General features: G+C 38.4%; 2 protein-coding genes across 2 annotated transcripts in view; one reads left to right on the top strand and one right to left on the bottom strand.

Moving 5' to 3' along the window:
- The first annotated feature begins 1,508 nt into the window (after positions 1-1,508).
- DROSHA (drosha, ribonuclease type III) lies at positions 1,509-72,628 on the top strand. Its single transcript, XM_009696580.1, has 32 exons — positions 1,509-1,658; positions 2,423-3,280; positions 6,548-6,640; positions 7,583-7,814; positions 8,684-8,825; positions 11,880-12,034; positions 14,528-14,608; positions 16,687-16,773; positions 16,881-16,967; positions 20,089-20,160; positions 21,981-22,062; positions 23,361-23,435; positions 26,712-26,881; positions 31,519-31,643; positions 34,830-34,929; positions 37,938-38,045; positions 43,047-43,154; positions 45,596-45,734; positions 46,403-46,463; positions 48,402-48,461; positions 50,427-50,526; positions 53,254-53,356; positions 55,811-55,881; positions 56,985-57,029; positions 60,071-60,228; positions 61,090-61,195; positions 64,869-65,010; positions 65,983-66,065; positions 66,179-66,282; positions 68,351-68,443; positions 69,208-69,254; positions 72,174-72,628. Exons 2-32 carry the CDS (start codon positions 2,430-2,432, stop codon positions 72,302-72,304), a joined length of 4,011 nt encoding a protein of 1,336 aa, XP_009694882.1. The 5' UTR covers positions 1,509-1,658; positions 2,423-2,429; the 3' UTR covers positions 72,305-72,628.
- A 27,863-nt stretch (positions 72,629-100,491) lies between these two features.
- Positions 100,492-111,864, bottom strand: part of CDH6 (cadherin 6, type 2, K-cadherin (fetal kidney)) — a 48,774-nt gene continuing 37,401 nt past the window's right edge. The window contains exons 7-11 of the mRNA XM_009696592.1: positions 111,058-111,194; positions 106,372-106,493; positions 105,443-105,560; positions 105,104-105,355; positions 100,492-101,528 (exon numbers count right to left, since the gene is read on the bottom strand). Coding sequence (XP_009694894.1) covers positions 101,038-101,528; positions 105,104-105,355; positions 105,443-105,560; positions 106,372-106,493; positions 111,058-111,194 — 1,120 coding nt within the window. The 3' untranslated portion in view covers positions 100,492-101,037. The remainder of the gene's footprint in view (positions 101,529-105,103; positions 105,356-105,442; positions 105,561-106,371; positions 106,494-111,057; positions 111,195-111,864) is intronic.

Genomic DNA, 111,864 nt, shown 5'->3' on the forward strand with positions numbered 1-111,864 from the left:
GCGCGGCGGAGCCTGCCTGGCCGGGTGTCGGTCGCATCGCCGGGTTTGTCTTCGTTCGGTTTTCTGCCGACCCCCCGGTGGCCGTTGGAGGCCGTTACAGACCGTCGGGAGGCGGTGGTTGGATGAGGCCGGGTCTTGGTGGCCTGTTGCTCTCAGCTGTGTGTCTGTAGGGAGAGAACCGTTTTTTCGGTGTTTTTTAAGGAACTTACGTTACTTTTGTGTGTGACGGCTTCCACCAGGACAATAAATTTCCTCGTCTAGGTGATAGGAGAAGGAGAGTTTGTCCTTTCCGGTGTCTTTGAACTTAGTTAAACTTAAATGAAAATTGAATGTGACCAGAGTTTGCAGCAGAGGGAGCTTTAAAATAATTTGGACACTTAAAATAATTTCATGTTTGTTTGGGTTTTTTTGTATTTTTTTTGCAGCTGTGATTCAGAATGCACTGCATTCTGAAGCAGTGAAATTAAGGTGGTGGAACCAGAGCAGTTCTCTGGTGTTGGGGAAGGTTTAGAGCTCTGGTTGAGAGAGCTGATAAACAAGACCTTTTATTTGAATACTGTGTCATGTTAAAAAGAAATGTACTCTGAGGCAAGGGACTGTGGTACAGTGGCCCTTGCTTTGATTTGTTTAAGATCATAAGAGTTTAGCTCAGCCTGTTTAAATAAATGCGTATGTAAATGTCAGCAGAGTATAAAACAGTTTTCTGCTACTAGCCTGAGCTGTGTAGGATCATGACTGGAGAACTAAAGCAAAATCGATTCAACATCTAATGGATTAGAACTAATAATGACAAAAGGTTGTACTATTGCCAGACAAAATAATGGAAATGGCCTTTTCCTCCCCCCCGTTTCTTTTTTTTTGAGAGCCTTTACAAGCTTGGAGTGCACTTACTGAACAGGCACAGGCTGACTGGAAGGAATGAGCGGCTTTACCATCATGGCCGCTACCTCCTAGAAATGCAGGATTCTCACTTGCTTTGACCTTTGGTTGTTCTGGAGAGGGAATGAATATCGCCGCTGCCAATTCTGGTGACTTCCATGAAGTTCTGCGTGTGTAAGGAGAGTCTTAGGGTCCTCTTGGTTCCTACTCCTTGATGTCAGTCCTTTCCCCCTTTTGTTTCTTTTCCTTTCTCCCTCCAGCTCACCAGAAGTTGTCTGCTGTCTCTCAGCAAGTTACATCTTTTGCAGCACTGGCACCAGGATGCAACTGAAAACAGTGCTCTTGAGCAGTCCAGGTTGGCCATGTTGTATGGTAGCAGGTGGGAGGATATTCTGTGCGTGTACTTCAGCATCAACAGATCCTCAGTAAAAGGGAGGCTTTGTTTTGTTTATCTGGTGATCTTTCTAATTATTTGTGTCTCTTCTTTCTTTCCCTCCCCCTTATGGAGAACAGGATTTGACTTCTGCAGCTGCTTAATTTTTTTTCCTTTTCTTCCATTCCAGCCAAGAAACCATTAATGATTTTTTTTAAATTTTTATTTTAAATGTTTTTTTCCTTTCTTCCAGTTCTTAAAACTTAACATTGTAATTAAAGAATGAATTTTAACTTTAACGAAGCATGGTGGTTTTCATTTACAAACATTAATACAATGCATTAAATGCATGCATAGTTTTGAGCAAGACTTGAGCCTACTTGAAGCAGTGACAATTGCTGGAAAGGCAATAGGGTGAAGCAGGCACCTGAGGGATTTCTTTTTTTAGGAAACTTTCTTTTTAATAAGATTGGAGTAACAACACAGTCAATATAAAATTTTTTCTGTAACCTGTAGGATTCTTATTTGACAAAATATACCTACCTAACTTAAAATACTTTGAAGTACCTGTTGAATTCAGTCCTTTACTAAATTGGAGTCTCAATTGTGAATGTGAATTGCTACTATCTCATTTAAAATTTACATCATTTTTTTGACCAGGTAACTTGAAATGAGATGTTAGTGAAGTTACTTTACCTGAAACTTACAATCATGTTCTAGAAAGGACTCCTCATTATTGGACTTTGGATGACAATTAGAGTTGTTAAAATGAGTGGTTTCTTTGGTGTGGGGTATCTGAAGGCTTCATATCAAAGTGTCTAGCGCGTACTAGTAAAAGCACTTGTATCCTTGGCCAGTTGTCGTATCAGTCATTGGTTGAAATTAACATTGCCCTAAGTCAGAGAGCATGGTCCGGTTTGGGTTCTGGATTAAAGACAGTAGAGTGCTTTCGTGGATTAGAGGCTTAAAGGAATCAAAGGGGCATTAATGACCTGTACTAGAAGTCCAAGGAGCACAAAGCTCCCAGTGAAAGTCAGTGAACATTGTTCACTGCTTCTGTTAAAGGAAACTGCAGAAACTAGTTTCAGCACTTTGGGAGTAGTTCCTGCAAATGGATTAAGGACATTCTACAAGAATTGTGTGACACAACTCTTGTTTTCCTTGTTAAAGGTGAGCCATGTCTTTCCACTCTGGGCGAGGATGTCCCCGTGGGCAGGGGGGACCAGGAGCAAGAACTTCAACGCAGACCTACCGCCCTCAGAACCTACGGCAGCTTCACCCACAACAGCCCTCCATACAATACCAGTATGACCAGCAAACTGCCCCTCCAACGACCTATTCAAGCCCTCCAGCCACTGGTTACATGCCTCCCAGGCCAGACTTTGTGCCCTATCCTCCTCCAGTGCCCCCTTCCACACAGAATCCCATCAGCCAGTGTCCCATGAGGCCACCTTTTCCAAACCACCAGATGAGGCAGAGCTTCCCAGTGCCTCCATGCTTCCCTCCCGCTCCTCCGCCTGTGCCAAATCCTAGCAACACTCCTGTGTCAGGAACTCCAGCTGGGCAAAGCGCTTTTCCTTACATGATGCCTCCTCCCACAGTACCGCATCCTCCTCCTCCACCAGTTATACCACAGCAAGTCAACTACCAGCCTGTGTACTCTACAGGGTATTCACAGCAATCGTTCCCACCACCTAACTTCAATAGCTATCAGCACAATTCTGGCTCCTTTCAGAGCAGCACTACCAACAGCAGTGGTGGCAGCAGTCATTTTCGGCACACGGGTCAGTACCAGGGAGAGAAGTCGCAAAGTGATCGACGGTCTCCTGACAGGAGCAAGCACTATGATGAGCACCGACATCGTGAACATGGTCACATCCATGGTGACAGGCATCGGTCCGCTACCCATGGGGATCGTCGGGATCGAGGTCGGAGTCCAGATAGGAGGAGGCAAGAAAGCAGTCGGCACCGGACAGATTATGACAGAGGAAGGATATCGCCTCATCACAGAAGTTATGAACGTAACAGGTAACTTGAGATATTTTCTGCCTGCAGAAGGAGAGCTATCATCATTGTCCCATAGTATTTGTTTGCATCAATATTCTTCCATCACCGTTGTTTTTTCACTCTAGCTCAGGAGATAGCCAGTACTTGGGTCTGATGGAAAGAACTACCGTTTTGACACCTTTCAGGTATACTGCTTCTGCCTCACCTTTGTGAGCTGGCAGACTTGTTGCCCTTGACTATGGAGATAGCTGGAAGCAAAGAAGCACTCATCTGAAAGCTGAGTGGATTGCTGAGTAGTGCTCTTATTCTGTTGAGTATTTACCATAGAAACTTATGCACATGTGACATGAAAGTAGAGTTGGCACAACTTTGTGCAAAAAACTGTAAGTTGAACCTTACAAATGATTAGTCCCAGCACTTCAAATTTCAAGATTAGGTACCTAAGTTAGCATTCCAGGTGTTACTTGAATTTGGTCTTTCTTTGAGTAAGCCCTGCAGTTGTAGAGAACCAGCACTAGGGAGGTTTATAAACTGATAGGTGCACATATCTAATCCCTGCAGTGAGGTGTTCTAGTGAAAAGCATGTTGCACAGTGTTCTTCATCCTGCTCTGTCCTCATCCTCGTGGGAGACCAGTGCAGATGTGTGCAGGTTTCATGGGACATCCCAGTGGGTGCTTAGACCTGCCTGTGTGATTCTCTTCAGGATGAAGACCTCAACAAGCTAGTGTGTGATCTCAAGAGAGGACTGAGGTGAAAGTTAGCATACACCAGTTAAAAGAAATGGCCAAGCTGTGGGCTACATTGATGTGATTCAGATGGATGAGTGTGGACTGCTTTTTTTGGAATGTATCATGCAGTTTCTGTCCCTCTGCTTCACAGACACAAACAGCTTGCAAATTATGGGCTGACCTGGTGTGTTTTGCTGTGTCGTGTTCTAAAGCAAACCATCATCAGTTAAATCTTTCAGATGTCTTAGATTTGCTCCCTTGGTGACTTTTTTTTTTGGTAGCTAATGATCTAGGTCAGAATATTCAAAGAGAGATACTGGGAAGGTGAGTATCTAAATACTTACCAGGGCTGGATCACATGCTCTAATTTTAGAAGCTCTGAGCTTTCTCATGTCACGTATGAAACATGAATTTACATGTAGCACCTGTTGAAATGAAACCACTTTGATTTAGATATGCAGAGGTTTAATCACAGAACCTTAGACAGCTGTATTCAAAAAAAAAAAAAAACAAAAAACAACCCAACCAAAAAAAACAGCCTGAATCATCACATTCAGTAAGTTTACTTTGATTTCCAAAGAAGGATTTTTGTAAAACTGAATGCAGCTATCGTTAAGGCACTGGGCTTTTCTGTATGGTGAACTTGTGGAATTTTCTGCCCTTCATAGGTGACTCAAGTATTTGCCACATAATTTCAGAATTTATTGTTTAGATTTTAAAGTTCAGTTTTAAGTTTTGAAAGTGCATGTTTTCAGCAACTGCTTTCTCAAAACATTTGTGAGTTAATGCTTAAGGCCAACACCTTCCAGGACTACTTGACAATGTATCTGCTTATTTTAATGAGAACTGTTTGCTCGCCTTGGTGTGTTTTTTTGCATAGCAGCCATCTCTCAAGCAAATCAGATAGCATAGAGTATGCTCTCTCTGAAGACTGAAATCTATGCTTGAACAAGGCGCAGGCAGAGAAGGATGAATGAGTGTGGGGAAGAACAATGGATAATTTATATGAACTTTGTGCTTCGTAAATTTGCATTCTGTTTCATGTTATGCATATGGAAATGTACATACAATGTTCATAAATAATCTTGACTCCGTCTGATAGCCTACCAAACCAACTGAGACACCTATTTATAATTCCTTGTGTATCAGAAGACTGCTTTACTAGGAGATGTGACAAAGAGACAAATGATTGTGGACTAACAACTTATCAGCTGTTAGTGGAGTATGAAAACTGCCTTCGTGATCTCTGCTGTCTTATGTACATGGTAATTTCATAGAATCATTTAGGTTGGAAAGGACCTTTAAGATCGTTAAGTCTAACCATTAATCTAACACTGCCAAATCCACCACAAAACCATGTCCCTAAGCACCACATCTACACATCTTTTAAATACCTCCAGGAATGGTGACTCCACCACTTCCCTGGGCAGCTGGTTCCAGTGCTCAATAACCCTTTGGGTGAAGAAATTTTTCCTAATATCCAATCTAAGCCTCCCCAAGAACAACTTGAGGCCATTTCCTCATGTCCTGTCACTTCTTACTTGGGAGAAGAGGCCGACCGTCACCTGGCTACAACCTCCTTTCAGGTGGTTGTAGAGAGTGATAAGGTCTCCCCTCAGCCTCCTTTCCTCCAGACTAAACAACCCCAGCTTCCTCAGCTGCTCCTCATCAGACTTGTGCTCCAGACCCTTCACCGGCTTTATTGCCCTTCTCCGGACACACTCCAGCACCTCAGTGTCTTTCTAGTAGTGAGGGGCCCAAAACTGGACACAGTATTTGAGGTGTGGCCTCACCAGTCCCGTGTACAGGAGGACAATCACTTCACTGGTCCTGCTGGCCATGCTGTTTCTGATACAAGCCAGGATGCCATTGGCCTTGTTCGCCACCTGGACACACTGCTGGCTCATCATGTTCAGCTGGTTGTTGACCAACACCCCCAGGTCCTTTTCCACTGGGCAGCTTTCTAGCCACTCTTCCCCAAGCCTTCAGTTAATTTGAAGCTGTTTTTCCCCAGAAGTATGTTTGGGTGGTCAAAATCTTTATATGTAAGTTGAGTCTTGTAGATGAGATTCATAGTTTCAGCATGATACAGGTATTCTGTGTGTGCTTGAGGTGGCTGTTGGGAAGAGAGGGCTTGCCTGGCACACTTGAATGACTGCTGTGCTTACAAAGCTATTGCTCACGGGATAGGTTTTCTTTCCCTTCCTTTAAATGGTAAGAATGGTTAAAGATACGATAATCTTGCCCTTTGCCATTCATAATGGGAGGAGAGGAAAAATGGCAACGAATCCTGTGGTGAATTTATAGAATTTACCTCTGTATGGTATGAATTAACCCTCGTATTGAGATAGATAGCTTTATGACAAAGGCAGAGGAGATAGGTGACTGTCTTCTACAAATTTCTTGAAGATCAACATTAAGAATGTCTGGGTTTTTAGCAGTCAGCACACATGTGTCATTTTCCATGGTTTCATCTCGGCCTGCTTCTGTGCTCCTTTCAGGTGTGAAATATATGAAATGCCAGATTTCTCATTTAACTTATGTTTTAAACTCTCCAAGGGAGCGGGAGAGGGAGAGGCATAGGCACCGTGACAGTAGAAGATCACCATCACCAGACAGATCCTACAAAAAAGATTACAAGAGAGCAGGAAGGTAAGGAGGGTTACATTTGGTCTCTTGTGTGTTTGAGGCTCTGTGCATCCACTCATGTGAGTTTTCATGTATACATGCCTGGTTTGAAACTCAGAAAAGATGAGTGTCTTAAATTTATAATCATCTGCTTATACATGCAGATGTCAGTTATCTCAAGACTTTGTAGAGTTAGAAACAGGATTAATCTCTGGAGGGCGAGCTTCAGTGCTGTGTCCTAAAGGCTTCCTCTTACATCTCCTTCCAGTTTGTAAAGCACCAGTATTATTTGAAGTCATTCTATGTTTAAATCACCTTTTAGGAACTTTTTTTTATATTGATGCTCCTTTCTGAGTCCTGGATAGTTGAAATCAGTGCAGCATCATTGGCTTTGTGGGCAGAGGAGATAAGCAGAATGTAGGAAAACTTTTTTTTTTAAAGCATTACTCTTACAATACATGAGGAGTATCTCAGGTTGTGATGTTGGAAGGAGTGCCAGAGTTAACAAGCAGTCTGGCTTCTATATAATCCTTCTAATTCTTTTCTAATGCAAATAGTTTGTGGGCTATGTATTAAAACTTCTTTATATTGTAACTTTTAGTTGTGAGTGTTGTGACTTTTAGTTTTCAGTGACCAGTGTTCCAGCTTTGGAACAAAATTCAAAGAAAGTCACCTAGAATGCAAGTAAGAATTTTAATCTAAAATACCATGTATTTTTGCATTCTAATTCTTGAATAAGATTTAAAATACAAAAGCACTTTTAATTTTAAGTAATTTTTTATGGTGGGTGATAAGTACAAAGTCCTCTATGGTGCAAGTTAAAAGCAGGAAAAGGTAATTGGATTTTTCTGTATTTTATGTGATAGAATGATGTACTGATCTGAAGCAAACTATTTTTTTTCATTGTAAAACTGTCACTGTTAAAATAATAAAGATAATGACTTTTGTTTGCTTTCTCCTTCTAAGCCGGTCTCCAAGCAGAGAGCGAAAGAGACCTCGATGGGAGGAGGAGAGAGACAGGTGGTCTGAGAACCAGAGCTCCAGCAAAGAGAAAAATTATACCACTATCAAAGACAAAGAATCAGAGGAGAATGCATCTGAAAAAAATGAAGAGGAAGATGAGGAATTACTTAAGCCAGTCTGGGTTCGCTGTACCCATTCTGAAAGCTATTATTCCAATGACCCTATGGATCAAGTGGTATGTTTGTGAGAGAACTCTAAAATTACTGTACACAGTCCTTTATTGATTATTTGATTACTTGTTTAAACCCTGCAGCAGGATGATGTTTTGTGTCATTTAATCCTTCTGTCCTCCCAACCATCTCAGCCTTTTAACCATGTTAAGGGCTTTATTTGTTGATATTATTCTCCATTTTCATCAGTTTCTTCTGTCTGTTTGCATTCAGATCAGGGGTACGTGGAAGAGGGGTACTTTTTTGTCACCAGGAGGGGAGGGTGGGGTTTTTTCCATTATACCTGTATCTGAGCAAAGATGCCTCAAGCACCGTATATTCCCACAACCTTCGAGAAATTTTGTATAGAAGCAGGAAGTCAGGATTCTTTGTATTTGACAATAACACTTTCTGGTGGAGTAGTGATAGAGGGAGAGAGGTTTCTGGTTTTTTGTGCCTGGTTGTGGGTTTTTTTTGAGAGTGAATTCGTGGTGATTCATAGCAAGCAACAAAATGAGCTGGGTTTTGTGTTTTTTGTGTGTGATGAAATTGTTCTTAATTGCATAATACTTTCAGAGGTCTCCTGTTTCTTCTAAACCTGTAAAAAATCGATGCTGAGCTGTCCTAAATATGCTTAGCCATAGTTCTGTTTCATTAGGCCAAAGGTTTGATGATAATGCAGCAGCAAATGAAGTAATTTCTTTGCTAATTCACCTGGTGGAGCAATGTAATGGTGTGCTAAAACCTTAACAAGTATTTCCATGTTTGATTGGACCACACAGATCTATCTCTTCCCCCTCTTGCTTTTCATTGTGAAATGCTGGTACATGTTGTGTTCATGTGCTATTTCAACACTGTCTTTTTGTTGTTGTTGTTCTGTTTTTTTAATTAAAAGGGTGACTCTACTGTGGTAGGAACCAGCAAGCTTCGAGATCTGTATGAAAAGTTTGACGAGGAGTTAGGAAAGCGACAGGCAAAGGCCAAAGCAGCCAGACCACCGTGGGAACCACCAAAGACCAAGCTGGATGAAGATTTAGGTAGGCAGAAATGGTGACAAACTTCTGAAGTGGAATAATCTGTAGTTAACCTGTTTTTGCCAGTTGTGTGTATTTAATGATGTTGGTAGGTTAATCTGTGTTTTTTAAATCCTTCGTTTGTATTGCATACCCGTGGGTGTTTTACTGTTGCTTTTGGTTGAAATAGAGCTAGGTTTTTTTACCCAGAAAGCCTAAGGGAAAATTGAGAGTATCCAGCACTGCCTTATGCTAAAGCCTCTTCCATGCCATGAAAGCACCCTGAGCATGATCAGATAGGCCAAAACATGGTGCACAAGAGGCTTTGTGGAGGTCGTGGTCTCATATGTCTAAAAAGGAAACAAAAGTAGTGGTGATAAACTCATATGGCTGCTTGTTGTGGCACCGAGTTCATCTTTCTTCTGGATTGTATTTTGGTTATGCAACTCTGCTTACTATGAGCTTATGCAGAAGTATCAGTTTTCAAAACATAGTTTATCTGCATTGTCATGCACCACCAGTATGGATCTTCTTGCAGTGAAGTAAGTCTGCTAGCTGTATCAGTTGTTGGGGAAATACTGGTTGAATAGCTTTTTTTGATAGCAGTTTGTCTCCTTGGAAGTCAGAAAGCTAGTTCTCACAAGACAAAATAAGAAAAATGTTAGCTGTTCTTTTTATACTTCCAGGATTTCAGTGTTTCGTAGTATGTTTTTCAGTCGGTTGCATTAGTTCAAAAAATTCTTAGGCATATCACATTAATTTAGATTCTGTTGGGCTTGCTTTTTAACTGATGCTTCATGGTTGCCTGTTGAGCTGCTTCAGACGAGATCTCATATCTGAGCTTAGTAACTGTTTAAAAATCACATATCAGAAATTCTAAAATTGAAATACAAGTATGTAATGACATAGTTACGTGCTGGCAGTATAAAAAGATACAATAAAGGTGAAAGAAAAAAATAAACACATTAAATAAAATGTGAATTCACTTTTGTAAAGGAAACATCTTTTTATGTTTTTTTGAACAGCAGATTTGCACGTATTTAAATTCAGTCAAGAATCACTAGCAAAGTTAACTGTAGGGTTTTTCAGGAGCTGTATTTTCATGTGGATGAAGCAAGGACAAAACTGCTATGTTCAACATACCTGCATAAAGCTTCACTTCCTCAGATCTCTGCAGAAAGGGTTCCTTTGCTGCTACAGGCTAAAATATAATAGGGCCAAGAACAACTTCTGTGTGTTTCTTTTTCCAGTCTTTCTGGAAGACCTGAAGGCTCTGTGTCTGCACTGGTCCCCTGGGCTGACTTGGTGTCTGTGCCAGCTTCTCCAACAGCCATGCTTCTATAGCGTCTAATAATTTATCTTGTTTTGTACTTAAGTAAATTCTGTCTCTGTTCTATCTTGTGTTAGCAGTAATTGTGTATTGTAGTGAGACAGCAATGCACTCCAAGAGCACTTTTAGATCATGAGAAGCTAATTTCAATATATGAAATCCAAACGTTCTGCATTGGTCTTTCAGAACTCCAGCTTACAGGTCCTGCACTCATTTTACACCTAAAATTAGACTTACACAACTGATTAACGTTTATCAGAGAACTTTTAAAAGTCAAGTGTTTGTGAATATTTGTTGGAATATATGTGCAGGCACATTTAGACACAACTTGGTTTCAACTGAGCATATATGATTATTTATGTAAACCATATGTCCCAAAGACATATTTTAATAACACCTTACACTGAATTATGGACTGTATAAAAATACATCTTGGTTAAAAAAAAAAGGGGAAATGTGTTTTACTAGTAATACTCTCTCATTTTCTTTTTCTCTTTTTAACGGAGGAGAGTCTTGTATTCAATAAATACACATATTTTAAGCCATAGTTCCACAGTATTTCAAAGCACTGGCAGTGTAGTGTTTTCTCTTAAGTCAAAACTTAGAAATGGAAGAAATGTTGCATCCCTCCCTTCAAGAATAATAAACATTACTTGTATCATGATATATGCCTTGGCTATGAAGGCATTTATTTAAATTGGTGCTGAGGAGATCTGTGGAAATGAGTGGCAATACATGCATAAGAAAGGGAGTCACTTGTAAGTACCACAGGAGGTTAGAGATATGTGAGATCAGGCTCTGGGTTTTTTGTGTGGGTGGTTTGTTGTTTTTGTTTTGTTTTTTTAATTAAGTCTGGACACTTACTAATGTTACTTTCACAGTACCACAAAGGAGACATTTTAACACATGTAAGACCATCTTATGTTTTTTTTTTCTTTAGCATTGTTTTCCTCTCTGATACATCAGAAAATTTGTTTCAGTTAATACAAAGACAAATGTCTTAAAAAAAAAAAAAAAAGAAGTGAGGGAAAAAACTTGCAGAACAAGGCTTCCAAAAAACTTATGACTGCATTCACTCAGCTAGTAGTTCCAAGTTTTCTTCTCATCTGTGGTTTCTAATATGTGATAATGGATTTATTAAAAATATATTGCTTTTGAAAAATGAGTCTAACAGTACGTGTTCTACAATAATTCTATACATATGTGCTGTTTCGAAACTCTTAAATAGACAATATTCTGCTACAGACAGGAGCATTTTTAGGTAAAATGAAAATAGACATAAGCAGTTTGCTCATAGCAAGCAGAATTAACTTTTAAACAGCAGGAGGGGCTGTTTAGCTCATGCTAGTGGCCTTCTGTGTATTCTTTCTCTTTTCTCTCACTTTTTTTTTTTTTAAAACTTTACGGTAATACTTATGTTGGTTATTGCTCTATACAATTTAATATCAAGTAACTGAAATTGTTCTTCTACAACTGATCAGTGGTGCTCCTGGACAGCCAAACAGCAATCTCTCATGCGTGAAAACAGATGCAATTGTTATAGGCATTTAATATCTGTAGCATTTGCTATCATTTTTGATTAAAAATGCAGTTACTGTCCCTCTTTTTGTTAGTGTGAATGTCATGCACAACTTTAATAACTTTCAGTATGCCACAGTTAGCTATGTCATGTTAGAGAATGCATTACTATTGGAGGAAAAAAAATGGAAGTGTTTTTCAGCAGACTTTATTTTTCCTGTGTGAATCAGAGAGCTCCAGTGACTCAGACTGTGACTCTGAAGATGACAGCAGCTGCTCTAGCAGTTCAGATTCAGATGTTTTTGACGTCATTGCAGAAATTAAGCGTAAAAAAGCACACCCTGATCGTCTCCACGAAGAACTGTGGTACAATGATCCAGGACAGGTACGGTAAGAGGAAAAAGTACTGTGTGTCTGATTCTCCCCAAATTCAGACCAAAAATTCTGCGTTGTTGTCAAACATCCTGAGTGACATCTATTTCAATGTGCATTTTTTCACTCCCCTTTTCTCTCTCATCTTCTTCAAAGCACTTCACTTTTCATTTCAAGAGTGTGGTTCCAGCTCATGAATCCTGGGGATTTTTCAGCTGGAATCATGTCTGAATTGCTAACAGTGTACTAATGCTGTCCTCTTAGCCCTGAGATAAAGGTACACAGATGAATTCTGGGATGGAGAAAAGGAAACATGTTTACCTCCTTTACAAATTTTTCACCTAAAAGCTCTCAGCTCATAATGATAAATAATGTTTTAAATATGCAGTTAGTGCTCCTAATTTCTTGTCTAATGATTCTTTTGTAATTGCATGGAGATTACAGTTCTCATTAAATGTAATTGCTGAGCTCATGAAGTGTTGTTTTGAATGTATATATTACACAGAAGACTAGTTTTTGTTTGCAAATTTGCCATCTTCATCTTTCGTACTTAAATATTTTACAATCTATTCTAACTCTTTGTCAAATGGCACCTCAGTAAATTTATTTTTCTGGCACTTTGTGTGATGCATGAGTTTAGCATGCAACAAATCATAATGCAAAGAGATACTGCAATGCTTATTGCCACTGTGGTAATTCAAAGGTCTGTTGAATATTCTATTACAGACTCATAGTTGTGCTTCTAGTTTAAAAAAAATAATTTGATTGAGCATAGCTAGCTGTTTTTATTTATATTGAAAACAAAATTAGCAAACTGTTTAGATATTTAACTGAAAAAAATTGTGTAGCTCTTGGGCACACTTCAAAGTAATGTTCTAGGCCAGAATATTAGATAAATAAAAAGAAGTGGAATAACTGTAGGATGAGTAGATTCAGGAATGAGTGGTTTATGAGAAAATCTTCTTTCCCAAAAACTTTCTTGAGACTGACTCTGCATCTTTCTTGAAGGGGCTGAAATCAGAACATGGTGAGCTTGTCAGTGCTGTACTACTTCTGAGTAGATTTTATTTGAAAACATTTGAAGTTTTCCTAGATATTTATCTGGTATGCCAAAATGCTTTCTAACTATCACTACATAAACCAGGAATGATTGCCGTGTACACTGGCATGTACAAATACACCATTTGACACAGAACTGGAGTTTCAGGGTGGATTTTCCCAACTCTTCAATTTTAGCAGTTTGTTTGTTACTTTGGATATCTCCAGCAGTGCTCACAGTTGCCAGAAAATAAATTGTTAAAGCCGATGCCACCACAGTGATGTTTTCCTTACAAGTGTTATCTGCTTGTTTGTGTTGCCCTTTTGGTCAGAGAAAGTAGAAGGCATTGCCTATGTAAAATTATTATCTTTCAATGTTATTTTATCATCACTTCATGATTGCTCTACTGCATTTTTTTCTATGAACGGTGTCATTAGGGACAAGATAGATATCTGTCTGACTTGCTTCTCAAGTCCTGGGCTTTACAGGTACTTCACATCTCTTCTCGCTTTTGATCTGTGCATTTAATATAACAGGGCTAGTGTTAGTGCTGAACAATTCTAAGAATTAAGGACCAGATTTTCAAAAATAAGTGATAATTATTTTAATAGCCTCAGTAGGCCCTTATTTTGGGGGCTCTTATATTTCAGTTCTTGGATTCAAACTTTGAAGAATTCCATTAAAGCCTGGGGCTGGGAACTTAATTTGTTTCTCTGGTTTGGTTCTGGATTTTTTTGGTTGGATTTCTGCAATGGACATAATGTTAAGAGCAGAAAGCTTTAAAGTATTGCAAGAATTGATAGTCTGCATTGAACTTGCTCATAAAAGTGGACAGACAGACACTAGCTTTATGCCATGTGCAATGACCCTTTTTGGTGTAGCTACTTGACACGCCCACACAAAATACTGAAGTGGATGTATTTCCCCCCTTCCTCTTTTTTACTGATCTGTTCACAGGGTGGATTTGAAGTGTTCCCATGAGTTCTTTGAAGTACCAGTAAAATCTTCAAATGGTCTGCTTTGCATTCTTCGGGTGATAGCCTGGCCACATGGCAGAGGGGTTAGTCAGGGACGGGATTTCAGTCAGTGAACTTAGTGAAACTGTTTGAACGTGGAGATTTCAGCATGTAAATATTTGCATGTGTAGAGCCTGAATTTTGTGTTAGGCAGAGAGTGTGCTCTTTGTATGTAAAAGAAATGGAAAAGATGTATATGATAGTAGAGTGGTACAAATCTGCTGAGACTATTTTTCCATCTTGTGCTTCTGAAACAGTGATGAAGTTCTAATACTATAGTGCAGTTTTCTTACATTAGGCTGTACTGTTTTCAGTTTTATTGGCTTAAGAACATCCACTTAATCTAAGCATGACAGGCTTTTAGAAGCATCAGCACTCTGGGCATTAAAACCAACATACTTCTCCAAAACCATTTTTCGATAAAAACAGAATCCTATTTTGTTTTTGACAGATGAATGATGGACCTTTGTGCAAGTGCAGTGCTAAAGCCCGACGAACGGGAATAAGACATGGCATTTATCCTGGCGAAGAGGTAAGTAATTCTAAGAATTGCAATTATGAATACAAACTTGCTGCTGTAAACTCATACTTGAGTTGATTTGAGATTTTTTTTTCCCATGATTTACAGGCCAAGTAAACACTCTTGTGAGACTTTAAATCACTTAGTTGTATAACCTCATACTTAAAATGCCATACCGGTAATGAAATCCACTGAAAATGGAGCACTTTTGCCTGCATTTGTTTAGTTCTAGGTTTGGTTTTTGTTTTTGTTTTTTTAAAGTTTCTGAAATATAATAACATTAATAAAAGAGAAATTGTCCTCAAAGATCTACCGTCTTCAATTGGATGAGTATGTTATGAGGGCCCTCTTTGTGAAGGGGTTGCTTGAAAAGGGAAAGTAAATGAAATAGTAATTCGGGTGCTGACAGGAGCGGGAAGCTTGTCAGGAGGTGTTCTTGCCTTAACACTAGGGAATGTCTGCACTGCAAACTGTCAAACCGTTTATTAAGTTCTTTGTGAATACGTGATTAGAAAAAATGAATCCCATCATCTTCTTGAAATACATTTTAGAATGATAGTGCCTTTCTTTTGAAAAGATTGTTGAAATAGTGTTTGGTTATTTTCCTTAGAAATACTCAGTGAGCATGCTCTGTTATCAGTATTGTTTCTGGAAATAGAAACAGTGCTTGGACGGCCTCAAGCTTTTTTATTCTAAAAAACTGTTCTTGTGAAAGAATTGGAGAACATTAATATATAGGTTTTACAATTTACTTTTGTAATTTTTCCTGAATTTTATTTTTCACTATGCCTTTTTACATATATTTACTGAAACATTCTTTTATTTCTCTGCAGTTAAGGATTTATGAATGTTTCTGTGAATTATTCCAGTTCAGAAAAATGGCCTTGGTCTGAAGCTTACTATAAATCACTCAAATTCAGGATCAATTCCACCCCACATTGTCTCTCGTGTTTTTCTTGCAGAGAAGGAGGGAGAAAATTAAGGAGGAGAAGATTTAGGAGGAGAAAACTGATATATAAAATTCGCTGCATGAAGGCAGCTGCTCCCTGGAGCAAGGCCAGCTGGGAATCTGAGGTTTCAGAAAATCTCCTGGGATATACTAGTTTTTAGTGTTCTGTAGATAAAACAGCTTAGCTTTAAACTAGCTGGTTTGTAACTGTCTTGTTGCAGCAGTGAGAAGCTTAATTTGGGGTTGAGCAGTCAGAGTAATTACCTTACTGGATGAGTTTTGCAAAGTACACAGAGCTGTGTGGTGGTGTAGCTATCTTGCCATTGCAATCAGGCCAACTTTTGTAAGATTGTTTCGAGTAGTACTCCGCTCGCTGCAGTGATTTTTTTTCTCTTTTTTTTTTCTTTCATGCAGACGGATATATTTCAAACAGGCTGGTGGCAGCCTCTGAACTGCAGCAAATTAAATGTAGGACATATGAGAAACTGGTTTTATCTAACTGTTGAGGATTTTTAGGTCTTTAAACTGGACTGCTTCAGAGCAAGCTGGAAGAAGACATGAATCCGAGGCATTTAGTCTTGCATCAGGGTGCATGGGAGGGTTGGCTGCCTTTGGACCTCACAGACAGGCATTACAACCTGGCAGAGAGAGCAGGGTTACCAGAGCTGCCTCTGTGGTGGTAGACTAATCCCTTCAGGCCCCAGATTTTCCCCAGGCAGATGAGCTGATGCCTGTCTATCTTGATAACATACTTTGAGATCTTGTCATGCAAGTCCAGTTTCCTTTTTGTAAGCTTTTAAGATCAGTTTTCTGAAACAAATTTACGTAAAAGAGAAAGTTAGTCTAGTATGTAAACAACTAACTGCTATGTGTAAGAAAGATGGAGAGTCAAATGGAAAATAAAAAAACTACAGCAGTTTTCACCTTTTTTCCTTTCAAATAGCTTTAAAAATATTTCTGAAAGTGAAAATGTAGATAAAGCCACACTTTTGCCTGTTCCCAGAATGTTTAATTATGACTACCTGCTTTTATTTAATTTTTCCTAGTGCATATTTCATGGCTATTAGAAATGCTTTATTCTCTCTTTTAATCTAAATTTGCCTTGACTCTACACATAATTCTACTTATCTCTTTCTTTAAGCCCATTAAACCATGTCGCCCCATGACCAACAATGCTGGAAGACTATACCACTATCGAATTACTGTGTCACCTCCCACAAACTTCTTAGTAAGTACTTTATAAATAATTCTAACTAGAACTCTAATTTTGTTTTCAGTGATGGAAGTAGTACTGCTTCTTGTTTACTCTGTGGTGGTTTTGTTTGCTTTTTTAAGACAGACAGACCTACTGTTATTGAGTATGATGACCATGAATATATCTTTGAAGGCTTCTCAATGTTTGCACATGCCCCACTAACAAACGTAAGTATGTTCATTACTACATACATGGGATTTGTTTGGAAGGTAAGCTGTTGCTGCCCTGAAGTAGAACTCCTCTAAAACAATCACAGAATCACAGAATGGTCAGGGCTGGAAGGGACCTGTGGAGATCATCTAGTCCAACCCCCATGCCAAAACAATGATACCTCTATGTCACAAACATCTTACCAGCACTGGGGACAGGGGAAGGACATTTGTGCTAATGAGTCTCAGGTTTTCTCTTGACTAATTGTCTTCAAACTGTGACTGAGACTGTGATGTGCATCAAAGTAACATTTTTACATGTTTCACAGTTTGGAAGTGAAATAAACCATGGAATAACTTGTTAAAACTGTGAATTGGATTTGAATGGGATGAGGAGGTTGGTTAAGTTGGAAAAGTTTAAAAAAAAAACCAGCAACAACAACAAAAAAAGATTTTACCTTTAAGTGACAAATGGACTTTTCTCAGCGATCCGCTTTAAAGGCATTTCTCTCTTCTAAAAAACTTACCTAGACATATCCACTACTTTCTAACATCTATTGAACTTCTTCAGGAACTGGGCAAGGTCCAATTTTTATTAAAAGTTTTAAGTATTTAAAGGTGATTAGTTTTATGTTTTGAAAGCAAATATAACAAGCAAAGGACATGATTGGTACCTGACTGCCCTGCTTTTCCAATATAAGCGGAGTTAGCCATATCTGAATGAAAAATATGCAAATACTTAATTTCTGTACACTTGAAGATTTTTTTTTTTGGTCATTTTGATATTTCAAGAACTGTTTTTTCAAATACTGCAGTGTTTGTTTGCTTCCTTGGTTTTATACCTATTACTAGCTACACCACCAATGCCAAAACCCAGTATAAGAATGCTTATCACTACAGGACTGGGGTGTAAGAATACTGGAACTAAGAGGTACTGAGAAGAAAGTATTTTTTCCCCAGCAGTTTGCTTAGCTAACATATATGACAACACTTTACTTTTGGTGAGCAGCTGAAAGGACTCCTGTTGACAAGATCTTGGTGAGAGAGTGGAATTCAGCCCGTGGCGTTGGCAGCATGAAGCGCTCCTGCCCAGTAGCATTAACTCAGCCTTGGGGTTCAAGGCACATTTGTTCCAAGGCTTTACATTTTCACTTTGCAAATGAGCAAAATGGAACAGTCTTGTTTTACTCCCATTAAAAGAGTAAAGAGACCACCTTATCTTTATAGTTTTTGTGTCTACTGCATGACAGGAAGGCAGAGAGTTATGGAAATCTTTAATATACAGAGAACAAGGAAAACTCTTCTTGCCTGACATAAGTAGGTAGTGAAGACTTTGAGCTTACTTTTACTGTAAAGTGCATGTGTGTTTTTTCTCATTTCAAATCAGGGAAGTGATTAGCAGCAAATAATTACTTTTTTACAAAGTTGAATACAAAGCAACACTGTATTGTCAGTTCCTGTTCCTAACAGGTATAAAGCCCTTTGGAATGAGTCTCTTGCTGTCTTGAGATGATTTTTGGCAACATAAAAACTGCTGTTTGAGAGACATTTTGGAAAATATTTGATAAAAAGGAGGTGGCAAAGGGTAGCAAAACAGAGGTCTTGAACAACAACATCTTTGAACCAAATATCTGTAATTTGAAATCTTAGCTTTGCAGACTGTTAGAAGTGTTAATACTGTTATTGCTATTACTCAGTAATAACTGAGCAGGTCAGATATTAGGGAAAATTATTAGTACAGTCATAAGAGAAATTATGATTTTCTTAATATAACTACCAAACCAATTTTGCTGTACCAACCACATGTTCCTTTGCTATGTATTTGCTTGTGTACATGGAGCTCTAATTCATGGAGATTTTGGTTGTGGTCGCTTCTCGAAAGCATTCATTTTCTATTCAATATAAAGAAAAATACCCAAGGCCACTGAGTTTCTGAATCAGAATATCCTATCCTAGTTGAACTTACATGTTAGAAAGTAAGCAAACACTCCCAGTATTATTTTATTTTATTTTTTTTTTAAAAGCCCTGCTGATTTAAATGTGACAAGTTTTCCTCTCCTCAGATTCTAAATGGGACATTTGACTTCCAAAGTTTTTTATTTTTGTATTCATATTTAATATTGTATAAAATTGTAGGAAATGCAATTTTTTGCTTGGTTCGTTGTTGTAACTCCTTAGTTTATCATGCAGATATCAACAGATTTTTGTAGACAACATAGTCAAATGTTTGACAGTGGGCTGCAAGAAGTTGCGAGCAGAATATTGCACCTCTGCTAAGTCCATTAATTTCAGTGTAACCCTAGCATGGTTTGGGTACTTACTTGTGTGCTTATCAATGCAAAATAACCATGGATTGTCTCACTTCACAGACCATTGAATTGTTCTAAGATTCTTTTATGCTTGCAAGGCGAGTGAATAGTAAAACTTGCTAAGAGCTGTAGATGTGTAGGGTAGGATTAGGCATTTCTGTAGTCTTTTAGACACTTAGCTTTTTTGTTTTAAAAAATCCCATTTAAAAAACCAAACAGACTCCTTCAGCAGTCCATGAACTTTACAAACAAAGAAACCTTTTTCCAAAGGGGAAAAAAAGGAATGAGATGTTTGTCGTACTAGTCAGTTCAGTTAAATTCAGAGGGTATTTAGTAGATGAAATTAATGTAAACCTTTACATTTATCCTGAAGTTCTTACATTGTGTTGCTATAACTTAAAGCCATATTTTAAGACAGTATAGCTAACAGAATTGGCAGTGTGCTAAAAACACCTTGCTTTCAGGTCATTGTATCAATCTGACATGTTGTGACACCAATGATAAATTCACTTCCAAATATAGAAGTGAGAGAAGATATGGGTTTGCTGAGCTTTGCTTTTTCTTCTAAGCAAAATTTCATCTCCAGTAGATGGCATTATTTAATCTTCCTTTACCATCCCTCCTGTCACCCCTGTGTTATTTTGGAGGTGGAGGTTAGAACTGTTACTTCTCTTGCACATGCTTGTGTTCCTGTCTGCATGATCCCTCAGAGCAGCTGTTGTAGTAAGTGCCCTTTTCAGCAGACAGTAATACCTTTGCATACAGAATTGTATTAACTATACATTTGATGCTGTGTAGTTTTTCATGCTGAATTTCTATTTTCATTTCAGATTCCTCTGTGTAAAGTAATCAGATTTAACATTGACTATACAATTCATTTCATTGAGGAGATGATGCCTGAGGTAAGAAGGATAATTAGCCAAAAAGAGTGGGTTGAGTTGTTGATATGCTTAATGGATTCAACTCTTCAGAATCCCATCTCGTGAAGTCTCTAAGAGACAGGCTGTGTTCTGAACAAAGGGCTGAAAAAGAACTTACACTCACAGGTACTAGCATAAATCCATTTGCCTAGGCTATCATATATTAAAATCAAATAGTAGGAAGTGCTTATATCCATAGCTTTTTTCCATTTTAAGTTGTATACAATATATGTCAGGTGCTCTTATCTGTAAGCTGAGTTAGGCATTATCCTTCTCTTACAAATGGCAAAAATAAGGCATATGGAAGTACTCGTTTGCCAGGACCACATAAGTCAATGACAGAGCTGAAACTTAATCATGAGTTTGAAACTCTGAAGATTGCTTATCAGTACTTAATAAAAGCAGTTGCAAAAACAAATTTCCTGTGAATACAAACAAAGCACGTTCAGTTCATAATCTGTTTTTGTTTTTTCTTTTTTTTTTTTTTTTTATTACAAATTAGTCCCTGGTGAAGCCAGTTTGTGAAGTAAATTGCTGCAGTGGAACAGCATGTGTAGGTACAGAAATACCCCTGCATATTAACTACAAAGATAGGATCAGCATTTAATTTAGTCACATATATTTACATTTTTCTTTCTAGTTATCTTTTTTGTTGCTCAACAGCATCTAAATATATGCAAGAGCCCTGAAATTCCTCAGCAAGATTAATGGGATCAAAGCAATGCATTTCTTGTTAGTGAATCTGCTGTATTGTCTCCAAATCTTGTTCTAAACCAACTAATTGCCACCAAGCAAAATGGGGAACTGGACATTTTTTTGAACTCCTCGTCAGATGGCTACAGCAGTTGCCTATGGCATTATTTGCAGACCATCTTTACTAATGCTTTCTTGCAAAAGAGATTGTGTCGCTGGGTTTGGAGTTTATGGCCTGTATCATACAAGTACAATTTGTATCAACCTGACCTGATTTTTGTTTGTTCAGGAAGACTTTTTAAGTTCCTTCATTTCTGAATGAAATCTTTTTGCTTTGGAGATGCTGCTTCCCCACTTGCTAAGAATGGCTTTTTCTTTTTTTTTTTTTTTCCTCTTCCTCTTTTTTTCTCCTTTCCTTTCCTCTTGGCTCTTGAGGTCATAATCCTCAGTTTGTGTTGTGCTGATGTGTTGCTATGGAAGTGATAATGATACCACAGATGGTGATTTATAAACTTTTAGTATGAGCATATAGGAAAGAAAGAGTGAACTAACAAAAAAGATCCTTCTCAGAAATATGTCATCTGCTTAGCTTACTCAGGTGACAGGGTTTTAGTGCATGGCGAATTATCGCAGATTCATAATTTCTGGCTATAGTGTTGATCGGGACATGGAATAAGGAATCTTCATTACAATGCTTTCTTGACAATGTTTTCTGAAGAGACCACTGTGCTATGTTACAGTAGATGATTACAGATATATCAATACTGTAGAAATATGTCATCTGCTTAGCTTACTCAGGTGACAGGGTTTTAGTGCATGGCGAATTATCGCAGATTCATAATTTCTGGCTATAGTGTTGATCGGGACATGGAATAAGGAATCTTCATTACAATGCTTTCTTGACAATGTTTTCTGAAGAGACCACTGTGCTATGTTACAGTAGATGATTACAGATATATCAATACTGTTTCCAAAGCCCAGTGTCTAGCAGTTGGCAAATATGAAGACGCTGGTTTTTTTCATTGTTTTATTTAACTATATGTAAGTCGCATTATTTGTATTACAGTATTGTATAATTATGATTCTTGTTGATTTTTTTCTTTCTCCAGAATTTTTGTGTGAGAGGTCTTGAGCTGTTCTCTTCATATCTATTCAAAGACATTTTGGAGCTCTATGACTGGAATCTTAAAGGTAGCTTATATTTAGCTGGGAAAAACGCCATATATAAATCCCAATTAATTGCAGCTTTTGTAAATAGGACTCTGTTCTGTTATGTTCTTTGGTTTAAAAAGAAAAAAGTGGAGAGGGGCCTCAAAAGACCGAAGTCAAATGCTGGTTTACATGAGAGGGACAAACTTCCACTTCGTTCTTCGAGAAGATGAAATGTAGTAGAGTTCATTAGTGTGGGCTGTAGCAATTAAAATACACAACTTGGCACTGTAGTCTTGCAAATAAACTATATTTCTTCCTTAATCCAAAACTGTCCTTTTTAATCAAACAGTAAATATTTTTGTATGTTTAATATTGCACAGTATCGTGTGCATGGTATTTTGAAAGCCAAGGTGTCAGGTAAGGTATTCTCTCTGTTTTTACAAGGTAACAAACAAGTTACTCATAGAGGATTTCTCTACAGTCAATTTACAAAGCAGTGTGGTACAGTCAGCCATAGAGGGATAACACATCATTATAGCTGAATGTTTTTGACTTGACAAGATGAAAATACATGTTTCTGTGAAGGCTGCGACAAAGGAGAATTTCAGGGATAATCCTTCCCTTGTTCTAAAAGAAAGCAGAGAATATTAAAGGAATTTCATTTCAGAATCTGTAGGTGTGTTTTGGTGTCTTGACTTTGTCTGTGGAGATGTGCTGTGCACTTACTGCAGTTAAACAGAGGAGCATACAGGTTTCATACATTTTGTGCAGCCGCCTGTGGTTTGATACTAAATGTATTCTAGTATCAATGTTGTCTTTGGTATCACTGGTTCTGATTGTTCGTTCTTTTTTAACACCAGGTCAGGTTTTGTTTTTATTTTCATGCAAAGCTTTGTATGATAAAATACGAAATGAAAAAAAAAACAACCACAAAATAGCATCATGAAAATTTCCTTGTTATCTTTGTTATTGTAACGAAAAAACACCCCACTAATTGGGAGAGACTAATAAACTAGTGCTTGTGTCTGTAAGGCTTAAGTGAATTAATTATATAAAACATTTTTAATCACTGTTTTAAATAAAACTACTATGTTTTTGTTAGATTCTTTTTATTTTTAAGTTATTGTAGCTTTCTTTGAAATTGTCCATGTGAAAGCTTTCAATAGAAGTTGTTCCTCTTGGCTGTGCATTTTGTTACGTTTCTGATTGAAACCTAGGCTCTATCAAATGTAATCACCATTCATTGATTTAATCTGCTGCAGCGTTGCCTCTTTTTTTTTATTCTTTTGTAAATACATTGCTGTTCATAATTTTTCTGTATTTTTTTCGTATTTAAGGTCCTTCACTTGAAAATGATTCTATTTGTTGCCCCAGATTTCACTTCATGCCGCGATTTGTGAGATTTCTTCCAGGTAATGTTTGTATTATGTAGCTTTATAGAAATTAGATCTAAAAACCCCCCAAAACCCGCAAACCCTCCAAAAAACACATGCCAAAAAAAACTCCCACAAAAAACCTTACTGCAAGTCAAATGATTCAGTCAGTGTAGCGATCTGGTGCTTCCATGTGAAGTCTTTTAGTGCTTGCTGGCAGTGTGGATGGTTTACTCAGAAGTGGGATTCAAATGGGCAGGCCAAGTCTCGCTTCCAGCTTTTGTTTCTGTTATGGTGATTCTTGGCAGTGCTGCAACATCCTTGTCCTGCCCTGTGAAGGAGCTGTGGCGTTTGAGGAGTACTATTACCTAATCTTACATGTGAAACTGAATTTTGTGTCCCCTCTGCTCTTCGGGATACTGTGTGATTATATTAAAATTCTTGATGTGCATGATTGACACCCCTGAGCACATGTTGTTCTGATTGTTTCTTTTTTATCTTAATGCAAGCTTAGACCTTGCAGCAAACAAAAGACAAAAAACGCCATTCCAATGCAGTTCAACCCTAGCCTGCCAGCCAAGGACAAGCTTCAGTGTTGAGCATTACACTCATTTTGAGTGAACAGCTTACACAGGCATTTAACATGTCCTAAGATACTAGGACAGACTTTCAGTTGATACAAATTGTCATGGCTCTATTGAAAATGTGTCCTACTGAGATCCTGCCAGTGATTGCTCGAGAAGGGTTGTGTGGACCAGAGGATGTGTTTCAGCTGCTGAACTGAGGGTATAGATGCGATGTGGAACAATCTTCATCAAGAGGGCTGTGACCTGGAGGTGCTCTCTGCTCTGGGCTTTGAAACTTAGTTGGGATATTAATTATAGCTGTAGCTAAATGAGGTTTGGCTCGTTACTGTGGAGAGTACTGATGACTAGATGACTATATTTCTAATTGTTGTTCCTTCCTGAATACACAACACTGCTCAATCAGAAGCAGAGCTTTGAGGCTTGCTAGCAAACATTGATTTGATTCTGCTGAAGCAATTTACAAAATAAGCCATCAAGCCACATGTGGCTGATTAACTTGACCTCATCACAAAATGAGAACAAGTTTGACCTGCCTGGTTTATGTAGCTTGAGGGTGTTTTCCTGTTAGTTTGGGGTTTTTATATTCTGATTTGTTTTATTTCAGTTTAGGAGTCAGCTCTTTCTGTGGTGTTGGATTGTTTACTGATAAGGAGATATAAGTCTCTAGAACATGTATTCCTTTGTGCTTCCTCTTTAAGGATCCCAGCTTTCTAAGTCTCTATAAAAATGTCTTTTTCCTGATATTTCTGCATCTTTGACAGATATTTTTTTAATCAAGTTTGCATTTTGTATTGATTGTTTTTTGAGATATCATTGGATATTTTTAATTTCCAAGAGTGGGAATCTGTTTCCTTCAGGTACGTTTGCAGAACATTATTTATCTATGTCTAATCAAAGAAGACATACTGGTGTAACAGACCTGCACACATCCATCAACTGTCTCTTTAAAGATAGAAAAGAATTGCTGATTTCCCATCCCCTCTACTTTTCTTTCTTTCTTATTTTCTAATGTGGTCTAAAAATATGAGGTTTGGGATGTCAGGCTTTCTATGTGGATTACTCAGAGACAGGCCTTGGGGTAGCTTTGAGCTAGTCATACCTGGTTTACTGAATGACAAAGATGCATAGCATGCAGAATAGTTGCTGTATTGTATTCATTGTCATAGATTTTTGTGACAATAAGTATGACAAGAGTAAAAGACTAGAAAAAAAACCATTTGAAGTCACAAGTGCTGCATGTTCCGACCCAGGAAAGGTTAATTCTCTAACTCCTATTTAGAGCAGCTATCTATAGCAACCTGTATGCTTCCTGTACATCGTGTTCAGTGAATAAGGCTACTTTTTTTTTTAAAATCATTGTTGGGCATGGGCTACCTCTTGCATAACAGTATAATCTAGTTGTTGACAAAGACAAAAGTCTTGTAAACTGAGTCCTTCTTTAATTTGCAGGAAAATTTTGCACTTTTAAAAATCTGTCCCTGTAGCTATTTAGAATTATTTTCTGTTTCCGGTGAGGTTCAGGGTGTATCTTCCCCATTTAAGATTCCCTCTTGGAGTCTGAATGAGGTTAATTGTTCTAAGAGGCCAAGTTATATCATTCCCTTTCATCTTTTCTGTACCGTAGTGCTGCAATTCCAGCTGAAGTAAGAGAAGCGCTTATTCCCTTGTGTGTCTTGTAGAGGACATCATCTTACACAGCACTGCTGTTAGTGCAGCAGTTCTGCGAGGCTTTTCCTGTGTGCGTGGGATCACATTTCTTGTGCTGTGGCATCATCCCCCATATTGCTCTAAGGCTTTACTTCTGTTTTTTCTCCATTCTTTTTTTGTGTGTGTACAGTGATAGAGGGAATGTACTCAGTTGCAGGACCAGATTCCTCCTGCTCCCTGGGAAAGGGAAATCAGTGTTTGTTCTCTGTGGAGATGAAACTTGAAGATACCTTCATACCTACAGATTAACACCCTGTTGTTGGAGGAGGAGGTCAGGGGGATGTGTGTCAAAATTAAAGCACTGTAGTAACATGTCTATCTTTTTACGCTTTCACTTGTCTTTCCTGTTTGCATCTTCACGTCTGTAACTGGCTACTTGGAGCCAGTCAGATGTTTATTATACTGTCTTCCTGTGATACAAGCAGCCTTTGCTGTGCATATTTCCTGGGGTCTCGGAAGTATTTAGCAGTTTTCACATGCCGTTTATTCGTTTAGTGACAGAAGAGAACATGAGGCTGTTTAGTCTTCATTACTGCAGGTACGGCATGTAAGCAGTACAGATGAGTTTAAAATGGAAGGATAGCTTGCTACATTCATCCAGAAGTATCCTGTAAAATTTTGAGTGTTCTTTAAAAATGCTGCAGAAACACCAAAAGGCTTTTTAACTACTATTGTAAAAAGAATGATAGAAGTGTGAAAAGGAAGATATAAGTGGACAATGTAACTGATTGTTCTGTCTACTCATTTTAAAGTTTTTTCAGGTGAGTTAGAAACTTCAGCTTTACAGTATGATGAAACTGTTACTCTTGCTACCATTACTGGTATTGCTTCCAGTTTAGCAAAGCGTTTATGCATGTGCAGAATTCATCAATAAAACATTTGCCTTCATATTTGTCAAGTCACTTTAGCATTTTGCATTTTATTTTGCTCATCCAAATATTTTGTGTTCTGCATATTTTCTGTTTTACTCATGCTTTAGGAGTGAATATCTGAAATGTGTTTATTTATTTATGTTTTTAAGATGGAGGAAAAGAAGTACTCTCAATGCATCAAATTCTTCTCTACTTGTTACGATGCAATAAAGCTCTGGTGCCTGAAGAGGAAATTGCCAACATGCTTCAGTGGGAAGAACTGGAATGGCAGAAATATGCAGAAGAATGCAAAGGGATGATCGTTACCAGCCCTGGCATGGTAGAGCAAATAATTCTGATTTATGAACAGCCCAATGACACGTACATGTCTTGTTTCAGGGAGTTTGTTACAGGCTGAATTGGAAAGGGAAAAGATGACCAGTGACAGTTGCAGATTGCTATAGGGAACAGTTCATTGACTTGTTCCAACGCTGGGAAGAATTGCACCCTCTGCTGCTCTACTGAAGGGCAGATTTTCAGATGAGCCTGGTTTCAATGTGCATGTTAAAAGGAATGGCAATATTTTATGTATTTGAAACTGTAGTTTGCTCGTCTGCTTTCTTATTTTCTCAGACAGTCTTTATGTGCATAATCTGATTCTCTTTTTCTTGACACAGGACCAGAGAATTAGTAACTATCTGCTATTTTCTTTCGTCTTCCTCTTTGACCCTCTAGCTTGATCTAAAGTGCTCTATCCAGATTCTGCCCTGAATACAGAAGTGTTTTCTGCCTATGTGTTTTTTTTCCACATTGTTTCTGTGTTGCTTTCTCTCACAGAGGAATTTTGTGTACATTAATTAATACATCCATTAATTTTCAGTGCCAAGCTTGAAACCCCTACGGCCTTATTATTTTTGGAAAAACTTGTACTTTAAAGCATATGTTCTCTGAACACAGCTCCTTTCAACTCCAATGTCTTATGTGAATTTAGCCCATTTTTCTGACTTTCACACTTAAGAAATGTGAGTCACAAGAATAGAAGATGTCCAGTAAAAGCTGCGGGGTTCTGTTTGCATGGTTTGTCAGTATTGCAAAGTGGTAACTCAGTAGTAGAGATGTGTTTTGGACCTAATGTTTTACACTGCCATGCAGCTTCCTCAGTTGTAATACCTTCCTTTCTCTGACTTCATTTTGCTCCTTTGCTCATAGCTCAACTTCTTAGCTTCTGCAGAAAAAGTGTGAATTGGCATCATGCCTAAAGGGAAATTTAATTAGCTAACTGAAAAACCTGTCCCCAAACTGCAGCCAGGGTGACTCCCTAAATATATTTTTCAAGTTCATATTTTTAAGTATGGCAGCATTACATTTAATAAAATACTGTATGAGCTAATCATAACTTGGGCAGGATAATTTATTTTCCCCTTGATTTCAGTCTGAGTGTTTTCATTCTGGCTAAAACTTTCTAAACCAAAAGGAAAGTCAGGTCATCTTTGGGAATATGAAATACAGAATACGTGTGAACTCTCACTATGGAAAATTCTGCCTGAGCTGGTTAAAACTGAGTGCCAGACCAGAATCTCTTAATAGAAATTGTTAGACAGCCTTAACTGTTTCACTTAGCGTTGCCTGTGGTTTCCGAGATACAAGGTACAGGCTAATGCAGATCACTTAGCATTGCCTGTGGTTTCTGAGATACAAGGTACAGGCTAGTGCAGAAGTCGTCAGCATCTGAGTGGTATACACTGACATAACTTCAGTGGTTTGGCTGAAGATATGCTCATTTCAGCTGGCTGAAAACTTGCTTTTTTGTTTAGCATGAAGGAACGCATACATGCTCCTTCCTTATGTCACTGAACTGTAAATGTATGCACAAGGCAGTGCAGTTTGTGAGTGGTATTGTTAATTTTGAGATTTTTGTGTGATTTTTACTGACAAACTGGATTCTACAAGACATTTTTAGAGATGCATGTGGACATCAAATATGTAAGCATAAAAGAAATCTGCAGCACTTTGAAATGTTGTCATGTTATAATGCCATCATTAGAATGTGTTTTTTCTCTCAAGAAGATTGCAATGACTTTAGTTTGTGGATTTTTTTCTGTTCATTGCGGCATATCCTATTGAGTATGAAAGTGTTTTCTATGCATTTTATGATGTTAGAAGATAAAACAATTCTGTTATAGACAACATGAAACTGTTTTAGAAAATGACAGCTCTTCAATTTTATCCACTTGACACAACAAAGTAAAACCACTAAATTTTATTTTGCTGCTTTCCTCCACGTCCCTTCAGAAATAATAATTCCTCTTGTAAGCAGATCTAGTTTTTATATATGTATTTTATTTTTTTTAAAAGTGGAGTGTACATGTACATGATGGAGAAGGGAAGAAACTTCAATAGGCATATAAATCCCATTTACTTAACTAACAATAATTCAGCGTTATTTAAAACCATGTAATTTATTAATGGTGTTTCATTAGTTCAATGAAACTTTGTGTTAGAATATATTTAAAAGTTTACAAATTTTAGTCCTTTTTAATACTTCACTCTTTATAAAATGTTGCTACTTTTCTCACTGGTACAACTATAGATGTATTTTAACATATTTTTGTACTACATCTGCATGCAATCTCATCATGTCTTCTAATATCAGCAAAGCCTTGACTGATGAGGTTTGGAATATGAAACAAAGATAACGAGCCTCTCTCCTGCTAGAATTTCTTTGGTTTTGATGAGATTTTTAAAAGCAAGGTTGTGATTATTAAATGATCTCTCACAGCACTTTTAAAAGAACAGAGGGGTAAAAATCTGGAAGAACATTTAATTTTTTTGTGTCCTGTCTGCTGCTGTGCAATTTATACCGTATATTTTTGTATGGTGCTGTTCATTTAACCTTATGAAACAGCACCAGAGAGGAGGCTAGTGTTCACCGTGCCGACAGAGGAAAGTACAGCCTTGCTACACCCCTCTCATAACCATCAGTGAAGGAACAATTGTGGTTAAGTCTTAAAGAAGGAGTTCTTTTGTCCTGGTTGTTGTCAGACATCTGTGAACAGCTGTGTAACTGAGTGACAAAATTCAAAGGCAGCATCATATAAATAAAGAGAAAGAGTCTGGTTTTGAGTGATCCTGAGACCAGGAGTTTCACACAGACCCTGTTTATAGGCATATTGAAAGCTCTTCTCCCTTTCACACTTTTGAGGATCAGATTACTTCTATTTAAGTGTCTAAAATGTGAAACATTTGAATAGGAAAATATTGTCTATAACTTTTTAAAGTACACTGGTTATAATTGGTGTATTAATTGTTTTTTCACATTGTTAGTCATATTGTCACCTTGGCTCTCAGAGGAGTTGTGCAGCAAGGCTGCGTTTTTGAGGGGGATGGGTATGGGAGAAGTTCCTCATTTTTAATGTTAAGAGAGGAGAGAACCAGTGAACAACTTTTGTGAAAGTAAAAACTTTTCAGATTGACTTTGTGCAAACCCCACAAAACCAGATAAACTTAAATTTCAGGACTTTAAGCTCTGGTTTAGAGAAAAACATTCTGCCTTGCTACAAATCCTCCCCATATTTTTCATTAGATTCTGTTGTCCTTATCTCTTTTTATTGGAAGTGCTGTGGGGAAAACCTTTTCTCTTCTTTTTCTTTTTTTTTTTTTAAACCTGGCAGCATGAGCAACTAACTTAAAAATTTTTTTTTTTCTCTTTTTTTTTTTTTTTTTTTTTTTTTGCTGGGGAGTTGTAACTTTCTGTTCAGTCATCATGTCCAAAGGCAAGCTGATAAGCATTTTTCCCTTGGAAAATGTTTCTCTATGAGAATGTTGAAGTTTTAAGTAAGTTTTTGTTTTCTAGAATAGATTGGAAGTATAGCCACCTGATGAGGCTTACCTTTATTTATAGAATTGGCTTTGCTTACTCATGCAGAAAATGATTCCTGTAAACAGTTCTACTGAGGTGGTTTGAAGGGTGAAATCTTTGTTCTTGATACAGTTTTTATTGTTTTGTGAAGAGAATGGTGGGAGCTGTTTCTCTCTAACTCTGAAACTCATCTTTGAGAAATTCACAACGCTAAATTAGAAGTTTTGAGATGCAGGTAACTAGAAGTAATACCCTTTTTCTGAAACCTTAGACAAGCAGAAAATACTGGTCTCATCCAGCTGATTGCAAAGTGGGGAGTAGGCTGGCACATAACAAAGCAGCTTGCCAGGTAATGGAGAAAATGTTGACTTGGAGGCAAACTGTGCACCTTCAAATGAGTTTTTAAATATGTTAGATAAGTGATCGAGAGCTCTGTAAAGCAGCACGTCTTCTACAGTGATGTGCAATTACTTGTTTTCTGTGTTTTTAGAGCTGAAGCAAAATTTGCCTCCTTCTACACTGTCCTTTTTAACTATAAAAAGAACTTCTGTTTTGAAGTGTAAAAAGGACAAAAGTCTTCTCATTATGCAAGACTGTGTTCCTTATTGTACACATCAACCTAGAAGCCTTTTCTAAGACTAGCATGACATATTTTTTTAATGCTGTTTAGTCGGTGTGATTGAGTGGATCTAATAATGGCTTCACTTGCTTTGGGAAATCAGAAACAGAACTAAAATTAGAAAAGTAACCTGACCTTAGCAAACTATTCAGGCATGTAGGAGCTTGGATGCCAGAAAGCTAATCCTGATTTTATTTCCAGTGTGACGTTCAACCAAAAAATGTTGCTTTAAGTTCTCGGAAATAATGAAATTGTAAATTTCCTGACTTGTAAAATGAAAATAAAAATACTTCCTTTTTTTGCTGAGAGAGCTAGGTCAATTAACTCCTTCAGTCATTGTCATTGCCAAATATTTATTATAATATTAATGATTAATTTTGTGTATATTTTAATAAGCTCGGAATATTGCTACTTCATGATTCCTGGATAGTGTGGGGTAAAGACAACATGTTTTCTGTGGAGCTGTTGTCAATTAGGTATATTTTGATTTTTCTCCTAGAAACCCAGCTCAGTTCGTATTGATCAACTGGACCGTGAACAGTTCAATCCTGATGTAATTACTTTCCCCATTATTGTCCACTTCGGGATACGACCTGCTCAACTCAGTTATGCTGGAGATCCTCAGTAAGATGCTTTTCCTTCCGTCTTTCATTCAGAAGCTCATTACTGTTGTCATTTGTGGCTTAAATAGGGCTTGTTTATGTGCTTAATTGAGTCCGCTATAAAGCTTAGTGCTTATAACATTGGACACAAGTTCTTGTAAATCAGAGAATATAACTTCTTTTTTCTGGCATAATTCAGGATCTGCTAAAGTAAATGTGCATTGACGTGCAGTATGAAATTTTTCAACCTGAGAACAACTCTTCTAGGTCAGACCAAAGGTTCCTCAAACTCCACGTTACTTTTTTTGAGAGGCCAATTCCGAGTTTTTAGAGAGAGAATAGCGTAACAGAAAGGCAGAGGAGGAGAAATACTTACCCAGGCTCCCAAAGGTCTGTAGAATATGGACTTCTGAGCTAGAGGGTGTATTTAGATCATTTTGTTTAACAGCCCTGAACAGACTTTCCTACTTTAAATTTCTCAAATCACTGTTTGAATCTTTTTATGCTACTGACAGGGAGAAGATTCCAGGTAATCAGTTCCCCAGTACTGTTGTGCATCATATAAAAAAAGACTGACTTTTGTTTCAGAGCTGCTTGGTCGTTTAGTTAGATGGTCTTCAGGTCTTACATCTAATAATGAAGAATATAGCTATTTTCTGTTTGCTTTCTTCATAACATTTATGTTTCTTGCACCCTGCCATATCCCACCTGGTTGTCTCTTTCTGTGCCTTGAAGGATCAAGTCTATGTACTGTTTCTTAGTTTGGAAGCTATTGCATCAATGCTACTTCGCTCCGTACCTTTTATATCCTTAGAGAGATTGGGAGGAATGTAGCGAAGGAGTAGAGAGGGAATCAGAACATCAGGCAGAGCAAGAAGTACTATTTCACTGTGGATTCGTGTAGTGGCATAAAAGTGATAGCTGGATTTTGTTCGCTATTCTTTTCTTAATTTCTGACAATTTCAGGGTACTCTTCCAATGATTTGCAGATCTGTTTCCTGAATCATGACAGACAGTGTAAAGCCCATCTTTTCTGCATGTGTAGTTAAGGTTGTCACTTTCCTCATGTGTTTTCCTCCAGTGTCTTTTCAGGACATTGAATTTCACCTGCAGTTTTGAGACCCAAACACTCATATGTGCATGTATGACAGACATACTCTTCTACAACTACTTGCTGAGAATTTTAGGTTTAATATGGTGGGAAGTGGGAAGAGTGAGTGTTTACCCAGATAATAACATATTTTCTTTTGGCTTTAAGCATGACTTTTAATCCTCCTCCTCTTTTAGTTTTCTTGTCCATAAAAAGAAAATAATCAGACCAAAGAATAGAAGAGCCACCTCTATTTTGGTGCTGAATTTCTTAATATTTTTAAAGTTCTAGTACCTTGCATTGAAAACAGTATAAAGATAGAAAAAGGATTCTTCACACTTTTTTAACTTTCTTTAAAATTTCCATGGCTTTTTTTTTTTTTTTTTTTCCCCAGAGCTACCTACAGAATGTAGTCGTGCGTCTTTTTAGCAAAGTAACAAAGCAGTATTTTTGAAAGACCTCTCTGGTGCCATCATAAATCTCAGGCTTAATTCCGATGTATGTGTGAAATAGGTGATGCCCAGAAAAGGTCTTCCTCTAGTGTGTCTTTTCTTTATGAGGTTCTAATACAGAATTTTTGTTGTTGTAATCTGTTTATTAATTCTCAAACTTAACGGCAATAACAGAACTTGTTCTACCCTTATTAATACTAGTAGTAAAAGGTATATTGTAGGTTATAGTTTCAGGTTCTTGTTTTGGGGCTGAAACCTCCTCATGGCATTTGTTTGTTTTCTGCTCGTTGTTTTGTTCATTAACTCATTTTTCTCCTTTGGATAGGGATTTGTCAGAAGTAGATATGCTATTCTGCAGATTGCAGAAATGCTGAGAACAAAAACATAAGAAAAATCTACAGATTGACCATTTCAGATGTGTTTATAGACTCAAAAAAATAACATTTCTACAGGCAGAGAGTATACATTCAAGAATGCTGCAGAGAAGTAGCTATGGGAAAAAAAAATCTGTTTGTGTGCCTGTGAAAGTGGGATGCTGGGAAGATTATGGAATAGTAAAAGAGCTGCTGCTTCATTTACTGCTTTGCCACTAATGTGGTAATTTCTTACTAAAACCACTGCTCTAAGTTGGTGGTGAGGACGATCTTCTTTTATAATGTAAATGTAAAAGAAAATAAATTACTAGGGTAAATTTCTTCCCTCTGTCCTCTAATTGCCTGCTTCCTATTAAAAGTCTGATTTTACATGTTTTCTTGAAAAAACTCTACAGAGGTCATACTATTTTGAAGATAGCATCGTTTCCTAAGGACACAAGGTCCATGTCATGATTCTCTTGGTTGCTTCTCCCTTAGTAACTTTTGAACCTGTTGGTCAATTGCAACTGAATATGATGGTGGGATGTTGTCTACAAAAGGAGTAAGTTCTTACAAGTTTTGTGAAAATCTGTGCTAGGTAGCAGAGGGACTCCCACTGATGAAAAAACTCTGTTACTGAAGTTCATGTGTAACTAGATACCCCCAAAATAAGAAAAAGCTAGATGGTTGGAGAAAACTAGCAACCTTAAGTATATGCTAACTACTGAGAAAACTTGCCTTACTGTTTCCATTGAGCACAAACCCATAGGGAATATAGGGAATTTTATTTAATATAGGGAACTTTTATTTCAGTGTTCACAGAATGAGTTCGTTGCACATGGCTTGTAGAGCTCTTCCTCATGTGCTTCACTGAAGTGTTTCAGACAGTGTAAGGACAGATGCTTCTTGGGAAAGGTTACTACTGCTTTTCAGTGAGTGATAGGTAAACCCTGTGGAGAAGAGGAGTTTTCACCTGCCTGAATTAAGATGTCGTGCTGTGGGCAAGTCTTTTCAGCATGCGGAGGTGGCCCTTTGGAGAGGACAGGTCGGTACCTGGGTTCTGCCCTGAGCTTTGCTGTTCACCTCACACTGCACACTAATGCCTCCTCTCTGCTGCTGTGTCCACCCTGCTGGAACAGCTGCAGAGACACTGTCACCTCTCTTGGAAAATGCTTTGAGATTTTTCTTCTGGAGCACAAAGATGCTTGCAGACAATCTGTGTGTATGTGAGTGCATTATTAGCAGCTGGTGTGTTCATAAGGACAAACTTTTGTTGTGTCGACCAAAATATGTTTTCTGGTTTTGTCCTTCAGGTACCAAAAGCTGTGGAAGAGTTATGTGAAGCTGCGTCACCTGCTGGCTAATAGTCCCAAAGTCAAACAGGCTGATAAACAGAAATTGTCACAGAGAGAGGTATGCTGGGCCTTCCTATAACTGGTAATTGAGCATGGTGATTCAAGATGGAATAAAGCCATATAACCGCCTTCTTTATGGAAACAATAGAAATCCTTCACAAAAGGTTTTCTTTTCAGGCTTTTAACACTGATTTTATTTTTATCTTTGCTTGTTAGTGGATGGATTTTTGTCCTTTTTTTCAGCTGTCAAATTACTGCAAGTTTTTTACCCAGTTATAGAAATTATAATTATAGAACCATAACTTCTTTATAGCTGTTACCATTAATGGTTTCAAGAATTAGCATAGAGAAGGACGTTGTATTTCAGAGTGCACTTTTAACTGGCTCATAATTTTAAACATTTCTCTGCTGAGATAAAAACTGCCACACTTGTGTGTGGTTTTAAACCATAATTTGTTAGGCAGTCTTAGTGACATTCCTTAAGATTTTTGAATTGAAATCATTTGGTTGTTATTTTCAGTAATCCTTAATGACAAATGAGGTATTGTTGAATTTTTGTCTTTTCTCTTTTTTTTTTTTTTTTTTTTTTCCCCCCCCCAAAGTGATGAGCAGTAAACATTTCCTAAGTGCAGATGCTCAACCAATTGGGAATTAAAAATAAAGTCATCTAAATATAGACTAAAGCAGCCTGCTCTCAGGTATCTTTTTTTTTTTTTTTTATAAGATCTTGGACTGAAGCCTTGAATCTGTCTGGTGCATGTCTACCAGGCATTCATAATTGGACAACTTACGTAAAGAATACAGAGGAGAAATTAACTACTTTAGTACTGGATGGAGTTTAAGTGGTGGTATATTTTTATTTATTGATCAGAAACCCTGATGATTCATAGAATCATAGCATACCCTGAGTTAGAAAGGACCCATGAGGATCATTGACTCCAATTCGTGAGTCTTCCCGAGTTTGCTAATTGTGTAGCTTTGGTTGCAGTAAATGTTTGATACATTTGACATTGCACCTGATTTTTATTATTACTGCAAAGCATACTATGCTGTTGCATGAACAAGAGTGTTAGTTAACATTTTATTTATACTGATGTCGAATAAGCCCTTATCTTCCTTACTTGTAAATTGGAAAAAACACAATGTTGTGACTCAACTGTGCCACAGTTGTAAGAAAAAATAAAAATATGTTTGTCTTTATAGGGATGATTTTGTGTGCTACAGCTTTCTATACTCGGAGCAAGTAGAAGGGAAGACCATTGTTTTATGGGCATCTTTTCATTAGGGGCTAATGGATGACTTATTTGTAAAATTGTAGTGGATTGGATGTAGGGGGGTGACTATGTTTTGCTTCAAAAGATAAAATGCTCCTTTGGTATTTATCACTTACTGCGTGGTATGCTGATTTTTGTTTCTAGATGATATTACCCAGGATAATGAGTTTATGAAGTAGTTTGCCATCAGAGAGGCATCTAGGGCTGAAGCAGAAGCTTTATGTGAGGATAACCTATGCATTTTGCCAGTGGAGGTGTCCATAACTTAGAAGGAACTGTGGGGCTGCACCTGACTGGTACATGGACTTTTAAAGATTATGCATCGTATATTATGAGTAACGCTGGAATACTCCTGAGCCAGTCAGCCTGAAAGTACAGCTAGGTCTGGCAAACACTGTAGCACCTGTCTCAGAAAATGCCCAATGACACAGCCTTGAGATGCAAATCTTGGACAATGCACAAGGGGTGCAGTGCTGTGAGCATCTCTCTTCCCTCTGCCATTGGTCATTCACTACAATGAGATTGCATGATGATATTATTTGTGACAAGGTTGTGCCTGGGGGCTTTGTTCCTCTAACCTAGCTTTGAGTGTTTACAGCAGGTGCATAAATTGGGACCTGAAGACTCACTTTGAAGTCAATGGAGAGAGAAATGCATTTTTTGAAGCCATTTATCCCCCTTCATTGAATATAAAAGGAACCAGGGCTAACTGGCCTCCTACCCTAGATGCCTCGGTATTGAGGTGTCTGAAGTTTGATGAATCTGCATCTGGATAGATGCACCTCTTGGAACTGCTCTGAGTCTCTGCAGAACAGAAGACAGAGCCCATTCCTGCCTAGAGATGCTCCCAGGCTTCAGACTGGAAGCTGGGAAGAGACAACTTTGAGCAAGTTCCCTGTAGTGAAAAGGAGAGGGAGAATGAGTTGCAGCTTTGAAAACTTTCGTATTCTGAAGGAGGAGGAGCACTGAGGGAGTCTTTACTGTTAATATGTGCTGTATGGGGAGCTTATACACCCTGGGGGCTTTGTATTGGAAACAGGAGATCCTAATCCAGGGGTGATTTATTTTAGCTGTCTGTCATGCCATTTTTACAGAAAGTATTTTCTTTTAATGATTCTGTCAGAATCTTGTAATGATTCTGTCCCATTCATAGTTTCTGGAGACAAATAAACTATTTACACAACAGCAAACAGCCAGTGTTCAAGGCAAAACAGATTTATTTTTTTTTTTTAATTTTTAATTGAAATAATATTGGTAGATTCCATCATAATCGGCTCCAGGACTAGTGAATGCTGACCCCTTTCCCAGACTGGGAGTACTGACATAGTTGAACAGGAGCTATTATGAAGTAGCCGAGATCGCAAAACAAAACCTTTCTTTTACTTAGTCTCTTTTACTATTCCTGAATGCTTCAAACAGGTACTCATGGTGATGGACTTGAATGAAGAAGTTGTTTTGCACACAGGGGTGAAGAAAGTGCTTTCATTATAAGGACCTTAACTTGCTTACTTATGTATCATCTTGGATGTATGGGTTGGACTGGTTTGTTCTGTCATTTGCAGTAAAAAATATAGTCACCTCTGTTCTCTTCTTGGTCTACCAAAATCCTGTGTCTACACTCCTCCAGCACATCCACCACAGTCTGTGGCTGTCAGGTACAAGATTTGGACTAGTCTTAGAAGCTGCTCACCAAAAGCAAACATTAAACGGGTATTGTGAATGCACTCATGTCTATGAATACTGCTTTGTTGTAGAAAGCTCTTCACAGGAGCTCCATTCTCTCCCTGTCCAGGAAGCACTGCAGAAAATTCGTCAGAAGAACACAATGAGACGTGAAGTGACCGTCGAGTTGAGTAGCCAGGGATTCTGGAAAACAGGGATACGCTCTGACGTCTGCCAGGTGACTAAACCGCAGAGATGTCTGATGTATTTTCTTTTTTGCTAGCTGCCATTTACCTCTTGCAAGGGTTTACTGTGATTCTAGGATGGAGAACCAAATGAGAATGAATACCTTTGCCTCAATAAGATCTGTTGATTTAGGGAGCTATTCCAGTGTCCTGTCCACCTCCTCCAAGCACAAAAAAAGTTACTTTAAAATTTTAGTTTTCTTGCCACTGGTTAATAGCACAAGGAAGAGGGTAGGAATGGCCAGCTTGAGGCTGGAGGTTAGTCAAATGTTGATTCTGGTGTGGAACTCCAAGGGCTTCTTCATCCATCAATTGGGTTGGTTTTAGATATTTTTATTTTATTATATTTTTTTACTTAGATTTTTTTAAAAAACAAATATTACAGTGAAGCATGAAGAAATACCTTTTTACTTGAAAGAAAAGAAAAAAAAAGACAAAAGCAAAAACACCACAACTAACTTTTGGATTAAAACAGGTGACATTCAGTAGGAAGATATCTTATAGATACTGTTTTGTATGCGTGACATCTCTAAGGTACAGATCTCTGCCAGATTGTATTCTGAAGCAGTTGACAACCACCAGCTTTGTGATGTGATAAAAATAAGTGCAGTTTTTATATATTATTGTATTAGTAAAATTCAAGTAGTTAAAACAACCAAATAAATACACTAGAGGTATACTTAGAATAGAATCATAGAATCGTTATGGTTGGAAGAGACCTCAAGTCCAACCGTATACCCAACGCCACCACGCCCACTAAAACATGTCTCAAAGTGCCACATCTAAATGTTTTTTGAACACCTCCAGGGATGGTGAGTCCACCACCTCCCTGGGGAGCCTGTTTGAATGCTTAATGACTCTAACAGTGAAGAAGTTCTTCCTAATATCCTACCTGAACCTCCCCTGGCACAACTTGAGACCGTTTGCTCTTGTCCTGTTGCTAGTTACTGGGGAGAGGAGGCCGACCCCCACCTGGCTACAGCCTCCTTTCAGGTAGTTGTAGAGGGCGATCAGGTCTGCCCTCAGCCTCCTTTTCTCCAGACTACTTGCATAATTTTTTTATTTGTTGTTTTGGAGACGTTATTTAAGAATTAAATGCTTACAATTTATTAACTTAACAGTATGAAGTATAAACTTTGGGGTTTGCTAGGGAAAGGTATAGGTAGAAATCCCGTTATGTTAGAAGTCTGGTAAGGACAAAGGGGAAATTCTAACAGCAGAGAAATGCTAATAACTAAAATTGCGGTTCTTCTGTCTGCAGCATTTCTTGGGATTCTACTATAGCTTCTGAAGTTGAAGAAAGAGAATAGTGGAACAATATCTTCTTATATAGCTGAGGAAAATTACAGACCTTTCCTAATTTTTTGTTGTGAACCGTATCTTTTTTTACAGGTTAAGTAAACAGTGTAAATTTCTAATTTAGGAACTTTGAAACAGTTCTGTGTTATTCATAGTATCTTCTGCGATTCATCTCTTAATGTCGTCTTGGATATTCCCATTTCATTTTGTTGTTGAAGGACAGCAAAACACCAAAGAATGATGAAAGTAAAACTATTTCACATTTTTGTGCCCATCTGCAGCTGTTACATCTAAATCAGCTAGTTCTGGTATGAAGGTCTTTTGATTTGATTTCTTTGAGAGGCCAAGAGTAGGCAAACTGTATGTCTGTAAAATGAAAGATTGCTGCTGTTGCTACATGCTTTTTCCCAGATTAAAGACGACTAAAACGCATAAATCAACTCTGTGGGCAGAGCTAAAATGCAGTGATTTAAAATTAATGCTTTTAAAAGCATTACAGTTTAGAAGATTGAAATTCTTTTAAGTCACTCCGATAGCTTATAGCTGCTCTAAGTTCCACGTAACAGTAATGACAGTGGTCTTTGCAGTCTTAGAAATTAACTGCTTGGAGAGGGAGGAAAAAGGGTGAGTGAAATGTTCCAAAAATGTGAAATGGCTGTGTTCTGCCAGGAACACTTGAAGTTATCCAGTAGATGAAGCACGCTACTTGGCCACTAAGCTGGGCAGCGCTTACTGTGCAGTCTGGCAGGATGAGGCCATACTGAGAAGATAACCCCCCCACACACACCCATCATTGCCTGTATTGTTGCTGGTGTGCCCTCAACAGTGGTGTGAAATGTTCAGAGTTGAGGAGAGAAATTATGCATATGAAAATATTTCAGTTCGCTTGGTTCTTCTTAGTAGCTTCAGGGCAGGAGCATCTGCCAGCCTGGAGGATGGTGGCAGTAGCTGGGGGCATCTGAGAGAGCCCCTGTCTTGCCATGCTAGCTGCAGCAAGACAAGAACATGCAGCATAGTTAAAATCATATATATTTAAAAACAAGAAAAGAAGTTACTTGTATGTTTATAACCAGATACAAGTACCAAGGTTATGGGATAACTCCTGTGGCCATATGGTGTCAGGAGACTTTTTTTTAATCACTAGTGATTCTTTAGCCTAATACAATTTTTAAAGCATATATTTTATTTTCTTGTGAAGAGGTAAATACATAAAACATCAGAAACAGCAAATAGCTATAATCCAACATGACGCACATTAATTGAATCTATCAAGTATTTAGTGCCGTGAAAGCAGCACTTTGTCAATATAACTGCAAGAGTCAAATGAAAGGCCGCCTGTGTGCTCCCAGGGAGGTGTCAGTTCTGCATTTGCTGCACCACAGCTGATGAAAATCTGAAACGTTTATTTCAGTACTCAAACTTAGGGCCACATTTATTGGTATAAAGGATATTAAATCTTGCTTGGGGACTCTTTCTGCCTGGTGCGGTGGAACATACAGGCAGGGAAGCAGAGTTATGCCATGAAACAAGTTTTAGGTTGGGGTTTTTTGGTGTTTTTTTTGTTTATTTGTGGGGGTTTTTTGTAATTAATTCCTTCTATGAAGGAAGACATAGGAAACACACCTGTACAGTTTATATGGAGATAAGAGGGATGTTCCCCTACCTTGTAAATTACCCTAAGAAAACTCTAAATGAGTGATATGATAACAAAACAAAATTTTACTTAGAGTTACTCAGTTTGCTTGGAGTAGTTTTGCATTTTTCTGCCATTCAGAGATCCAGAGAGTCTTTTTCTTGCTGTTAAGTAGTTACTTCCATCTAGCAGAAAAGGACCAGTGGGTGTTGGTCAACAGCCAGCTGAATATGAGCCGGCAGTGTGCCCAGGTGGCCAAGAAGGCCAAGAGCATCCTGGCTTGTATCAGGAATAGTGTGGCCAGCAGAACTAGGGCAGTGATTGTCTCCCTGTACTTGGCACTGACGAGGCCACACCTCGAGTACTGTGTTCAGTTTTGGACCCCTCACTATAAGAAAGACATTGAAGTGCTGGAGCGTGTCCAGAGAAGGGCAACAAAGCTGGTGAAGGGCCTGGAGCACAGATCCTATGAGGAGCAGCTGAGAGAGCTGGGGGTGTTTAGTCTGGAGAAAAGGAGGCTGAGGGGAGACCTTATCACCCTCTACACCTACCTGAAAGGAGGCTGTAGCAAGGTGGGAGTTGGTCTCTTCTCCTGAGTAGCCAGTGATAGGATGAGAGGAAATGGCCTCAAGTTGTGCCAGGGGAGGTTAAGATTGGATATTAGGAAAGATTTCTTCACTGAAAGGGTTATTGAGCATTGGAACAGGCTGCTCAGGGAAGTGATTCAGTCACCACCCCTGAAGGTATTTAAAAGACAAGTAGACATGGCACTTAGGGGCATGGCTTAGTGGTGACCTTGGCAGTGCTAGGTTAGTAGTTGGCTTCATGATCTTAAAGATCTTTTCCAACCTGAATGATTCTATGACTACCTCCCAGCTATGTGTTCAGTTCTGAAGTATTGCCATTGGTTATTCTTAATTTCTCAATCTTGTAATGCTCACCAGTTTGTGTTTTCTGCTGTTCTTTCTTTAATGACATGCAGAAATCCATAACATTGTTTATTCTGTAAATTATACATTATCTGCTTAGTATTCTTGTTTTTCTTGCATCTCTCTATGCTGTACACTCATCTGTAATCATACACATTCCTCTTTCTGAAATTAATAATGATAGCCCTCAGATTTTGATTCTCTTAAAAGACATAATTCTTTTCAATATATTTGTGTCATGTCACAGCTAGGAATGATTAGAAGAACAGAAATATGATATCAGTGTCACAGAAATGGTCATATGCATAAAATTCTTTAAATACTGACATTTCTTCTGTTTGCTCTTGTGCAAGATTTTTGATGTTATCGTACTTGCTCTGCTACTGTACTGATAAACTGTATTACTTGCTTATTTCAACCTAGATCCATCCAAAGTCAGTATTAGTGTAGAATTCCTGCTTTAAGACACTGAAGGAGGGAGATTTTCATTGTTGAACATAGTTAAATTTGTATTGAAATTTTCCCCAACAGAAGAACATTATCTGTTTCCTAGATGATAAAACAACACCGTTTCTGATGTTTTCTACTACGTTAAGCCAGGAGATGCAAGGCTACAGCATTTCAAAAAGCCCTTAATTCTTCCTCAGAAGTAAATGAAGCAAGGCACTAATAACTGTGCTTGAAAATCAAGTAGCTACTGTTGTTTGGTGAAAGCTGGTTAAAGCGGTATAAAGTGCTTTTCCCTAATGTTATGAGGCAGAGGGGAAAAGGTACAAACATATAGCATCGCATTCAGTCACAGCTTATTGAAATTTGATGTTGCTGGTGACGAGACATTTTTTACCTCATTCAAAATAGTTAAATAGAAGACTGGTCTTATGTATTTATTTATTTAGTCTGGATGGGGCTGTGTCCCCACTGTCGTTATGCAGATGGACAAATCAGATTTAATTAAGTGCTCTGATGATGAAGCTTGGGAAACCATGATTGGTTTTTTTTTCCTCATTTAACACAGTAACACTAAGTGTTGTGACAAATGGAAAGTGTTTGTATTTGTAAGTACTCAGCTTAGTCAACTGAGTACTCTGTACACTGAAGTTGAATGCTTTGCCTTCTTGCAATTGTTTTTTTAGCATGCAATGATGCTTCCTGTCCTCACCCACCATGTCCGCTACCATCAGTGTCTGATGCATTTGGACAAATTGATTGGCTACACTTTTCGAGATAGGTGCTTGCTGCAGGTAAGATATGAAAACAAACTACTTGCTGGTTTGTCTTCCTGATATTATTGAGTTTATCCATAATCCTGCCTGCTTGAGAAATGCACTGTATTGCTACAGCTTGGACGTACTTGATTACTTGCACTGCAGGTCTTTCAAAAGTTTTGGTTATCCAAAGAGACTTCGATATAGAGACATCTATTGTGCATGTAGGAATACACCTACCTTTGCGCCAGTGATAGGTCTTGGTTTGCTTGCAATGTGTAGAAAGACAAAAATATGTTTACTGAAAAGACTGAGGTACATTACTCATTATTGCTGTGTAAACTTGTTTTTATATATTTGTGAAGAATACGATATTGTTCTGCAGTTGAGTGTACATACCTTGCTTCTTCCTTTTATAGTCTGTTGTTCCAAAAAAGAATAACTTCAGTATTGCCTTTTTATTTTGCATTTGTAGCTAGTGAAAAGGAATTTGCAAACTTCTGTTCACCTCTTGATTTCTACAAGTACATGATGAAATTTTTGTGTTTACAAACAAGGGCAGGAACTGGAGAGGAGAATTTCTTACTTGTTTTAAATGCGTCCATGCTGCATAACTGTTTATTTATGTAGGTGCATGTTTGGAATTGATCAGCTCCAAAGGCTGACTCTTGGCATGGTGGCCCCTTTCCCCTTACGTTTTTTCTGAAGTTACTGAAGGGAAATGGAGACTTCTGTTCAGGATTTCCCCCTGAAATAAACTTCGTCTCTCTCCACTGACTGGGGCTGAGAAAGGTGAATTTTTCCTAAGTTCAAAATAGGCAGTTTCTGTATATGTATGGAGACTTTACTCCAAAACTACTTTAAGCAGAGGCTTATGGAGAATCTTTTCTCATAGCTTCTCTGTTTTCTAGAATTTGGTTTCCAGGGCATGACCTACTGAAAGTTACATTAAACATTGTACATCTTGTAGGATTTGGTTGTTTGCAGGTTGCCTTAGTTTTAATGTAAAAGATAAAAATGCCATGATGGAAATCTTTAAAATGTTGAAACCAAACACACAAACCAGAAAGCAAATTACAATCAAAAACGGGAGAAGGCATAACATCAAGTGTGTCAGCATTGGTCAAATTAATGTTTAGTTATAACAAAAGTGCTTTTAAATACTTGACCCCTATGCAAATTTATTTAAAACCTGTGATCTTGTTCTAGAAGAGAAAGAGCTTTTTAAAAATGTGTATAGGACCAGTCATCTATTTAAGCTTAGGCAGTATTAGATGTATAACTTTGCATTGCCTTTTACCTGTTTCATCATGATGTATTCTTTTTAAAGTACAGACTGGGCAAGAAAGATTACGCTAATTTAACTGTTCAGAGAAGTTGTAACGTGTCATCCAGTTCAGATGGAGCAGAAGTTGAGAATGTGCAATTATGATGAACTTACTAATATTAGTGAGGAGTTAAAAAGGACTTGGAGAAAGTTCTTATGGTTGATTATATTTAATTTAACACTCTAAAATAATTAAAATAAACCTCTCTAAGTCTTGTGTTTGGAAAGCCACAGACAGTGTTTGAATAAACTTCTGGAATGTCTTTGCTTACAGCCTGCAGGACCAGTCCTGCAAGTGTTTCAGAAGTAACTTTCTGCAGCTTTAATTTGCCAGTGTATCTTGTTTTATATACATGGCGTGTGTACACATATGTTTGTACATGCATAATATTTTTAGGTGTGTATGTGTAAAGAAAGAGAAGATGCACGAATTTGCAGGATGGAGTCATAATAGCTAGCTGTAGTTCTGTTTGCTGGCATTTTTGTAGTGGTGGTGTCAGCAGCAGAGTAAGCTTTTGATAATGCTAGATGGTACAACGTAAAACAGAAGACCAATCCTGCCATTGCTGTTCACTTCTGATTGAAGCGTGGCCCTGTATGGTCATGAGAGAAAGAGTTCTTCTGTGAGTAACCATGCCAGAGATAGCACACTTGTTTGTTGTTGCTTAGTTTTTTGAAGTAGGAAAGTTTTATAAATACTTAAATAACCTAAATCAAATATGTGAATGGTTGAGAAGCTCTTTTAGTTGTTCCTATTTTTAATATGAATATTTATGCTGCAATGTTAGAGTGAATATATGTTTAAATAAGCAAATATATTGAAATCAGGTCAGCAAAGCTGGTAAGCAAAACTCTTAGGGCAAATTGACAGTTCATGCTTTTTCTCTTTAATTTCTCTGTAAAGAAAAAACTGTTGAAAGTTAATTAGTTAAACTGATGATTGGGCATAAATGTTGCTTCTTTCTGACATCTGAAATAGTACATCCTACATTTAAATTGCTGAAACCAAACTACTGATTGACGACATCACTTTGTAGCCTTTCTTCAAACTAAAAAATAGCAATTATTGGCTACCAGTCTAAGATTTTTTTTTCTTATATTTGCAAAAATACATCTAAGACTTTTTTTTTCTGTACGTGCTGCATTATAGCTTGCCATGACTCATCCAAGCCATCACTTAAACTTTGGAATGAATCCAGATCATGCCAGAAATTCCTTATCCAACTGTGGGATTCGACAGCCAAAGTATGGAGATAGAAAAGTTCACCATATGCACATGAGAAAAAAAGGTATACTATTACACCACTAACATTTTTCTCTCACCTCACACTTAATCAGTAGGAAAACCTTTTGTCCATTATTATTTCATTGGCCATTGTTCTTCTGAGAGATCCCTTTAGTGGAGGATTTCAATGGTTATACCCAGACACCAGTGAGATCTTTCTAAAAGATGGATTTTGCAAATTAATCAACAAGTAAAAGCTGAGAAAAAGCAAGGATAATAAATGGCAGGATGTATTTTTCTTTGATTTTTGGCAACTATTGTTTTGTTAATTTGCTGCCTAATATGGTGAGCAAACTGGAGGATATTTTGTAAAAAATGTCTTATTAATGTGAAATGTGGTCTGTCCACTGAAGAATATTCCATACCTCTTCAAAGTATATTCAGCTGTAATGAAGTAAATTGTTGATTGTTTATGTAATGTTTGGAATGTCTTTTTCATACAAAGTGATATTTTTATCTGGCTCTCTGAATGAAAAAATATAATGGTATTGTAATGGGACTGCGATCAGTTAGAGAGCATCTGTAAGGATTATACTTGCTGTAAATAAACCCTGTAAATAACAGGATGATCTTGTGTACAGCTATCACAAAGTAACATTTTGAGTGATTATTTTCTAAGCTTATTCAAATTGAATTAGTAGTTATTTAATAGTGCATTGTTTATATTTCTAGGTATAAACACCCTGATAAACATTATGTCTCGTTTGGGACAGGATGATCCAGCTCCTTCCAGGTAATAAAAATAATTGTTTGCAAGTAGGGAAGCTGTTGCAGAGGAGAGGTATTCAATGGAAACAACCAGCTTACTGTCAGTAACGGCCTTGGCAAATAGTTGAAATGAAAAGTCATTTTCAAGTGACTTTCGTATTATGAAGATATGCTGAACCTCCATTAGCAGTGACATAGCGAATGTTTGGTCATGCCTGCAGAAAAGTCTTGGGGAAGGTTTTAACACACTTTTGTTTATCCTTGAAATGAAGAGGACTAAAAGGCTACCTTTTTGCTTTCTGCAGAATAAAAAATAAGATTTGTTGTTATCGTTATCACTGCTATAAATTGGATTATCCATCACGTTTCCTCACAGTAGTACCTTCCTGGCATGGCACCTTTTTAACATGTGTGATACTGAACGTAGGCTTCGCTGATTCACTGGTCCAATTTAAAGACATATTCAAAAACCCTTAATGTTGTAATGTAATAATCCTTAAATGACCACTAAGAATTCTGTGCAAATAAATAATGTTTAAGATGTGGTTCATAGCCACAGGCACCATATTTAACCAAAGTGAATAAACAAAGCTCATAGGGCTAATGCAAGAAACAGCTGCATGTGAAATCTCCTAAATTCATGATCTAGAGAGGAGAGTGTATTTAGTTTATTTAACTAGTGCTATGACTGGGACTTTTAAGTCATCATTTTGGAGGAAGCTCAGGAATGGGAGAAGTGGAACTCTGAATAAATTACTGTTGCAAATTGTCCCCAAATGCTGTTTCAGCTAGACCATGCCCTTTTCTTTAAGAGTCAGCCTCAAGCTTATTTCAGCCCTACTAAGATAAGGTGAGATAGGGCTAAATTGCATTAATCTCACAAAATAACACACAAAAATAAAATCTCATTTCTGAGAGATCTGTGTCTTCTGCTATGTTGCTACACAGAGGAATTGTAGTTTCGCTCAGGCTTTATTGTTTTACACAGCAGAGGTACTTGAATTCTTTCAGCCCAGAACAAAGGCCTGCTATTTCTGAAATTAGTCTAACTATATAATTGTTGGGGGAATGCAAATTGCAATAAAATCTGTCAAACACTTGAGAAGGGTCTTCTAGATTAAGAAAGAAAAAATCCTATAGCAATCGTCTTGATTCTGTTACAATCATGTGTGAAGTCAAAATGGTCCTACTTATATGTTTTGATGTGTAGAGCCAAAATTTGTATATATTCGAAGACAAACACAGGTTCTTTTTCAGCTGCTGGGTCTTGTTAGTCCTTTGTTATATGAGCAGGCAGAGAACTTGGAGGAAAAGAAACTTTCTGCAAAACAAAGGAAAATCAGGAGCAGTGATAGAAGAAAAGGAAAACAAGGAAATATAAGATTCTACTAACTTAATGGCATCTTTGAACTCATCTTCTTGTACAGACATTTTTTCTTTTGAGCTCAAAGGAAGTTTATAGAAAACAAGGCATTTAAAGGTGCTATGAAAAATGAGAGTACTTACTCCCTTATAGCTCTGCCATACCAACAAATCTGTTACAGAGTCATCACACCCTGCAGGTGTTGATGTTAATTACATACACTTCCCTAGATGCCTGCACAAGACTGAAGACAGGCTGTTTGTTTCAATCACCTGGTTGCTCTCTGATGGACAGAGAAACCCGACCTCAGTGCCAATCGACGGTACTGTTTCCGTTTCCATTTATTAAGCTCTGACAATAGCTCAGAATGGAACATACGCAAATTTCAAAGGTGGTAGTGTCAGTGCTGAGTTTCAAGATTCATGTAGTTGTTATTCTGTTTTGGAAAGGATTGTAACCCAGAGAGGGTGGGGGAGGCTGCAAGAATGTCTGTTGTGGCTGATTAACAATCAGCTCTGATTTGTACTGTTTTAATTGTATTGTGTAAATAACCAGCATGTGTTACTTAGCTGATAGTAAACCTTAAAATGCCTTTTTCAGGATTAACCACAACGAGCGTTTAGAATTTTTGGGAGATGCTGTGGTGGAGTTCTTAACAAGGTAAATGGGGAATTCTTCAACAGTCCTCACCTTTGTATGTTATTGTCATACCATTGGGATTATTAGGCTTTGCAGTGTCTGCTTTATCACTGTGTACATTTGCAGTCCTGCATGATACTTAGGGCTGCACATCTGCACGTAACTCTCTTGAAAATTCCACCAGTGCTGATGATACAACAAGGAAGATTACAAAATGAAAAGCTAGAGTTACTGTTTCATGGAGTGCAATTACGAAGTTGATTGAGGTCAGAGATTATTCTGTTACAGACAAGTTGAACTTTGTACACTTTTTTTAAAGGAAAGGTGTTTTTCTTAGCATGCTATTTTGTTTCCATGGGTTCTTTTTCTCTAGTTGCAAGTGAAAAGCATTTACTGGTGATGAATGTGTTGCAGTTCTTATATTTCCAGTTACTAGGGCTGTAGCTTCCATAATGTCTGTATGTAAATAAAATAGTTGAGTACAAATGTAATTTATTTAGAATTAATGACAAAAAACCATGGTTCATGAAAAATTGCTCCAGTTTTGGTCCGTTTTGAGTATTCTGAAGTAAGCGAACAAGACAGGGATACCTTCAGCTACCTCCATTGGCCTCTCTTACCTGAGTACTACAGGCAGGCAGTTTGCACAAAATAAAAATTATCATCCATTTTCAGCTGCTTTGTTCTACTGTTTTTAATAGAGGAGTAGTCTTGTTTACTGTAAAGCTTCTCTTCAAGCAAGTTTGTTATGTGAATAGCGAAACTGCCGTTATCCTTGTTCTCTACTAGCCATTAGCTACTCAGTATTAAAAGCTATTAGAGTATAAAGGTCTCCGCTGCCCTTAAAAAACCCATGGCCTTTTCCCTCATACAGCCATACAGGCTGATAAGATGGAAGACTTGCTGATTAAAATGTCTTGCATTTTTCATTGTCATTGTTCATCAACCATCAGTTGACTTTCTGAGCTAACTTTTGTCTCTATTCAGAAAAAATCTGAGCTACATTTCTGTTCAGTAGAGCATGTGAGCACCTATTTAAGTCTGAATTTTTTTTCTGACTCTCTTGACTTCAGGTCTCTGCTTTTGTGAATTATGATGCTTGATGAGATTGCCTCTAAGTTTTATAGCAATTTTTGTCCTTAAGTAATCTTGCATCCATCTGCACTTTTCTCCCTGTGTACTGAGTTAATAAAATACTTTAATACTTAGTGCCATCCGTTGCCTTATTTGTGGGATGCTGAAAACCCTTTCTGTATTAGCTTCTTTCTGACATAGGCTAGATAGTCATATATGAAGATATTCAGAATCATTGATCTTTTACTCAGATCTTGATTGGATCACTGAATGAATTACTATTTTTGTTTTGTTTCTGTTTTGTGAAGTATCTTACCTGCATGATGACAAATATTATTAAAGGCAGTTGAAAGCCTGTGCTTTTTACTCATTTTTTCTCTGCGGTATTAATGACTTCACACATTTGATAAATACAGGTTGTTGAGTTCTATTCCATCAGCATCTGTTAAAGTACTGTAAGAAACTTGTAAAACAAATATCCTGCGTGGTGGTCCAGCCTGAATCAGTAGTATCATCTTAAAGCACTGCGTACCTGTGGCACAGAGCTTCTCAAGGCTGGTGGTCCCCTTGTACTTCATTCCTCAGCATCCTCTAGGTGTCAACCTTACTGAACCCACTTATGCCGGCAGAAACTTTCAGATGAGGGAACTGCATGTCATTGCAGGGATTTAGAGATTATGTGCTGCCCAGTAGAGAAACAGCACTGTTTCTCCCCTGCTACCAGTGCTATTCAGTCAAATATTATTGAGCATTGCTTTAGTGCTTGTTTCTTTACCTTACTTCAAGCTGAGTTGCCACCTTGGGAAGGGACCTGTTACCAGCTAGGATCTGAGGGAAAGGCAAGGTTCCCTAGAGGCACACATGGTTCATCTTTAACCAAATGCTGACAGCATCTGATTTTTGTTTTGCCAGTGTCCACTTGTACTACCTGTTTCCCACTCTGGAAGAAGGAGGATTAGCTACGTACCGCACTGCCATTGTACAGAACCAACACCTTGCCATGTTGGCTAAGGTACAGTTTTATATGTCTCCCTATTTGACACACATAGATAGGATACTGTTAGTGCGTGGATTGCTTCTTGAGCGATCTACCTGCTTTGAACATCAGTGTCAGTGTGCAAGATTTGGGATACAGGAACTCTTGAGTTTGAAAGTAGATTTTAAAGATGAAGTAAGACTTAGTGTTTTCTCCAAAGCATGTTTTTAGGAGGAGCAATTTTTTCAGGCAGAAGGATACGTTTTTAGGATGCTTATGTTGAAGGTCTGTCTATATTTATCTTTAAATTGCACAGATAATGAAGCTGATAGTAGAAATTTAAAGAAAAAGAAACGAACTGGTTGTTTATAAAAAGCCTTCCTGATAGAATGTGTAGGGGGGACATGGCAGCAGGTGGTAGAGAAAGTAGGGGGAAAAAAAATTTTTTTGCTGCTCCCACCTACACAGTCATTTTCAGATTCACTGTGAACTCTGAAAGAGAAATATGTTTGAAAGGCTTTTGGTGAAAAGTTGTATTATCTCACAGGAAAAATTAAGATGCCTCTGAATTTTACTTCATTTAATTCTGCGAATGACAGAGCTTTTTACATTTCTACATGATACTGAGGTGCAGGAATATGCTATAGAAAGTTGATTAAATCTCTATTCATATATAATTTGATATTCCTTTATTCATACTTGTCTTTGTTAGCATGTATTTTAAAAAACAATCTGAGACTTACTGATGTAACATATTAAGCTATGCATGCACGCACACGTGCGCACATGTCCACTGTGTAGCGCTGATAGTTTTCAAGTGCTCTTTTAATCTTCTTTGTTCATATTCACACAGTAATTTAAATAAGCATATCCAATCTTGAGATTTCGGCAAAAACCGCACGATTTCTAACATATCATCTTTTTGCTCAGTTCTCAAGAGACGCATAAGGTGGGGAGTGAACACAATCATTTTCCTCCAAAGCTTTCTTTAATTTAGATTTAGATAAGCATGAATTGATTAAAATGTTTCAAATTGGAGTTTTGTTTACAAATATGGTATTGAACTACCTGACATTTGAATTCATGTTACTATTTTAAAACCTGTATCAGGAGAGCTCATATATTCTTAAAGTCTGTTCACAGCCTTTATCATTGTACATGAACAATTTTTGAAAATTTTTATTGCAACATTTTTTAAACTGTATTTATTTATATTGGATACAACTTTAAATATTAGATATCTGTACATTTCTGATTTCCCAGCTTAAACTTTTTTCCTCTTGTGTATCTTACATGAAGTTCCTGGTTTCATCCCCTTTAATTATCTACTGCAGTGTCATGTTGCATTAAGTTTACTCAGTATAATTCTCAGGTCCTCAGCTTCTCTTGTGCGTGTGGAATGCTGTTTTAATTGAGGATCAAACAGTACATTTCTGTAGCTTCTAAGGGACACTGTAGTGGAAATTTTAAAAATAATCCGGAACATAAAAAACAAGAAGCAAAACATGCAAAAAAAGCTGAATGCAAGCTCTGAAGATGGAGATAGGCCATTGGAAGTGGAGGAGACACAGGCAAACACCACCTGTTAACATGAACAAATGACAGTAATCTGTAAGAAGTATGAATTCGATATAAAGCAACCAATGTTCTACTTTTATGTTGACTCTAACAGGTGCTCTGCACCCTTTATAAAGTGCAATGGAACATTGTAAGTGGTAATTCTCTGTGTTCTGGAGCAGTGAATAGGCTCCCATTCATTTAAAATGGAAGACTCCTTTTTTTGCAATTGAAATGTGTCTGAACCATGCACCTTAAATAAGTTAGTCTCTGCTTTTACTCTTAAATATACTCCAGGAGGATGAAGTTGAAAGTTAATGAGAAATTAGTCAGTAGAAACTTACACTCAGTTGGGAAGAACCTGTTTTCTTGCAAACTTTGCGAGATGCACAAATCTCTTCTTTAAAAATCTCAATAATGGTTTTGTGTCAAAAAGATGAATATGTAAAGAGAATCTAGTAGCTTTTGCCTGCATTTCTGTAGCAGAATTATCATATATAAGATATCTGACTCACTACCTGAGATTCTGACTGGCAAGCAGAAGTATGGTTTAGGCAACAGGTGAATGTTAATAATGCACATTTGAAAGGAAAAAAAGCTAGGTGGCACTGCAGATTAAAATATCAGTCTTCTGCTTGTGGTGCCCAGCGGCTTTTGTTGCTGCCGCCTGTTGGCATTCTTAGAGGAAAAAGCCAGATGTTCAACGGATTGTGTCTCACAGACTTCCTATTCCTCACTGTTCTACCATATCTTCTTGTAGGCAAAATCTTTTTCCCTCAGTGTTAACTCCCCTCTCTCTGAATGTCACTTCAACATTTCTGAAGGCAAATCACATGAGGGCAAACTACCAGCAAGAAGCACAGCACATTGCACCATCCAGCTGGTATCAGGCTATTTTTCTGTCATACTCTCAGCCCTCCTCTTGAACTCATTCCTAAATCTCACTAGTAACATGTTTTGATCTGACTTCTCTTGATAATTTGGTTTGATAATTCCTAGCTTTCCCATGCTATCACACTCTAGTTGCTTGCCTCCAATAAACAAATATGAAGTCTTCTAATTTCTGAAATGAAACTATGGAGAAATCTTTAAAGTTCCTTCAAACTCAGTTGCTGCATAATAATAGTGTAATTGAACTCTAGTGACTAGAACTGTTACTCTTTTACTTTAAAGGCATGGGTTTAACTCTTTCCACATATTCTGCAGAAGCTGGAACTAGATCGATTTATGCTTTATGCTCATGGTCCAGACCTTTGCAGGGAGTCGGATCTCCGCCATGCCATGGCCAACTGCTTTGAAGCCCTAATAGGTAAAGCATGTGTATTTGTGTGTGCAGACAGTTATGTTTTAATATGTCTACATGCTGTGTTGACTATGATGAAGGAGATGTGGGTCTCTGTTGAGTAGTGTTAGTAAGCACAGGCAATAGTAAAGCTTCTTAAATCTTCTTCGTCTCTTCTCGCTTCCTGCATGTATGCCGCTGTATAACATGATGAGTGTGCAGTATTAGAATGAAAATCTCATCCTCTGTACCCTGCCTCCCACACGCTGAAGGTGCTGTTCCATACCATTGTGGCACAGCGCTTCTGTCCACTGCAGAACCCCCACCTCAAGTGCCACCATGGCCTGGCACCTGCCACCATCTGTGGGAGGTACTTCAGCCACCATGGCCTGGCAGGAAAAGCACGAGTTCACTCCTTCCAGTAGTACTTGCACAGACCTGCAAGACGCAGAGTCGCACTTCAGCCCTGACTTTTAAACTCTGCAGCTTGCTTTCCGAGTGCACCAGGCACTCCCAACCAAGTCACCAGACCGCTTCCTCTGTGCCCTGCTAACTTCCTGTGAATTAAACGTGATGTTTGCCAAGGAAATATTTTTTGACCTTTGCATTTTCCTTACAAATATAAAGCATGGCAATATGCCATGTCTGGTGTAATAAAGCTACCAAAGCCCTCTAGCTGAGGATCAAGGGGAGTCATATCAAATTTGCTGTTGGGCACTAAGATGCTGATTAGTGACTGGCTGCGCTAGTCGATGAATTTCTGTTGGAGAAGAAACCAGGACTGCCTGACCACAGTTACCAAATAAGCAAGCAGTAAGGCAGAAATCTAATCTGTTGTGTCCACACCAGCTCTATTTGAATAGCATATTTTATAAAACTTTACTTGTATGAATACACAAAGCAAGCTAAATCTTCATTGATTTGGCTTTGTGTTCATCCAATGTACTGTACATGATACTAGCTATGGGAATGGTTTAGCCCTGACCCAGGTCTTTACATACTACGCAAGCTCCTAAAGCATTTTGTCCTGCTTTGAAAAACAGATCATAGTTAGCTTAGATGTCAGCAGTTCTGTGCATTCTGCCTTGGGCCAAATTGCATTTCATGTTATCAAGAAATAAGAGTTTTCTTTTTAACTTCAAAATACTCATGGAAAGCAAAATAATCTGCAATTTAAAAACAAAAAACAAACACAAAAGGAACGTTAGATATGTATCTGTGGCTTTGTTCATATAGTTCAGCTTGTCTAGGATTTAATCATGAGGACTATTTGGCAAGCATTGAGACTTGCTAAGAGAGTAGGCCTGCTGTTTAACCTGCAATAAAAAGTTAAGCAATAAGATTTTGTCAGAGCCATAGCTAAAATCTGGGAGCTTGTTAAGGGGCTACAAAGTGTATGTGGGATCTGGAGCTCTTACTTGAGAACCTTCATAAAAGTCTGGTGCTTCTTCCTTGTGACGAAAATAGTAACCAAAAGTATAAACAGGCTGCCTAGGACCTGTTTGAAATTCTGTGCTCTCCTAATATGCCCCTGCAAGATATAAACTTCCAAACTGTTCTCCAAAGAGTCCAAAGAAAGTAGTTGACCTAGTGAGGAATTAAAAGGAAAGAGGAGGGAGAGACACAGCAAGGCAAACCATGTTCTTCCTGTATGTGGGAACATCGACTCCCTTTCTCTGTGTTCTTCATGTAGCTGTGTATTCCCTTTGCTTTTATACAGATGTGCTTACGAGAGCTAGTTTGAGGTTTTCAGAGGCCATCCTGTAAAGAGTATCAAAAGGACAACATGTTGATACTGACTTTATAATGTACCTGTGCAGATACAGAGTGTATATGGTACACCCGAAAAAATAATATGCTAGCACAAGTTTTGCAGAGCTTGTTACTAAGGGACATGTGGAGGGCTAGTGAGGGCTGTGTATGCAGTTTAAAAAAAAAACAAAACAGTACCATAATCTCCAGAAGTTGAGAGATGCAGAGGTGTAGTTTCCAGTTCAGACAATGTATTATTGTGATATTGAGGAGACATTGAGGTTTGGAATAGTCCGGACAGATCATTTATATGCAGAATGTAATGTTGAAAGTACAGAATAAATGAAATTATTTGCTCTCTATTGAAATGTATTTCATGGCTTTCAGTAGCTACGTATTTGGTGTAGTTAGCTGATTACTGGAAACCACTTTTAGAAATAGACTGCTTCTACCCTAATTTGTTTAAACTTTGCTCTTTGGATGTATCATTTTCTGTCACTGATTTAATTGTTTCAAGCTTTTCTGTGCATTTTATGACCATTGATTTATGTTGGTGTTTAACATGCTTTAAATTTCTCAAAAAAATTAGGTATTACTAGAGAAAGCAGGCTTTTAAAAAATAAATGTATTGGAGGTGAAGGCAGCAGAGATCTTTGACTTCCCTCTGCTTAGTAATTTTCTAAATGCTAATGCATTATTGACCTTTGACGTATTGGTCCCCTCATGCAGGAGCTGTTTATCTAGAGGGGAGCCTAGAAGAAGCAAAACAATTATTTGGACGTTTACTCTTCAATGACAAGGTATTTATATATTTATATGATTTGATTTCCATTTTAAAAATAACTGAAGACATGCTTTCTTGTCCATTGTTTTATTTATAAAATCACAAATGAACAGGAATACACCTGTTGTACTTAATTCCTGGAAACTGAATGTAGCGTAGTGTGTTTAGGACAGCAAACTGCACTGATTCAGGCAAAAAAATTACGGTGTTTCCTCAGGTGTGCTGTCTGTTGGTTGGCTTAGTAGGGAAGGGCAGGTGGTGTGGGAAACCTGCAGACTTCCATTCAAAGTGCTGTCCTAACAACAGAGATGGGTGCTGTGGATCCAGGCAGCATGCTTTGGGGAAATGATGCATGTGTAGAGTGACTATTCCTCTTTCACTAAATTGTCCCACCCCTAAAAGTTTTAAACATATCTTTGAAAAAAATACAGGGGATTTCATCCAATGTTTACCTAATTGCATAATTAAACTCTGATCCATTCTTGCATACTGTATCTTAGATCACTGTTAGCTGAAATTTATCCCATATAATGGCTAAGGAAATAACCAGTACATAGTGCTGGGACAGTGCACGTGGCAGTGGTGAGGGGATGAATTATACAGTATTTTGCTTCCTGAAAGTCTCTGTGAAATGACAAAGCTTATTAGAAATAAAAGTATTTTGAAGCATATTGTAACTCAGTGCTTATTTGCTGCTCAGTGCCTGTAGTGAAGGAAGTCTGTCTGAAATAGAAGAAAATAAGTGGAGGTGGGTTTTTTGGGTTTGTGGTTTTTTTCTTTTTCAGTCTTTGCCTTTGGTGAAGTCAAACTTGCTATTGAGGAGTATTTGCAAATAAAGTTAGTCCTGAGACTTAAACAAATCTTTTTCTTCCTTTAACCACTTTTTATTTGGTTCAAGGATTTTTCCACCTCTGACACAAGCTAATTGAGAGAACTACAGGCAGTTTGAACAGCAAATACATGATTTTAAAAATTAGTTTGCCAGCACTATTGAATTTGCAATAAGCAGAGTCAGCATCTGAAATAGTTCAGTATTTCAAGTAATGACATTTTATTTAGTACTGTGGAATTTGTTAAATGACTCCCTTGAGCATTAAAGGCATCTCTCAATGTTTGCAGGACCTGCGGGATGTATGGCTTAATTATCCACTACACCCACTCCAAGTAAGTATAGCCCTTTCTGTAATAAATTTCATAGCTCTGTTTTATTTTCAGGGATGCTTTTCCGTAGGTTTCCATTGTAATGACATCTCAGAAATTGTGCTAAAAAGTAGCCAAAGGAGTGTGTGTATATATTTGCCTTTGTGTTTGATTTTGGTTGGTTTTGGTTGTGTGTTGATTTGGTTTTTTTTTAATAAATAATGAGTCTCTGCCCCTCTGAGGATTAATCATTCACCTTTCTTTGGCTCATGTTTAATACATAGCTGTGTTTATACAAAAAATCTAGGGAGAGGTAACATTTTGGCGGCTTCTTGTTCATGTTCTAGAAGTTGGAGGAAAAAGAGTACAAAACCAATCTATGTACATACTTTGTTAACCTGAAATTAAGACCGAAACCTTAAGAGTAGGAAGGCACATCAGTTGAATGGAGTAAGAGTGTGATTTTGATTTTTTTTTTTTCCTGTCTGTGTGCAGTGATAGCATGGTTGGTTTGATGATCCCAGTAGCTTTAATACCAAGTAAACATTGAAATTATGAAGATGTCTGAAGCCTAATTTATCTTTCATGTATTGACGTATACAAGTTAACAAGTTGTTAGTTTACAAGGCTGGAAGTTGGGAGAATGGTTTCCCAGTCCTTGTTCCCTGACTGAATTCTGGGGGAGACCCAGAGCAAGTCACAGGACCTCTCTGCACTGTAGCTCCTTGTCTTCACAGCAAGCATGGTAGGTAGCATTTTCCAAGTGTGCAGGGGTTCTGCAAGAATAGCTGTATTCAAATAGTCATCCAGTCAGTTAGTAAGTTTTCAGGGTCATATGAGTATCTGAGAGATTTCTTTGTCCAACCAAATCTCTGATGTTTTGTGCAGTCAGTTTGACTCCTGTGAAACTTCTTATGAGCACACCCTTCCAGCAGAAGGTCACTTTGAGGCCTCTGTCTGAAATGTCTCGTATATTTGTACAGATTTTGCAATGGGTACATAAACAAAATCTTCAGCAACAAATCAATGCACCTGAAGTGTTTTTATGACCAACTCTCTGTGAGTGTAAATAGAAAAGAGTCTTAATAGGAAGAGAAACTTTTGAGATTCAGCAGCAACTATCCTGCATGATGGCACAAGCTCCCAAGAAAATTCTTCTTACTCAGGATTTCTTTCTTATCTCTTACTTTATTTCAACTCTTTTATCTCTGCTTTTGCAAAGAAGACTTGGACTCTGCTTAGAGATTGGAGGCAGTCAGTATATGCAGCTTATAATTTCTTGCTACTACCTTAACTTGTGTGATGAAATTTTATTTTCTTCCATGTCCCAGAGGCCATCTGAGCTCTCTGCTTGCCAGTAGGGGCAACACAGGCTGCTCACGCTGGCCTTTGGGCACAGCTAGCCTGAAAAATGGCATTTTAAAAATTATTAAAAGTCACAGTAACAATATGAAAAATGAGATGCCAATTAAAAAAAAAAAAAAGCTCTCGATAAGATATACAGAACTGTAGACCTGTTACCTTGTTATTTGCCAGTAGTCAAGTCAGTAGAAATAGTGATGAAAAAAATAATCAGTGGTCACCTGGATAAATGTGGTCTCTTTAGAAAGAGTCAACATGTAAAGAAAAGCCCTGCCTTACAAATGAATAGGAGATTCTAGAGGAGCCCAAAAAAATCATGTGATGATGTGGGTGATACTGTCTGCTGGGTTTCCTAAGAGGCTCTTGGAAAAGCATTCGTGAAAGGCTTTTAAAAATGTGTTTTAAAAAAAAAAGGAATAAAAAAAAAAGCAACACCAGTGAATACTGTCAGTCCTTACAAGATTTAAAGGAATGGCTGAAACATAAGAAATGGAGACAGGAGTGAAATGACCACATCTTACAAGGGACAGAGATCACTCGCAGATTTCCCTAAGGATCTTTGCTGAAGTACAGGCTGTTCGCATCAACAGCTTAAGGAAGAGGATGAGCAGTGAGGTGGCAATTTGTTCACAATACCAAATTATTCAGGGTAGCAGGGACAACAGCAGGCTGAAGAATTGCAGTCCGATTGTGAGAATGCGCGGGTGACTAACTGTGGAGTAAAAAAGCAGATTAAATTCTATGTAGGTAAATACAAAGGACTGTGCATGAGGAAGGAAAAAGAAGTCTCAGCTCCACATACAATTGAAGTCCAAACTAACGATTATCACCCAAGCGTGGGATTTTTGGTGCCAGGCTATGTAGTTCTGTGAAAATGTCAGCTGAACGCTCAGTAGTGTTTAAGCAAAAAGACAAATTGAATGTAATCAATTAATAGTAAAGGGACAGGCAACAAACTAAAAAAGATCTTAATGCTGCTTTAAAAGACTGTGGCTACTCTTACATTTCCTTTAGACATCTTCATCTGAATGATTCCTCCTCTAAGGCATTGCTATACAAGAGAGATGCCCAGAATGGCTGGAGGAAATGTCTAAGCCATTTCCCAGCTCCAGAAAGCCATTTAACAGTGTCATCACATCAAAGACATTGGACAAGAAACTGATAAGAAAAGATACTGACTCAAAGTGATAATTTTAGTTTTCTTACATTATTGTGTCCTTTCGAATTTCGTATACTAAATATTTATTCTTGATTTTTGATACTGAAGGAAAGTGGGAGAAATAGATTTGGGTTTTGTCTCATCTTGACAAGCTGTCAGTCTACCAGCCCTATTCTAATAATTTTTGAATCTATTGCTCAGTTGCAAACAATGTGATAATAGGAAACTCAGGCACGTACTTTCACGTTTTGTGAAAATAAGTAGCCCATGCTATCCACATGTAGAGACAAGACCACATAAGCAATGTGTTATAAATGCCTCAACTGTTAAAAAAGCATACATCAGAGCTCACATTTTCTTTGAGTGGTAATTATCCAAGACAAAAGGACAAAACCAGAGGAAACTTGGTTTTCTCAGTTCAGCTGTCCACTGAATAACTTGTTCACTGTATTCTTTGCCCTTGGTTTACAGAAGGCTTTCTTTTCTCTGAAAAGTTCTGAAACAGTGTCAGTTTGTCATTATTTGCATTTCGTTTTATTTACAGCTGCAGGAGTCCAATACTGACAGGCAGCTCATTGAGACCTCTCCAGTTCTTCAAAAGCTTACGGAGTTTGAGGAGGCAATAGGAGTCATCTTTACTCACGTTCGGCTTCTGGCACGTGCGTTCACTCTGAGGACAGTAGGCTTTAACCATCTGACTCTGTGAGTACACAGCAAGGGTCCTCATGTAGCTCTGTTGGTCCTTCCGTTAGTATCCCAGTTTCCTTTATTTGTAAACAAACTCTAGATGTTATTGATATCTGTTCTCCAGAAGAGAATAGAGCGCCTATGTTCACAAGCCCGCCTAGCTCAGTGTCCCGTCTCTGACAGTAGTCAATAGTGGGTACCTTGGGAAAGACTATAGAAGATGTTAGAGAGCCATCCTGATGTTTCTTCTAAGCTTCCTACATCATTGATATTTGCGCATCACTCTTGAGACAGTAGCAAAATGTACTTGGAGGTGCATTTGGACAGAGGAAGGAAGTAAAATCAAGCTCTTTGGTCCAAGTGCAGCCCTTGTGTTCTGTGGTGTGTAGAGCTGCCAGGCCCTGTTTTGAAGCAAACAGTAGAGCCATACCAGTGGTTACCCAGTCCAGGATCTTGCATGAGTTTAAACCCTGATCCTTTTATTTCTTGTAAATGGACAGACCTTTTTCTCTGTTGAAGTTGTGACATTTATTAGTTCACTTTCTTGTAAGAAGTTACAGGTAGAGAGCTTACCCCATTACAAACTTGACGTCAGCTGCTTTTCTCCTTTGGTTAGTCCCAGATCTGTGATCTAATAATTGTGTTCAAAAGTAGCTACCCTGATTTGCTTTCTCCCTGAAAGTTGGTGTTACAACAGTAATGAACTGTGTTTTCATCTCACCTGGTTAACACTGGAAAATTGTCTTAAGTGCATTTGGAAATAAGCGAGGCTCACTTTCAGATCGCTCTTTGTTTTAATTTGTGTGTGCATGCTGGTTTTGTTTTTTCCTCCCTGAGTGCTTATTGATTTTGTTGCATTGATGTCTCATTTTTCAGAGGCCACAACCAGAGGATGGAATTCCTGGGTGACTCCATAATGCAGTTGGTAGCCACAGAGTATTTATTCATACATTTCCCCGATCATCATGAAGGGCACTTAACGGTGAGACTGCCATCAGTCATGCTGTCTGGAAGAGCAAGAGTGGGATGGAGACTGAAATTATGGGAGCAGCTAGTGAATTATTCTGGATTTGATTAATAAAAGAAGCCTCAGCAACCACTGCTCTTAATGAGGCTTTGTTAATTTTAAGTCATGAACATTGCAATGAATAGGAAATGGTGATTTATGAGCTCAGTGCAATAATTTTTGTTCTGTCTGTGAAATGGATCAATAATTTTAAGGATGTCAGTGATGAAATTGGGAGATAAGACTCATTCTTGTTTAAAGATGGGTGTCTTAAACCATTTGTTTAAATAGGCACATCACATGACTTTTTTTTGTTCATGACTTCTAGTTTGTTGAACCTGCAACCAGGCAGGGTTATGTTTCCTGATAAGAAGTTTTTACAATTAATTTTAGTCTGGTTTTCCTGTTGTCTTCAATCTGGAGCTCCTGTGGTAGCTTTTGAATTTAATTTTACTGTTGTTAGAGTCATCTGTTGTTGATTACTGTAGCTTTTTAGCTGCTCTTATCTGAACTTTGAACAACCCAGTTTAGGGATCTTTCAGCAATTTACAGTACTTTAAACATAGGGTGGTAGTATATGTATTTTTTTCGTGATTGATTCATTTAGTACTGCAGCTACACAGCTGTGACTTTGTGAGGAAGTTTTCCTAGGCTTGGTAAATTTTTCTTAGTTTTCAAGTCTTGACTAGAATAAAAAAGCGATACATGTCTCAGGAATATGAGTCGAGTCTTCTAGTTAGAATTAGGAAGTAGCACTGTAGTTTTCTCAAATCAATAAAGGGATAGTGATGCTAAGTCTGTAGCAGGCAATGTGTTTTCAAGAATATGCTTCTTGGATCTTTTGGGCTAAAGCTGTTTACAAGGAAAAAAAGTACATGCTCTGACTAAAAGTAATTTTAATTTTTCTTCACCGGTTCTTAAGTTTCATTTACATTTGTATGGAGTCTTCTGCACCATTCAGGAGACAAAGTAGATAAAACTTGAACTTTTGAAGTAAAACTTAAAAGGGGAAGAGCCTTGTCAGCTTAATTCTTCAGAGAAACAAAAACATAAGACAGAAATACAAGGCTGGTTGGGTTTTTTTGCTTTGTAGGTGACTTTTAAGAATGTAGGTATCAGTGTTGTTATAGTAAGATAAATGTTTCAAGAACTGTTTGGCAGGAAGGCTATGAAGTGTTGCTATTAATGGGTGCAAATACTCAGAACAATGATCAGAACGTCTCTGTGTTGCTTAATTTAATGATTAGTGACTTGGCAAGTAGAACAAGTTGCACAGTCCAAGTTTGTAGGGGAAACTACAAAGTTAGAACAGAATGGATGCTGAAAACACGTAAAGATATAGAGAAGTAGGCAATGCCTAGAACCAAATTTCAACTTTGGGGATGCGCATGCAGTGAAAAATAAAATTGCCTTAAAATGTTTTTAAATTTGAGGACAAATGAAATGAGACTTGTGAGAAAGGAGACTGATGATGTGGGATCTGAAGAGAAACAGTAAACACTGAGCTCTTTCTCCTGTCATCTGGGAACATACTTACATTCAAAGTAATAACAGAACATCAGCTGAGTGGTGTCTGTAGTGTTGAGAACAATTTTGGTCAAGAATGGGAAGATTACACTTGACTGGCAATGCAGTAGTTTCCCAGTGTGTAGTGATTACTTGTGGAGAGATGTCTGTATATTAACTATATTTAAGAAAAAGAAAGGAGAGTGTAGACTTCTCTACGTATTTTGAGATAGCCAAATGATCTGTCAAAAAGAGGATGAAATTTTGTTGGCTGTTGGAAGATACAGCTTCTCCAGTACTGGCTTATGCCACGATAATGGGTAGCAGTGTGCTGTGTGAAGATGGAAGAATAAAAAAAATTGCTTTGTAATTAGAATTAAGCTCCAATTGAGCATCCATCACATGTTACAGCATCTGCAAAGATGCAGGCTGTGTGTTGCCGGAGTGGAGACAAGCTCTAAAAAAGTTGCTGGGAAGGCACAGGTACCATGTCTTCCCCATATCTTTAAGGGGAATTGAATTTCTTGCTAGATCACACTTGTGGAGGAGGCAAATTCTAATACACAGCAAACTGATAATCACAGTGCTAGAAAGATAGCTGGGTTTTTCTCCATCTCTAATTCAGTGTGTAGTGTGACTGTTGCTCTTTGTTTTATGACACTACTTATGATTACGAGTCCCATCAAAATAAATACTCTACCAACACAGCAAGAGAGATCCTTCTTCTTCTGTTACAAGACACAGATTTCTGTCATGTGATCTACACTTCTGTCTTGTAGGTTGCATATCGTACTTAGGACTTTGCTGGGGAACTTATTGTTTATTTATCTGAAGGACATAAAGGGAAGAATTTAGGAAAGGAACAAATAGAAGATGAGTTTAAGCAGAGGTTAGGGAGGCAGGTAATAATCCTATCTGCAGTCTGCCTAGTTTATGAAGATCAAGTTGTGGTAACTGCTTCATACATCATTGCCAAACAAATTATGAACATACTGTTCTTTATTTGTCTGTTGTCAGAGATGAAGTATCAAGTGCAGCAAATAAATCTTGATTTTCATAAGCTCAGTTGACGTGCTGGAGCCAGGTAGCATATAACTCAGATCTAATAAGCTGAGCAAATGTGATATGGAAGACAAAGATGAAAAAAATGTGTATGCAGCTTCTCAACTCTAGATTATACATAAACAGTGGAAGAGAGAGACATTCTTTCCCTCTCACTCCCACCTCCTATAATATTCCTAATTTCTTAAATTAATGCTGTTTTATTTAAAGCAAAACAGCGAACAAACAGGAAAAAAGTTGACCTTAACCAGAGATTCAGAAAATTGTATGAAACCCTAAAATTCCAAAATACTCCTTTAAGCTGTGTGGATTGTATCTTTGGCAGAGCTCTATGTTTATTTAAGCAATCTGCCTAAAGCCAGAGTTAAGCATTTCAGGGAACTCTGCTGGAGAACCAGCTGTCCGGGACATTGTCATAGACTGAAAATGTTAGAGCCAGATCTTTGTCAGGGATGTGTTCGCTCAGCTATACTGCCTTCAGCAGAGCAAACAGTACATACAGGTTGTCCAGCTATGCATTTTCTTCTCTGACCAAATGAATGGAGTGGCTTCCTCATCTGCTTGTGCTGAAACACTAGACTGTCTTGCTTTAATGTGCATTTGTTTTAATTATTGCCTATTTATTTATTATTTAGTGAACACCGGGGACTGCTCTATAGATTCCAGAATGTTGTATGTTTATACTTTATGTGGAAAAATGTATATAACTGTGTATTGCTTGAACTAGAAAAATGCAGGTTAGCTGAAAACGTACAGGACTAATGAAGAGATGGTATATGATTGCAAAGAAGCTCACAAACAAGCATTTTAAATACAAGACATATCTACAGAAGTAATGTGTCCATAGAATAAATAAAATTTGGTGAGAAGAGTTGAAGCAGAAGGAAAAATCAGCAGTGGAAAGAATGAATGTCTGTGTTTATGTAAGTCATTTGAGGTGTGCCGAAACAAAATGTCAGTAAACTGAGAGAAGTGAGAGGCTACAAGGATAAAAGTAACTTTTTTCTCCCCAGCTCTCCCTAGCTTTCATAGTTTGGTATTGCTGATTGTTATCCTTGAGTGGAACTTCTTTCTGTTGCAGCTGTTGAGAAGTTCTTTGGTGAACAACAGGACACAGGCCAAGGTGGCAGAAGAGCTGGGTATGCAAGAATTTGCCATCACTAATGACAAAACAAAAAGACCCGTAGCTCTTCGAACTAAGACTTTGGCTGATCTCTTGGAATGTGAGTTAATTTGGTTATAGCAGCTTAGTACTTATGCAACTTCTTTTTCCTCAGGGCTTGTTTAAGAAAGCCATTAGAAATCCCCAAAATCACTATCAAAAATGCATGTTCAGGTTTTCAAATGAATTATGCCTATTCCTCTGAAAGCCAGATTTTTGAATACTAGCCTAGATTTTTGAAGTCTGTATGAAAGCATGAAGGAGGTGTAATTGCAGATATAAAGTTGTAGGCTTAGAAATTGAGGGGTCATGATGACTGGGTCAAAAGCATGTCTAGAAGGTTAAAGCTTGTAATCAGAGTTGAGCTATTTAACAGCAGTTTCAATGTTTCATTAATATGTTCTTGTGTGTGTTGGAAGATAAAGTAGTTCCTTCAGCAGGTGAAGATTTCTGTGGTTCATTTGAGTGCATTTTAGGAGGTTTCAAAATGGACCTTCCACAAGAGGGAAAACTACATGGAAATTAAATTATTTTTAGTCCATTTATGGAATTTTGTGCTACCTTCTTTCCAAAGGAAGTGGAAACAGTGATAAATATTCTGCAAAGAAAGTTAATCCTTGTCTTGTGTATTTTGATGCATTTTGTGAGCCATTCGGGCCCCTTGGCTTTTGCCAAAGCCTCTAAGCAAATGGAAATAGCACACAAACAGGAGTGATTTGTATCTAAATTTTTTTTATGGTGCCCAGTAGTGATTTATTTGTTAGTGTCCATGGTCTCCTGGTTAAAATGTGAGATTAGGAGCTGACTGTTGTTTCTAGCTCTTTAAATGACTGAGTGGATTTGAGTAAGTCACTTAATCTCTTGGTCAACTTTATTTTTTCCTGTGTATGCAGGATAGTAATACCCTCATCAGATCACTGCTGTGAAACATAATTGAATATGGCTTTAGAGTACTCAGAGATACTTGTTTCTGAAAGTGCCGAACCATTAACATTCTCCTTGGATGAGTGACAGTACCTTTTTTTTTCCTCAGCCTTTATTGCTGCCCTGTACATTGATAAAGATTTGGAATATGTTCACACTTTCATGAACGTATGCTTTTTTCCACGACTAAAGGTAAGATCAATCAGGTTCCTACTTTCCTGCCACTATGTTTTAACACATTATTGCGTTTGGGACTCTTACCACAATCTCTCAATCATAAAAGCATCTTTGTGAACTTCTTACAGGAGTTTATTTTAAATCAAGATTGGAATGACCCTAAATCTCAGCTTCAACAGTGTTGCTTGACTCTCAGGACAGAAGGAAAAGAGCCAGACATTCCTCTTTACAAGTAAGAACTGGCATCTTATGAATACAAGCTAATTATCAGTCTTCCTTGTATATAGAGGAAGATGTGATTAGTCACTCTACATTTTTCCAGTAGTTTGATTTTATTGTAGTTATCCAAGCCCTTCAGTCTCTCTTTGACTGAAGATGGAAAATGTTGAACTGATGTTTCCCAAGCTTTTTAGATGTTTTAAACCATTACAGGGAAGAATTAGTAAGCATTTTACCCTGTACGATTGCAAGGGAAAATACAATTTTTATGTTCAGATGGAATATTTCATTGGCATCATTCTATATTTGTTCTTCTTTTAATGTAAGGTATGGCATTATTTTAAATTAAATGAATGAAACAATTACTGTTTGGGTATGAAGTCAAGACACCTCCATTCTATTTTCAGTCGTAGTATGAAGTTTCTTTACATTCTACATTATTATGCAAACATAATAAATGCCTTGTGTTACGCATCCTGATTGTAGACTCTGTTTCTAATGCGCAGAGTCAGGCAGTGAAGGGCAAGACAAGTTTTGAATGTTTTTGCTGCACATATCAGCCCAAGTATGTCCTCCTTTTTAGTGATAGAAGAGCTCAGGGCAGTGAGGCTCTCAACTTGTACACTTCAGATACCTGAAGCTGGATGGGATGGATCTCCCTTCTCTCTTTCAGTTGTGAAATAGCATAATAGCTGCTTCGAAGAGGCAATAATAACACAAGATAGTGTATTGCATCCATATCTATTCAGTTATTGTAGGAATGGGTGCAATGTTAGCTCCCAAAAGAAGAGATAAAGGCTGTGAAAGTTCAGGGCTTGTGTTGTTGGGATTATTATATCAGAAAGGTATGGAGAATGAAAGCCGTAAGTGCATTTGTCACATTTACTGAAGTAAAATTTTCAATTAAATGTGTCAGTTCCGTTACAGCAACAAACAGTGCACTTTAGAAATATGGTTGCTTTAACACTGCAACTGATGCTTTGCAAATCTGACTCCTCAGTGTCTCTGTATGAGGGCTTGCAGCTTTGTCTTGAGTAAGGGAGATGAATACAATAAAAACAATTCCTAATTCTTGTATAACCCACTGAGTATCAAGTACTAAATGTTGTTTTTGTTTTTCTGTGATGATAAATTGATTTTTATAGTACAGCTTAGAGCTAGTAATATACTGTTATCTTCCTATTATCTGGTTAAATTCCTTTTCTTGGGGTTATCTGTTTCACTGCAGTCAGTACTATTGCTTTTAAATTTGGGCTGGGTTTTATTTACTGTTGTCACTGCACATGGAGACAGAGTACTATAGTTAGATACTTCAAAAATTGATGTGAAATTGGTGCTCCTTCCAAAAAGAAACAAGGTAGTGGACAGAACTCAAGCTGACAGTGGGGAGAGATTTGGGACAGCAGGAAGAAACAGCAGAAGCAGCAATTCATTGCATGCCTAGGGAATTACCTTTTTTCCCCTTTAGATGGTTGTTGATGCATATCCTAGACTTAGCTCAAATGGAAAGTTTGTTTTGTGACAAACTGTAACTTTTCAAAGCTGATGGAAAATTTCTTTGTACTGTGATAATTCAGTATGTAAAGAGCTACTATGTCCAATATGAAGTCTTATTAAAACCTTGCTAACTACAGAACTCTCAGGGACTAAAATTTTAGTGCACACAATAATCATATGGGTGTGATTACTTGCAATTGCACAGCTACACACAGTTTATATGACTTTATTACAAGTGCTTTCACAGTGTTTGCATTGGTGTCACAACGTTACAGTTTGCAATTTTGCTTATAGGTTAAAGTTTTAGTTTTCGTGTGGTGCTCCTGAGTGAACCTGGAAGAATAAATATAACCAATATAAACAAGGTCCATTTTATCTAAATTTCTCGTTTTTATTGCACATCATACTGATAATCTCTGAGTTAATATGATTTTATACAGGCATCTTTCAACTCTTGCTGTATGCTTTGCGCTAATTCCACTTTATATATTGACCAGACTGAAATCTTGGTGATGTGTGTGCCGCAAACAGGTTCTGTTTTTTAATTCCTTCTGCTTGAGTAAATCATATCTTTCTTATTTCAGGACTTTGCAGACAGTGGGACCGTCTCATGCCAGGACATACACAGTAGCTGTTTACTTCAAAGGGGAAAGAATAGGATGCGGTAAAGGCCCAAGGTATAGTGAAAAGTGAATCACATGGTGTTGAAGTTTGAGTGTGGCAGTATCCAAAATCTCTAGCCATGGAGATACGCGAGTGTGTGGTTGGCCTCAGAAAAGGAAAGCTGTAAAGCCTTCTTCAAGCTATTCTGAGTTTTATGCTTTTTTTGGTGAACTTGCCTACAAGGTGGCTAGTAATGCTAACCGATTTGTGACTCTCAGACTAGAAACTGCAGAACAGCTTCGAGGAAGTAGTGACTTTATCTTTGGCTTTGCTACTGGATTACTGTCCAACTTAAGCTGGCAAGTTAAGGGTGCAAGGGTCTCAGTTTGGTTTTTTTTCTGATGTTGTTACTTGTAGGCATTTTGGAATGGTTTCTAAAGTTGCAAAGACTTCAGCCATGAGCCCCAAAGACCTAATCTTATTTTCTGCTACCAAGTATGGTAGTGGTTATAAAAATATCATTGGTTTTATAGTGCTCACACCTCTGTAATTTTGTTCTTTTTTCTCTGAAGTAAAAGCAAATGCTTCAGTGAAGAATGGACTAGAATATTCTGTTAGTGTTATTGATCTAAGTTTAAAAATATTCTACTGGAACTGCAGTGCTATTGCTTGCGTGTTTATGGAAAGGCTGATATATCATACAGTCTGGGAATTACTAGCTACTGATTATCCAGAGTTTTATTACAAAAGAGTAGCTAGTGTTCCACTTTGTCAGAAACTTTAGTTTATTCTGCACAACTTAGATCTCATGTAACATGTTTCTGTTTGGCTTTCACAGTATTCAGCAAGCAGAAATGGGAGCTGCAATGGACGCACTTGAAAAATGTAAGATATTTGGGCAACAAAGAAAATAATTTATAGTTTAAATCCTTGGTCTTTAGTGAAGTGCAGGTTTTGTGGAGGCTAAGATTTGAACAGAACATACATGCTGAATACTGTCAGCCTTTAAGTAGCAGGTTTTCCTTTTCATACTTTCAAGATGATATTGTAACAGATGAAGTTAATAGGACACCAACAGGTATTTTTTAAAGGGAGTTGATCAGCCACAGAGGTTGTAACTTAGAAAGAACCCCGTGCAGTGAATTCTCATTGAGATTTTCCATGCTTAAATGTGCAGTGGGAAAAGACTGCATAGTCTCTGACGGTGTGGTTGTCTCATCTTCTAATTTAGGGGAGGAGGAAAATTACTTTTCAGTTGCCAATCTAGAAAATAAAATTTAATCTCAGATTATACAGTAGACTAGGGTAAAATCTAACAGGCAGATCCCCAGCAGATGTAAGTCAATATTTATCTGTTAAGAACGGCTTATATCAGCTGAGGATCCAGTGATCTGTGTATGCATCTCTCCAAATTATGCACAGAATAGCCAGCATGGGAGCAGTCCTTTGTTGCAATGGAGTCTCAGATACAAAAGGAGTGAATGTATGCAAACTTCTTATACAGAGTAACTTTGGTCAGTTGATTTAAAGTGCCAGATGTGGACATACTGTAAGCAAATAGATTAAAAGCATTTTGTGCAGCAGAAGCGCTCTATTCAGAAGAACGTGGGGAGGTACATTTTTTTTCATTTGATTCAAAGGGAAGACTTGCAGTTGCTCAGATACTAAAGGTTTTTAATCAGTTATTGCTGCATCTGGAAATCCCAAGGCTTAAAAATTTCAGAAGACAATGAATCCCTGTAATTCAGAATTTTTTTTTGTATCCACCTGCTAGGCATATACTTACCACCAGTAAATTTGACAAGTAATAAGATGTAACTTCCCTTCTCTGCTGAATATCTGCAAAATGTTACTGAAGTTTTCTTTGAGTGTTTTTTCTTGTGACAGTATCACCACTCAGCTATGAGCTTCATCTCCTTTCAGTCCAAGGACTTCAGAGCTCTTTTCTGACATACATATTTGTTTGAACACCATAGACTTCTAGAGGTCTCTGCTCCAACCACCCCTCAAACAGAGCCAACTTTCAAGTTAGGTCATGTTTCTCAGTGCCTTGCCAGTCAAGTTTTGACTGTCTTTAGGGATGGAGGCTCCACAGCCCCTACAGGCACCTGTTCTATTATGTATAAGTTTGTGGAGTGGCGTTTCTGGGGGGGTTTTTTTGTTTGGTTTTTTGGGTTTGTTGTGGTTTTTTTTTTTTAATGCATAAGTAGTTAGCTTCAAGTAAACAGGTACATGAAAATTAGTTTTATATATATGATAACCATGATGAGTATTACATAAATTTCCTGCTCAATATCTTAAATGGATTATAAACAGACAGGTTGCTACCAAGCTGAGTTATTCAGAGTTCTGAAAGAATCACGTTACAGGCACAGTGCTGAAAACCCGATTTTCATTTTATGGTGCACATGAGCAACAAAATATCCCAGAACTCCATTAAACAAAGCACTAGTGTTTTTAAAAACAGCAGCAATTTAAAAACAATTTTCTTTTGTTTAGATTGCTTTCTGGTTTAAATAAATATACCCTCCTATGCCTGAGTTGTAAATAACTGATGAATAAACCTTTTATTCCTGTAGTATATAATAAGAGGCACAAATTTCACTGGCCAATAAAACAAAGCGGTAGAAAGCAATTCTGCTCTACCACAAACTCCTGCAGATTATGTGGCTTCTGCACCATGTTCTCTAGCTGAACGAATCTGTGTTGCCTGGGACCCAGAAAGCGGGGGAAAACTCTAGATGCCAAGGCATTCCTCCCTGAGGAGCCTCAGCTGAATTCTCTTTTGGTAGCCAACTAGAGAGAGAGTAGTCCTTTGCCAAGACATCTCCCAAATTTGTTTATGGCTTTAAAGATCAGTGTAGTAACCTTTTGTGTTCATCTTGCACACAGATAGGTAGCCAGTGCTGATCCCAGAGCTCTGTGTGATCCCAGCAGGATTTACCACCAACTGCAGGCTGCCATGTACTCTACCACCTCTTCATTTTCTGACCGGCTGGAGGGTGCAAATCTCTGCAGCACAGATACACAGATGAATGTCAGCACCCTGGTCATGCAGAAAAAGTCATACTCTGTCAGCTGTGCACTAAATTGAGAGCAATTCTGATCAGTTATATAAGCTGGTTTTACAGCTTTAGTTAACTGGTGTATATACATACTAGCCAACGGACAAATGTCTGAAGTGAGAGGCATCTGTCCCCCTAACTGTTTCTCCATCACCTCAGCCTTGTCTACTCTGTTTTAGCCAGTCTTCACTCATCCGTGCTCTTAGACTACACTAAGGCTGTATTCTGGTACATAGTCAAGCATTAACGTTTTCAGGAACAGATTTTACTGCATTCCGTTTTCCTACGGTATTACTTTCCCATTAGGAGCACTGCCATACTGTGGGGGGTCTAGTGGATTCTGTGTGATCTGAAATAATAATAATAATGGAAACATCTGTACAATGCTTGGAACCAGTGACTCATACTGACCATCTATTGCTAAGAGAACAGAATGTGAAATCCAGGTAATACCTGTCCATGTTGCTATACCGGGATTTTATATTTTATTTTTGTGAGTATATTAGATTTGGCAGTGCTTTGTAGCAGGGGAAACATGTGGAAATTGTAAAGAAACCAAAGACTTATGACACACAGACCTGGTTTACTATGGATTATTAGAAATAAATGAGTAAAAATGGTAAGAACATTATTCCCCTCTGCCCCTAATCTCATCAAAGTTTAAAAAAAAAAAAAAAAAGCTGAGACTTTCTGTGTTACCAGTTTGTTTATTAATGTAAAATATTTCTCCTTGTGTCAGATAACTTTCCCCAGATGGCCCATCAGAAACGGTTCATTGAACGGAAGTACAGACAAGAGTTGAAAGAAATGAGGTGGGAAAGAGAGCATCAAGAGAGAGAGCCAGATGAGACTGAAGAAGCAAGGAAATAAAAGGAGGGCACAGAAGCAGTGGCATATTTACTTACTTAATAACTCTGACTGTGGCCTATGGAGACCTAACCTAGTTTCTTGCAGATGATGTATGAAGAGTGCCTGTTGATATCAAATAGAAAATCATAATGTCTTACAAAAGTGTGTGTATATATAGTATTTCTTTAGTTTGGTTTTAAGTGCAAAGTTTGTTTGGCTTTTTAATAAGATTTGGTTTTAAATCCTTTTGATTTTTATGAAAAGTTGTGGGATTATTTTTATTATTTTTACTGTCTTGTATGAAGTAATAAAGTATTAATTTTAAAAGCCTGTAGGAGGAAAAGCTGTTTAACAATTGTCTCCTATGTCCAAATGCTGTTTTGTAAGTGACCAGCAAAGTTATTGTGTGAACTCTGCTGTGGAGGAGGAAAGTGTTATGAGAAACTAATTCAGCAGAGCACTTAAGCAGGTACCTAACGTAAGTTTTGCAGCTAAATGTACTTCTTGACTCTGCTAAACCAGAGCCATAAACTTCAGGTCCGTTTACAAAAACTTGTACAGTAATTTAAGCAAAGGAGATACTCAGTTTTGTTTTAAACAGTGGATTCCACATCTGGAATGTGACACAGGTGTGTGTGGAAGGTTGGAGGTTTTTGTCTTTAAATCAGTCTTATAAAACTCGAAGAAAAAGAAGGTAATTATGAAGCAAGAGAAAGACATCTTTTTTCATAAAGAATGTACTGAGTTTACGTTTACAAGTTTACTTTCATTCTCAACTTCTTGCTCTATCAAACTGTTATCTACTTTAATGGATTTCTTTGTCTGGGAGATACCAGTGTGACCATAATAGTCAAATGGTGTATCAGAAACTCCGTACAGGTGCTGTTCCAGATAGGTTCGTTGGAAACTTTGTATCCAAAGGAGGGCAGAATTTGTCCCCAAGGTGTGGTTCAAAGGTGGCTGCAGTTTCAAGTCACCCAGTTTCCTTGATTTTTGGTGTCTGTGGCTTGTATTAGGCAGATGTCTCTTCTATAAAAGCTCTGAATGGTACTAAAAGTGCAATATACACTCTGTCAGTGGTTTTCCCACTGACTGTCAGCTTCATTGTAGGTCTTGTGCATTGTTCATACTTTAAATTTGCCTGCTTCAAGCCATTTGTTTCTGTTGCACTGAATTCTGAGTGAGAAAAGTCTCTTAGTATGTATTGTGTAGTCATTTCTCTATCTTTTTTTTCTAGTAAGTGAAACAGATACAACTCTTATTTCCCTTAACTGTGCATTTTCTTCCTTCTGATCCTTTCTGGCAAATCATTTATGCATCTTTTCTGATGTAAGTAACACAGACGTATGTGGTAAGATACCAGGCAGCTTCGTGAGTCTGGATGCCTGAGTCTGGCCCAAAGAATTCATCCAGGCTCCTGAAAGAAAACTGTTGCCCCATGGCCACACTACACTGAGCAACTAATTCAGTAGTTGTCTGAAGCACCTTCCTGTAGGTGTGCGATGGGCATCCATGGAAGCACTTTATTGCAGGTGCCAAAGTAGACAGAAGTGTAGCTGAAAAGTTCAGACTACCCAAATGTCTTCCCAAAGTTTCACTTCTAAGCTAATAAATATGTGTATTTTCATAAGCACATTTTTGTACGTATGCAATGTGAGATGGACTTAATTTTTTTTTTTTTAAACTTGACCCCACAGCACTACCTCACTTCTTCCAGCTTCTATGATTGCCTTTTCTTAATGGATTGTTGCTTTAAATCCATTTCAGAGGATGAGAGAAAAAAACCCCAACAAACACATTCTGTAATTTACAGGGTGATAATAAACCATTAAAACATTAAGAAGGGGATAGAAACAAGATAAAGGCAAGGAGCTGCTCTCTGCTGGGTGCTGCTGTTCCTTGACTTTTGAGAAGTGATTGTAACTCCTTATAGCTTCAGTCTGTAAACAGAAAGCTGAAATGCCTCTGAACAGCAGCAGGCTTGAAAAGCAAGCAGCAACAACTCCTCTGCCCTCAAGTCTTGTTTTTCAAATTATTTTGTATAATTGCCGATCTGCTTCTAGCAGTAAGTTGAAATGGTGCATTGGTAGAGGGTTAAGGGTAATTGTGTACACCTGTATTTTATTTTTCTCCTCTTAACTGTGACCAGATTCATGTGTTTAACAAGTAGAACGTGCAGTGGCTTCATTTTTAGGTGTATGGTTGCTTTACAAATTTCTCTCATCATATCTGGTGTCACCAGAGTACCCCAGTGGAAATGTTCGCTCATGGTTTGGCATTATTTTCATTCTTCCTATACATCATTTCACTTTTCAGGTATAAGACGACTGTAAGCTTATTCATAAACATTTGCATAAAAATAGATTGAATTTATCAGAGATGCTGTTTGGGGAGAGGAACCCAGAATTGTTCTCTTTTCTTCTTTGACCCAGAAATTGCTTGAAAGCAAACAAACTTTTAAAAATTATTTCTGCATTCCATTACTACAGTTAATGAATTTTAGGTCTTCCTCAATAAAATGTAGATGATAACCATTTTTTCATGAGTGGGCTATTTTCCCTTTTTTCACTGTATAAACATGGACTAGGAAGAAATTTTGTTTTCATTGTCTTTGAGGGCAGAAAACAAAAGGTAAAGAAATTCACATTTCCTTTGTCTATGTCAAAACCACAGTGTCTTTCTGGGTACGCGCTGCCTAAAAACAGTAGCTGTGAATGTTCCTGATGATTTAAGGAGATGCATAGACTGTGTAATGTGAGCACAGTCCTTTATAACACACACTAAGGAGAGAAAATTGTTTCTTTACATTGCCTTAAATTTGGGAAAAATGATGACTGAGCTCGTGCTAGTCAGTGGGACAGCCGTAGTTTGTAACTAGGCAACTTTGGCTGCTTTTTGGAAATGTGAAGGTGTCTCTGGCTTATTAATAAAGTAAGGTCCTTTTTTGATAGCTCCAGAGCCTGAGCTGTTCTGATCTAGAGGTTCTCATGCAAGATCCATTGACTTGATTTGAATACAAGTAGATGAACGAAGAACAGGTCTGAGATCTGTGTGGATCCGACAGATCTTGTGAAAGCACTTTTTTTTTTAAAAGTGCCTATGTACAGAGCACTGAATAGAATTGTATGTCATTTGATTAGGAATTGTAATTGGATTTACATAAAATTAATCGTTGTTATTTGCAGAGCCTAAGTTTGCTTTGTAAGATTCCAGTTCCTGTAAGATTATTTAACAGCAAGACTGAGAACCTTGGTCTCTAAGACTGTTGTAAACATTGTTGCTACTGAAGTTTTCCAGAAAAGACTTCAGGCTTAGTTGGTACTTGCTAAAACAATTCGGAAGGATCAAAAAGCAAATCCTGATCATCTGTCTCCCTACTTCCAAGGCTCTGATTATACAGACTACGTATTACATGAATTAAGTGGGTTCACTTGTAAAAAGTTTCTGTTTGGTGGAAGTTTTGTAAAGCTCTGTAGGAGCTTAGGGAGTTGGTCATCTGCATTGTACCATTGTGCATTGTCTTTGGTGGGGATGGCATTGCGACAGACATTTCTGTGACCAGTACTTCCCACCCTGCTTCTCCCTTTTCCCACCCACCACCCCAGGTTATATATTTGTTATTGAGCATTTGAAACAGTTTTGCCTAAATGGAGAATAATAACCAGAAAGTGGTTCCTGGTTTGTTCCTTGACGTGTAGTGAAAACTTGCAGTTGAAGAGGGTTCTTCTGTCTTCTGTTGCCTGCAAGCCTAAATCTTTAGCGCTTGGAGTGACTGCCATATTAGTGTGAATAGGCTCTGAAATGAAAGGTGACACATCTCAGCATTGATTGCTGGTAATTATTTTTGGCCAGTAAGCCATGGTGTCAGGGGACAGGCATTCTGGATTCTGCTATCTGTTCTTTCATTCATAGTTGAGCAAATACGGTGAATAACCTGGAAAGCAGCTGCAAAATAAACTGGTGGCTGCATAATGAGCTTGCTTTTACTTATTAGACCAACAAAAAAAGATTGCCATAACAGCATGGTAGGCGGAGCAGGAAATCAGGTCTCTCATCTGTCAGGGACACATCTCAACACCATTTATTTTTACTCTAGAGCTGCTCATTAGACTATCTGCCACTGAAAAATAGGTTACCTCCTTGTATTTTCAAGACATAATTTCTGTTTGTATGAAGACACTAATTAAAATGGATTGCAAATCTGGAGGTGTACTGGTCACTTCAGATTATAGGCAAGGTGGAGATTTTTATTTTAGTGAGAATGGCCTTTTTAAAGTATTTCGTGCCTTTTCCTTCCCTCATATTCTGATGTATTTGTGGTCTCAGCTTGAGTTACAGATGGTGTGTTTCTTACCAAATTGTTCTTGTTTATGGACGTACTATGTCTACCTAGCAATGAAATGTTAGGTATCAGTAAGACCATCCATCACGTCTCCTTAGTGTTTTGCTGGTTTCTCCTTTTAAAGCAATTCTCTTGTTTGTAGAAGGAAATATGGGTCAATGACTTTGCACTGGTTTTGTTTTGTTTTCCATATTTTCTTCTCCTCAAGGTAGCCTACCTTGTTGCTCTTGCAGTGAGTTGCTCAGCTGCATTAACTCTGAAGCTTGCAGAAGAGAAGACCATCCTAGGCTCTTGTGTTGGTGCTTTCTGCTCGTAGGCACATTCTTGACCTGGAAGGTAGTGAGCAGAGGGGAAGGAGCATTGCTGACTGGAGTGCTTTGGCTGGTATCAGCGTGCTGGAAGATCTGCCGGGGAGTCAGGAAAGCAGCACAGGCAGAGAGGCTGACACCGCAGCTGCAGCCGAGTGTGTTGGCCAGAACAGGCTGGCTGAGTCTGTGAAGAGAAATTAGGGGAAATACATCCCCAGTTTTTAAAAAGTCAAAAGACAAGGACTGCTCAAAGACAAAGAAAAGAGTAACTGTCCTCTCCAGCTGTCCTGGATTTTTTTTGTTTCCATGCCTGGTTTTTCAGGTACACTCAAATTTCACAGATTCTTTCTGGGGTCTTAAGATGAGATAGGTTATGTGCTCCAGCCACTCAGATTTCCCTGTCCATCAGGGAGCAGGTTTACCTCAGAAGCCCTTTTCTTCACCCGCTTGCTAGAGGTAACAAAGGAAGCACCAAGTTACACCCAAAACCTTGATAACTAGGTGTATTTACCTTTGTCTAAATCCTCAGTGCATTCCTCCAAAAGAATTCCAAAAGTTTTCATGAATAAGGATATAAATTATATACCTCTGACTTACAAAACAATCATACCTGAATGCCTCAAGCATGTGATTCTGCTGCTCGTCACAGCACCTGTGGGGAGGGAATAAGGGACTATTTATTCTGTTGCAGAGAGATGAAAACAAGGACGAAATTGTCACTTGGGTCCAAGTCTCAGGACATCTGTGGTAGGGTAATCATGCCTCATCCAGTGGATGCCTTCGTCTGTGGATTAAGTATCCTCTTTTCTTTGAAAGCCTGCTACATTTCTCTTCCTGTGTCTGAGAGTGTCTTTGAGGGAGAAAAAAGATAACTTGGCCATGCAGGCTGGGCACTGTCACCCTCATCCCTTCTTCCTGCAGAGTCTTGAGATGATTGAGAAGATCTCTAAAATTAGACACTACTGTGAGAAGCCAGAGCCCAAACAGTGTCTTGCTTGTACACCTTTTTAGAATAAATAAATAAATAAAAACTTCCACTTACAGCAGACATTTCAAAAGTAATCCATTAGCAAAGGGCAGACTCCAGCTGACAAATTGTGAACTTTTACTGATGGCAGAAGCTGCTCATACATAGGTGGTCCAGAAGTGATGCAGCAGTGATGGGTGAGTGTTTGTCACTGAAGGTAGCTTGTTACTTTATTTAAAGATGAGGATGGTGGTCATGGGGACCCATGGGACCCTACTGATGCAAGCTGAGCTAACATTTCTAATAAATAAATAAATAAATAAAAATTACTTCCCAGCAGATTTCCTCCTGTCATCACTTCAGCCATTTACTGTGTCAGAACAGTTCTGACATGGTGACCAGTTTTTGCTGCCAACTAGAATTACAATTCAAATATTGCAGCTCTGTTTCCAGAGGGATGCTTGAACTGGCAAACAAAAAGCAGCCATCTCCCAATCCAGCGGCACTTGAAAATGCTAATGTTATTCAATATCCAATTATAAATTTCTTTTTTATGAAAAGAGAAAAAATACAATTTTTTCTCTAAGAATTTTTAATGACCTCATTGGACAAGTCATCCAAAATTGCTTCTCTTACCTTCTGTTCTTGTGATGATAAACATTGTCAAATACGTTTTAGCTTTGTCATCATTAAGAAAAAATAAATATCATGTCATTCAAAGGAAAAAATTAAAATGAAAACCTGTTTTAATCTTTGATGTTTAAAATTCCTGTCATTCAATACTGTTGTCTTCTTCCTTCCTTCCATTTTCATTGTTTACTTGGTTTTTAACGTGATCCATAGCACTACTCTCTCCTATTTCAAAGTTCCCTGGTCCTTACTTTTGGTTAGCAGGTATGGCATCAATTCCTTGCCCACTGTGAGAACAGAAAATAAATAACCTTGAACTCTTTACACTTGCACTTCAACATTTATATCAGAAATCAAGTGCCAACAGCAAGAACAAAAGCCTCACTGCACACCCGTGCAAATAAAATACTGAATCTTTCCAGTACAATTTTTATAGGATTCTATTGGACATTTTAAGAGAGATTGTGAAGTCTTCAGGCATGTAGTAATGCACTTTTTGCAGCTTATGTTGTGAATTTATGCAGTTGGATTAAGTTTGGCATCTATTTTGGCTGGCAGCTTATAAACGGACATTTATACATGTAAGCAAGGAGAGAGAGGTAAGAAAGGGCAGAACTGTTACCCAAAACACTAGAAAAAGGCCTATTTCAATGCTGCTGAGAGGCAGATTGATTTGGATAGAAAAATATGTTAACAACTTTCAAATACGTACTGAAAAATATGGGGTTTCATTGTAACAAAAATACAGTTCTGTGCCATGTGCTTGAGATAATGATAGCTTTAAAAAAATGCATTAAGAGTTGAGTTTTATGTGAAGCCAGAGTATAAATCTTAAGATATAGCAAATCAATACTTTTTGTTGGAAGTAGAAGTAAGGTGATAAAACTTTAATATCTTAAGATACAGAGGTGGGAAGTAATCTAGCAAAGCTGTAATAGGTATCTAGAATTTAATTAGGAACATATTTGAATATGCATGTTTGGGGTAAATCCATATATATATATGTGTATGTATACATTTATTTATAAAACATCTGAAGTTTTCAGTCATTGCAACATGATACTTTTTAACACGAAAAAAAAGTCTCCGCTGTGTTTGTTGTTTGTTTAACAGGTATTTAAATATTGTCTGTATTATATTAGTATCCAGAGATCTTCACTAGCACTGGGGCTTTTCATGCCAGCCACTATGAACACAAAATTACGGGCAGTCCCTGACATAGAAAGAAAGCAACAACTTACTGAAAGTCACCAAACAGGTCAAGGGTGGATGTGAGAACAAAACCTGAGTCTGTCAAGTCCCACCTGAGATTCGTTCTCTCTTCATACTGCATAGCTACTTATTTACAGTATTTATCTTTAGATACAGTAGTTGGTTTATTTCTGCATTAATTTGAGCATTTTAAATTTCATGAACAGCAGACTGAAATGCGGTTTTACGTAATCTCTTTCATACTGAAAGCTTATAAAAGTAACTAAAAAAGTGAAAGAAAATTTAACTGGCTGGTGCTGTGTGGTAGGAGTCTCTCTCCACAGCCAGCACGTTCCTGTTTGCCTGCCTTTGCTGTTGAGCTCCTGCTGTGGCAGCTCAGGCTCGTAGCTCGAGGCCCACCGCTCAGCACGTCGTGACGGTACCTGTGACAAGCGTCGCTCGGGTAGCAACAAGCAGTGTCGTCGTGCTGCGGCGGAGCTGGCGTCGGCTCTCTTACATACGCGCAGCAGAAAGGAGGTCTCTCTTCTGGATTCACAACCAGGCATTAATGGCTGTTGTTTTTTGAAGTCTGATCGTATCCTCACCAAATCCATTAGAGGTTAGTATGGCTCTAAGGACATATAATATACTTCCAGCGGGGTTACAAAAGAAAATAAGCGTGCAAACAGCTGTGCTCTCGTTTGTGCAAAGTACTTGAGTTCAAAGTCCCTAAGCAATTTTCTTTGTTCCTTGAAAAGAAATTGTTTGAGAACTGTTTGCCTTCCAGTAACGGCCACAGATAGGTAGAGGGGCCATGGGTTAACATCACTAAAAGAGGAGAGCTTCTTTGTCTCGTGTTGCCCCAGGTACTTGCTCCTGCAGGAATCAAGGCAGGCTAGTGGGAAGGCACCCAGTGCATTTTCGGCTGGTAAAAGGCAGGCAGAGGACTAAGTGTGGGTTTTAGCCCAGCCTTGACTGGCAGAAATTGGTGAGATGGGAGTGAGAGCTTGAAGGTAGAAGGAGGACGTCTCTCTTTACAAGCTGTGGTTAATCTCTGACTGAAACAGCATTTGCTGTAAGGTGGTGAGGAGGAAGGCTAGAGGTCCAGAGGACAGGACACGTGCAGAAGAGCTCAGTTCAATCAGTTGTTTCTTCCATACTGTTGTGTAATGGCTTATCTCGTGGCTTCCCGTGTTTTGAGAGGATTTTTGCCTGGTCCCACACGTGTGTGTGTTGTACAGACATGTATATGCATACATGTGCAGGGAGTTAAACAGACGAGAGTGAGTGAGGGTGTGTAAAGAAGTTTGGGACTGTGGGAGTGAAGGAGGCCTGGAGAGACAGCTGCATGACTCCTTCATCTCCTAGGCAGATCTGTCATTTCTGGCTATAGGATTGGTTTGTTTATTCTGTGTAATGATGCTGACCTTTGTGTTGAATAGGTTGGCCTGTTGCAAAGCTAGGATTTGTGGCCTTTTGGGACTTCAGTTGTTTGGAAGACTGAGGATATTTTTTACTACATCGGATCCAAAGAGAACGACTTCTGATGACCCAGCTGCCCTTATAACTCATTTGCCCTTTACCTTTTGACAGACAAAGTGACTTCAGATTTAGTCATATGTTAGAGACTATCTAAACTTGAGGAACATTCTGGTAATAAATGATGTCTTATGGTAAAGGGAAACTTCAAGTTGTTTTGAAAATTCCTATTTTTATTATGTATTGCTGGTAGTTTCTTGAGGGGGAAACTAACCCTGAATTTGTAATATGAGTTTTAGAAAAGACTTATCTTGGAAAGTAGAAAAAAATAGTAATTTGGATACATTGGAGAGACTATTGCCTCGAACTGTGTTGTTTTCCACAAGAGATCTTACACCAATGTTACTCCATCTGTCTCTGAAAGAGCAATCAGTTTCTCTCTTACAGTGTAAGAAATTTTCCTCAAATATTATATGATTTTGGGACCCCCAGTCTGATTCCACAATCTTTTTTAGCAAAGCGAATCCTTCAGGATTGGCACAGAAGAGTTCACACCTGAGATGTCTTGCAGCACATCAACAAATAACCTCATTTGTTTTTCAGTCCCTAGACTTGTAGTGGCCCTGATCCTGCAATGCTTATGCCTAAGATTAATTTTAAGCAAGTGACTGTCTGTCTCTGAGTTGAGCATATCAGCTAGGATTGGGAACTCGCACTGTTGTGACTTGCATGTCACCAGTGGCAACAGCTTTGCAAGCTCTGGTTGTACCTGCAGCCCTCCGCTATCCGCAGCGGGAGAATAATGGTGGTCATGGCCCGGAGACCCACAGGCTTCCCACGAGGCCCTGGGGTTCGGTTCATAGTCCTGTAAATACATGAGCCAAAAATCCTGTCCTGTTTGCTTCCCCTCAGCTGTATTGGTTCTGCCAGGTGGAAAGCAGGGAAGGAGGAAAAAAAAAAAAGATTTTAGTACTTTTTGTCGTAAGTTAAGCAGCACTCTTTTTGACTTCACACAGGAAAGGGATCTGCTGAGTAAGAAAGTGCTAATTTCACATCTTTGTTTTTCACAGTAGAGCTACACTGTAAGTACCAAGCCCGAGAGGAACGAGAGCGTAGTCAAATTAATGAAAAATAGGTTATGATGATAAATTATTCAAGTGGATAAAATTACTTTGGATTTGGAAGACGCTGAAATTTAAGGGCCAGATCCTTTTCTGATATAAAAAGATTCAGCTTCATCACTTTCAGGGAAACAGTGGGAACTTGTATCATTCAGTCGAGAATCTGACTATGATTGGCAGCATAAGCAATCATTTAAAACTCAGTGGCACGTATTTCATCTACTTTGGGTGACAGCCATAAGGTGAATGTTTTAAATTCTGACATGGCATAGCCTTTCTTTTGAGATCTGTGGTGTGATTTTAAAGGAGATGAGATAAAAGCCATGCCTCTCCAAAGGCACCTTTTCTCTGATGTTAAAGGAAACAATGTAAAAATATGCCCACTAAATAAATCATCAGGGATTTTCAGAATAGATCACATCCTTCTGTCTTAAAATTTGTAATACAACTCAAGATGTTCACCTTAACTCCGTTTCTTTTGTTCAGCAATTTTTCCGTACAAGGAGGCATATGTAGAGAAGACAAGTCTGGAGGAGACACCCCATCAGAAGAGGTTCCAGTGAACAGACATAAGAAGCTCCTCTTTTGACTTCTGGCATGGCACTTTGAGAAGTTTAATTCTCATTAATCCCTCTCACATTTCCAAGGAGGGGACAGTGGAGAAAAGACTGAAGGCTGTTATTTTGCTGAGGGTGAATACCAGCAACCTGTGAAAGTACCTGGCTCTGCAGAATAGCCTCTGTTTTTTTAAGGGCCTTAGCCAACATAGTGGGGAAGTGTGCTGATTTAGCTTCTGCTGCTCTAGGATGAATTTTCAGTAACATTTGTGTTCAGTTTGCGTGCACATAAGCACATAGAACAGAGGAGGGAAGCACAGGCTGGCAAAACAGGCTTTTATGGACCATGTCTGAAGTTAGAACTTGCAGCAAGTTGCATCTATAGAAAAAGAAAATGCCCCAAACTCAAGAACTCCTGGCAAGTTCATCTACTGTGCTAAACTCTAAGGCTGAAACACATCCTACCAAATAGTAGACACTGAAGTCATAGCTATGAGCCCTAGGCCCCTGCTGTGATAAGTGGAGAGAGAAAGCGACACTTCCAGAGACTAGTTCATGGCTTACGCAGGATGAATCACCCACTCTTGTCTCTGAATCGAAGAGTGACACCTCTTTGATCTTTATGATTAGTCCAATGCCCATAGTTAGAGAAGTTGCATCTAGGCTTTAAACATTTGTGGCATGTAGCCGCAATAAGACACAAGTGCTCATATTGAGCCAGCGTGGCACAGCCTCATTAACACTTTACATTAGCCATTGCTGTGAGGAGGATGCTTCTTTATCCTCAGATGACTCCTTCAACCATCTCCTTATGTGCAGATGTGAGGAGGAGTGACAGTTTCTCCAAAGTGAGAGTATTTTCAAATGTCAAGAGCTCTATTTTTTAATTTGTTAAACCATATAAAATCCCAAGATAATATACCTCATAAATTAAATGAGTCTAATTAGTAGGAAGGTAACGAGAGAGTATTTACAGAGGTTATGTTCCAAGGTCCGGTCACTACTATGGAAAACATAGGAGAGGGGTAAAAACTGCAGTCCGCTTTCTTCCTCTAGCACTGACATACACAGTTGTTAATTAACCCCAGCAAGGGCAACTTTAGAATGGCAAAATGAGGAGGAAAATATTAAGGGACTATGAACTTTGTCTTTCCTTTCTCTCCCCTTTGCCTCCTGTCAGTGTCCCTGTGCTGGCATGAACTCCTTACTGCTCCACCAACCTGCCCTTGCACCCATAGCAGTGCTGTGGCTCCATCCAGCTTTCCCTGCCTTACAGCCACGCACAGGGAAATTCAGGTTCAAGTGCTTTTTCCAGGAAAAGCTTAAGGGTTACTGGGACACCACAGAACTCCTCTTGGCATAGATCATCAAGGTTATGTAGGTGCCCAACACCTTTTTAACTGAGAGTCAATTGCTGATCTGCAAAAGCAGAAAATAGCACTTCTTGACCTTATAGTATTGGAAATGTAAGTCTGCTATGGGCTTTTGAGCTCTTGCATAGAAAGGTATGGAGAGTTGTGCGAGGACTTAAAACAGATGGTTGAATTAGAATGACGTCTGTGACAGCAGAAGTGGAAGCTATTGTACTGATTGCACAGTGAAGGATCCAAATGGCAAATTTATGTTCTGGGTTACTTAAGATGAGTAGAAGTATAAAGTCTCATTCTAAACTCCTCTGAGTTGATAGGGTCCTTCCCTTGACTTTAATAAATGTCTATATTGAGCTGTAAGTTGAACCTTGAAGTGGAACCTTGGCATGTGAGTAACAGAGACTTTAAAACATGAATTTACAGTTTGTCAAAATATCAAGGAGATACTGCTGATGAAACAACATCTATGCTGTGTACTAAATCATAATGTACTTAGTGAAACACAGATGTCTCTTGAAAGAAAAGACCTGTCGAAAGCCAGCCCCATGTTGAGCAAGGATCATCCATTTGCACAGCTTTTAACAGTTTCCACTTACACCTGAACAGCTAGAGGCTATCTTGAAACATGACAGAATTCAAAACGCTTGAGGCAAATGCGACTGAAAGAACATACAGTCAAATTAGCACTCACTGCAAAAGAAGCACCTGTGTCTATACACTGATTGAAGGAGCTGGATGGAAAAGGAATAAAATGATGAGCTGAGGAGATGCAGTGGCTGAAGTGTAACTGATGAGAAGTTAAATAAGATGGAAAAAAAAAAAAAAGACAAGAATAGCACTGATGTCAGCTGTCACAAAAGAAAAAAAATTATGAACAAGTAAGTGTAATGAGAAAACAGGTATGTTGCAAGAAACACAATTTGAACACTCTGCCAATCTGAAGTTGATCAGACCATTGTGAAGAAAAATCATAGACAGAGTGCCAGAGAAGACTTTCATCTTTGTTTCCTCTCAAAACTTAAATCTTATAGATTTGTTCTCTTCATCATCTTATTCTTGGTCCAATGTTCTTAAATATGTGCATTAATTGCACCTCAGCTACCTTTGAATTTTTCACTAACCTAATTACTCTAAGGGTTTTGCTCATGTTTAACCTAAACTTTTCCTTCCTTTGCTTATGGCCATTACTTCTTTTTCTGTTTTCTTCTGAGACTTGGCGTAATTTCCTTCCTTCATTTACATTGTTACCTTGAAGATATTTACAGGCGATGTTCATTCTCCTCCTGAGGTTGCTCTTTTCCCCTGTGTTGCTGTTTTCAGTTCCTTTCTTTTTAATTCTCTTAAAAAAACTTTCCCTAATTTATATGCTCCCCACCTCTTTTTATCACCAGTACAGCTAAGCATTTTGACTATCTTTACATGTGGTCTTTTTCTCATATGTTTAAGACTAATAGCTAAGTAGCATAACTGACCTTAAAGTGCTGTGAGGGATGTTTCCACAAAAATAGTGCATAATATTATCTCTTTTATCACACTGTTTTGTGCTTTTAATGTCCATCAGCAGAAAACTTCTTGTATTGCTAAGCCAACTGCTGCAGTTACACCAAAAAAAAAATATCTATTGCCTTCGTTTTTTTCAAGTAGGACTTCATATTCCCATTTCTTTAATTTCTCACTAGTTTGTATCTTATTTGCAAGCTGCCCAGACTTGCATAGGTTCTGCGTAACTTGTAGTACCTATATGAGTCTGGTGCATGCATTTGAACAAGCAGGCAGAATCTGTGCTTTGCAATTAAAATGCAAGAATGGCATTCAGTGTGCATGTCCTGCTTTGGATGCTTTTCCATTTAAGAGATGCCAGGCCAGGTTTACAGCTATATTTAAGCACATTAACCTGCATGTAGATGTCTAACAGGATTTTCAGAAGGCAGGCTGAGTTCCAAATCCTTAATTTCCTGATTTTCCGGTTTACACCTGAATTCCTTCAGACATCTGCTGCAAGTTCTGGGTAAGCGTGCTGGGCTGGAAACTGACGTTTTTCTCTGTGCAGGGCTGAGAAGAGTAGAGCCCTGCCCTTACCGTTTCCTCAGCAGTACCAACCTGAAAAAGCCTGACAGCAGCAAAACAAAACCAGAGTGATGCCAAGGGATCGGGTAGTGGGAATTAATGTGAAGTAGAAGGAGTCAAGCAAAAAGACACCATGCAATCAGTTCATCTGATGACAAGAAAGTGAAGAACTGATGATCAGAAACACCTTGCTTAGCAATTCAAGATGAGGCATTGTCTTTCCATTCTTTGCAAAGAGACTGATTTAAAATATCCCCAAATAAAGAAATAGGTTGGATGTATAAAAATTGCAAGAATATAATTTTTCTTGCAATCTCTGGCCTCATATTTGTTTATAAAGATTATCTAATCTTTAGAAGAAAGGACAGGACAGCTGCGATCTGCGAATGTGCCTGCTCTGGCAATTCGATGCCAGGGAATGGGAATCTCGAGTCTGTCAGAAAAAGAAATGTGTATAGCAACCCACGAGCTTGAGAAGATACAGCTCCTTCTCCCTGAACCCCCTGTTGTCACTGGCTGCTGTCAACCGGAGGGTTTGGTTTCAGTGTTGTGAGAAACCTTAGGCAATCTCACACAATGCAAGTGAGAAAATGACAGCCCTCTGATGATGCAGCCAGTTTTCCTGATCAGCGTGATTGTATGAGAGCGCTGTACTTAGTTATATCGATTTGTCTCTGAGAGCTCTTTCTGCCACATAAATCTCATCGAAAATCTTTAAAGATCTTACCCCAGAAGGCCACTATGTTTTCTTTCTCAGTGAAAAGAAGCAGAGCCAGGAATTCATTTCTCAAAGTTTTAACTAGAATGGTCCGTTTATGAGGTAGGTCTGAATACACCTCTATTTTACATTTTGAAACATTTAAAAACAGCGCTGTGCTTCATGATTAACCTTCACATCCAAACAGTACTACAAAGAGCTCTATCTATCTCCCCTAACTTTCTTTCTTAGTTCGAGAGGCTTGAATAAAGAAAATCACCTTTCGTTTAGATGGGGGAGTTTGAAGGAGCATTGTACTTTTTGCAGCTCAAGTCTTAAGTACAATAGGCACCACATTATAAAGATACTATTTGTGCCACTCTTGTTAAAAAGACTGGTAGTGCTTCCCTGATTAAATTTTTCTTTTAGAGTAACTAAAATGATTTTTTTAAAAATAAATATTTTAAATTAAGAATCAAGTCTTTCAACTCAGCCAGAACTAAAGAAGCTCAAAATACAAATTCATACTAATTCTCCATAGAATTATCAACAAGTCTGATTCATAAAGTGTGTCTTTATGCCTGGCAGACTCATTTCTTTTACATATATAGAAGTAAATATGAGAAAACACAAGAAGTTTGACCTTTTTTTTCCCTGACAAAAATACTTTTTTGAAAAAAGTGATTATTGCGTCTGAATTATTTGCAGCACAGAAAGAACATGTCTGTTTAAACACATACACATCTATGAGTTTTAGGCTGTTCAGTACAGAATACCTTGTATTATGGGACTATAAATATTTCGGTAACACTAAACGTTTGATAACATTATTATTTTTTCCTCTTTAATAGCCTGGTAAAGAATTCCTTGGCTTACTCTGTCACTCTGCACAGATGCAGTGGTCTGTCCACACACTGTAATAGGAGACTGGGGACTTAATTTCCTTCTCCTCTTTTTTTCTTCTAAACAAACTGACTCCAAGACCTTTTATAACCAATATATGCCAAAGTATCATTTGTTCATGTGCTACTTAAATATAATTACCGCACTGCAGAACAAAGCTAACTTCATAAAACCAGGACATGGCAAGCAACATCTGATTAGACAAGCATCCTCCTACAGGTGCAGAACCATTGGCAACAAAGGAAGGTATTGCATTAATCCAGGATGTAATAGGAAATTAAACAGGCCATCATTTTTTCATTTATTGCACAGGGATACACCAGTACATTTGTATGGAGCCAATTTCAAAGAAGTGAGTGCTGTCGCCATTCCCTCAAATGGAGCAAGTTTGGGAATATGACATTAATTGTGTTAATGAACCCTCGCCTAGAGTATATTCATGTGTTTGTGAGTCCTCTCCAAAGCTTCTTTGTCTAAGTATTCTTATTCTGACTTTATGGTAAATGACTTGAAGTTGCTACAGCAAATGGATGAGAAATCCAACGCAGTAAAGCTTTGAAGACTGGAACCGACAGTGCTTAACAGTACATGTGATAATTTTGTCATGAGTATAAACTCTCATACCTGCAGCATATCAACAGGTCTTCAAGTGTGGAAGTGTTTTTTCAAATAACCGTTCAGACTGATTAGAGTTTGAATCCTTGTCCCAGACTCGAAGAAAATAAGGCACAAGTCTTGCCCAGATGTATACATATTTTTCATTTTATGCACCAGGACTAGTGCCTTTAGTGTCAGTGAACTGAAAGACTGAATAATCATAAAACACAAAAAAATTCAAAGTCAGCTTCTGAACCCCCATCAGGCTCTAGAAACCAACTCCAGTCTTTGGATTTCTGAGCTCCCCTTGATCAGCTCTTGTGTGTCTGCAATATTAATGGCTCTGTTTTATGGGAGACATGTAAATATGTCCATTAACTCTTTATGGCAGTCCTAGTTATATTACTGTCAGGAACAACGTTTCTCCAGGTGACCCTCAGCACTCCTTTACGTTTCCTGTGATGTCAACACTGTTTGTCTTTAGGTGAGACAAAAGCAGACTCTTCTCTCCCTTTTCCATGGTTGGTACTAAGAAGCTGGAAGGGTAGGAAGAGAGCACTAGCTGGCCACTGTTTTCATAGGAAAAAGGGCTTCCTAATGTTACTTTCTGGGTCTTCCTTGCAGTGTTGGAGGAATGATATTTGTGTCTCCTTTCTGTGTACTCAACACCCCTTACACCAAACAAAAAATGTGCCTTATTTGCTAAGGAGCCTAGAAAGACTTCTGGTCTCCAACTCACTGCTGTCCCAAAGAGACTGGGCAGTGGGAAGGCAGTCTAAGTGGAAAGCGTTTTCCTTCGAGTAACCAAAATATCTTCTGGAGTTCCCATTTTCTCACTTCATCAGAATACTAGCTCCAGCAATGACATGATTAATTGGCGTGCTGGCAGTACTGCACATACAGAAAAGGTCTTTTGGACGTTACCAGTGATTAAAAGGTACCTGGTGAGTGCCCAGAACTATGTGCATCAGTGAAATGTGAATAATCCATTCACACTTGTAGGGATAAAACGGATCATGGGCTAAGTACTCGATAGGGTTTCAAAAGGCAAGATGGAGCAAGACAATAAGATTGAGTAATCATTCGCGTAACAGTTTTATATGTATATAGTTAGTTTATAGGGTAAATGATTATGAATTCATGCAGGCTATCCAGGGATAAAAGAAAGGAGATGCAAGAACAAGAGTTGAATGAAATAAAAGTTTGCTGTCCAGCTTTGGTCCAATTGTTCCAGAGGCTGGGTATGTGGGAGGGGTGGCCAGAGCTGGCACAAAGCAAGTACTGCCTGCAGCAGGGACATGACCTTCCAGTGGAGAGGAATTCGGACAGAGAAGGGAGACAGCTGACAGGATTTGATGATGTTTTTGGTTTTGCAAGGTAATTGTTAACAGGCAATAAAATGAAATGCTGAAGTCTTGGCACAATGTTTTATATATTATGATCCTCCTGCCAGAGATCTTTGTTCACATATGGTTCTTTTATTTCATCATCCTCAGGAGCAACATCTATAATCTGAGTCCCTTTGTCCTCTGCTGCACTTCATGCTGGTCATCAAATAGTTAACCTGTATTGTCCTTTAGGAGTCCCATTTCACTCCTGCCAGATTCAATGATAGAATTCTGGCTGCGCAAGTGAGCGAGCCCATGGCCCAGATGGATATTTGGTATCAAAATTTTTGAAAGGCTCTTTCTGTATTTGCTCTAATCTCTTGTCTCCTGGGCATTTGTAATCAACATTATATTACAGGTTGATTAAATATCAAGATATTAGAACAGTGAATCTCAAAGTGTAGTTTTGACTTTTCTTTGTTACTCAAAAACAACTATAAAGATTGTTAGAGATATGTTGACAATACCAGAAAACAACAAAATCAAAACAGCATCATATCTACTGTTTCTGAACACGTGAACTTGGCAAGGGGAAAACACTCATCATTGATCAGTGCCTTGCAGATGCTGTAGGTGGGCAGAATATTATAACCATGTGGGGTAAATATTTTGCCCGTTTATCCAGTGTTCTGTGCTAGTAGATAGTAGAACGTGTGGAATACTACAGCTATGTGTAGAAATTATCCAGTGTGTGCATGAAAGGTGCGTGCCTCTCAAAGAGCTGGTTGGCTGAGAAGTCATTTGTCTTCACAGATTTGTAATAAGGGATGTGTCTGGTACGGGAAACTTTAAATTTAAGGCATTTGACACTGTGACAAAAAATCTGTGATCAAGAGAACAAAGGCTGTGTGAAGAGGCATGGCTAACCTGGCCATAATTTGGAGCAGTAACAGGTGGATTGGCCCTATTATCACTGGGTTCCTTTTATACCTTTAGGCTTTCTGTCTTTGGCAATAGGTACTAGGTTCACATCCATCTGAATGTGAGTAACAAAGTCTGGGACTGGTGTGAGAAGGAGGAGGCAGAGAGAATCTGTCTCTGTACTCTATACAGTTGTACTATGTACAACTATAAAAAAGTCAGACCATCAAAATGTCCAGCAGTGGCAAAACAAAGGTGCACCTAGTTCTGTTTTTCGGTTCTGACATGGATGCCTTGGTATGTGGGGGAGAAAAGTACATGAAACAAGTGACAAGGTGAAGAGTGCACCCTCTGCAAGCTACCAGTAAGCAGACTTTGAGGAATGCTGTGTCACAGACTGAGCCAGTTGGACCCCTGCTTTCTCCTTGTGTCCCTACACCAGCTTCCTCACTCTGTCGCTTATCAGAGCTCTTTTATTCAGTCCTCTTTTCAATGTCTTGTTACCAAAGTTTAGGTTTGTTCTTTGGGGGCATTTTTGGTTTTATTTTCCTTTATTTTAGGAGGTTTGAGAATTTGTTTGTTCTAATAAGCTGGAGCTGTGATTGGGAAATGGGTTAAGCTTGCTTCCAATTAAGATAATTGGCATGAAATACCCAATTGCATCCTGAGAGAAAGAGAAATAAGTTCCCCAGCTGAGTTGTAGAAGAGAGCAGCTTTGTCTAACAATGTAGGTAGAAGCAGATGTTTAGAAAAACATGTAAAAGCAATCAGGGGGGATTTACTAATTTATTAGTTAAGATGCATGCATGAGCTGGCAGTTAGTGGAGTTCTGTGTTAAGAGAGTTCTAGCATGTGGTACAAGGAAAGCTATATACAGGTGATTCTTGTTTTTTGTTGTTTTTTTTTTTTTGGGGGGGTAGGGGTGGTGTGGTATTTTTTGTTTTGTTTTGTTTGTGAGGTTTTTTTTGTTGTTTTTGTTTTGCTTGTTTGTTTTTTTTATAAAGGAGGAACTATCCCAAAGCCTTTTGGAAGATTCATGTTAGTGTGTTCCCTTTCATACAGTCTTCTTGATTGTTCTCCTGATGCTAATAAGTTTTTTCTCTTTTGCTTAAATAAAGTAAGAAACATGACAGAGTCCTATCAGGCCATGAGTATCTCCACAACTAGTAAAAATATATATGGTTTTGTGCACTCTGTGGTTTGTCAAGGTTAAAAAATGCATGGTGAGTGCTAGAGTGATTCTGAAATAGTGAGTGACCGAAGACTTATGACAATGCTCTTGTTTGCTTTCTGATTTGTGGGAAATAAGGCAAGTGGAATTATTTTTTCTGATTGGAGGGACAGAGATAGTTGGGGAATCTGATGTGGGGACAGACAGCTACTGAGACCTGTTGGTGTGGTCAGTTTGGAGAAAAGAAAATATAGAAGGGTGAGTATTTGCTAGATAGCTGGCTGTGCTAAAAACAGGGTAAGAGGTTTTTCTGACTGGAGGGACAGAGATACTTGGGGATCTGATGTGGGGACAGACAGCTACTGAGACCTGTTGGTGTGGTCAGTTTGGAGAAAAGAAAATATAGAAGGGTGAGTATTTGCTAGATAGCTGGCTGTGCTAAAAACAGGGTAAGAGGTACTAGTGCTGGTAAGAAAAAGGAAAGGCTTCAAAGGCTTTGGGTTAGAATATGTACTTTTTTTTTTTTTAAGTGTCTGTACCTTATCCGACAAACTTGGATCTCATTTACAGCATGAAAGGTAACATTAGCTGAGATTAAAATTGGAAGGACCAACACTAAATTCACTTAGCTGCTCGTGTAAGTGATCATTCCTGCAATTTTTATGCAAGTATTAAAGTATCAGTTAAATGTATTGCTCTTTACTTTTGTTTCCTTGTTTGAGCTGTCCTTGAAATTTAAAAAGGACTGATTGAACTTTTTTAAAGTAAGAGACTGTAAGTTTTAATGGCTTGTCTAGCTAACTTGTCTTTGTAATGACTTTGGTAGTATTAATGAAAGATGAATATTAGGAGGTTTGTGTGTTGCTTGTTGGGGAGGAGTTCTTTTACACAGATAAACCTGGTAAATCAATGTCTGAGAATCAAGTAAGTTTTATGCCTGAAATGCTGGACTTTATTTGACTTTTCTTTGTGGCTGAGGTGCTTTTTAATATAGCAAATCAAATAAGAAGAAAAGAAATATGGCAAATTGCTCTTTCATGTAAATAAAAGCGGTAAGGTCCTTCTGTTCTGCTTCTGGCACTCAGAGCCTCAGTACACGTGGAGAGTTGCAGAGCCTGGACCACCTCTCAGCAGGTGGACAACCAGGATTCCTGAACTACCATCTTCATTTAGAAGATGAAAAGCTCAAGCTAATGTTTTGTGAAATCTTGTAGGGCTGCTCTAATGCAAAAAGTAACAGAACCAAGAGATGGGGTAACTGCAGCCTCTATGCTTGCACCTGCAAGCGTGTGCCCTTACTAGGGGGTGTGGAGGGGAAGCAGATACATCCTCCAGCACAGTGCTTAGTTTCTGTGATTTGGTGTTCAGATAATGGGATAGGTAAAAATAAGCACTTTTAATTACTACGTAGACCTATGTATTTAGTGTCTTATGATCTACTATTGAGTGCCTAAGAAAAACTGGTTTCTTAGGCTATTCATACAGAAATTTTCTTCTGAAGGTCCACCAAAGATTGCAGGTGGATATTTAGGGTAATTCTGCTCATTGGTTACAAGTTACTCAGTTCTTTCATAAACCACATATGGGTTTCAGTGTTAAACTGGTTGCTTTTTGTGGTTCGTTCTAATGCTTTTGGTGAAGTACTGCTTTGCTGTGACCTTTCCCACTCTTTTCTTTGTTCTTGTGTTTAGGAAGAAATTTAAACATGATGGAATTTCTGGAGATGTAGACAGATCTTTTGTTAAGGAAGTGTTAAAATGAATAATTTTGTCTGGAGGTTGTTCTTCTTATGTAAAAAGATATTGCAAATGACATTTGGACTCTCCGTGAGTGAACTGAGGTTTTAAGTCTTTTTTGGACCTCATACAATGCAAGTCAAATAACTGAACAGTGCTATTATAAATTATATGCTCTTTGTATGCTTCAAGGAAGGTATTTCACATGCTTTACTTCAACAAAGCTCCTGCTGACATCCTGGGAAGGCTTGGCTAGTCAAAATTTGGCTTGTGATCATAGCCTAATATCCTCCTCATAGCAAGCATCACTAAATGATGCCTTCTGAAACTGTATCACTCTTTTGGGAGGTCTCACTGATCGCAGGATAGGGATCCTACTGCTCTTACAACGTGTTGCAAGCCAGATGCTTACAAATGGCATTTGAAAGACTGAGCCGATTTACCCCTGTGTCTTAAAGTGATTGCAGAATCTTTTTCAAAGGCTTATCTCTATCATAGCATTGTAAATATAAAACGTAGATTGAGAGAATTAGGAAAAAAAAAAAACAAGTTAGAAAAAACAATTTATTAAGTAGTATCATATAAATAACTTGTTACAAAAATCAATTTGCAAAAAGGCAAATTCACTCTGTCTGTGAGAAATTGTTGTTCAAATTGGTTTCTCGTTAAATCCTTAAATTTCATTTCCCCCTGCCCCCCACCCCCCAAAAAGAAGCCAGTACAGTGAACAGGAAATATAAGGGAGAGAGTGCGTGCTTGCCATCTGACCATAACAGATTGCCCATCCACGCTGCAGAAGAGATAATCGTTCCAGCATCGGGTCTCTTTGCAACACAGGGAAGCTTCTAGATGTAAATCTCTTGGGTGACAAAAATCTTATTGCCCGAAAATGTCCCTCTGTGCTGAGCAATGACCAGGTCCATCGATGCTGAGGCTCCCTTGGAACAACCAGGGGACGACATCGTAAAAGACTGTGTGGCTGAAGCATGCCAGCAACTAAATCTTCCCAGGTGGCAGCATCAGTTTCAATTTATGCTTGGAAGTATTTTTAATTAAAAAAAATCAATACCGAAAAGCATTTATTTTAAGGGTTTAAAAATCAGAAATTGCAATACAAGTTTGCCAGATTGATTTCGCTCAAAACCACAGTTAAGATGCACATAGCATTTATTGTAAGGCCTTTCTTTTAAGTTTAATTTTTCAAAGCAATGAAAGTAATCGCAGAATTAAAGCCGTACAGTGATTCTGAAGTTTTTTATATGTCAAAATCCAGAACAATTTTGTGTTTGCAGTGTTGTTTCTTCCTTGTGTTCACCTGAATGCATCATAATTCTATACATTTTTTTCTCTAATAAACACTAAAGTAATAGGTCATAGAAAACTAAAAGCTTATAGAAAGTGTCTCCAGGTATATTTACATAAATAGTGCAGTCTCATAGGAAAGGTCAAAAGCCCATGGGAGTGGAAAGGATTTCTTTATATGCTGGACTTTCACCTTATTTGTCAAATCGACTTTGTGGAAGAGAAATTTGAAGTTAGAAGCTCCATTCCACACCTCCTCCCCCTTTTTTTTTCTTTTTTTAAAGAAAGCAAAAGATACATGCAGAAAAAAAAAATAAGAGCAGGTTCTGTAAAAACTCCTTTGAAATACAGTAACTCTGTGGATAATATGACAGCTTTGTGGCTTGTAAGTGCCATGGGCCCGCCTTGCATATGACTGACTACCTCCTCCCTGCCCCCATACAATTCACTTTCTGTTCTTCTTCCTGAAGCTCCCAGTTCTCTGACTCTCGTACTCCCTGTAACCCCAGCCATGGGTTTTGGATACCTACTGCTAAATTTTATGAACTGTTTGGGAAAGTGTTTAGTGTATGACAAACACAGGTCTGGGTTGAAAAGTGTAATATTGCAAAATGATGGGCAGGATCGAGATTGTTTCAGCTGTGCCTAAATAAAACTACTGAGGGGAGAGACTGGCATTAAAACATTGTGTTGGCTGCTGTGTTTTTTTTCTCTCCTTCTGGAGGAATGCATGAGGCTGTAGACATTAAATATGCTTTTGTTCTTCTTCAAGTACAGAAACAATCTCTAAGAAAACAAGTCTTTCTGAAGACTAAACTGAAAATAAAAAAATGTTATGGCTCTGACATTTATTGGAGGAGGCTGCTGTTTCACAGGTCTAGAGGGGCTGGAAAAAACCCTTGCCTTTCACAACTTATGACGTAGTTCATACTCACTGGAAGTAGTGTAATGACTGTTAATTTGTCAGCTCTCATTTGACAACGGAGCTCAGACTGCAGTGTTAACACAAATGGGCAGAGGATGGCAGCATCCAGTTGGGACAATGGTCTTCTGAAACACTTCAATACTATTTATAGCCAAAGGAAACATGGGGAGGTTTAACACAGATGGTGGCAGGAAGAGCTAACACGGTGCTGTGCGCGGAGAGTTACCTGCTCAGAATTGCTGTCCATAATTCACCCTGCAGAAGGCTATCCAGACAGATCTGCTGTGGAAGTTTAACGCGTTTTAATACTAGTCATGATGAAGGGACTTTCTTTCCTAGAGATCTGCATGGAAATGGCCTGGATTTAATTTACTTGATCTGAAAAAGATGATGTCTTTCTCCCTGTCCATGCAAATCTCCCTCTGGCTGCTGTAGGAAACCTGGAATTGTTAGAAGTGACTGTGCACTGTTGGCCCTGCTCAACAGGGATAAGTGGTTTTGAAACATGGCCAACTTCCAGTGTTCATTATTTTCCCTTCATTTTATTTCTGCTCTACATGTGCAGACCCACATTCCCAAAACCATTTCTCCCTGCTCTACTTCTTGATGACCGTTCTGCTTTTTATGGTACTACGGATAGTTAGTTGATCTTTGTGGGATTTTTTGTTTGTGTGTTTTTGTGACAGAGAAATGGAAATATTGTGCCTTGTAATGTAGCCTGCTACCTCCAAAATTGGATCATTTGAAGGTTGCCTCTCCCATTCACATTTAAAAGATAGGAAATACCCATCCATAGAATGAAATGAGATCTGACAACTAACAAAATTTTAAATGTCAGAAAAACATATGTTTCTTAGGACAAATTTAGAAAATATTGGTGTTGGTACAAGTGGAACGTTCTTCTTCTACTCAGAACCTTTCCCAGCAATTTTTTTTACCAGCAATAACTGAAAAACATAAACAACTTGTTTTTCTCATGGTTAGATGCATCTGCATCTATGTCATGTTTGGGAAAGCATCCCAGTCCTGTGGTACTGTTGGTAGAACCCCATGGAAATCCCCAAATTCCCTTGTCCAAAGCTCACTTCAAGTTTCTGCCTCTGCTCTTTTCCAAGCACTTTTCTACACAGAGAGATGTCCTGGCACAACTGCACTGGGGGCATGTGTTGCCGTATCTCCCCATGCTGGTGCTGCTGTGGGATAGAATTGGCTTTAACCTGAAATAATCACTCTTCTGGAGTAAAAAAATCATTTTTCTAGAATAAAGCGACTGTTTTGGGAGCAGGGATGAAACAGCTATTCTAGAAACTATATTCCATTTCAAGCGTAGAGGTGTTACTGTTCTGCAGTAGCAAGACTGGAAAAGTCTCCCATGTAAGCATGCCTCTGTTCCATGTTAATTCCACTGAATTCCTTGGTATCTTTTAATAGGTCCTCTGTTGTTAGATCAGATGCTTTTTCAAATTAAAAGCCAACTGCATTGCTCATCTCTCTACCTGGCTTAGCTAAACTTCCTAATAATATTTCTCTTTCTCAAATAGGTGTGGTTGTAAGAAGAGCAGGCTTAAAACAGCCTTGAAACCCACTTCATAGCCCATAGTCTAACATTTGTTTATCTATAAATGACAATTCTAGCACTGTGTGAAAGCATTGTTAAATACTCATTTCTATCATCTAGCACGCCGGCATGCAACAAAGTGCAAAGAAATACTACTGCAAAGTTTTGTATTCACTACAATATGGCACTTTTGATATTTAATATGCAGTACTGATTTTATGAATTGCACTTTGTGGTACTGCCAAGCAAGAAGAGAAGACAGAATTGAACTCTTCTTGCTGTGTGAGAGATGCTAAATCTAATTTACAGGAAAAAATATACCTTAAAATCTAGATGCATAAATAATAATTTGGATGCAAGTTTGCCTTGAATTTTCTTAGAAGAATCCGTTTGCTATTCAGGCACCGTATTTATGGTGATATAAGGTAATTTTATGTATAATATATTTACACAGCAGGCATGAGTAGCCACTCTATTGTGTGTCACTCAACGGACAAGAAAAAAACAGCTTTCAATTAAAAGAAAAAGAAGAAAACAAAGCAAAACTTCTGCTTGGACTGCTATTAACAATCACTAAATCAGAGAAAATCACTGTACAAACCATAGGAAAGGAGTCACAAGGAGATCAGTGATCCTCCTGTCTTGTTATTCCACCCCAAAGAGTGACTACCACAAGTTGACCTGCAGGGTGGCCCGGCCCTTTCAGGGTGCAAGGTCTGTCTTCAGTCAAGCGGTGGTGACTCCCTTTTCCCTGTAAACTGGGGATGGCTTTCAGGGCCACCTCTGCCATCCCCTCCACACACAAATCTGCTTCCTTGAGGCCTGAGGAGGGGAAGGGACAGTTCACCGGCTCACTTTGGGCATTCAGCTGGACTCTGAGCTTGAGGCAATTTGCTCGAGGCAATCCCGTGCAGTGAAGGGTGAGACACAAGTGTGTGTTAGGGAGCCATTGAGAAGACCCCCTTAAGGGGTACACTGCCTCCACTGATTGTGTGAGGAAAGCAGCCCAAAGCGAGGGGCCTGTGGCAGGTGGTGCTGAGCATCTGCTGCTCCTCCACATATCTGAAATCCAGATGGACTCCCCCACGTGCCAGACCCAGGGTTTGGACAGGTTGCCTCCTGGATGCTCTGATTTCAAGGAAGGTGTGAAGGACTAGGCTTTCAAAGGCTTTTATCATCTGAAATTACTGAGGGGCCCTCAGGAGGATGTAATAAGGACCTAGTTGTGCCATTGCCATTGTGACGGGTGCAACAGCTCAGCCCCTCTAAGCGGTGGAGTTGGGTATCTTGCTGTTTGACTAGAGCATCATGAGAGACCTCCATCAGGGAGATCAGGGGCTCAGAACCCTTTGAAACTCTGGGCTCCTCCACTCTGAAATCCCATCTAATCTATCTTGCTGGGCATCTGCAAGCCATTAGCTGCCTTGCCCTAAGCCTATAAATGTGCAGTGCTCCCCACTGAAGGAGTCCTTCCCAGTCCCAGCTGGGCACCATAGCATGGCTGGCTCATTGTCTTCACTGTGAGCCAGTTTGCAAAACCTGAAATTATGTAGTGCTTGTAAAAGTTCAATACTCAGGAATCTTACTCCTTTCTTTATTTAATGCTCTAGAAGTAATGAATTCCAGGGATTAATTTTTAATCCCTTTTAATTTTCTGTTCATTAACTCTTTTCCATTCTCTATTTTTTGAGTAAATTGGAGCTGTTGTTTAGTTTCAAACTGATTTACTTAAGATTCAGGGGAGGAGGAAAATAGATCCATGCCTGTAATTCTGGTATTAAATACTGTTTCAAAATGAAATAAATGAGATTAGTTATGTATGAGGTATATTAACAAAAAAAAAAGTTGTTCTTTCCTTAGCACAGTGCCATGGGATGTGTCCCTACTTTGGGACACAGGGTGGATTTTAGCTCCTGGAATTGGATGTGTCCCACGGTAGCCCCTTAAGGTTTTCTCCACATAGCCTTTCCTAGAGGGCTGGATTGGAAGAGCAGCAACTGCATGTGTTTGACAAGCCAACAGAAATACTGAGAGGTTCACAAACTGTAAAGAAAATTGTTTTGGCTTGAGACTATGGCATGTTCCCCCACCCCACCCCATGACAAAAATTACTTAGCTTGGCAGAGCAGATAAACACGCACACAGAGACCTGTGATTAAAATATTACCTTTGATGAAGTCTTTAACAACCCTGGATGAGTATTTATTTAAAAAAATGAGTTATAGATGTAAACCCTACTTTTCAGGCCACTGGAATGACAATTGATTCTTGCTTACTTGTGCATTCAGGGCTTGAATCTGGAAAAAAAAAAAAAGAAAACAACCACCCAAAAGCATGAGAAATTACTTCCTCCAATAGAATGCCAGCATCTTTCATCTCTAAAGCATTTTCCAAATGACTTCTATAATTCTTGCAACATCCTGATGAAGTAGGCATTTTTTCCCCACTTTACAGATAGCAAAACTGGGCAGAGTTTCACTCAAGAAGCCACCCTGGGCGTCCAGGCGGTGAAAGTCAGGACAAAAGAAAGCACTCTTAAAATTGCTCCTTTTGCCCCAACGGGTGACAGTCACCTTGAGGCTACTGCTCCCCTCCTGCACATGAGAACAGGCAGGAGTAGATGGGTATGAAAAGCCTGAGTCCCACCTCCCCAGCACAGTGGCCATCACTGAACTGATGTGTGGGTGGTGGCCAACTGAAGAAGTACAAAGAAAAGCACAGTTATGATCTGCTCCGTCCTCCGAGTTATGATCCAATCTGGAATTGAATTAGATTACTTTCCCTGTATCGCAAGGCAAATGTGGGTTAGAACTGGGAAACCATCTAAGAATTAGATACTGGGGCTACTGACCACACATACACATGCACGCACACACGTCTCTCCAGCAATGCTAGGTCAGAAGAATATATACATAGCAGTCAATGAACTATATATATGTGTGTGTTAGTATGATTCAGTGCATTGGGGGCGATGGTGAATTCTAGAAAAACATTTAGGTTTAAATGACCACTAGGCCTTTCTACCCTCCTCATGACTAAAATGCATGTTTGATGTTTTTTCTCAGCTTACTCTACTTGTATAATAAACCTTCATTCCATCACCACTACTTTTGACTATAATACATAGGGTAAACTAGGGTACCTCATTACATTGGGATGTGCAATACACAATCGACAGAGCAGTCGTCTGAGCTGAATAGTCTGAGTGCAAGTAAAAAAAAGCAAGTGAGTTTAAACAGTAATATACTCCGATTTACAATATAAGCAGAACAAGTAAAAATATTGTTCCTCATCTGATCCTTTTTTTCCCCTCCACTACTGCCGTGCCTGTAAGATTGGCTTGGTAAACTGGATGCACTAAAAAATAAGAATTTTGCCTCTTGGAAGCTCATAAAATGATACTAGAAAAAGTTTTCTGATGGCTGATCCACACAGACTGCAGTCATTAGACAATTCGAATGGGTAGAACAGAGAACCCTTTCACACAGCTGCAGAGAAATAGAAAGAAATAGCCACTTTACATATCTCAATGCTGTTTCTGAAAATGAGGAAGGGAAACAAAAAAGAAAAAAAAAGGCAACATCTTAAGAGTCTTTGTCGCTGTCCATTGCGCCATACATATCTGCCAGCTTTTTAAACCGAGGCCCCCAGTCACTGAGGTAATCGTAGTCCTGATCTCCGTCCGTAGTCACCGACTCCAAAGAGCTGAGAGACTCGGCCACAGAACCATTACCTTCATATGCGTAGGTTGCTAACGAGTCATACGGGGGTGCCGTTGGATCTGTATCATTTTCCTTTAACCTTTGGTTAATGAAATCTCTGACATCCGTGTTATCTCGTGCTGTTGCAGTCCGTCGTGGCATAAAAAGTGTTTCGGGCACAATGTCTCTGCGTAATTTATTATCGTCTATGGCTTCAGGATTCCTCAGTGTGCCGATATCAAATGCCTGGGTGTCTTCCTCTCCACCACCTTCATCATTATAGCTGACAATGTTGTCTCTGATGTCTTCTTTGGAAATAATCAAAGGCTCTTTTTTCCGCTGCCGTCTGAGTGCTGCAAACAGTACCACTGTAACTGGAAACAAAAATAACAGGGGAAGAGAAAAAGAAAGGTGAATCCCTAACTCCATTAAAACCCAGAAGAAATGCTGTGCCTCTGCTGAAATTTGAAGTTTTAAAAGACGCTTTGCAAAACTGCAAATGTGCATGCCAGGTTTTCAGACCCTGCTTGCTCTGCCTGTAAGTGCCTTGGGAGATGAAATGCCATGGATATGCACTGGAAGAAAGGGGAGACGTCAAGCTTGTAAGAAACCAAGTGGAGTGTCTTTTTGTCAGTAGGCGCGTTGTTACCCAGAGTCATACAGCAATTTTTTTTCCTTGAGAACAGAGCTAGTTTCCCCAGAGTTGGGAAGGAAGGAACACTTTCTCCAAAATAAGTACATCAGATGTTATTTGCCTTGAACCCCTGGGGTGAGATGCAACTTCTGCTATGGACAAGGCTAGTATCTACTGGGCTATGATAAAAGGTTAGCAAAGCTGCATTTCGAGATAAGCAAATCTATCCTCCTCTGGAAAATAGCTTGGAATAGGGAGTGGATTTTCAACCAGGACAAAGTCCAAGTTTTATTAATTTCCCTGGCATGTTTTTACAATGTACCTCACCTTAAAAAAGGACATGGCTTAAATCTTAGACTGATGAAATATGATGGTTTTTTTTAATCTGCCAAAGGCATGAGATTTCTCAAACAGGTATTATATGCCTTTTCATTCTAAAGTGTGTGTGTGTGTGTATATATGTATATTTTTCATTTATTTGGAGGGCAGGGACTCTTTCCAAGGCCCTGATCCAAATTTAAATATTTTTACCTGATAACAATCCCCGGTACTGTTGGAGAAGGGGGCAGAGAGGGTGGAAGGGGGTATGTTCAATACTTTTATTTCCTTTAGAAGCTAATTTCAGATTTCTTAGCTGGATTCTACCTTAAGATGTTAAATGGCTGAATATTTACAAATGAACAGCAGCAAGGAGCACGGATGTATTAGTACTGTCACTGTTGCTTTGGTACCCTGAGGTCCACAGTGCCCAGTATTTCAGCTCTGCTGTGCAAAGTCCAAGAAAAGATGCATCTTGCTGTCTTTATAGTTCTTTCATAGAAAAGCAAAGCAAATCAGAAAATGCCTAAATGCACTGATATGAAAAGATAAGGTGGATCTTTCATGTCAGATGTGTTTCTAAAATGATGTGTGAGTCAAAGCACAGTAACTGTTAAAAACTGGGGGTTTTTGGCAGTCCCTTCCTCATCTGTAACCCTTTTGAGGGCAATGCCAAGGACAAAGGACATCCCTAAACCAAAGTTTTAGCTCATTGACACTTGTCTGTCTTAGCTTCCTTTGAGACACAAAAAGCTGACTTTTTTTTTTTTTTTTTTTTTTAAATTATGGGCTCCCCTGCAGGACTGCTTAGAGCAAAATGCTATCTGTAGGTGTGCACAAACATATTGTGAAACAGTCTTGTACTCTTTCTCTCCATTGACTATAGAGGGATCCCAAGAAGATAGGATAAAGTGGGCAAATGTTCTAATAAAATGAGTCTTTGCCATAGGAATAGCATGAGTAAGGCAGAACATCTGTTAATATGAGTTGAAAGGAAATAAGTGAGGTGGTGAAACTGAGGGAATTAGGAGGGCTGGTTCAGATGGTGAAAGCTTCAGTCTCTCACCCTAATGATGAGGATTTACTTATGGTGTCATGTAAGGGTCCTAATCTGAGTGATGCTTCTTTGTGCTGCTGTGCAAAAATGCAGTAAGAGAGAATTCTCTTCCTTAAGAGCAAAAAGCTGTGACAGTGTGTAGGAGGACTGGGGAAAGGTCTATGTGACAGAACAGAATTAGCTGGAGAAAACTTTGGAGAACTTGAAAAACAACGTCAATTTTGAATGGGCTTCCGGAATAGTTTTTACATTGTATGGTTGCTGAAGTATCTCATTAACAAAAAAGGTGTTATATAGAATATGTAAGGATGAGATTTTGATAATTATGTCACATCTCTGATACATGTGTTTTCTTACTTCGTGCTGAACTTGCAGGCAAAAAAAAACATTAAAAATTATATGTTAAAGTACATCACCTTTATTTGTATGTCAGTGTTTAGCAGTATCTGAGGCCTCCTGATAAGCCACTAGACTTACTCGAACTGCAAATAAACCTAGCTATTTACAGGCACTTTTTGTTGCTACTAAACTTTAAGTTGTGGTTCAGGTCTGCCCAGAGTATTGTTATTCACTCAGTAGTGGTTGCACATGCAAACCCTGCAACCAGCCTGAAAATAGAAAATTATATAGCTGTGTTAATTGAAAATCTGCTTATGTTGCATGGTGGTGTGAGCAGTAATTGACATAAAGTGCTGCTTAGCACACAGAATCAATTATTTTCGATTGACATAAAACAGGAAATCGTTTAATGTCAGATTGATATTAATGAGCACAGTTGTACTAACGACTGCAAGACTACCTGCAGCATTAGGCTTCTTTTTCTGGTAAGGAACTTGATACAAAGCGAGCTCAGCCCTTAGAGGCAATGATACCATGTTTTGAAAAATGAATTTAATGGTGAATTAAGAGTAAGATTGTTATTGTGGGAATCTTTTCTGAAAATGGGATAGTGCTTATTTGGGCAAGCCATGACTACATTGTTAAAGTCTGAGAATCATGACATGGCCTTTGACGCATCACTGGAAAATGAAATTTTGTTAATAGTACAGATCAGGATGATTCTGCAGTGGTGATGAACATGTCCAAGGAAGATATGGGTATGGAAGAAGGAAGTGGAATCCCTGAGGAAACATTTTGTCCACTGCTTGACTCTATCACTATAAAATTGGTCTGACTCCCTTTTTTCCTGGCCAGATACTAAAGGTGACTGATAACGTCTCCCAGAGAACTGCCTGTGTTGTACAGTTCTCTCCAGAAGAATAGACTGTGGCTAATGGCTGACAGACTGATTGTCTCTGTTTGCTGTACAAGAGGGGTGGAACCTGAGTGAGAGGAATGTGAGAGATGTTGCAGACTGTCCTTATTTTTATAAAAGTGCTGTAGCCAGAGATCTGTACATCGTCCACACTCAAAATCCAACCTCTTCATATTCACAGGTACCTGAAAGGGAGGACCTTGCAGCTTTTGAGAGAGTGTTTTAGTAGCCCTCCCATTTCAGCACCCTTTTCCAGCAGAACAGAAGCACTGAGACTTGTTTCTCCTCAGTTTAGACACTGGAAGTTAATTGTTTAAAATTAAGTTATCTGGCCTCCTTCTACGGTCAACAGAGAGAGACGAACACCTGCAGAGGGTGATTAGTCTGGTCCACCTCAGATACCAATAAGGAGATGGGATGACTGTCTCTCTACAGGTGCCTGTCTCTTACTATTGACCAGCTGTCTCCTCTTGCTTGGACATTCCTAACATTTAGATAACTAAGATTAGATAGGATGTGTTCTATACATCGTATCTGTAGCAGCCCTCAGAGGAGGAAATACAATAATATAAATGCAGGCTAAGACAAGGATGTCTTTGCTTTGCTTTTGTCCTAGCCTTGGTATAATCACTTGTAGCAATGCAAAATAAGCATAAAAGGAACAAAATGCCTCTGAGCTACTTACTGAGTAATATAACGATACAGAGAAGAATGGCAATAAGAGCCCCAGTGCTAAGACCAGTAGGATGAATCAAAGCTTCTGCATTGCAGGACAGCATCTTTCCTCGATGGTCACAAGCACAAACTCGAATAGTCACTGTTTCAGTGCTGCTCTGGATAGGGTAGTCATTGTCTGATATTACCACTGGCAAGAAGTAGGTACTCATTTCATGCCGGTTATATCTGGTTTTTCGAGTGAAAATCCCTGCTGTGTTGTCTGGAAACACAAAGCACACATTAAATCTTCATCTGAAGACTGAAAGTAAGGATGAGATAATAAAGAAAAGTCTTCCAAGAAATTCACCTCTGTTGTCCTGTAGGGTAAAGTTTGAGCTGCTGGCTGCCTCGGGAGCTAAGGAGAATGAAAACTGATGTCCACTGTAAGAGTCATCTTTATCAACAGCACTTAATGTTTGTATAAGCTGAAACAATAAGAACAAAATTATCTTCAAAGTCAGTGTATCTTACACTTATTTATGTATTCTACGATTGTAAAGCAATCTTATTGTATTAATTTTTTTCTTCTGCTTTAAGGCAGCTGATGCTGCTATGGTGAGCTTCAGAAAAGTGATCCATGTGCTGCTGATGCTGTTTAGGATCACCATGCTATTGTATCCCATACCATCAGCCAGTAACATAATGAATTCGAAAGCTGGCAAGAAAATCCTGTTAAATTCAAGAGCAGGCTTGGGTTGATGCCACTCCAGATAGGAAGGAAACTTTTGCATGTGACATGCAATAGAGATGAAAGGTGAGACAGCCCAAGCTGACTGTATATTTATCTACCCAAATGTCATATCATAGTAATTGTTTGGCTGAATCTTCCAAATTATCTTCTATTTTGAACCATTTAGTGATAGGACTGGCAGAGTGAGAGTTATATGGCAGGAAATAGTTATGTCACAGACAGGACCTGTAATAGTTACGGACCTGAAACTGTTTTGGAAGGAGACAGTGGAAGTGCCTAAATAAAGTAGAGAGTCACAGAATGAAAATGAGTCAGGTAAACTCATAACAAGGTGCAGTACAGAAAACAACAGTCTAAAACATACTGTCACATTAGCTGCAAGAATACCAAGTGTAATCAGATACTGTGCAGTTACTGTTTAGTTCAGTTTTGCAAAACTGACAGTTTGATGCAATGCAAAGTATACCTCTTGATAAAGTGATGCAAGAGTAGTAGCAAAATTCAATTAATTTGCAATATTTTCTTAGTACAAGCAGACAACACACCTGCTCTGCCTTTGCATTTTCACAGACGAAGGTCTCGTAGAACATGGCAAACTCTGGAGCATTGTCATTTACATCCAAAACCTTAATGAACACTGGGACACGGCTGCTTTGTTTTGGGTTGTCTGAAACGATAAACCCAGAAAGAACAGACATTTTATTTAGCCTAGCTACTGACTCAGTGCAGGAGAAGAAAAGGACAGACTTAGGGGCTCATTGCCTTGATTCTTCTCACGCAAAACACTCTATTTGTATTCTGATGATTTCTGAGGAATGCATTGTGGGATGAATTCCACAAAATCATGCTGCGTTATCGTTACTCTGATTGTATGTAAACTATAGAACTAGGATTGAGTAGGAGTCCAGGATTTACAAATTCCTTTGAATACTCCAAGTATGATTATGAATGTATGTATGATATATATATACACAAATATAATACTGGAATTAAACGAAACGAAATCTATTTGTTAGCCTAAGTGATACAGTTTGGCAGCAACGAAGTTTCTAGAACATATTCCCTTCCTTAACACTGAAACAGGGAAACTGAAGAATCATGAAGATGGGATTGAGTGGGTTTTTTTCCTCTCCACCTGTTATAAGTAATATTCTGTCCCCTACAAATCCTTAAGTTCCCATGATTACCATTATGTTATATAAATAGTAACTACAGCTGTGATCACAGATATTTTCTAATCTGTTGGGAATTGATTTGGCTAATATTCTAGAGTTAACACTAAAATGTATCCGCTGAAGAACACAAGCACTACATAGAATCTGCAGATCCCCATATATAAAAATGTTGTTTTTCCCTATAAGGACTGTATAGTGCCGAGAGATTGAACTTGACAGGGATATTCCTGAGCATAAAATACTGACAAAAGTCTTGTTATCTTTCTAGATAAAAATGGAAACATTTGGAAATGCACCACATGGTATAGACCATTCCTTTTCCTGTTGGACTATTGTTCCTGTTGGACCATTCCTTTTCCTGTTGGGGGTAGGCAGGCTTTAGTCATGAAGATACACAAAATAAGGAAGAAAGGCAACAGCAGCAATCTTGCCTAGGAGCCATGAATGGTGAAATAGGCGAGATTCTGACGCAAAAAGTCACATCATAACAACCATTGACTCCAAAAAGGTACAAGATCTGCCCCCAAACCAATTTGTCATCACCAATCAAAAGGAAACCAAGAGATATTATCAGGACTTGATCTGTGTCCTTTGTGCTCCATATCACACAAAAAATGATCTAGGTCAGATCACCCAGACATACCCACCTCAGTCCATGGGAGTATGTGGGTGTAGGAATGTGAGAGAGTAAAGCCTATGAGGGAATGAGGGTGAGTGAAATTAGTTTCATTTAAAATAAACACCTTCCCCCTCCCTTTCATGAGGGCTCACACTGAGTTTTGCCGCATTAATTTCCTACCTATGTTAATATAGTTTATTAATGCCTTTTAACCTATAATTCCAAGTAAAAAAAAGTGCAATAAAATATAATAGATCTAAGACTCTGTATGCTTCTACAAGCATTCATTATAGTTGCTCATTGAGTTAGGCTTTAATAAAAGCCCTATTACTGTGTTTATCATACTTCTATAAATTCGAAAATGCCTTCTCCAAAATTGGCACTGTATTTTTGTATTACAGAGCTCAGTCATTTGGACAAAATATTGTGCTTTAGAGGTCCTCAGTCCCATTGAAGTTAATATGATTCCATTAGGCATAAACCACTTCCTAATATGAACCATTGGGCTAAATTCATTCAATGTAGAAAATAACAGTTTATAGATAACATAGACTAGGCTGAATTCTATCCTAAAATACATCAATATAAATGTTGAATTTTTATAATAGGCAGAAATCAAAGGTACTTAGTTGAAGTTCCACGCTACCACCAAGACTATTTTATAAGGGCATACCTTTCTAACACATACATTCAAATGTATTGGCAAATGTGTTTCTTCTCCTCTCAAGAATTACAATTGTTTTCTTTCCTGCTTTTGAAGCATGAATGACATATTTCATTTTACTTCTAGGTGCTTAAGATTCTCACAATTTAAAATGATATGGTAATAAATAGAAGCTTCATAAAAACTCTATGCTCTATGGACATGGGTCTTTTTTCTGATTTAGTGGAAATGTAAGTTGAAATATATGTGTACATCTTTAAGTCTTTTTTTGTCAACTTTCAAATTATTTTTGCAAATTAATTGACGTAGATTAAATTGTTTGCATTATCCTTTAATTACTGCTGGGCTCCATGTCAAAAAAAAGCTCCACAGACTCAAAAAACTGCTTAAATCTATTCATCTCTATAGCAGTATGTTTTCTGTTGAGTGTTGAGCCAGCAACCAAACTGTTAAAGTGTTGTGGTTTTGTTTTTTTTTTTTTTCTGAATACAGCCTCAAAGTCCTGCCAATGTTTGATTTACTCTTAAGTGTTAAGTAAAGAATATTTAAAAACACTCTGAGATTTCTCTCTGGTAAATCAGCTGTAATTCTGCAGCTGTGAATCAGTAGCCTTGTGCACTGAGTTTTATTGCTGGTTTGCCTTCTGACTATGGCAGATGTACTGACCCAGTGTTTCACTGCAGCTCATACTGGTGAAAAAAGAACATTAAAAAATGGAGCTATCTACACTTACTGACAGTTCTAGACAAACACAAAACAACTTCCATATTTTCATTTTTTTTTCTACTGTAAAATGAAATCAAGAACCGTCATCACTGAAAGGTGTTTCTCTTTATGATTTTATCTTTTTTTTTTTAACTTTTTTTGTATCAAAGGGAGCACCCATCCATCTGCATGCGTATCCTGCCTGTAACTTCACTGGATATTTCTTTTAGGTTCCTTCAGTGAAATATGTCTGGAATTTGATATGATGGTATGTCACTGAGAGCAACTAATGATTAGCTGGAATTTAGTGAAATGAGACTTTCATTAGCCTTGCTAGGAATTATTTGTTTTAGCTAGGAACATTAAAAGGTGGTTCTTTCCAGTCTAGCCTCTTAAGACTAAAATTAGTGAGGTAGCCTTGATTAGACCAAGGCTTATTTAAACAGTAGCTGCATTTCAACCAAGAAAATTGCCTTTGGAATGCATCTACCCCAGTTATGCCAAATTTGGTCTAGGCTCAGTGAAGCACAACCCAGGCAGTAGCTTGTTGCAGCCTGGTAGGATTCAGACTAAAGAGGAATGGTAATTAAGACAGAAGCCGGTGTCAGACACAAAAGGTTTAGTTGAGAGGGTTTGGCCCAGTAGAAGATCTGTCCTTAGGGGAGGAGGCAAGGAACTAAACGAGGATTTCATAAAGATGCTAAGTTAGTATACAATTTTCTATACTGTATTATTTCAGCTCTGCTGGGATCAATGCAAGTGTGCTTCCTAAATGCTCTTGCTATTCGTTCCTTTTTAGGTGTTTACTTCTCCCCTCCTCCTCTGCCTAGTAACTCAGTCTGCAGTGTACAACTCTTGACCTTAATCACTCCTTCAAAGACTTAATACAAACACAAACAACTGACTAACAGTCAGCCAGAAGTCAGTGTTTAGTATGCTGAAGCCACACACCTAGCATTAAAAGGTGCAAACTTTCAAGAGAGGGAGAAAACTGTTAAGAAACACCATTCCTGCAGGCTTTAGCCCACTACTCTTTTACATAACCTCATCTGCTTGCCTTAATTGTACTGTTTCACTTCGGTTTTCAGTCTTAAAAAGACCTTCAGAATAAAGCAAGCAGGAGTCAAGTACTCCTTAGTTACATTTTTCTCACTGTTCAGCAGCTGATTGAGCCATATACACATACACACAACATAAGGAAGTAGAGTTTACGTTGTCTTAGATTATGTTGTGGTTTTTTTTTTTTTAAAAAAAGCCATTTAGCCTCTGAGTTGCACAAGGACTTTATGACAGCCTTAGAACTAGTGTTTATATTAGATCTATCTACCGTTCCACCATGCTTCACAACCATAGAAACTGTGACTGCAAAAATGAATAGAATTACATTACCTAATATTTGAACATGTCACATGCTTATAGTTAATGTATTAAAATAAAGAGGATTGTTTATTAAAGCCACCTAGCACACATGTCCTTATCTAGATCCCCAGCACCTAACACACATGTTTATCTAGATCCTAAAATCAGGATGACTAGTATTATTACAAGATTACTTCTGATGAGTAATCCTAAACTAAGTGACGAAGTGATTTGTAACTATAACTTGTTATTTCAAAGGATGCAAAAGAAGTAAAAATGGAAATCCTTAAAACTGATTAAGATCTGGGCACCTAGCTCAGCCCAGCCACCTTAGTCTTAATTGAAAACATCCAGCCTGTGCTGTACTCAGTCTGGAATTCAGCCATGGAATGCAGTTTGGCTTTAAATCATCTTGCTGCATGCCAGTTTCAGAATTCAACAATGATGTTCAAAATAAAAAATGGCTATTACTGATTTGAAAATATAGAATTGTTACCTTTCCTCCCTGCTCAAAGTTCCTTCTTCATGAACTGTGTCCCTAGCAAACACAAAACTGCAGACCACCTCTTGCAGAGTTTCCGCTTCTTCATTAGTATTGAGTGGACTATCCATGTACCCTGACATCCATCCAGCCATGCTTTCCACACGCTCAGCTAGAAGGCTAAATTCATTACATCAGGGACAGCAGTGGTATTTAGGTTTGACTTACTGATCTCTGCTGCTATTACTGTAATGTTGTGCCATAGCAGTGTTTCCCGGTCAAGGGCTTTTGAAGTAAATATCGAACCATTTCCTGAATTGATGTTGAATACTCTGTCCATATCAGTGTGTCGATCTACAGAGTACCTGCAAGTACAGAGACAGGGGTTAGGAGAATGATTTGTTTTCAATTTCTATGTTCTTAAACTATTTTCTAAGACTAGACATCAAACAGCTAGTAAATGGGGCTGCCTTTTGTTTTCGGTGCAGGCTTCAGAGTCTTTGTATATGCACACAAAGAGCTAGTTCTGAGCTACTGGATAATGACACATTGGAGGTTTGATTTAGAAGGTGGAGCATTGTCACTGAATAAATGAATTACTGCAGAATTTACATACCTCTGAGAATCATCAAAGCTTTTTTTAGTGAGAAATGTGAAGCCTGTCCCCTGAAAGATACGAAGTTTATTTTAAGGCTGAGTTGGCTTTCCCTTTATAAAACCCTCTTTTTATGGTTTGATATTTCAACTGTTCCAGATAATTTCTGATATAAAATTTGGTAGCTGGGGTACATTTCTGCCTTTCACTTCCCAGCATTTAAAAAGACTGCCCTCCAAAACCAAGTCAGCACAGTACAGAGAGTCATTATTCCACAGTACGTATCACATAAAAGTTTGCTGTAATTCATTAAAACGAACATGCTCAGCCCCGCTTGATGGTATCTAGATGGGAAAATGAATACTAACAAGCTCTGGAGGAGCTCAGAGTCTAAATATCGATTCAAATTTTCCATCTGATCTTTTGATTTTTCTGCTGAA

Source organism: Cariama cristata, unplaced genomic scaffold (genome assembly GCF_000690535.1).
Source record: "Cariama cristata isolate BGI_N322 unplaced genomic scaffold, ASM69053v1 scaffold7300, whole genome shotgun sequence".
Classification (NCBI taxonomy): domain Eukaryota; kingdom Metazoa; phylum Chordata; class Aves; order Cariamiformes; family Cariamidae; genus Cariama; species Cariama cristata.

Coding starts and splice junctions, on each gene's coding strand:
- DROSHA (XM_009696580.1), top strand. CDS start 2,430: ATGTCTTTCCACTCTGGGCGAGGATGTCCCCGTGGGCAGGGGGGACCA. Junction 3,281..6,547: donor AGAAGTTATGAACGTAACAG/GTAACTTGAGAT, acceptor AAACTCTCCAAG/GGAGCGGGAGAGGGAGAGGC. Junction 68,444..69,207: donor GGATGCGGTAAAGGCCCAAG/GTATAGTGAAAA, acceptor TGGCTTTCACAG/TATTCAGCAAGCAGAAATGG.